The 115,463-nt window shown below is 38.8% G+C and overlaps 2 protein-coding genes across 7 annotated transcripts; one reads left to right on the forward strand and one right to left on the reverse strand.

Moving 5' to 3' along the window:
- Positions 1-24,887: 24,887 nt before the first annotated feature.
- ZCRB1 (zinc finger CCHC-type and RNA binding motif containing 1) lies at positions 24,888-37,786 on the reverse strand. 2 transcript variants are annotated; one of them, XM_030478249.1, is made up of 8 exons: positions 37,629-37,786; positions 32,809-32,896; positions 32,609-32,637; positions 28,793-28,904; positions 28,595-28,702; positions 27,051-27,160; positions 26,878-26,953; positions 24,888-25,550 (listed from the first exon to the last, which is right to left on the reverse strand). In XM_030478249.1, exons 2-8 carry the CDS (start codon positions 32,890-32,892, stop codon positions 25,419-25,421), a joined length of 651 nt encoding a protein of 216 aa, XP_030334109.1. In that variant the 5' UTR covers positions 32,893-32,896; positions 37,629-37,786; the 3' UTR covers positions 24,888-25,418. The 2 variants fall into 2 exon arrangements, with proteins under 2 accessions (XP_030334109.1, XP_030334110.1); XM_030478250.2 differs by having other exon boundaries at positions 37,721-37,782.
- Positions 37,787-37,870: 84 nt separating this feature from the next.
- Positions 37,871-111,280, forward strand: PPHLN1 (periphilin 1). Of its 5 annotated transcripts, none has more exons than XM_030478245.1 (10): positions 37,871-37,943; positions 43,207-43,254; positions 45,104-45,195; positions 48,617-48,796; positions 49,739-49,800; positions 68,537-68,793; positions 71,168-71,250; positions 75,333-75,449; positions 78,019-78,159; positions 107,143-111,280. In XM_030478245.1, coding segments are annotated over exons 2-10 (1,143 nt in total). In that variant the 5' UTR covers positions 37,871-37,943; positions 43,207-43,253; the 3' UTR covers positions 107,353-111,280. The 5 variants fall into 5 exon arrangements, with proteins under 5 accessions (XP_030334105.1, XP_030334107.1, XP_030334104.1 ...); XM_030478247.1 differs by having other exon boundaries at positions 37,887-38,183; positions 48,617-48,787; XM_030478244.1 differs by having other exon boundaries at positions 37,890-38,183.
- The last annotated feature ends 4,183 nt before the right edge of the window (positions 111,281-115,463 follow it).

The raw sequence follows: 115,463 nt of genomic DNA on the forward strand, positions 1-115,463 counted from the left end.
GCAATGCCAGCATCCCTAAATAACCACGTACTGCATCTTACCACCTCTTTGTCTCTCTCCCCATCCTTTTGGTTGGACTTGTATTGCTGCCAAGTGCAGGGCTGGACTGTGTAGGGACTCAATATTTGGTAGAAGTGCTTTACAGAGCTTATTTTTCAGAGTAAATAAATATATAAATGTGAGAGTGAAACAGTAACGAAGTTCTTTTAATTAACATGGAGTGTACCCTCAGGCTTTGCCTGTAGGTTCAGAGTACTGTCTGTAGTGAGCCCATTGAACTGACAGGTGGTCTGGGGCTGGGAGAAGCAGAAATCTCCCAGAGGAACCTGTCAGTCAACATGGATTGGTGTTGATTCCTCCTGTTAGGTAATTGCTCATGTTGAAGATTCTCCAAATTGTTCAGAATTCAAGAAGAACTGATCAAATAAAAGACTGACTGATCCTGCAGTGTGCTATTTTTAAGATTATTAAAACCTTAAAGAAAAAAAAGTGCTGTGAAAAAAAATATTACAATTATCAAGATGATCACCATCACTGGAAGTTCGACATTGAGGTCAGACACTTCTTCACAAAGCAGCTGCACTGCATGGTCTGACTGCTGCTGTCTCGCCTGCAAATGATGGGGAGGCTGCGCGGCCAGTGCTGCAAAGGCACACACACCACTGGTGCCAAAGCTTTGCTCGCAAGCTAAACTGCTGCTCTCTGCCTGCTAAAAAGGAAAAGGAAATGTAGTTACACAAAAGGGAGTTTGAAAAATGACAAATTTTCCTACTTAATTCTGCACTGGAGTTGTCATCATCTGTAGCCGTTACGTACATTTGACTAACCCCCAGAATGCTCTCTTCGAGCCTTACAAAGAAATCTTCAAAGAAACCCTGGGATCAAGGCAGTGTAAGCACAAGCTTTAAGTCAGCTTTGCGTGACAGCTTCTGATTTATGCTTTCAAACATACCAACAGATCTCTGCCTCAGTTGTTAGTTACAACTTGCAAAATACGTAAGGCCATGCAATGCCTTAATATACCTCTACCAGAAGAATAAAATCTTTGTAATACTCTATTAAATTAGATGGTTCGGAGAAGAATTACATTTTCCTGAAGACTGGGTTTATGAAAAGACTGTCTAGAAGCTTTATTTTTAATTAATGGCAAATTCTGTAGCATTCTAGACAGCTTTAATGTCCAAATTTGTCCTCACTAGGTCTATTTAATTACTACTGTTTTCATATAGCCAATGATAAATATTGCTAAGAATGAAGTGTTAAAAGTCTTTTTTATGATACCATGAGAACATACGGCAAAGGCTTTACCATTTCCCTTATCCTTGGGGAAGTGCTTAAGCAGATAAAGTAATTAATAATGTGAGTTACTAGCTTGTATAGCAACAACAGAATATTTGTTAGCTGCACATGTAAGAAGATTTCAAATAAATTTGGTAGTTCTATCTGTAGTTTAACTCTTTGAAAGAAAAAAAAATCCTATAATTGGATTTATTTGTTGGAAAAAAGCTATTCCACTGTTAAGAAGGCAGAGGTAGCAGAAACTCTTTAGCCGTGTCTCTCATTAATGTGCAGTAAAACAAGCTATTCTGTTTGGGTTAACCATCATACCTTTATGTAAGCTGTTTGACCTGCACAGTTAACTCCAGATAAGAATCTGTCCGTGTATAGCTAGAAGAACACAAACTGTAGAGTAGACGCAGGAAAAAAGCACCTCAATAAGACAGTGTCAGGAAATGATTGATTGACTTTGTATTCGCTTGGTAACCTCAGGAGGTCACATACAAGAGAGGTCATGGAGCTTCAAAGCCTAAAAACTGCACGTATTCAGAGAGCTGTGTTCTGTCTTCTTAGGAGTTTGCCTGGGACACTAGCCAGAATAGCACTGCAATAGCACCTGACAGATAAAATTAAAGTATGAATCATAATCTCTCTGGTCTGCCAAGCTGAGCTTTATGCAAGTTGTAGCTTTAAGATAGATTACAGTTTATAATTTGATGGCGTGTCCAAAAGCTAACTATCCCTTAATTTCAAATGGTGTTGTGGGAAGGTTGCGTATTTGCACTGGGGTACAAACATGGTTCTGTGTGATGAGAATTGAGTAAAGGGAGTTCAAAATCATAATGGTTTCTATTGTTTAAATTTAAATGAAATACCAGCTGGACATTTGCCAGGATAAGATGTCATTCTGACAGAGCAGAACACTCAAGTGTAGCGAGTGAACTCTTTGGATTAGTCTAAAAGAATAAAGGGCATCATAAGACTCGTACGACGCAGGGAAAATGTGGAATGCTTCAAAAACAAGCAATCCAAAGAGCCATGGTAAATGATTTAAATGGAACTTGCAACATGTAATTCTTGGTATTTGAAACCTTTTTCTTAGATACGAGGAAGAAGGCAGGCAGACTTGACCTAGAAGAAAGCCTATAATAGGGTAGAAGGGTGTTATTTTCATTAATGCTAGCATTATTGATAGGCTAATCTTCCAAACCAAATCTACTTAATCTATAATGTTTGAAGCTATCGAATTGGTTGGGTACCACAGTAAGTATCATCCTTCCAATTTTCAGTTTAGATGCTGCAGCAATCAAAGGATGATATAGCTTCAAAGAGGAATACGACATAGTTTGAAGTTCAGTTTAACATGCTCATATGGACTAACCACTGGGATTTTTTAATTGGCTTGACTGGGACAAGGGATGGACATACAGAAGTCTTCAATTACGAGGTTACCTTGATATGCATCACTAATTGGTAGCCTGAATATAGGGTTTGGCAAACTAAACACTTTGTAATTGACAGCAAACTGCCTGCTTTATCAACACCAATAAAAAAGACTAGTGGAATCTAAGGGTTTTTCTCTCTGTTCCTAGATATGCAGCAGATTTGTATCTCTTAACAAGTGTTGTAATCTATAGGTTTAAAGGTTAAAGTAGTATAGAAATAAAGAAGACTAATCAATTTATAATTCAAAGCATTCTTAAAATTGAGATATCAACTCACAAAAGTAAAATAGCTAGCAGACTTCAGTGCAAGAATATGTATTTACTTTTAGTCTCTCTGGTAACATCCATTCAGGACCTGACATTCAGTTCATCATTTGCAAATATAACCAAATGTGTGAAAAAGGGGATCTAGATTTTGATGCGAGTAGCCATCACTAGGTGCAGTTCATATCTTTTCTGGGAGTACTTTCAGTTAAAGTAGTGATATACATTCTCAATAGCAACACCAATTTAACATTGATCTTTGAGAATTTTTTTAAAAGGGTTTACATGTGAATATTTAACAAGAAAACCCAGAAAGAAACTCAATAAGAAGACATAAGAACAGTAGCATAATATTGGCCAAAACCTAAAGATATATATGAGGAATCTTGGTTCAGCTGAAAATGTATCTGAAGTTTTGAGACAGATTCACCAGTAGGCATGGTTGCTTTGTGCTGCTACATGGCAGTGTAAAGCAAATGAAATACAGTCATGGGCTAGGCCAGGTCTACGGCTGCTTTGCATTACTGGGGGAACTAGCACCAGCCAAAGAGACCTTATAAACCTGATCATTAATTGAGTCACAGTCAGGCACAGAGACCCTTCACAAGAGTGGCACTGGGGAGCAGGTCGTAATTGTGCCTGCTGTGAGGGAGAGCTATTAACAGATGAGGCCGGTGTCCCCGACTGATTAACTGTCCCAATTAAACTGAATCATGCAAATCTGTGAGGGAAGAAGGATGATGCTTAGCTTTGTTATCTCCAGTGTTGTATGTCAAGGTATAGATCTGCACCTGGTTACTGCCTACAGCAGTTTCTATACCAGTCCTTAGTAACATACTGCCAATGTATGTCCTCCAACTGAAGTCTACCTGTGAGATTTCAGAAGCTTTAACTCTACAAAAGTTTGAATGCTCCTATGTTTTCGCATTATGGAACAGAAATGTGGGATAAAAGACTGGCAAATGGCAAATTTCTAAAATTACCAGGTTTGGTTTGGTTTCTTTTTTGTTGTTGTTGTTTTAATTTTTAAGTTAAAAATTAATTGAAACATTTTATCTGTAAGTTGTCATGAAAAGTGCTGTACCCAAAGAATAGGTAATGCATCCTGTGAAATCTATATCCTATGTGTTGCGTCCTATGATCCATACAAAAATATCTTGAACCTTGGTATGTACAAAGAAAAGAAGTTTTGAGTATTGAGTCATTCACTCAGATCTCTATAAGATGACACATACCACAAACGTGTCAGTACTCTATGTTCCTTACAGTACATTTGAGGTCTGGAAATGAGACCAAAAAACCCCCCAAAATCACCTATGGTGATGATATTACACATTATATGAGCTTTCTCTGATGTTCAGAAGGTATAGAAAGGGTTGGGGTAGTAGGCATAGTCAGGATGGTCTCTCACAGCATGCTGCAGCTTCAGTTTGAAGTCCTTAGTAAAAAGCTTGGAAGAATTATTTCTGGCCAGTCCAATCACAGTGTCTTCGATGTGCTGATGAATGGTGTTGCTGTACAAAACCTCCAAGTTCAGAAGCAACCTTGAAATGTCTGCTTCCGGTGCTATCAAAGATGGGAAGTATTGTAAAGCTAATGTTACCCATACAAAGATGAACAGTAGGAACGACAGTGGTAATATGAGTGTGCTGGAGCTGTACCTGGACAGTGGGAAAACCAGGGAGTTAAAAGCAAGAGACAGTCAGTTCCAGAAGATGGTCTGGGTGAAATTTTTCTTCTATTGTCTGCTGACTTATTTCATTTTTAATTGACGAGGAAGAGGGGTCAGATTCAGATACCAGAAGCCTTCCAGAAGTCAAGAATATCAGATACAAAGTAAGCCTGCGTAGTTTTTTATTTTCTTGGAAAAAAACCCTATTAGCTACTAAAATTGCTTTATTAGATACACATGTATTTTAAGAAGCAACTGAGCATTATACAAAGGGTAACAAGCTGTGTAATAGGGGAAATATTTTTTAAATATTTCATATTTCAAAATATGAAATGTTTTGCACAGGCAAATATGACTGTGCAGTCGCTCTCTGTTTGAAATCAAATCGAGACGGGAAGAGTCAGAGCATTTGTAAAAAACCAGTGATGCGCCATATTTTTCGGCTGTATTAGGATAACTGCATTGCTGTGTTGGGGAAAAAAAGCAAAACATCTTCAGCTGGAAAGCCCAGATACATTACTCCAGGATACCAGCAACTTCTGCAAATGTTTGCATTGAGGTCCCCATAGAAAGATTAAATTACGTTTTCAGAAAAAGTTATTGCTAATTTTTATGTGTCTGGTATCTTGCAGTTGTTGGAGCCTCTGGGTGCTTTCAGCAAACGTGCCAAGTTAGATGAGTTCTTAGTGCTTTTTTATTTCGGAGGCTGGCCTTGCAACACCTAATCCCCAGAGTCATGGCAATATTCTCCTTTACTCCAGCCTGGCTTCCCTCTTAACTAGCAACTGAACGCCGGAGCTTAGTATCCAATACTCCCCCAGTGTCCCACCTGAGGAACTTCTGACAGTTTACAGGGTCAAATTTGCTGCCTGAATTGATTCACAGACTTTATTTCAAGATAGCATTTGTGTGTTTATACTGAAATAAACAGTGGGCACAAGTTTTTTTTTGTTCAGACCTGCTTCCAGGGTGTTTGCATGTGTTCCTAACTCACTTGGACTGAGATTTTGAGTTTTTGTCTGCCTGTTGCTATAAATCTTCAGTGACTCTGCTTAAATCCAAGCATTCACTCTGGATTCTGAAGAAGTTTAAATGGATGCAGACTTTTCAGTTTTATCTTGTTTGGGTTTTTTCCCTTTATTTTCCACCTGGGAAATAAAATAAGCAGATGGAATCTCAAGTCTTTTGAGAACAACCGCAGGGAAGAAGTTTTCTGTGGGTGTGCAAAAAGCAAGCTAGAGGACAATTTGTAATTTATTGCTGCACTGCTGAGTCTGAAGTAATTGTGCCACTTCTGAGCAGCCTGAGGAGGCTGGGTGAAAGCACACATTAATGTGGGAACGTTACTAGAGAAAAGTGCAATGTCAAATGGGCTAGTTCCTACAAAAAATTGCTGATGTGGAAATAATAGAGAAATTGATATTTTTCTGGATGATAACCTATGTATGGATTGAGTTGTATTGAAAATGGAAAAAAATATACAGCTTTTCTGGTTAGAAACCTCTGTTAATGGATGTGAATACAACATTAGGAATGATTTGTTTATTGCCAGCCAAAGTATTCTGACATAATTGTAGCACTCCATGGGCTTTCTTAATGGATAGTGTTAATTTTGGAGCCTATCTGGGTTTGCAGAAATTACTCACTGTATTAATAGGTGCCAGCTGTGAGATAAGCTGCTGACAGCTTCTTAAAAATTCTGTTGTTCTTTCACAGTGACTTCATGTAAAGCTAATCATTGCATGGGTTTGCATTTGTTGCCGAAAGCTAGAAAGAAAACCATCACTTCACTTTGCTATTGTAAATATTTAACTGATGAAGTATCAAATATTCTCTGGCTTGCTCATGTTCTATGCCAGAAGAAATAATCATTTTTAAGTAATTATTCTTTTCTGCTACAGTTGTTTGAGGGTAAAACAAAAATATGGTAGGGTGTCTTTTACTGATTCTGCAGCTTCACGAGGCATTTCTCATGGAACTTTTTTACATGTAAAATCACCTGAAGAAAACCTTTAATGCAAATATTTCTGAAGAGCAAAAGGTGACTGATCTTGCAGTTTCTTGATCACTTTACACAAGCTAATTGTAAGCTGTCCCCCAAGGGCACACACCCCTTCTCTGCACGGGTGTCCATCCATCCCTGCCTTGGCTGCCATAGGGATGGAGCAGGGCCTGGGGCGCTGGATCAGCTTGCCAGGCTGGATGAGGCCGCTCTGCTGGGTTTTCTGTAGAGTTCATTGCTCTGCTCTGCTCTGTGAGCTGGTCCGGCTCAGCCCACAGCTGTTTGATTGGGAGCAGCAGGAGCTTGTGACCAGAGGCAAGGAGGAGAGAGCTGGACCTTTCTATGCTGCAGTGAGTCAGGCTTCATTGCACACATCACAAGTCGGCAGTATAAAAATGGGTAACCTGAGCAATAAGCAGCATTGGCGGTTGCGCTGAAAATTTTTCCTAACATCAAAAAGGAGATGAATCTGACCTATGATCAAAAGACAGAAAAGCCTCCAAACAGGCAACTTACTGGGAAGCAAAAAGTTCTTTGTAGATCATCACTTATTTAATAGCAGGCATGTAAATGGTACTTCACAAATACAGGGCTTGATTCCTGGCACTCACAGTCTCTAAATGCTTGCCCTGTACACTGCAAGACAGAGGCACAGGGACCATCCTACATCATGGGGTTGAAGTCTTGAAGGATCAGGTCCTATTTTAAATAATTAAACATGGTAGTGGGAGAACTGACCCAGACAGTGGTTAGACACATCTACATTAACTTACAAGAATAAAACCATACTGTCTCAGAGCTGCTGAAGTGAGAAGCTAAAGCCCTGCTTTTCAGGGTTAATCCTGGCCATGTGGCGACATTTTCCCATTTTCTTGCCTCTGGCACTGTCTGACCCATGGGTGAACCAGATCAGCTCACTAACCTAGCTTTCTGCCAGCTCAGCCAGCGGAGCCAGCACACTGTGGGGCCATGTGAGCAGTGACAAGAAAGTGCAAAGATTGGCAGAGTGGAAACCATCCTTCTGGGGGCAACCAGGCATCTGATTGTCTCAGTTGTAACAGGAACCCTCCCAGCAGTTCTCCAAAGCGCTAGTGATTTGCATTTGGTTTATAGCACTAGTGATGGCAAACCTGTAGCTGGTCATTTTGCACTTAAAAAAATCATAGGAACACAGGATAATACAGGCTGGAAGGGACCTCAGGAGGTCTCTAGTCCAACCTCCTGCTCAAAGCAGGGTCAGCTTGAAGTCAGACTGGGTTGCTCAGGGCTTTGTCCTTTCTTGCCTTGGAAAATCATTCTTTTTATTTGAGAAGTTGCACAGTTTATATAAAGTTTGTGACATTTTACACAATGCCTTTCCTCTGTCACAATAAGATCTTACGTAGCTTACATAGCTTATGTAGCTTACATAGCTATAAAAAGTAACCACTGTCCTTCTCTTGTTTGGGCTGCTCAGGTGTAGGCAGAAGAGCGCTCTGCAAATGCCTGTGTGCAAACAGCACACCAGCACACTCACAGCCTTTTCTGTCGGGGGGCACCAGTTCTTAGGTACCATTTCTTAGGGTCCACTGAGAGAGTTACAAACTCCCACCCTCGGATCCTTGACTTTTCCCTCACCATTTCAGTCTGAATGAGCACGTGAGCAAAGACTGTTTAACCTGTTGTGATTTCATTCTGACCTTGGAGGCAGATAGCAGGCTCAGCCCTGTTTTTCCTGGGGTGCATGACTATTAACTGCAGGGAGGATAACTCTTCACCCCAGCACAGCTGGATCTGAGAAAGGGCATCTCTCTGTAGCCTGGGTCACACGTAATATCTTTAAACTGTATCTTCTTTAAAATGAACTGGAATTTGAATTTTTTTCTGAAAAAAGAAGCAAAGAAGCTACTTCAAAAGAATGTTATGTGGTTAGCAAAGTCAGCTACCCAAAAGTTAGAAGATGCCAGCTGACTACACGACCTTGACTTGGTCCTCTGCGCAAAGTGCGTTATGCAGTATCAGCACGTATTGCTCCTTCATGGGATCTCTGTCTGGTTCAGTGCAGAATACAGATGAAAAAGGAGTTATAAGGGGATCTTAAACTTGCCACTTTCTAACATTCAAAAGCTTCACCTTGGACCTTATATCCAAATTAATATTCATGTAATGTAGAGGGTCACATACAGTATGCATGATATGTGGACACACCTGTATATACTTTGTACCAAGTTCTCACCTGAAAGAAAAGCAAAAATGACCTGAAAAAGACTGGAGAATAAAATTATTAATAGAGAGATTTGATTTTGTCTCCTTTGACAGTTTATGTTAACTTTGGACTTACAAGGCCATGTTAAAAAATTTATATAGGAAATAGTAAATCGGCTTATCATAGCAAATGTAAAACAAATACGAGAGAGTCTGGATGTGACCGTGTGAACAGTCACATGGGGAGAAAAGCCAGGCGGCTGCCTCCAAATACCCATTAATCCTCCCAAAGGCGAACAGGCAAGAGAATGGCCTAAGGTCCCTAGAAGCAAGGCTGTGTGCATTTCAGGAGAAGTAACACTGAGGAAGCTGGGGTGAGGCAGAAAGCTGAGAGGAGAGCTCAAGTACAGTGGCACCATTTGGTGCTAATGCTGCCTTTTTTCCAACTCTCTTCATTCCTTCGGCCTTCCCCACCCCCCCTTTTCTTCCCTTCTTGCAGAAGTAAATTGCAGAAAACAACACATGCGTAACATGAGCCACATCATTAAAAAATTTGGATGTTTAAGAATCAGAGCTGTTTTCAGGTAAAATTTATTGTCCTCCTCTGATTCTTGTGGAAGGCAAAGAAATCTGTACGAAAGGCTTCAAGGAGGGAAATCTTTGCCATATATTGAGTTCAGCAACCCTGTTGTCTAGCCTTCTGCCTCTTTACTATTTCATGTTGCCTTTGTGGATGAGATACAGGGACCTGATATATCAGCTTTTATTTTGTCCCCTATTCCTATAAAGAAAATGAGGGAATTATAACATGTTGACAGCAATGCGCATCAGCTGAAAAAGTACAGCAGGAAGGTGAACAGGAGGTTTCCCATCGATTTGGTGTGATCAAGATTTACGCCGCTGCTCTTTTAAAAACACATCCATTTCTGAATGTCCATACAATAAAAGAGCCAAAAGGTGCCTGCATTTAATTGGAAAAACACACAAAAAAAGAAACATTGTAAAATATGAAAACCCTTCTGACATAAATAAGATGCCTTTAAAGATGCTATTGTAATTCAGATCAAGTGTTTGTAAATTAAGAGCATTAACTGGGGACACAGTCATCCTAACTGGCATATGCATTCATCCATGGACGTAGCCTGGAGGGGTGGTGATCAATTATTCAGCAAGGCATTTTATGCTGCCTCCACCTTTCATAGCACATCATCTGCTAGACTGTGATCAGCGGCAAATATCTGAAGAGCAGCAAATGAGAGAACAATTAATATTTCTTGGTTGAAGCTCAGTGAGATTTTAATTTTCTCAGTAAAAGCTCTCCTCAGTCACTGGATTATGGAAAATGCATGAGTCTGGCTCCTTCCTTTCTCCAAAAAGAGCTGAGATGGTGGTTTCCCATTCTGCAAATATCTCATATGCTTTAACATTCAAACCCTCAGAATTTTGCCTCTTCCATCATTTACTGTCACCTCCTCCTCCCTCGGATCTTTGCTGTTGGTCCAGCAGCATCTTGACAGAAAACAGCTCTCACTGTGTGCTTTTCCAGTTTTGAAGCTGTGTAATACCGCAGTCAGAAACGTTGCTCTGGCTAAAGCTAATGGAGGTAAAGAGGTCACTGCCCCACACACTCATCAGTTTCCTCCTTCCCCATCTTCCCCATCTACCTCCAGCTCAGTTCTCTTCGGTCAGCCCAAAACAAACTATCCCACCAAAAACCTGTTCATTTTCTGTTGGATCAGGGGAGCTGATTCACCCTGAAGTTGCATAATCCCCAGATGTGATGCAAGGAAGAGAACAGGGACACACATGGGAGTGGGGACATGAAGAAAGAAAGACTGTCATCTTTGGCAGCCCACAGTTGTATCAGATAAAGTGCAGCGTGAACCACTCTCAGAGAAGAATGTATTTACCACAATCTCGCTACGGGGGGAGATAGAATCAGAGTCATAGAATAGTTTGGATTGGAAGAGACCTTAAAGATCATCTAGTTCCAAACCAATATTATGTGGTAACATTAGCTACTACCCACTTCTTTTGGGTTTTTAAGTTTGGCTTTCATTGGCTTACCCCTCTCTGGAGCTGGAGTCACAGTTTATGTGTTTCAGAAATGAGATACATGTAAAAATTCCTTCCAACTAAATTTTACTTAAAGTATCACTAACACATGCCATGATGAAACCATGCAGGACTCCTTCTATACTCATTCTTTCACTTTCTAAGTTATTTATACTCCATGCCCTTGCCTTTTAGCACAAGGTAAGCTTTTTTTTTCCTTCTGTAGCAAACATCTTTTTTTGCCTTATAACAGGAAAAAACATACCAGAGGCCATTATAAAACAATCAAGATCATTAATCCTGTTCTTCTCCTATGAGAGCTGCTTTGTGTTACTGTTGCTTGAGGGCATCCATCTCTTAGAAGTGCATATTCAGCGTTTTCCCCTTGTATTTCTTGTTGTCATGAGTAATTTCAGGTATGGAGTAGGATACCTGGGTGAAATTGCAGTATCTCTTCATCTCTCTCCCTCTGTCCTCAGACGTTAGGGATAAGAGCAACGTGGCTTGGGAGGCAGGATTTCAGTTGATCTTCCTGTGGGTGATTACTGCATCTGCATTGTCTAGGTGCATTTGCTTAGCATCTTGAAAAAGCCTGGCTGATTCTAAACTGAGGCCAGTATTTGGAAAACAAATGGGGTTTACTATGATATTAAAAGGAAATGGAAGCTCTGTAAGGAGCTTGGTAGCTCCATAAGAAGTAAACTCTGCAGTTTGTACTTTTGAGTAAGTAATCAGACCTAAACCTAAACCTAAATAATCAAACCTATTAGGTAACTAAACTATGTTCTGGGTGGAATTAAACACATAACTAAATTATGTAATTCCCAGCAAACACTTGGTCATGCAGGTGCCTCAATATGCCCAGGTTTCACCAAAAAACAGTCACCTAATTTCTGGTATCATTCAAGTCAAATATATCTGATCATTGAAAACTGGCAAAGGATGGACAACTAGGCTGGTTCTATGTCCATCTATTGCCAAAACACTTTCTGATTGTAATAAACAGCGCTGGGTTTCTGTGAGATGTGTGAATGGGTCTGCCATCACTTTAAAATTTGCGTCTATGCCTCTTCAGTGGAAAAGGTTTTGGGAGAGGGAAAGAGCAAAAACTAAATGCTTAGAAGTAGTTTCCCAGCCACTGAGGGATGGGGATGTGACACCGTCTTGGTCAAAGCTTCTGAGGTGGAATAGGCCAGTGTAGGGAGGATCCCTGCTGTGGAAAGGTCAGAATGCAGGTAAGTGAGAAGATTGGACAGCCCTGCTGCTTGGCAGTGTGCTTGGAAAATAAGACTTGCCATAAAAAGAAGGCAAAGCACTCACAAAGGGGGTTGTCCCTCTCGTTTTGTGCCCCTGTTAACCTCCCAAGGGTACCTTAGAACTGAGGAAGTCTTGTTTACCTACTGTCCCCCCCCCGTCGCTGCTCTCACAATACCCCAATCAGTGCAGATGGATGCCCATCTTCAGAGGAGGGAAGTGGCTCTTATAGAAGGGAGGCTTGGGACTGTACCACTAAATCCCTGCTGTACTTGGGAATTGCATCCTCATTCCCACACCAACAACAGCCAAGTTCATTCTGTTACAAATGAGACATCCCCTGGCACTGGACCATATGTTAATATTACTAGACTTTTTATAGGCCCTGTTCAAAGCTTTTATTAGATGCCTCACTAGTCCAAGTCCTTTTGATGCCTCTCCTTAAACCTGCACAACGCACTGGCACCATATTCCGTATCTCTGGCCAATTTTTGCTGCACATCAGCTCCTCTCCAGGGCCTCAGCAGGTCTTTTCCCAGATCCATTTTGGATCACAGCTGATAAGACTGAAAACAAATGACATTTCTATGGCCTTTGATAGGCTCTACATGGGTGATTGATAGGGCCACTGCTGGCTACTATAGCAATGGAGACCCATGGTTTAAGGCAAGGTCCAAGGTAAGCGTTGTAGAAATCCAGCTGCAATACCTGCAGGAAAAGGATGGGCAAGGCTGAGAATGGGTTCTTTGAGGAATCACCTTATCTCTTGGTCAAAACAGTTATAAGTGAGCAAAGAACTGACCAAGAAAAGACTCAAGGAGAGATAAAACCCTGGTGAGAAAAGAAAATAATGCAATCTATCATAAAACCCATCAGCAAACACTTGGACGCTTTGGGGAACGCTTCACCTTTTGGAGTGATCAGTGTTTTATATTATGTAGCTGCAATATTTTGACGGGGTGCAAGGCATTCAAAAGTCAGGCTTGGTGCTTTGCCAGGCTGAGACCCACCACCCTTCAGCCCACACCACTACCACATCTGCTGGTACAGTGCAGGACCCAGGGACTGCGGGTGAACTCACAGCTCTGCCTCTCCACTCTGTAAATCACTGTTCGATTTTCTTCCCTGTATCCTCTCCAGTAAACTGCAAAGCACCCTTGTGAAAGGGGGTTATTAAATAAATAAAAGCTGGCGATGAACAGCGTCCTCTTATGCAGGAAACTGTGTGTCATCAAGCTTCTCGGTTATGTCAGGGAAGAAAGAAGTGAAGGAGAGGTGATAATGACAGGGGCTGCCTCCAGGGAAGGAGGTAGAGATAGCATTCGAGGGGGTACAGAGCTCAGATTGTGGCAGAGGGAGGAAAGAAATACAGTACAGCCAAATGAACAGTGGAAACTGATAAAGGTCAAATGAAAGAAGAATTTATTAGAAGTGAAACAAAGCAGAACCACCAAAACCTTCAGAGCTATAAAAATGAGGAAAGGAGAAGTAGTATGAAAACATTCTCATCAAAATTCCTAAAATAGGCACATGTTAGCACACTCAGAGAGCGAAAAAAATAACAGGGAGGCTTCGATCTTGTCTGTCTCTTTCTCTAATCTAGCCAGCAGTGTGCCCACGTTTCCATGCAACGTGACTATAATTATGAGCTGTGATCTATCAAAGCAGGACCTGGAAATTTTCATCTTGTTGCCCTGCAAACATACAAGGAAGGCTGCAAAACTGTTAAAGCATTGAGTATTCTCATCTAACCACATTGTTATTTAGCACCACGATTCTATACCTAATGAGAGTGGCTGGGTTTCCAGTGAGTAGGGCTTGATAGTATCACACAATTAGATAAGGAATCAATGAACATGATCGACACAACACCTCACCCAAGTTTACTGTCTCTTGGAGTCTAATGGAAATTGCTTGCAGTTGCTTCCTTTCTAAATGATAATCCCACACAAGGCTCTCTTTCCAATTACAAAAAGTCTTGAAGTATAAGAACACATTTGAAGAGCCCTTTTTTCAGTTTTATCACTTATTTGTGCTCGAGAGTCTGTTTCTGATTCTTTCCCCCACATGCTGATAAACCATGCTGACAGACTGGAGGGGGTGAACTCAAATGAGCCCTGAACATTTTTATTTCAGCTTTGGCATTTACTACATTGGCAATGGATGCCTCCCCTTTCCACTTCACCAGAGCACCATCCTCCTGCTGTAAAGAAACATAAAAGCCAGGCAAAGACAGGTTTGCCAAAGAACAGTCCAAGAACACGGGAGTGTTTTATAAATGTGGTATTTGACCTTGTTAGTGATGGGAGGTTATTGATACTTAGAGGAGCATCACAGCTAGAGGCATAATGGAACTTGTTGGGGGCTGTGGGAAATACAGTCTATGGCCCCAGGCTTCAACAGAGCTTTGAAAGACAGAGGACAGTTATTAGCTTTGAAGATCTTATAACTTGCCTCCAAGGAAAAGCAAGTCTTGTTTTGCTAGACAGGGACTTTGAAGATAAAACATCCCCAAAACAATCAAAATGCAAACCCAAATGCAACCACCCAAAACAGCCCTCCTCCCCAAACAAAAAAACCCACCCCACCCAGCTTTAAAGGGTCTCTTCCTGAAATACTAAAGTGCCTGTGGACCAAACATCACCAGACTTACCATTCTCTAGGGAAGGGCTACAGAATCTACTGAAAACTCAGATCAGCCAGGTAAAATGGTCAGGTGTGTGTATCCAGATTTAGGGGTTTCAGTCCCATTTTTATCCAGAAAGCTTTTAATAACATATTCTGCCTATTTACCAATCATCTTGTCATTGAACCCACAGGGCAAAGCCACATAAGCCTTGAGAACAGGTCAGTTCAGCTGGTGAAATAGCTGTGATGAGCGGAGGGTCAGAAGCCCATGCCAGCATGGAAGAACCATGGGGAGAAGCAAGGGCTGAGCAGAAGGTGCTTGCGGAGGTCGTGGGAGGTAACTGATTAGCTCAGGAACAGTCAGGAAAGGAAGAGCTATTCTTATTCCCATTCAATATTCAGCAGTATTAGATGGAAAGCCAAGACAGCTGGTGTCCTACGCGATGCTTGTTATTCACAAGTTTTATAAGCATATTTTCCATTCCACCATCCAAGGTTTAAAGAGAGTATTGAACAGTATCGCATTCATGAGAGATCTCTGCAGAACCCCATTCAGTACATCTCATCAGCTTGTCTGTAAACTACTGAGGTTACAGTAGTAGCATATAGACCTTGTTGTTACTATGTCAAAATACCACAAATCTTAATGAAGTCAAGATAAACGATATCTACCACCTCTCTTTTACATGTAAAATCTACACCCTTGTACAGAAAGACATCAGATTGATTACAGTCTATACTGATTTTTACTCCTCACTCCTTTGCTTAATAATCTTGTTCCAGGATTTTTTTTAACCATGGGTCTAAAACTCCTCAGCTCCCATTTTTTAAAACCAGAATCTGAGTGTTTGCTTGTAAATGCAAATTCTCAAAGACAGCTCCTAAAATTGCCCAGGGTCTCTGGGTACTCTGTAAGGCCCAGCTATTTTAATAATGTCTAACTAACCTAAGCACCCCCTACCCTTTCTTTCCCACTCTGATAGATGGTTGCCAGCCTTACAGTTGACTTTATTAGTGAGGGCTGAAACACCGCTTTGCCTTTTCAGCTGCCGCCCTGGGGACTCCTGCCTGTTGAAGGGTGGATCAACTCGCTCCCTGGTTTTACCCTTCCTATGAACATAATCCTCTTTTCTTTTTACTTGTACAACACTCATTACTGTTTCTGGTTTGATTGGCTGATCTTTTGATTTTGCCCCTGTATGCTTGTGCTAATTACACTTTGCAAACTGACGTAGGTTCTCCTTTTCTTTTTCTGTTTTAACACTGTTGAAGATTTCATGGTTTAGTTAAGTTGGACTCTTATCTCACTCCTTATTTTATTCCACTTTTGGATTGTTTGCAGTAATGCCTTTATCACAGCTTCTTGAAGAAATTGCCTTTTTTTTTGCCTTTGACTACTTCCCATGAGCCCCAAGTTCTCATCTCTTATTGCTTCAGTTCTGTTCTGATGCTATTTGAAAATTAATGGGATCAATAGTACTTTACTAAGTAAAACTTTCTCTGGATGAGAAAAATAGGTTTGGAAACCAGTGAGAATGAACGATCAGTGGTGTGCAATTTCTCCTCAGCAAGGAGGCTTCTTTACTTCATATAACTTTCCTGTTTCTTAACAAACTACTAACGCCATGTAAATGATAGCAGCCTACTGAGGCTCCTCCCACTCTCTCAGTTTCTTCCTGTGATTGAAATCTGAGTTGAAATGCAGTTTTCCTAACCCAGTATTCAGCTGTAGTGGTACCAGTAAGAAATATGAACATTTGAGAATAGCCTGAATATGGTTCTATAGAAATATGAATCAAAATATGGAATAACCATCTGCTGGTTGGCTTATTCTTATTAAAAGGGACAATCAGCTGATTTTTATTTCTAAGTGAAAGTACAATAAATGAACTGCATAACCTTAAGACAGTATCTTTAAAATCATATAAAAATATCACAGAGATTCCCCACCACTGTTTTCTATTTTAGAAATAAAGATAAGAGTCTAAAGTGAGTATTTTCTGCCAAACATCAGCAGGTTTCCACAGTGAACTCTTAAACCCATGAAAATAGGGAGCAAAAGAAGAAAGAAAAGAAAATAATGGAAGATCTAATAAACCTTTTAAGATAGCAACAGCAAAAAATACTGCCTATCATAATACTGTGGCACAAAATACATCTTTTAAAGCCAGTTATCAATGAATAATGTACTTATCACTCAGACTGGAGGCGTGTATGGAACTCATACTTGAGTATTCTCCAAAGGAATATGTCTAGACATTTGATATATAGTTTGTTGGCCTCTCTCATCAGCTGAAGCCTAAGTATGATACATCTGTCATCAAATATGGCAGCAAACATTAGCCTGTGTGATTCATTGCTGGTTTTGCTATAATTCAGTTAATGATGACCATATATATTTTAATCATCTCAGTGAATTCAACTCATTCATATTATGTCAAGGAACTATAACAATTATATTGCAAGAAGAGAGAGGAACAGAGATGGCAGAGGAAAGTTTCCAAGCAGCAAATTTTCGGAATTAATTTCTTGAGCCTTATTCATTATTAATACGAGTAATTTTAGAACAAAACATAACATGAGGTTTTATTATGAGTTGCTCATTTCAGCTTGCGAGGGTTGTGGCCATTTTTAAACATTTTATATTTTTCTGCTTAATTAAGAATTAAAAAATAGATGGGTGGAATCTGACAGAAGATAACCGAACCCCTCACATTATTAGCAGTTTACTGAAGGAAAAAGAACCTGAATGAGTAAAGCCTCCTTCAATTGTAAACCTAGGCCTTTAGATATTAAATTTAGTCAATGACAATGAATGTGGAAAATCAATTTTATAGAATAACTAAATGAATGGCAGAGTGGGAAAGCATTTTTTTTCTCTTAAACAAAAAAAAAAAACATTTTGCAGGTGAAGTGTAATTCCAGTGAGACACCCTGGAGCTGGTCTGCAGACTGGATACAACACATAAAACCCACAGAACAGAAATCTCTCCATCTGAGAGAGTCAGAGTTGTAGTGAGGAAACCTTCATCAGAGGAAGAAGAACAGTCAGCAAGTTATGAATGAGGGAAAAACACTCAGCAGAAATCATATCAATGGTGAAGTGAATAGAGATAGGAGGAATTTGTCATCTGGAGGAAGCTCTGAACAATAACAATCCCATGGGAGAAGGAGGGACAGGAAAGCAGGGCAGTGAGTTTAAGAGACACTGGTTTTGAGGAGCATCGTTAGATCTTAGGAGTTATTTATTGGCTAAAGAGCTCTTCAGCAATAACTGGTGACACAAAGGATGGATTGGGAAGTCATTCCTGGCTGTATTTTTCAAAACCAGCTGAGCTGCATCCACTTTTCCATACTGCTGTGAAGTTCAGCACCTGGGAAAATCAGATAACTGAGGTCAGAGCTGAATGTGAAAAACAAACCTTCACTGCAAAATCACTCATTTCCTATAAAAGCCTTTTTTAAACAGAGGGGAATTAATGTTACAGACGATTGTGTATTTTGGTTTTTAGTTGACCTTTTTTGCTCCCTCTTGCCCCTTATTCTGACGCTGGTCTCTGGTCTCTGCTCTACCAATATTCTCAGCCTCACCTGCCAATTTTCTTTTTTTCTTTTTTTTTTTTTTTTCCCACTTCTGAAGCTCTCCTTCCTCTCCTCCCAAGCATGATACATCCTCTTAATTTTCACAAAGCCCCTGTGCTGTCTGCATTCAAGCTTCTCATGTCAGAATCTATTTAAATATAACACCTATGTAAAAAGTAGTTTACAATAAATAGTGCTACTAACAGGCAGGTGTCATTGTTCCTCAGGAGAAGCCAGTTAAAACAGGAAGATAACTTAATGCGGAGATGTAGCAAGTCCCATTTGCATTAATATAATCCATGTTATACTTCTAAATGACTGAAAGAAAATCTTTGCAGTTAGAATTTGCACCTACGTACTCCAGACAGCCACATCAATTTAATCCTCAAATTCTGATCTGAAGTTCTGTTAAGTACTGAAGTATCTGTGGAAAGGAACCTGAAAATGTTTAGCATAGGAGCAGGGAAGTTGCATCCAGAGAATGCTGTTACAATAATTTCTGATCTCCCCATCCTCAAAAGAGCAGAGTAATCTACGTGCAGTGCTCTTACCACATTCAGATCAAGGGAGCACAGTGCCTTCCCATCAACTAATTTGCCATTTCAAAGGTTTAAGTAATGATTGCATACATATGAAATCCCAAGGAAGAACACCACACCAAGTTTACAGTAAGTTGGCAGGAGTAATAGTAACATATTGTAGCATTTTCTCGTAATATTTAGTGGGCATACAACAGGAGTGCAATATAGTACAAACCCTGCCATCACAGCACAAATGACATCGAGTGGAAGAACGGTAAAAGTTTTGCAAGGGCTACTTTGTCCTGGACTCAAGTACTCCATCCTGAGCTTGACCTAAATTGTGCAGCAAATAGAGAGGATTCTGGACATTCTCCAGCAGCTTCAGCTAAATTAAATATGAACATGAATAATGCCCCGGGGCCCTGAATTCTCTGGGATGCCACAGGCATGGGACTCACAGAGCATCCACCCTTGCTGCAGAACCGTGCTCCAGGTTTTAATTAACTGAGTTTGCTCTGTTCAGCTTTTCCTGTGAAAGCCTCCCACAGTAAAAACACTTCTTAAAAACATTATGCTGCAGCAGATGAAAATAAATCTAGCTGTTGAATTTTCAAAAACTTTCTTTGAAACAACGTAATTTCAAGGACCACAATCACTCATTCCAGATACATGGTTCATGAACTCAAAACCATCATGTCCAAGTACTGCATGTTCTCATCTTTCCTAACTGCCATATGTTAGTAAGTCATTTCATTTTATACGCACCCTCATGGCTCCAGCTTCATGGACAGATGGCTCTTTGCCACCTAATCAAATTTGGACATCAAGGGCATCCCAAGTGAGGTCCTTTGTAGAACTGTAGCCTCCTTTAGTTCCTCTCCCTTTCTTGAACATTTGCACATCAGTACAAACTTGTACTACCAAAAGGTTCATAATTTTCAGATACAAGACACTCATTCTTCAATTAAACAAAACATAGTACAAGCAGTTCTATCCCATTCACTCTAAAAATACAATTCAGTGCCTTGGAACTTCACAGACTACCCACACACAGTCCTCAATATCCCTTTTGGTTCTATTCTGGGTCTCTCCTTCTTCCATAGCCACATCAGTTCATTGGGCAGAACATGTCTACATCCTCTGCCACCACACACACAGTTACAATAATGCATCTTTACTTCTGCAACCAAGTGGCAGTTTTTGCTGTATTGCGCCACGCTAGATGCAGCATCTAAATTTAGATGCCTTCTAATTTTCTTTCTCTGCATATTGATAAAACTGAGTTTTCATGGATCAGATCATCTTAATGTAGTCTCGTGGCTGTTGCCTTTGATGAACTTATAATCTCAGAGCTGCATTTGATTCTCTGGAGCATCCTATTAATCAGACAGGAAAGTTCTCATATTAGTAACTGTGGTATTTCTTCAAGCCATTCTGACCTACATTGCCTCACTGGGTTGGTTAGATTTTTCACATACACTTCTACCACATTTTTACTGCCACAATTTCTGTAACTAATTACTTGCTGAGTTACCTATCATATCCATCAAATACCTGTATAAGCACACATCTCATCTGTCTGAATGCACAGCAGGGTCAGGGTTAGCCTAGCACTGACAAAATGTTATTTCACAAACCTGTACAATTCTTCGACTTAAAAAATATTGCTTTCTTTTACATACTGAATCTCCTCATCTTATCCCTTCTAGGATACATTTTACAGACACCAGGATAGATATAGGAAACAAGGTCATCTGCGTTGAGAGTGACTAAACCCTCCACTTTACACCTTTTTCTCTACAGAGGAACAGTAATTTTTAATATTGCCATCAACAGCTACAGAAAAAAACCTCACCCTGTCAAAGTAAACAAAGCTGTTTAGTATGAACATTTTAAGGACATCTAAAAGCAGTTTTGTAACCTATACCAAAAAGAAGCAATCAGCTATTCAACACCAGTGACTTTAAGATAACACATATAGAAGAGTGTTATTTGTAGTATTTTTATAGAAGAGCAATGGTGGAATTGTGATATATGTTATCATATCATATAGACACCGCAGATACTGAACAGAATAGAAAGCTGAACGGAAGAGGTCTCTATGCTCGTTACTTCTAAATGTTCATAGTAGCACTTGATAAATCATGTTTTACATCTAGATTTTCTAAGCAATTTAACATTTTGTGCCTCAAAAGACTACAGCCAAGCAGCATACACAATTCACCTTCTCATGCTACATGTCATCTCTGCAGATTAAAAAAGGGCTATCCCAAAGAACATGGTGACCCAGAAGCCAAAGATAAAGTGTTTACAATTTGTTCCAGGCATCACCTATTTAGCTACACATAGTTCTTTATATTTACAGCCCTTTCTATTGCTCTGCTGAGAGTAGTAACCTGAATATGCCAAGCCTGCTAAACATTGGCTAAAATTACTCCAGCGTCTCATAGCTGCAATTGTTTAACAAGTGCTGCACATGCACAGTATGAGTAACACCATTTATAATCAGTTAAACTAATCATCCTTATCCCCCTTCCATAACCCCTTCTTCTCCAAGGACAGATAAAGGTCATCTTCTAGTGGCTTTTGAGACACTACTCAGCTAGCCATTTCAATAGCCGAGAAGTACCATGACCCAGACAGCATTATTTTCACAACTTCCAAGCTGTTTTGAAAAAAATGGAAGTCAAAATCTATTAAGTGGATGTTTGCAGAAAGATCCAAGTTTTTGACATGATTTAATAAAAATCGGCCTGCCACTTAATGTCATTTTCTCTATAATCAGAGCCACATTATATATACTTTAAAACTAACATTCAGCTGGTTAATCTAGGCTAGGACCTCAAAGTACCAACTCCTCAGCTGCCAACCAACACAACCTCCCCCCCAGATTCCTGTGGTTTTTCTAACAATAACAGGAAGGTGTTTTACAGGGTGTTTCTTATTCTTCTCTCTTTTGATATCATGCCTACATAGCCTCGTCTGTCTGGCCTGCAGCCATGCAGTCACCAAAGCTGTTTTCTGCTTCCTGAGTGGGTGCTTTAAGACACTGAACTCTGACAAAAGCACCACTCTGTTGCTGAGGTTTTGAAAACTAATTGCATCCTATTAGCCTGATCTAAATTAGGAGTACAGTTCACACTCCGCCGAGCTACTCAGCAGTGATCTGACTCAGATGGAAACCTGAAGCCAAGCTGCTTGGAGTGGTTGAGGTTGGGCATGAACAAGAGCAAATTCCTTGGCTTCAAAGAAACCAGCTCCCAAACATCCAGCCCCTGCTCCTAAGCTCAAGGTGCCAGGACAGAAAGCTGGTGCTGGGCATCGCCTACACGTGGTGAGCCCCGGAACAGTGCCACCAACATGGATATTCACACTTACTTACCCACCTGAAACTCCATCTGTGTACTGCCTCTCTGGGTAGTGCTCTCAGGTGTCCCAGAAACCAGCTCCCAAACATCCAGCCCCTGCTCCTAAACCTGACAAGTTCTGGCCTTTTTCCAGGATGAGGCAGCTGCATCAGGGAGTGCTGCACACAATTTTGGATTTAAGCAAGCAGAACTGGTACTTGTGCTATCTACCTTAATGGTTATCTAATGCTAGTGTTCTGAATTTCTCACCTAGAGATGCTTCACTATCTTGCCAATAAAGAATAGAAACTTAAAATGGTACAAAAGTACAAAAATCCTACTCCTCCAAAGTCTCTTTAGGTCCCGTTTTAGGCACCAGGTGCTTTCTTCTTTACCCTGACTCCAAGCTAAAAACTCTAAGGACTGCTTATCAATAGAAGTTCAGAGTTAAGAAAACTGTTAATGGAAGATGATTTAAGGTGAGGAATTCTAGATGTCAATTGTTCACAGAAGCAGGCTCTTTTTATCTGTTACTTCTCCAGTTACCTGCCTCAAGTGGCTATGCTTGGAACAAAAGAGCATAGAGGAACACCACTGGGTCAGTTACAATAGTCTGGACTGAGCTCCTGATTCATGCTGACAAAAGCAAATCCTACAGGGAAAGCAGTGAGGCAGAAGCAGCAGAGTAGAAAGATATATCAACATGCTTCAGCTGCTGGAACTCTTGAGGAAGTACTGTATTAGGTCAGAACAAAGGTCAGTTTTGTTTTTATTCTTTCTGACAAGACACCAGTAGCAAATATGAAACAGTAAAATGTGTAAGAATAAAACATTCCTAGACTGTTAATATGTCTGTATATTTTTAAAAGTAGTCAGTAATTTAGGATATTTCTGAGTGGAGACTGTATTTAAACTAATACTTTTAAATATCACACTCTACATATAAGTCTAATCCTTTTGACCCTGTAGCCCTGAAAAAAAGTCACATAGCAGTGAGTTCCACTACTACATTACACAGTGTAATGACATAAAAGTTTGAAATTTGCTGCCTGATCACTTTATTTAAATCTTAATTTTTATAAGCTACCAAACATTCCCAAATCAAAGTCACGGACAACATCAAGCTGGTCCTCTGTCACATTTTAGTTCTTTTTTTAACCAGCATTGAACATGGTATTGGAGAAAACAACAAACCCTGATTTCAGGTAGTACATTTGAAGTATTTTTGTTTTGCTCTTCATTTATTTATTTAATTTACTGCCATTAAGCCCTAACCTAGCGTTTGCAGAGAAGCACAATGGCAGCAAAGTTTTCTTCCTTAGCAGAGTTTAGAAGTCCTCGGTCTTATTACACACAATATGTACAATGATTTGCATTTATTAACTCTAAGTTACACCTGGCACGTTAGCACTCAGCTATTCCGTATGAAGAGATCCTTCTGAAATTCAGCAGAAAATCACAAAGCCTTAAAAACATTCTTTGGATTACCAAGCCCAAGCCCTTTGTATGTATAAAGCCCACTATTTCTTCCCATTCTGTGGTTTGAGTAGTTCATACAGAAAATTCTTTTACTTTATTACCTTAGTCTTGTTTCTGAATTCTTGTGAAAGCAGCAACAGAAGACCCCCGAATAACCTTCTGAATATGACTGCTTTGTATTATCTTAGAGGGTGTGTGTCTTTGCTTTGCACCTAGTTATGTATTTGAATGTATATCAGTATTAAGACTACATAATGACACATTTGAATTTACATTTTCTATATTTGGAAGAAAATCAAGTCCTGATGAGCAACAGGAAGAGCTGAAAATAGAAACAGAGGCCAGCTGGTCTCTTCTTTGAAGTGTGAAAGTGTGAACATGTTTTATATTGTGCCTTCTAAAAATGAAAAGTTTGACTACACAAAGTGGCCAATGTAAAAGGGTTACCACCATCACCATGTGTCTGTGGTTTTGGGGGTGGTCACTGCTGCAGAGCTTTGTACTGTTCTAATGTGTCTACGAGGCTTTTTAGGAGAACGTGACTAGAACACTACAGAGATTTAAGGATGGAGACCCTATTTAAAAAGATCTGAACAGCTTTAGGTGCAAAATAGGCACTAACACGCTTTGCTTAGAGACCATGACAGTTCCAAGTATACATGAAAGCTGATTTTTAAGTATGTGGGAAACTTTGTGCCCTTTGGATTTTGCCAGCAGGTTCAGATGCCTGAGAAGACAGAACTGTGATCCATGTTAGATACAAGTATATTTAAAACCCTGTGCATAACCATAATTATCATGTTAAGCACCCAAACTGCAGTCAGGAGAAACAATGCAGTATAAGCCCTTATCACAGCAAAAGACTTTCAATATTAGATTTGAGCACATCAGCGTATATGCACATTCCTATCTTTAAAGCATATGGCTATTCTCATTTTTAATGCAAAAGCAACAGAACTATCACTCTTAAAAAATATTAGGTATGTTTCAAGACTGAACTAATCGCCACATCACTTTTAACTTGCATCTCCTATGAAGCCTATACTGTATACAGGCCATATAATACTATGAAGTGTGGAGCAAGTTACTAAAACTGTGTTTAAGGCAGAAGTTCAACATCTTAATATCTTTTTATAAACAAGCATGTATTGTTTAGTCTAAAATGATTTCACAGACTGAGCTGATGTGACATTAATTTATTATATTACTGCATAAAGAGTTAAAAGACTAGTACAATGCTTAAGGCTGAAAATCAACCCCGTGCCCAGGAACTAGTGCAAGATTCATATGCTACTAAAGCACTGCTTCCAAACATACAATAAACAGACCAATACATAAAGCATCAGTGGTGATAACAGTGATGCTAAGAGGAACTCCTCTTAGGAAAAAATCTTGGGAAATTCTCTGATGAAAGATTTCACTTGCAGGGGTTGGGTCTAGATACTAACTGCAAAAAGCATTCTCCCAGATATTTTTCTGGATTTAACTGTAGAAACACATAATTTTCTTAAGAGACTGTCTTCAAAGGTGAAGTTTTGAAAAAGAGAAAGATTAAAAGATGGGAGGTTTGGGGGGCAGGGTAGAAATAGAACAAGATTTTCAGTAAGTTCCTTCAACACCAAGACAAACCTGTATTACAGATAACTTTGCAGCGCTTTACAAAATGTACACTCTATATATTATATATGCATATACAACATCATTATTTCAATCACTAAGTTCTTCCTCATCACTGAAATAAGCACTTTTCTTAATCCGTGGACGTTTCGAATCATCTGAAATTGAAGATTCCCCTGCAGTCTGCATCCATCTTTGTTGTTCTTCCTCAATTTTCGCTTGCTACAATGAAAGAAGGAAAAGTATTAGCTACAATTAAGAAAAAGTATGATGCATTACAAAAATAATAAGGCTAATTATTAATACACATTGAATTAATTTATTGAATTAAGTTAAAGAATTCAAAGGGTTTATCTCCTTTTCCGGATAAACTGTGCAATGAATGCACTAGAAAACATTTATGAAAGCAGTTCTCACGTGCAAACAGTAAGAATTCTGCACCAGTACAGGCTACATGGAGCACCCTCCATTTTTAAAGAGAGGAACTTTGCCCATGGCAAACTTACAGAACCATAGAGCAGCTGAGATCTGAAGCAAAGAATGCATCACATTTTAAACAGACATGATTGAATCAGCTTTGTTCCACTAACAAGTCTTCTGTTATCTTTTGCAATCATTCATTCAGGAAATGAACGTCTTCAGGGATGTAAAGGTTTATTCAACTAGACATTTCCTATTTTTACTGGGAAATATGCTTTTTCAGTTAAAATCTTTGGATGGCAAGAGAAATGAGAATGTTTCTTGGCTTGTTCATATTTATGGGTTTTACTTCCAGTCATGGAGTTTTCCAATTGTGGGGGGATAATTATGCATATTTGCATTGGGGTTTTTTTGGACTATGTCATGTAAATGTTTTGCACTCACAGTCATATTCAGAACAAAGTTATCTTTAAAACTCTTGAAGGTTTTTTTGAAGGGACAAGGGCATGCAAGGGGACAGCTGAGAACCAGGGAGCCAAGAAATCTGAAGATCAGGTCAGGCTTGCTCTGTGTAGGGAAGCAAAAGCCTGTAAAGTACTGAAGAAGTATTGAAAAAGTATTTTACAGGCAAAAGCCTGTAAAGAGGTATTTTGTACATAACAAAGAATGCATTAAATATGTTTTGAGAGAAGTCCATTAGAGACCACAATGGACTGTATACGGCAAAGGAAATGCTCCAGAAATAGATGTTGTTGAAGGACAAGTTAGTGAGTGAGGGCAGAAAATATACCTGGTCATTTATACATGACTCTTTTTCTGGCTGCTCAGTTAACAGAGTAAAGAGGGATTTGTGGAACAAAAACCTAACAGAACATCACAGCAGAGATGACAGGAGGAAACTAAGCAGCAAAAGAGCTTGAAGGAAAAAAAAGAAACGAAACCTGCAACGCACAAACACATCAATAGTGAAAACAGTAAAGGGAAAAAAAAGAAACAACCAACTGAGTGCCCTGGGCGCTACAGAGCAGACAGCCCTAGGGCTATATCTCAGAGCTTTTGAAAAGCAGATCAAAAAGGAAGTAGAATTGCATCTAAACAATAATAAATATGGAATGCTTCAATTTTGTACCTGAAAAGCTATAGCTTGGCTGAGACTATCTAGAGCAGGGTCTTCTCCTTCCTCTTCACTTTCTTCCTCCTCCTCACTTTGTTGCGCAAAGAGAAAAATATATAGATCTTTAAATGTTCAGTATGAAAAAGCTTCCAAAAAAAAAGTAGTAACGTGTCAATAAATATACATACATTTCTTCTGGCTCAACTATTTTCTTTCTTTTCTTCTTTTCTTTTTTTTTTGGTGGCTCCCGCTCTCCTAGCATATTTTTAGGACATGCATAACTTAAGTGTCCTGCTTCCTTGGAGAAAAAGAAATACTGCTTAACAGAAACCATTGCAAACAACTATCTGTTAAAACATATCATGAGGAGAGTTAATGTAAGTTCACAGGGAAAAAAATGGAAGCAATTAGTAAGATAAATGGAATGCTGAATTAGCACACAGAAGACAAACTCTTCTCTATAAGCTTGCCATGGAAACGAAGAGATTGGTGGCGATATGCATATTTAACTGCAAGTGATAACAAGCTATAAGCAAAGTAGATTTTCTTTGGCTACTGCAATAGATGAATACACTACAGCACCGTTTATGTTCAAGTCAAGATATGAACCTCAGCATTAACAGTTTAAGAAACAGGAGCGAGTTAACATTTCTGCTCTAGAAGGTGTTATGAATATAAATCAAGGTTATATTTGACATTACATACTACCCAAATCTGAATCCCCTATGTTATTACGTTCAGGGAAAGTGAGGAATTGCTTAAAACACGCTGCTTCTGTATAAAACCAGTTGTTTCCAGTATTTATTTTACTGCCAATGATACCATGAATTTCCAAAGGTATAACAAAAGCAGGTATTTTGAGGCAAAGATTAGAAGGTTTTCCTTCTCAGACAGCATTATACTGATATTGAGATCTGTGTGCTGATCAACATGTTAAGCAGCAATTACATATACAAACTTCCCCACCAAATCTCAAATAAAAGACAAAATGGGTCATATCCTTCTTGAAAATGGTAAAACTGCTCCATTAGTTGGTAATATCTACAGAAAAAAAAAAATAACTTAACAGCATGGGCAGGATTTAACAGCAATGGCAAAACTGAAGAAACAAGCCAAGAGCCTGTGCTGGTTTTGGCTGGGGTAGTTAATTTTCTTCATAGTACTTAGCATAGGGCTATGTTTTGCATTTGTGCTGGAAACTGTGTTCGTAACGCAGGGATGGTTTAGCTGTTGCTGAGCAGTGCTTAAACAGAGCCAAGGCCTTTTCTGCTCCTCACCCCACCCCACCAGCAAGTAGGCTGGGGGTGCACAAGGAGTTGGGAGAGGACACAGCTGAGCCTAACTGACCAAAGGGATATTCCATACCATATGATGTCATGCTCAGCAATAAAACTAGGGGGAAGTTTGGTGGAGGGGCCACTGCTCAGGAATTGGCTGGGCATTGATTGGTTGGTGGTGAGCAATCGTCTTCATTTGCATCACTTGTCTTGCTTGGGTTTTATTTTTTTCTGTTATTTTTCATTATGATTTATTATTATTACTATTTTATTGCAATTATTAATCTGTTCTTATCTCAACCCACAAGTTTTCTCACTTTTACCCTTCCAATTCTCTTCCTCCCACCCTGCTGGGGGTTAGAAATGAGTGAGTGTGGTGCTTAGCTGCTGGCTGGGGTTAAACCACAACAGATTCAAAAGATGGAATATATTAATTAATTTTTGGTTTTACTCACCCCACATTCGTAACATTTAGACTTATCAAAGTAGTTACGCCTGCGGATGAATTCTGCTGCTCTTCCATTATCAATGGCAATACTTGCTTTTATTACTCTTCCAAACAACTACAGCAAATTAGAGGAAAAAAAAAAAAAGGTAAATATTTTGGGACTGTAAACCCAACCCTCCTGCCATAACAGCTTTCCATAATTTACCTGTTTGTTATTTAGTGCCCGAGAACAGTTTTGTGCAGATTCTTTATCCAAAAACAAAATAAAGGCAACTCCTTTACTCTTCCTGGTGTCTTTGTCTTTCATAATAGTAACTCTGAAAACATAGAACCACATTATTGATATACTGAAATTACTTCAGAAACATTTGTTCCTTAAAGATATTGGTGGGAAATTAGGTTTGATACATAGCAGAAAGGAAAAAGCATATTTAACAATAGAAAGGCTCACTTAAACAGAAATTCAAAGGAACAGCTAATACTGACATGCGGCCAGGAGGGCCAACAGTATCCTGGGGTACATCTGGAGGAGTGTGGCCAGCAGGTTAAGGGAGGTGATCCTCCCCCTCTACTTGACCCTGATGAGGCCACATCTGGAGTAGTGCCCAGTTCCAGGCACCTCAGCAAAAGGAAAACAAGGAGCTACTGGAAAGGGTCCAGTGGAAAGCCACGAGGATGATAAGGGGTTTGGAGCTTTTCTTATGAGGAGAGATTGCGGGAGCTGAAAAGGTTTAGTCCAGAAAAGAGAAGACTGAGAGGGGATCTCATTAATGCATACAAATATCTCAAAGGTGGGTGCCAGGAGGATGGTGCCAGACTCTTTCCAGTGGTGCCCAACTACAGGACGAGGAACAGTGGCCATAAACTAAAATACAAGAAGTTTCACCTCACCATGAGGAAGAAGTTTATGTTGAGGGTGGCAGAGCGCTGGAACACGTTGCCCAGGGAGGTTGTGGAGTCTCCCTCTCTGGAGACATTCAAAACCTGCCTGGACACATTCCTGTGTAACCTGCTCTAGGTGGCCTTGCCTTGGCAGGGGGTTCAACTGGATGATCCCCAGAGGTCCCTTCCAACCCTAATGATTCTGTGATTCTGTACAGATAAAGTGGAGATGATTTTATAAAATTTATTCCCTTGGGTGGCTTGAAAAAACAGAGAACATACTCTTTAGACTTGCAGACAACCTAACTGTAGAGAACTACACATACTGAAGGCAAAATTAAAATTGAGGAGTAATGTTACCATTGTTAACATTGCTGAAAAACAGTGTCTTGAACTGCATCCAAACTGAGAAATCTATGTACATATAAGTCTAACCAGCTAAACAGGTTCATGATAGGAAATGATAAATACATGCAGTATTGTTCTACAAATATCTCTAAGTGGAATCCAAGCAGGTCGTGGATGCATGTGTTATTTTACATGACATACAAAGTCAAATCTTCACCCTACCATTGGAATCAACAGCTCCAGTAGCACATCAAGAAATTCAAGAAAGACCTTGACCCAGTAAAAACACCCCACAAAGAATGACAAGAGGCGAAGGGGTAAAGGGGTGGGAATTCTTTCAATCTTAATATTGACTGTATTTAGCTCTAAGAAACAAATAAACAAACAAAAAGTATGTATTAACAAAGTAGGGAATAAGCTACTCCTTGTGCCCACCATGGGCAAAATAAGGTTCACTCATAAGGCAAGCCAAAATTGTAAATAGTAATGGAACAGTTTTAAAAAACCCAAGCAAACAAACTCCAATGCAGAAGGCCTACCAGGGAACCTGTGTAACAGATGACCTACATAGTAAAAAGTGTATAAAATAAAAGCTCAATAAAGAAAGCTCAATTTTCCCCCAAATACATGCACAGAAAGATAAAGATTGGTACAGGTTTTTTACCAAGGCTTCTTGGACAAGGATGTATCTAACTGAATGCACTGAGTTGAATAGTCAATAAAACTGACTTTACAACAATTCTATTAATTCTTTCTCCAAGTTACTCATCCAAATGAGCCCTAATATGACTGTCAGGCTTCTAACTGGGATATTGAATACCAGTTAATAACACAAGCATAGAAAGAACCAAGCGTGACAAATCTTTCAGAAGTCAGCAATTTCTTGGAGCCTTAGAAAGTCTGATTTCTCAGTGAACAAAGTGAGCTAAAATCATAATAGTCAGGATATACTGGGGTGAGAAATGGGAGCACAGAAAAAAAGTCCAGTGTGATTTTCCTGACTCAAGACACTTAAAAAAATAAAAAATGTCTATTAAAGCTTATTTAATTAAGTTAAAGCTGACCTCGATGGCATCACAAAGCTTTCTGTAAAGTGTTTTCAAGTCCCTGAACAAAGACTCTACAGAAATCAAGCTAATATTTGAAAAGATTTTTCTTGGGAATTAATGACTAGTTGCAAATAGGAAAAACTGATCCTTGTTAGCCTCAGTTTCACAGTGAAATGGGATACCAGTGGAATCCCACAGTATCGACACCGTTTATAGTCAGGTCAGGTTGCAAAGGGCTGAACGGGAAACAAATTTTGCTAGATAAAAAAAAACCATAGTAGTATTTTACACATGATATTCTGTGACTCTCTGCATTTGGTTTAATTTCTGGCAGTGACTAGGCAAAATGACAAGAATAAGTAAGTACCAGTAAGTGATTTCTTTGCAAAACAATGTACAGGTGGGGGAAAACAGTTACCGGGCAGATAGCATTGCAAGTTCTAAATGAGCAACTTTCACACAGGTCACAATGCAGGAAAACACCATTTCTGTTGTCTATGACAGTAAAAAAAACAAATAAAATACTACAATGTATTAAAAAAAGAATGCTGCTATGATACCTTTGAAATAAGCAATGTGTCATACAGCCAACACTTCATACAATTCTTATTCTCCTATCAAACAAGCCCAAAAGCCAAGACAGTAGCAGACCCCTACCCCCAAACACACAGTGTAAAGGTATACTACCAAATGATAACAGGAAGATCAGCAGTGTCAAATTTATGTAGAATAAGCCCCTCAGTGGATAAACACCAGTATTACTCAAACCTCTGTCAGGATTTTTCTAGATTGGTAGTTCAGCTATCAACTAAAACAGGTCAGACACCCCACCCTGGAAACAATAGTGCCCAGTTGTATTGGTCATTGCCTGTCTGCCAGAGCCCTACATAAGGGTTTTCCTCTCTGTCAATTTTTAAAAAACCCTACAACTTTAGAAAAACTTATGTTTTTTCTGGCTATTTGTCACCTGAAACACACTCTGTATCTCACAGATTATTACAGCAGCTACTAGAAGTTAAGAATAGATATTTGCTGGTGTAGAGTTAAAACCTGAAGTCTTAAGTCTGGTTATTCTGACCAGTTAAAAAAATAAAAAAAAAAATAATCAAGAAACAAATCAAAACAGCAAGTTCCTTATTGTGGCAATCACGTCTCCCACTTGAACACAGAGGCAGGTATTCACAAGTACTGTTCAGGAACATCCCACATATTAAATGCTGTTACTCTGCAGCCTTACATCTAATCTTAAATATAATACTAAGCAGTCATACTAACAGGTCCTTCTAGAACCACAAATAGAGGAATTGTACATGGCAATTGTGGGAACTGTTGGTGGGAATTGTGACATCTAGTTCACATAAGTAGAAGCTCCCGCTTTTACACTAATCCACTTGTGTCCCAGGCAGCGTATGGGGGAAGTGAAGTAACACTTATGAGAAGAATATTGTTTCAACTATTTAAGAGAAAAGACCATTGGTATGTAACAACACTCTACTTGCTCTTAAGAGGTGGTTAGCGAACCTGTCCCCCAACACAAATACTCTTTCTTACATCATGTGTGTAACTGCAAGAACTTCCAGTTGCTAAATTAAATTTATACTTTATTAAAAATGGACAGCACTTCCAGACAGTTCCACATTCGTTCTTAAATTATAAAAAGCAGAAGACCGTCAAGTGAAGCAAAGACATTAAATACTTAAAATGAAAGCTACAAAAATAGCAGGCTATGTCAGGTCACTTACTTGACAACTTTCCCATACTTTGAAAATATCTGAAATATAAAACAGAATAAAAATATTTAGCAATAGACAACTGCATTTCCTTAGTAATAAATTTATCAAGACAAACTTTTTTAAGTAAAAGCTATATATCGGTATTGTATTTACAGTCAAAATTGTTGTCAACAACTTTAATTTGAACAATGCAGCTTTTAAAAACTTACCCTGTACAGATCATTGTTTGTCAAAGCGAAGGGTAAATTGGACACATACACTGTGCTTTTGCTTGGTGCCAACCCACCACTCATTTTTCTGATGAAGGGAGAAAGAGAGAGGAGTTAAACTGTATTCAACAGCGAAAGCAATTAAAAAAAGACAGTTGCAAAACTTCAAGTTGTTTTTCAAACCTAGCCCAGACAGTCATCCATCATAAAGTTGTAGGAAAGAATAGATTTCATTTCCCTTTCATCACTTTACATGAAATAAGTATAGTCCTTCCGCCTCCACAAATATATTCCTTCCTCCTCCTCTGGATCCAAAGTATATTTTTGCTGCATGTGAGTCAATTTGTAAGTCATGAAAAAACAGACATGTTCGTATACTTAAAACAAATCTCTGTTGATTTGTGCAGTAAAGAGTTCCTTCTGGATTTCTGTAGTAAAGGTTCCTTCTGGAACCTTTCCAGAAGGAAACAAGTAATGTCCATTTACTAACCATTATGGCCAATATGGGAAATAATTGACCTTTGTTCAAGTACCTGCATGATCTGATTCTTTATACAAGTTTCAGTTCAGGTGCATTCAACAAAGAATAAACCACAACTGGTTAAGGGGGAAAAAAACCAACCCACTTCCCTAAAGCAGAGACCTAATTATTGGGGGTGGGAATGGGAAAGATACTACATTGACTTTAAAATGTATCTAAGATGCTAAAGCAGCATGCATTTCCTCCTGTATCTCCTGCTCAGGAACTGCAAGCGTCCACAGCTGATCACAGCACCTCTCCTAGAGACATTCTCACCACCCCCCCATCCCACCCCCCGCCCCCCGCCCTGCTTCTCCTGATCAAGCAGCTGCTCTATACCAAGGAACCAGGGAAATCTCAAAGCCATTTCAATTTCAAATCTCTTTCAACCTCTTGAAACTAAGTACGTCTGGAAACAATCAATTCAAAACCACTGTTATAACTGCATACACATCATCTAATGCTAGGTGAAGAGTAACTGAAGTAACTTGAAAAAGAACAGCCTATGTTTTTCCTTGTGTTTGGACATTTCCCAAAATTTTAAGTGGTGCTAAAGTCTGTGCAAAACACTTCTTTTCCCTTTGATCCATTTTGTAGTCATGAGTCAGTCCAAGAAGTAAAATTCAAGATCAGAATAAAGCACAGTCCTTAGGAAAGAGCACACTAAACACGTTCCCTATGCAGTCCAATTACTACCCCCTTATCCAGTTTCCCGCAGTCTTATTCCTGCTTCTCGGCACCTCTAGCCAGTTCCTGAGGATCAAGCCATTTCTTCAGCAAGACCAACTCATTTAAAAAATGCAGACAAAAGCTGATGAAAAGAAACTGAAGTATTAAAAATCAACATCTGTCACAGTACACAGTTCTTAGGGGGATGTTTTAGGTAGTGAGTCTGAACAGATTGCCTGGCCTAGTGCCAACAAAGTAACTAGCATCACACTCTAATCCGGCTGTGGTTATTTTCTGGTATTTCATGATTCAGTCATCTGAAGACCTGATATTCCCAGTAGACACTGATTATCCAAGTATTTTGCTTCTCTTTCCTGACATGCTTACTGTATCACAATTCATTTGAATGGCAGTTTCCAAGTGACTGAATTTTGAGGCTTTCCATGTCCAGAGACTGTTTTTTTGGCATGAGCAGAAATGGCGACATAAAGGTTAAGCAAATGAAAACAGAATAAATTTGCAGTAAAAGGCCACACGCTGCATCTGGTGTTACGCAGACTGGATTCATTATCCCAGATTCCTTGTGCTTGGCATTAGTATCCTTGACAAGCCTAACCAGACTTACTTGGCAACATGCCATGTGAATAGATGGCCTGAAGTGCAGTTATCCAGATGTACAGTGGATACAAAGGACTCAGTAAGAGCTACCTTAGTGCTGCATTGTGGTATTTTGCAAATGCTAATATATTGCAATAGCAGAGGAGAAAACAGCAGAGGTGAACCTCATGTGGCTGTAGACAGTAATTTAACTCTGCCTAAAAGACAAGAGAAGCCGGAGCACCTTGTAGAGATGAAGCAGGCCCCTTACTAATGAACAGACGCCAGTGAGAATGGCATGACTGGAGAGCAGTCAGCTTACATATTCCACAACACCACAGTGCAACCCTCTGAAGAGAAGGGGATATGTCATGTGAAGATCACTACAGGTCTAACAGCTTAGTTGATAGGAAATGATTAATGAATGCAAACTACAGAACTGCCATTTTCAGCTGCACACTACTTTCTTCAGAAGCAACCTGAGAGTGTGGCATCCTGGAGTGCTAGCTGCCAGACAGCTGAGGCTGAGCTTTGTTTCTAGAGTCCTGGACAAATTTAAGTGAAACGGTCCTGCTGCCTTTGACTGCCCAAATATTCTTAGCAAATTTTATTGTTTAGGACTACTGTGCCAGGATTTCTTACTTGTAATATCTGACTTGCCAGACAGGCACAACTTTAATACAAGAGGAAGTACAGCAACTGTAAGACTATCGCCATGGTCATGTTTGAGATGGCAAAGGTTCAAATTTACCATGCCAGGAAAGAATATTTCCACAGATCTGCAGGAGGACTTTCTCTTCCAAATATGAAGAGGTTATTGTGATGGTTTATAAAAACCTTATTTAAGCCAGAAGATACTGACAGTTCTGCCCAATGGTAACATTTGGGTCATTCATCTGTCTGTTTAAAAGCCTGGTCGTCCTTACTAGCTCTTCTGCAGAACATTCAAAAATAACCTTCTACATATTTCACATGCTTGAGCATGTGAAAATGCAGATTTCTGGTTAACCGTTGTGAATACAGTAGAATAAATGCAGTTTTAGATCCAACCACTGGCACAATTCTTCCCACCACCAAAAAACTTAACAAAACATCACATGCTAATTTTCACTCCACTATAACCAATCCATTAGTCTTTCAAACCACCATGAAGCCCCTCTGAGGATACCAAGTGCCAACACCATATGAACAATAGCCCCCCTTCCCTTTATTTATGGATGCCAACCTTGCCAGACCAGCTTCATATTTACTGGTCTGTTTTCTAGCTAGGGGCAGGCAAAAGGAGGAATAAAACCTGCTAGTTTCAACTTTAAGCTAACTGTCTAGATGGGACACATCTCATCTGCAGCCTCATCATTACAAGGCTCAGAGACCTTATATTTCAGGAACTTTCTAACTTCACAGAACTGTCCAATACAAGTTTAACTTTTTCATCGTGTTCTTTCTGCTTGATCACCAGTCTCTCTGCTCTGTGGGTTTTTACTTCCCAGGCTGAAAAACATAACCGCTTCCCTCCCCTAGAAAAGCCCAGCATGTGAGCTTTCTACTTGCTGCAGGAGACTCACTTGAGAGTCATGTACAACCTGGCTTCTATACCCTGCTAGAGCTCTCCAACAAATCAAAACATCTCTGTTTTATAGTGAACGCTATTATGGGGCCTCCCTGATCTTCAGGGTATACCTGGTTGCTTAACTTTAAAGCATCAGCTGGAAGCCTATACATTAGCTCCATGGGGTTAAGCACAACTCCCATTGATGTAATAGCCTCTCTATAGCATTAATGCTTCCTTCATTTATCATTTTCACATATTAACTTTCAGGATGGAGTTGTCTCTCATTACAATGACTTCTTGAAGTCATCTTTTTTTGTCTTTTCTAACAACACAAACTAAAAGAAGCAATTCTTTGACAAGAGCCATCTGTCAGTAATGATTAAGTCTCTTGCAAACTGTTTTGGGTACATGAGTATGTTTTACTTGAATCCAATATGCTTAATGCAGTATCTGTCACTCATGTTAAGAACATCACAAGAGAAGACAATGACTAATTTCAGTAAATGGCTTTTCTACTTTGTCCCAGAACACAGGAGGACACCACCAAAATAGTTCAGATGCCCCTGAAGCATCAAGTGGAGTTTGAATTTACTGATACTTTCATGACTTCATATCAACACTTCAACTTAAGCATGAACTTCTGTTTGTGTTTGTTTTTAAGTGCACAGCAGCAAGGTCATATTTGTGATTTAGTCAATTAAAGTGACTCACAAATCATCATGCTCCCTGAGGCCAACTAATTTGAGTTCTACTTTGATCCTTAAAATTAAAACTCCCCCCCCCGATTTAACAGTATCAAGAGAGTTTAGACCAAAATCAACAAACCCTTAGTTGTGGCGGGAACTTGGCTCAAGCCTATAATCAAAAATCTGTGGTAAATGAAGAGTTCAAAATAATGTTCTCTTGGGTCCCAGATAAGGGTATTAACCCCTTGCTACAACTCTGTCCTACACAAGGGGCATGTAGTAAGATATCAGAGCACAATCTGCTTTTTTGTCTACACAGTCACTTAAATAGTACAAGGCAAATAGAATCACAGAATGGTTTGGGTTGGAAAGGACCTTAAGATCATCTGGTTCCAACCCCCTGCCATGGGCAGGGACACCTCACACTAGACGATGTTGCCCAAAGGCTCTGTCCAACCTGGCCTCGAACACTGCCAGGGATGGAGCATTCACAACTTCCTTGGGCAACCCATTCCAGTGCTTCACCACCCTCACAGTAAATAACTTCTTCCTTATATCTAACCTGAACTTGCCTTGTTAAAGTTTAAACCCATTGCCCCTTGTCCTACCGCTACAGTCCCTGATGAAGAGTCCCTCCCCGGCATCCTTGTATGCCCGCGCAGAATGCCACAACCGCTCCAGCCACCCGCTGGGCCCTCGCTCCGGCCGCCGCCGAACCACGGTGGGACCGGGCTGGGGCTTCCCCCCGCGCCGCTCCCCTCGAGGGGTCGCGGCCCCCGGCGCAGCCGCAGCCTACCCGTCACGGCGAGGCTCAGCCCGCGCGGGCGCCCATGGTGCGGCGCGACGCGACGCGACGCGACACGGGACGGGACGAGAGGCGAGCAGGACCTGGCACACCCTCCCGCGCCGCCGCCGCTCCGAACACCCTCTCGGCACGACGGCGCTCTTCCGCTGACGACCGGCGCCCGGCGCGGCCCCCGGCCAATAGACGATGTTAATGGTGGAAGGAAGGCGGGTGTTTGCGGTGACGCCCGGAGAGCGCCGGAAGCGGCGGGAGAGGTGCGGCGCTAGCGAGGGGAGCTGCGTGCCGCGCCGCGGGAGCGAGAGGCGGGTGAGCGGGGCGCTGGGGCCGCGGCTCGTGCCCGTGCGGGCTGCTCGGAGCCGCCGCCTGGCCTCCCTCTCCCGCGGAGTGAGCGTGACACTTTGCCGCGCTCCCCGCGGGCCCGCGGTCCCTGGCAGCGGGTTGCCGCCCCGTGAGGCGCTGGGCGTTGCGGGGCGCCGGGGGGCCTGTTCCTCCCCGTTCCCCGCTGCCGCGCTGCGGACACGTGCTCGGGTGGTCGCCGAAGCGTCGGTAAGGCCGGTCGTGGGGCGGCCCCGAGGGGACTTCGGGAGTGGCGTCCGGCTGCCCGCCCTTGTTCCTTATTCCGCTGGGTTTCTGGGAAGGCTGGGCGCGTGGAAGTGGCGGGACGGGGGACTGGGAAGGAAAACTGCCCCTGGGCGGGGGCTGCTGCCTACCGCCGAGAGTGGCGCTTGTAAACGTTATCTTTTCACCCTTTTTTAAACCCGCAAGTGGTTTTGGTTTTCAGTTCAGTTTGTGGTTTTGTTTTGAAGGGAAGGACGATCCTACTTGTGTGTACGCCCGAGAGTTAATTTAAACTTTAATAACTGGTAGCGAATGTTTGGAGGCTGTATAAAGCACGTTGTAAGTGCTTCCAGTGAGGTGTCTTGTGGGTATGATGGTGCAGCATCAGTATCTTTATGTTTCTAGAAGGATGAACAAGACATAAGTGTGTCACTCAGCTGATTTCCTTAGAACTAGTAGAATAAGTCTTTACACTTAGCTTAACAACAGGGCATCTGTAGTAGATTTAAAGCCTTTATTAGTATTTAAACACTATAAGTGTGCTTTCCATGGTTCTTCATTCTCATCCACACTCCTGTTTGCCATGCATTAGCATTTTCATAAATAGTTTCAATAATTCTTTATCTGAGGTGTCTGGGACTTCAAGGGAACAAATACTTTTTCAGAACTACACAAAAAGACATGGAAGCTGACACAATCTGTGCAAGCAGTGAGTAGAGTTCTATACAGTGAATTGCTCTGGGTGAAATGTTCAGAGTTGGTTGGTACTTCCAAGTGTAAATGTGGAAAGCATTGCAGTTTTGACCTGTCATGGCAACAGTATGGTGAGCTTACATATTTTGTTGTCAAAATGTTTGTGCTGCAAGATGCAAAGTGACATTGGAGCCAGTGATCCATGCAGTTGTTTGCATTGACATTGATAGCGTAGCAGTCCTGTTGCAGCCTGGTAGAATATTCTTTTTGTAGCATTGACACTGATGAAGGACGGGACGTTGGTAACTGCAGGTGTTCAGGCAAAGATAAGCACTAATACATCAGTCATTGTATTAATATAACTCCCAACTCATTGCCTCTGTTTCTTTTGCTCCCAGTGATATATTAGAATGATGTGGTAAGAACACTGGACTAGTGGGATTGTAAATCCTCATCAGAGCACTGCTGCTGTTAATAATTCCACTCAGCTTGCACATTTCTGGCTTTTTTTGTCCTTTTGAGGTGGGACTTAATTTGACTTTTGTGGTCAGTGCTTCTTTAAATATATTTTTTTTCCTTTTTTTTTGCCCTCTTTTTTTTTCCTTCATCTTATTTTAAGTCAAATTATTGTGAACCGGTCAGAAAAGATTGGAAGAAAGCCTCTTTCTTCAAGCTATTTCATATCTAGGTTGAATACACCTAGATTTGTTGCAGTCATGCTTCTAATTGCTTTTGAAAATCTTAATGCCTAATATTTGTTATTAGGAAGAGATGGATTCTCTTTGTATCCCTGTTTTTTTTCACTGTCCCCCACAGAGTATTTTATGTAGTGTCATGGTGGATTTTTCTCTTTGCTCTTACACTTCTGCTTTTTCATCTTACCAATAGAGGAGTATGTTTGTTCAGTGTTTTCTGCCTGTCCCAAGCGTGGGGGGAGTGAAAAGTTACTTTATTTGTTCCTCCAAACTCAGTTTTATCTGTCTTGCCTCCTGTCTGAGTAAGAGATACTGGGATATCTTTGAAGCATTATCAAATAGAGATTCTAATTGTTGGAAGAAAAAGTGGTGTTTTCTGCCTGTCTTTGTCCTCAAAGCAGCAATTGTTGCAAAATTGGCCGTGATATTTCTAAGAAGTTACAATTCTCTGAGCATCTCTCCTAGGTGTTACTTGTACAAAAGCAACTGAGCTTTTCAAAGCAGATGAGAGGCAAAGCTGGCCCACATTTGTCTAAGTAACAGTATAAAGCCAGATATGTCCCAGCAGCATCAGAGATATGGCAGCTGCCTGCCTCTGCATTTAGAGCACAGCATGGGTTTTATGCGTTGTTCACACGTGGCATGGTGTGGACATCTGGATTAGAAAGCTGAATGTTTTTGAAACAAAAATGTAGATTCTGCAAAAGGCTGATAGCACACACTGGAAAATTGTGAATCCTGGAGAGTAGCTATTTCTAGCCACGATGAAAATTAATGTCTTGAGTTAAGTGTCAACAGACAAGAATTGTGAACAAAATATTGCAGAATATTGGAGTGCTTTTGCAAATGTGTCAGATTTTTCTTTGGCATATATTATTTAGGAAACAAAAACAAATAAAAAATGATTGATAAAGAAGATCCAGTTGTGCAAAAAAAAATTCTAAAGTTTTAGTGACCCATGTAATCTGCTTGAAGAAACCCTTTTCGTATTACATCGGTTATAGAGCACAGAACAAGACATTTTGCTGAGATAATCAGAACAAAGCCATTCTTGGCAGCTGGCCACAGCAGAGTAGCTTGTGCTGTGTTAATAGATTGGCTTCTACATACGCTGGAGTGTCTTTATTTGAGGAAAATAAAGACCTTCCTTTAGGTCACCTCTGATCAAGAATAGGAAGAGGTTGTTTAAATTAATGTAGTAAGTGATTATATGTCACAATATTAAAGAAATATCAACCATCTTTGCTGTGTATACTAGTAGAAAATAGTAAATATGAGTGACGGTGTTAGATGTGAAACAAAAACATGTTTAGTTTTTTTAATCTTTGTTTTAAAACAACTTGTTACTGCGAGAACAGATGGATCTGAATACAGCATAGTAAACTTGAGGTTTGATCTCTTGAATCCTTGTTAATGGAATCTTCTCATATTAATCCTAGGAGTTCAGTCTTCTCATAGTTGTTATTAAAGCTGGGTTAGGTCGTATCATTTAAGAAATGGATTTATTTTTTTTTCTTAGAAACAGATTAAATGTGCTCAAGATCCTGGAAAATGCATTTTCCTCCCTTTTTTTCTTTCTTTTGGTATTTCAAATGCATCCTTACTTTATGTCATTGGTCCCTGTCTGTTTAGTCTCCTCCTACTTTTTTTCCTTACCAGCATTTTGAGCAATGTACTTGGTGGTTGATTCTCTCTGATTAATTTTCTTCATTTCGCTCCTCTCACAACGCAGAGTAGAAGGAGTGAAATGAAGAAAATTAATCAGAGAATACTTGCAATCAGTGCAAAGTATTCTCACTTGTGATATTTTTCTTCCACCTCCATACCTACTATGTAAATGTGATTTTTTTTTTTCTTCAGTCTGTTGACTTTTCTGATAGTATGTCTTGACTTTTTCTCCAACTTATGTTTTTGTTTTGTCAAAATACCGGTGATAATTCTTGCTAGTTTCAGTGAGGTGCATCAACAGTGATAAAAATGCGAGTATTTGCAATGTTTTTATCCAGCCTTGCTGCCTGATAATGTAACAGAGAGTGTACGTAAATGTTGGTGCCTGGTGCCTGCTGCTGGTGGTGTGTATTGGGATGTTGGAGGTGGCTTGACTGACAGAGCAGCAGGATGTGTAAGCTTGCACTCACTTCAGTGGAACTTACCCGAAGCATGTTGCTTTTTGAATATTGTGTTCAATTAACTATTTCAGGAACTGCTGCAGGCAGCAGGGCATGGACACTACTGTATTTATCAAAAATGCGAAAAAAAAAAACCCCACTTGAAAACCTTATCTGAATCCAGCTTTGGATATTTGCTGTTGGTCGAAGAACTGAGTGAGGCTGGCCCTCAGGTTCCAATGTCTGTGTGTATATGAAAGATGGGTGGGCTCCAGAGGAGGCTCGGGTGCTCTCCAGCCCTGAGCAGGGATGGACAGAAGGAATGTTCCACCTTGGGGCAAGGACTGGGCATGAGGGACCAGTGGCAAAGCCTTTTGAGAAAGAGCACATGTGCTGTGCCACCGTAATGATTTTATCTTGCTTCAGCTAATTCTGTCCCCCACCCCTGGGACACATAAAACACAGGAGTTTCCAGGTGCTGTTCTAGGTACAAAGAAAAGAGGATTGTGGGGACAATGTGGGAGCAGATAGAGTACCCTTCTGGTGATATGGGAAGGAGAGCACAGGGTTGGCCTAAGAACAGTTGATGCACATGTAGCCCTTAACATGAATTTTTAAGGCTTAAGCAAAAGCTAAATGAAAAAAAAGTTGAGGCATTTACTGTGAAAGTGGCAGGAAGGTGCTTCTGATGGATATGCCTGACCAACAAATATAGCAATAGGAGCCATGGTTTCAGAATTACTGGAGAGAGCAGGGACAGCAGACCCTCTAGTGCTTACCCTACCAAAACCAGGATCAACCAAACTCCATTGGTTTAGTCAGCTTTTGATTTACAAACCTGTGGCTACATCAGACCAGTGCAGTGTCTTGGTTACGGAACATACATAACAAGACTTATAAAATGGAACAATGTTTTAAGAAGATACTTTGGTTCATTTGTACTAGTGGTAGGGTCAAAATCTCTGACCATGAAGGCTTAGGACAGTTGAGGAAAGAGCTACTTCATCAGGATTTATTATTACCAAAGGAAAAGCTTTTCTTAAGTCAAATTTTTCATTAGCCTCTCATCACATGCAACTGAGTCTTATTTTTCTGTACTTAATGGTATTCAGTTGAATGAATATGTTAAGTGAATGTATTAAATATTTTTCTGAGTGTTTTTAAGAAAGCAGTTACAGTAGTTTCCAAAAGCTTTTGCTAACAAATGTAAGGAAAACTGAGACTTGCGCTAGTGAGTAAAAGATGATAAAAGGGAGAGAAAGCCCTGGAATTTATTAGGAAAGTATTGTATCTGTAACAGTTTGTCATGGCAAGGTTTCTGATATTGGTAATTCAGCTGAGTAGTTCATACTCTTTTTAGTTGAGTGTAGTGAATTACTCTGTACTAATTCAGATAGATCATGGGGGGGTAGTTGAAAGATTTTGATTTTAAATGCCTGGTTTACTTAAAAGAAAAAAATGCACTTACGAATATATATGCATTTTTTGCTAACTTCAGTTTCTTATTTTTTGTAGATAATTGAATGGATATTCAGAAGCAGAGCTGCTAAAACTGTCAGAAAAGTAAGTACATGAGGGGTTGGTTTGTTTGTTTTGGTTTTATTTTTGTTTCTTTTTCCCCCTCACAAAAATGTATATCTGAGGTAGTGCTACCTCTGTTGACAGTAAATAAACCCTTGTGTCATGTTGATTCTTAGCATCTGTAATAATATTTTTATATAACCTCATAAGTCAATATCCAGTGTTTTTATTTTGTGAAAGTAGATAATGTTATGTATTTCTCCTTTTGAATGTGCACCGCTGTTTCTTCTTCTTACTTATTATTTTTAATAGCTAGAACTACCTTTGTGAAGGGGAACTTTGAAAAATATAGTTCTAGCAATTTCTTTCCTATTTTCAACGATGTATAGTATATAATTTGTCACCTTTTCAGTAATCAGATTTCAGCTCTTCAAGTTTGTGTTGTCTAACAGAGCATGACTAGAATCTCTTATGGCAATGGTTTATTTCCACTTGTATTTAGTTATAGAATCATAGAATCATAGAATCGTAAGGGTTGGAAAGGACCTTAAGATCATCTAGTTCCAACCCCCCTGCCATGGGCAGGGACACCTTGCCCTAAACCACGTGGTCCAAGGCTCTGTCCAACCTGGCCTTGAACACCGCCAGGGATGGAGCATCCACAACCTCCCTGGGCAACCCATTCCAGTGCTTCACCACCCTCACTGTAAAGAACTTCTTCCTTATATCTAATCTAAACTTCCTCTGTTTAAGTTTGAACCCATTACCCCTTGTCCTACCACTACAGTCCCTAAGGAAGAGTCCCTCCCCAGCATCCTTGTAGACCCCCTTCAGATACTGGAAGGCTGCTATGAGGTCACCACGCAGCCTTCTCTTCTCCAGGCTGAACAGCCCCAACTCTCTCAGCCTGTCTTCATCCGGGAGGTGCTCCAGCCCTCTTATCATCCTCGTGGCCCTCCTCTGGACTCGCTCCAACAGCTCCATGTCCTTTTTATGTTCAGGACACCAGAACTGTACACAGTACTCCAAGTGAGGTCTCACGAGAGCAGAGTAGAGGGGCAGGATCACCTCCTTCGACCTGCTGGTCACGCTTCTTTTGATGCAGCCCAGGATACGGTTGGCTTTCTGGGCTGCAAGCGCACACTGCCGGCTCATGTTAAGCTTCTCGTCAACCAACACCCCCAAGTCCTTTTCTGCAGGGCTGCTCTGAATCTCTTCTCTGCCCAGCCTGTAGCAGTGACTTTGACTTTGAAAGTCACTTTTCTCTGGAAAGAGGAATTTTTGTGTTCTGCCGGCTCCCAATTTAAAACAGGAAGAATCTGCATGTGGAGAATGCATTTCATTTATGTATTCAAAACATGGAGCTTTGTACTAACCGAATGATGTGTTGTGTTTTAACCTCTTTCCACATGGTTGAGATGATGAAATAATTCAATCGAAGTTATTATATTATATAAAAAAGTAGATATTCTTCAATCTAATAAATAGGAGTTGAACTCTTTCTAAAAAGAAGTCCTCTATTTTTAGCAGAGCAATGTCAAAATTGCTATAAGGTATGTGCGTATGAATTTATATGTACACCTGGTATTTGCAATGTGCATATATTTCAATGGAGCTGTTTATAGTACCTAAGTCCTGTAATTATCCTGATTATACCACACTAATTTCCAGTTTTTCAGTTGTTCTTGCACATACTGTGAGTTCATTAGTTTCTGTAAATAGATAGACTTACTTTTAAAAGGGTTAATTAGAAAAGTAAGTTTATGTACAGGGCTTGTGCATAATACATTACACTGGGAGAAGTGCAGGAACCTTTATTTCTATGCTTACTGTCCTTTTTTCTGGTCATTATGAGTCTGGTTTTGGCTAGTTGGATTTTTATTGTCTTCAGTGGCATATCGAAGAGATGAAATGTGGTCTGAAGGGCGATATGACTATGAAAGAGTTCCAAGAGAACGTCTGCCTCCAAGGATGCATCCTAATGTAAGTCTGTACCATTTTATTTTAGCATTATACCATTATGCTATACCTTTATGCCATGACTTGTACCATAAGGGCTGGATTTATGTACATATTTAAGTTCCTAGTATACCCCAAGTTCTATTCTTTTCTCATTCATTTAAGCCAACAATCTAGCAAATGCATTTGCACAGAGATAATAGGTTGCTTACAAAATTAAATCTTGTCTGTTTGGGTTTTGGGTTTGGTTTTTTTTTTTCAAATCTATTGAAAATGTTTTGGAATATATGTATTGATTTTTTTGTGTGTGTAATTCTTTGTGTTATTAAACACAGGATTTTTAATAACTTTTGGAGACCCAAAGGCCATACTATGTTATATTTTTCCCTAGACTTTTTATTTATGTTAATACATCTTTGAAGTGCTGTGAGATGGTAGAATGCCTACTTTCAGTATTGTTCTTGTCACCAATGCAGTTTTTATGATGATGCTTAAAGTATAGAAGGAAATGTTTATAATAAATGTTGAAAATATACCCTTGCTAAAGAAATTGTGTTTTGGAGCCTTGTAAGGGAAATGCTTATTGAGAAGAGAGTCGATGGAAATCTACTTTATAGGCATGGAGACTTCTACTGTATATTATGCTTGTAAAAGCAACTGCAGAAGCTGTGCTTACTGTGCTGTAGAATAATTTTAGAATGCTTTTAGAAAATCCCTGTGCCAGAGTTGGGAGATTGACTTTTTTTGAGCTATTACACCTTAAGTAGATCATTAAGAATGCTTTTTGGTATTTCTGTTCGCATGCTGTGCAATGTACATTTGGCAAAATAAAATTTCAGGTACCTGTGCCTGTTTTCTAGCTTTTCTTTTAATTCTGAATGTTGAAGTAATAGCATAGCTGATTTAGCATACTTTCTGGGTTCCCTCTACCATACATTCAGCTTGTTTTGGAAGCGTGCCAGTGTTGGTAACTTAGTTACTAATTACGTAGTCTTCTCTATTGAGCAGTGTATTAGTGTTTAGCTGCTCTGTGACATTTTTAGCTGGCCTTACAGGCAACAGCAAAAATTCTGCATTTTCAGCAAACAGGAAATCAGATAAGTTTGCACAGGGTATTTAGCTGCTTCTCCAAAATATTTATCAGCAATAGGACACAAGGAAAGGCAGAATATATTTTCACAGATTTTTTTTTTTTTTTTTTTATCAATGTTTGTCTCTACTAGTACATTGATAATTTAATTTAACCATTGCAACAGTGACATTCCTAAATTCTTGGAGTCTTTCAAGCTGTCCAGGGAACAATGATGGCATATACATTATGAAAATTCACAACTTAAAAGATGCTATGCACTCATTTTGATGGAAGAATTAACTAGATAGTTCAATGCTAACTTTACATGCGTTTGGAACTGAGGATGGAGGGACTAGCTGAATACACTCATTCATCACAATCAATGCCATCCATCTGCACCAAAACTATACCCCCAGTAGATGGGCAAACCAAGATGCGATGTCACTCTGCCTTACTGAAAGGTGGATATGAAGCTCCTTCTTATACAGCTCTGCTGATTCAAGATAGTTGGCAGGCAGTTTCTGTCCTTGTAAGCCTGTACCATTTTATCTTGTCCCTGTATAGAGATCCAACTTAATTTTGACTAGACAAGTAAAGTGGAATTAATTTATTCAGTCTATGATACTTAGCATTTGGTGATAGGTTAGCATGTTGGACCTGGGGCATGACAATGATACGGAATGAAGTATCTCTTACTTGAGAGAGCAAGAGCATTGTCCTAATCTAATCTGGGTGTTAATTATGTATCAAGTATAGATTGTAGTAGAAACACATGCTTTCAGATCCCGATAAACAGCATGAAGTTGCAAGCACTTGGCACAAGTAACCATAAGTGGGTAGGTACACCTTGAGGTTTCATGTAACTAGCCTTCTGTATGTCAGAATAGTTATGTGATGGGGGCTTCTGTGTAAAGTTAAAGCATGGAGCGGTTTTATTTTAGCTTCAGAGCACGTCTTCTTTGTAAGACACCAAACTAAGAAAAGAATATACATGTGGAGGGTGTTCAGTGAGGCAAGGGTAGATCAAGCGGTGTGGCTGCGTATGAATGTGTATGTAATCTCTGCTTTGCATCGATATGTCTGTAGGCTGGCTTTGGATTACCCTCTAGTGAATTTGTTGGGATGGTCTCTGAACTCAGAATGAACTTATTTTTGCATGATGCTGTTTAGCAGTTTGTGAACTTAATGTATTTTTCTACAAAAACTTTCGGCGCATTAGATTGTGACTTCTACTACTGTTAAAAAAAATAGTTTGAGTATCTTTTCCCCCTCCAAATTGCACATGTTAATTCATGTATCTGCATTTATAGCTTGAGTTTTTGAGGCCCATAGAAAAATTATTTTGCTAGAGGAAGAAGACATTAAACACAAGGTCTTGCATTCATGTTTTTGTTTGCATTTTATTTGCAGTTGGCTTGTTCTAGAAAATTGAATTTGTTTCTTTTGCAACTGTGCAATTTGTATTTAATTCAACTTCAACAGGGAAAGTACAGGTTGGATATAAGGAAGAAGCTCTTTACTGTGAGGGTGGTGAGACACTGGAACAGGTTGCCTAAAGAAGTGGTAAATGCTCTGTCCCTGGCAGTGTTTAAGGCCAGGTTGGACAGAGCCTCAGGCAACATGGTCTAGTGTGAGGCGTCCTGCCCATGGCAGGGGGGTTGGAACTAGATGATCTTAAGGTCCTTTCCAACCCTAACCATTCTATGATTTAATTAGTAAATGGTGTATGACATCTTATTTGAAGGAAATACAATAAATTAATTTTGCATTCCAGCAAAAAGCTATCCAAAACTTGCATTAGAATTAAAACTGAGTGTTAAAACTCTGTCACTTGAACCAGACTGCCTACTGCATTGTATTGAGAAGGTGCTTATCTACTCAGATTATGAAGCAAGGACTGTCTTCTCTATAATCTCCATAGTGTGGAGGATGTTATTGACATTAAGAACATTGTTAGTACTTTTAAATGGGTTCTTTATTTTTCAGGCATTAGAGGTGTAATTTCTATTGAATTCCTAAGTTAACGTAAAAGGCTCTAGGGAATATATGTAGCTAATGCTTAGAAAAATAAATCAGCTGATGCTACTGCTTTAAACTTTGAAAAGAAACTTAAACCATGTTAGAAATTTTCCCTCTATAATTAAACTTTTAATGCCATAGGATTGCATCTGAATGCTCTCCAATTAGGTTTAATAAATTATTCCACCACCAGACTGGCATGATTTTTAATGTTGCTTGCTCTCCTGTGCTATTTCAGCTTCAAGATTATTATAGTGCCATATTTTGAAATAACAGTTTGTTTTTACTTTTGCGTATTCACTACAGATTTCCAGCTGTTAAAAGCAATATGATTTTGTTTGGTTTGTGGTTTAGGATAATTACCACAGAGTAGTAAACATTGCACCCAAGAAACCACCACTGCTTGAAAGACCAGGCGAAGGGAATTACAGTCGGTATAATGATTATGGTCACGCTGAGTACAGAGACTATGAAGAGGGTCGCAGTTTTGGCCATGACCGAAGAAGTGGCCCTCCACACCGAGGTGTACGTAAGGTGATTCTTCTTGCATGTTTATGGTATTTATCTTCTTGGTAGTGCTTGAATATTGAACAATTAAAATACTATTTCAGACAGAGCATTGATGTTACTGCTGTTCTTATAAACTGAAATAGAATGAATAGAAAAAACATCCAGGCTTTGATACTTGGTGCTTTTTGCAATTACTGTGCTTCTAAAATTCTTGTTATTATATGGTAATACCTGTTTGCTGCTTCTTATGATTCCTAGCTACTTTATTGACTTAGAAAAGAGCCCTTGTCCCACTCTGTGCGAAGCTCAGAGTCTGAACTGGGAAAACAAAAGTGTCTAGAAGTCCTCTCAGTAATGCAGTGCAAAGTTACCTGGATGAATAAAAGAATGATTGCAAACTCTTTCTATTTAACAAGTCCTTGCACATGCAACTTGCTGAATATTGTCTGCCTGTCATTCTAATTCACAGTTGTTCGCTTTTAAAAATTCTGATGTGATGCTGAATGCATTTTTTTTTTTCCCCCAATAGCTACAGTTAAGTACAAAATTTATGGTCCCTTTGAAAGGTCATTACTGTTGCTTCCTTCAATCCAGCTTTTTGAAATTCTGTAATTTCAAGCTATTAGTGATAACTCACATTTCAGTGAGGAAATTTTTATTTAAAAAAATATGGATATATTTATACATATTCCTATGTATATATATTTATTATATTCGTATGTATATAGTTGGAAATTTTTGTAGTTTTTGTTTTGTGCAGCATTGCAAAGTTGTTCTCTTTGGTATCGATAGAGGAAGAAAATAGGAGGAATTGGGTAGAGAGGAACTTTGTTGTGAATGGCTAATACTTTATCTCATTAAATGCTTTGGGTTTGCAGTAAATAGGTACCATTTGGCAACCAGCTGTACCTGACATCTCATATTAAGATACATGTCACACAGTTGTTTTGTGTGTATGTTTTGCAGGATGAATCAGGATACAGATGGCCAAGGGATGATCATCCTCTAAGTCGGCAGCCTGAATACAGGTATTTTGTAAGACTTTACAGTACTGTTGTGCATAGGCTGGGACTATTTAGGTAATTTTTTTTTTTGTTATCAAAACAGCTTGTAGAGCAGAAGAGTGAAATGGCAGGGATGTGGGAAACGTCATCTGTTGAAGTAAAAGCTGATAGTGAAAAAGTGGTTTCTAGTTGTATTGCTTGAAATTCAGATTAAATAAGTGGTATGACATGAAAGTCTGTATTTTAGTATCTGTTGAGTAGGAATAGGAGGCATAATGATAGCATCTTTGGGTTGTTAGCTTGGGATTTTAAATAATGTAATGCATCTCCCTGATCAGACACAGTTTTTACATGACTTCAGAGAATTTTTTGGTTTAATATTTGCTTCTGTGACTGCAGTACCTTGGGGCCCGAGTACAGTGGAAGGATACCTGCGCCATTTTAATAGGCTGGTTGAGTGTATAATGGGATTGTGAAGTTCACCGTAGCCTTGTTCTGACCTCCCCATTTTCTCAGCTGGACTGATGAGTAGATATTTCTGTCATATACTTTATTAATTTCTGTGAGCACTTCTTAGTCTGTACCTCACGTTCCCATCTATGAAATGTAAGGAATAGTATTAAACAATAGGGCTGTAACGTATATATTCCTGCAATGATTATTCAATATGATAAATGAAGTGCACAGAAGTGTTACACTCAAAATTTATAGACAAGGGTGAAACTCACCTTAAATATTCAAACAAGAATTTATTGTTAATATAACTGAAATATTAACAGTCTAATCTACGAATGGCTGTACTTTTGTATGCCATATCCTGTATTTTCACTTCACAAGGTGTCTGCTATTATACCAGGCCTATATTTCTATACACTGCCTCATGGTGTTAGTCATAAGTTGCTAAGCCACTGTCCATCATATTCGAAAAATCCTGGCAGTCAGGTGAAGTTCCCGATGGATGCTGGGGAGGGACTCTTCCTTAGGGACTGTAGTGGTAGGACAAGGGGTAATGGGTTCAAACTTAAACAGAGGAAGTTTAGATTAGATATAAGGAAGAAGTTCTTTGCAGTGAGGGTGGTGAAGCACTGGAATGGGTTGCCCAGGGAGGTTGTGGATGCTCCATCCCTGGCGGTGTTCAAGGCCAGGTTGGACAGAGCCTTGAGCCACATGGTTTAGGGCAAGGTGTCCCTGCCCATGGCAGGGGGGTTGGAACTAGATGATCTTAAGGTCCTTTCCAACCCTTACGATTCTATGATTCTATGATTCTATAAATTTCTCATTCTACATAGAATAACTCCTTGTTTGTGTAAAACTATGGTTTTACCATACAAAGATCAACAAAAGTAAACAAAGTTAATTATAGACACCTGGTCAGTTAAAAAAATTGCTGTTAAACCTGCACCAAGTTGAAAAAAAAAGACTTCAGGTAGGTCACTAAAAGCTTGGACAAAGCAAACTTAACTTAAGCTTGCATACAGCCTCAGTCTTGAGGCCTTGCAAACTCGGTGTGAAGCTGTTAGTAGCAATGACAATACAGGGCTAAGCAGTTGTAGCAGATACCTGTTCCTTTGAATGTGATGATTTAGACATAATAAGGTTATTACATAACTTCACCATTAAAAAAATCCGTCATATACCATAAGGTTCTCTGTGCACTAGGCTTCTCTCGAAATTGCATTCTTGGAGTGGAAAGCAATAGTAAAGGGTTTGGTAAAGTAGTGTCAAAATTCTTTCATCTTCTCCTTCCACTTTAGAAGAATCAGAATTAGTTAAAACTGGGGGGTGGGGGGGAGGTGGGGGAGAGGAAAGATGGAGAAGACAGACAATGCCAGGCCGTTTATTTTACACAGAGCAAGAGTGGCACCCAGTGGTCAAAAAGATTGCCTTAAATGCATCCTGATTTCTTCCATTTAAAATGTGAGGATAAAATGTAAGCTTGTTTTCTTGAAGGCTTTAAAAATGTATCGTGTGACAGATGATAGTCCTATCTGAGTCTTTATATTTCAGACTATGTAAATATTCTGAAACTGAAATAACTGCGATAACACTGTGGAAGAATCTATAAAGGTACTTGGTTCAGTTGAGAGTATGGGAATGTATTTGCAATTGAATGAAGCCCTACTGATTTATTATATAAATATTCATTAGTATGTCAGAAGTCTGATTGTACTCAAGAGTACAAGAATAGTGAATAGCCTTGGATGTAAAATCCAGTGATCAAACTGCTAAGCACTTGTAGCATTACATGCTTTGTGATAAACTTAATTATGATTTTGTGCATATTGCTCACTGTTGAGCTGTGTAGGGGATCTCAACAGAGGAAATCGAGGTACAGTACTTGGTACATGTTGTCTCTGGTGGTAAAAATACTAATTACTTTCTATTTCAAAGGCATTTGTGCTATAAAACATGAGATTGAAAGTGATTATATGTGAAAATGCTTTCTCTTTGGATATGACGAAAGTGATTTGGGTTAAGTTTTTCTGGAGTATATATAAATTATTTATTTTTAAAGTGGTAGAAGGTGATTTAAGATTATTTTAACCAGAAGAACTTTTTAAAAAATTGCATAGAATATGGCTAAAACATAGTACAAAGTTAGATTTGTGAAGCTAAAGATACTCAGGAGACTTGTAAAGTTAATGGGTTTTCATAGGCAGTACCATGATTATAAATTCTAAAAAGAATAGCTCTTTTATTGACATAAATAATCAGTTTTCTTGAGTATTTTCAAAAACTCATTCAGCAGCTGAACATGTGCTGTAAGGAGTTGTTTTCAATAGGACGTTCAGCAGTTCCTCTTTAGCATTAATCATTCACACTTTCCTGCTTCGATTTTTGGCAACTTAACTGTCAAAAAGTAGTTTGTGATATCTTACTCTTTCCATTTTTGTTCCCCCTGTTGTTCTTCGGAGTGCTGAATAAACATCACTTGAGATTCTCCCAAAGCTGCTTATCTGGAATATCAAACCCCCTTAAATGGTAAAGAATTGGGAATGTGTGAAAGTTTCCTATGTTGAATAAGGCAGCTGTTAGGGATTTTTAAACATTGTGGGGTTTTTTGTTTGCCTTTGTTTTTTGTTGCTGTTGTTTCTTTTGTGTTTTTTTTTTTTTTTAAGCTGCTTGTCTTTCCCTAAAAAATAGGAAGTGCATACTTATTTAGCAGTTGTGTAGCTGTGGCGTGAACTGCAATGTGTCCACTGACCAGCAGCAATTCTCTGAGGGTGACAGGAGGATTGTTGAAGATCTACCCCTTAGCTTAATTGTCTTTTTTTTTTCTTGCGTTCTTTCTGTTAAACAAATGCTGTTTAACATCTCAAGGCCAGGTTGGAGAGGGCTTTGAGCAGCCTGGTCTAGTGGGAGGTGTCCCTGTCCGTGGCAGGGAACTAGATGACCTTAAGGTCCTTTCCAACCCAAACCATTCTATGATTCTTAGGGAGTCTTGCTCTAGTTTCCAAGCAGCTGTTCTTTGCCAATAGTCTGTCACTGATACTTCTGCTCTTTTCTGGACCATTCAGTTCTTGAGAGTTGTCAGCCCTGTTTGATGCTATGCTCAGTGAACAGCTCTCATCCTGACCATGACTTCTGTATGATAATATGTTTTATTTGTAAAAAACCGAAATAATTCAGAGGATGTGCTGCGCATAGATTTCAAGATGAGTTCCCAGCCCTTGTTTTCTCATTCTCAGGTAAGGGATTCTGATGTCAATTGTGTAACCTGTATAACAGTTATAGCGTGGCTTGAAGTGCCTCTTGCTTTGAGCCTATTTGGCATGTATAAAGAATTGTACATCAAAGCAGAATCTCTTAGTTTAGAGAACAGAGGATTTCTGCACACATGATAACAGTTTTGATATCTTGGTCACTGATGCTGTGGGAATTGTGAAACTTGGAAATTATGAGTGGAGTAGAGATCAAATAACACGCTCTTTGTACATTTATCTTTTACTAATATTGATCACTTCCAGGGATGTGTTACTATTTGTCTTTAGCAATATATCAAACTAATTTATTCAAAGCATATCAGATTTTTTTAAAAGTTGTGGAGATCTAGGCTGTTACATGTTGAAGAACTCCAATTTTACAGTATTTCTGCATGGGCCTCATAGCAGTGGATTTTTCATACAAGTTCATTTTTATAAAGTAGGATGAACTTCTCAGTCTGAAATGCTTTAGAAGATTGTTAGCTGCTGTTCACTTTAGTCATGCCAAATTTTAATCCTTTTGCGTGCACACAGCATTACTTCATTCTTTTTTTTTTCAGCCAAACTGAGTTTGTAAGATGTGAAACGTGAAACTTGGCAACTTGAGATGAGTAAGACTCATCTTCAAAGAGAAGTTACAAAATAACGCACTTATAAATCCCAGCTATACATACATTAAATCTGATCCTTAAATTTATCCGAGGTCCACATTTCTGTAAAATAAGGATTGCCATATTTGTAGTGCTCTGCATCAGTACTAATGTTGGTTCATATAACATAGACTCCTGAGAAGTGGCTAATGTAGGACATTTCTTATATCTTCTCTCAAGTTGTTGGTATGAATAAGGTTTTTAGTTTTTTTTAATGAAGGGAACGTACTGCTACTATGTGTGGTTTTTTTATTGGTGGTAGTTGGTTTTTTTTTCTCATGTCCTTTGTGAAATTAAGTAGTCTTAGTCAAGTCTTTAATACTGCATTTGTGTATATAAAACAAATCTGCTTATCTGTGGAGCGCACAGGAAATATTTTGTAATAAGTAGAAATAATAAAGTAATTTTGATTCTAGAAATAAAAGAAAACTAGCAAAAATGTTGAAACTTAAACATTCGGTGATCTGTGAACAGCTAAGATTGATCAGGGAGTTATATATTTTGTTTTGGAAATCTTTTAAATCAGTGGCACATTTTATGTGGCATTCTGAACATTAATCTCGCAGTTACATCTTTAGGGTCATAAAGCTAAATATACCCCAGTTTTTGTAGATGCGTAAACCTTCACAGTGCAACTGTGTTTACCAAAGGCCATGGAGAAAATTGGTAGCAAAGTGAGGGATTAAAGCCCAGCAATTGTGGCTTTCTGATCTCTGCTTGAAGTGCCCTTCCTTTTGGTGATTAACCCTTGCAGGTGCAGTATGTGATGACAGGATGTTTCTAGATGAGTGGTCTGAAGATGTAAATTTAGAAGAAAATTGTTATTTGGCAAGAATGGTGATTTTGAACCAAAACCATTGATGAAAGAGTCTCCAGATAGAGTCAGTGACCCTTAACTTCTTCTTTCAATAAAGCAGGATTTAATATTGAGGGTTCAGATATGGCATAGGCCAAGGCAGTTATCTTTACATTATCACTGTGCAATCACCTTTGAATTACAGGGGTAGCTTGTTTCTTGGGTTTTTTTCCTCCCTGTATGTATTTTAACGAATGAAACAGTGAACCAGTTTAAATATTTTATGCTCATTTAAAGCAGCGTATTATATATTGTGGGAGGTCTTCAGGCTTTGGATTTAAACACTCTTACAATGTAAACTGGTCTTTGTCTTGCTTATAGAAGAGAAACTTAGCCAAAGGTATTTATGAGATGGTGCTAAAAATGTACATAAGTCTGCTGTTCTGTTGCAATATTTGACAGGTCTTAAGGGACACCATACAAGAACCTCATTCTTTACTAAAAAACCTGTGTGTGGGGAAATAAATATGGCAGTCACCCAAAGTAAATGGTCTTGCTTTTGACAGAGATTGATAAGCAGAGTTCTAATCATATTCATTAGCACATGCCTTTCCCTTTTAATAAATAAATAAAATCACTGCCAGAACATTGAACCTCTCAGGTATTCACACGAACTGCTAGGGTAACTTGTTTATTCATATACGAAATTACTGTTTCCTTATAATAGGTCATTGTGGTAGATTCATTATACCTGTCTACAACTCCAGGCTTATCTGTTGAAATCTTTGGTTCAGAAGACCCATTGTATTAGTCTTCTAGGTAAATTAGTTTAACTTGGCTTATGATATTTGGGGGGGTGGGGGGTGAGTAAAGGAAAGACTTAAAACTTTTTGGAACAAGATAATAGGTGATACATAACTTAAAAGTTGATTCTAGTTTACACTAAATATTTAATGACTTCTTATACTTCATGTCTTATGCAGCAGTCTTACTGATTCAGTAGCTGGACATTTTCTTTGAGGGCTGTTTTCTGCTCCACCGCCTTTTTAGCTCTTTTGTGCCTGGGACAACCAATTTGTTTGCAAACTGAGATTTATGTTTTATGACTTGAGTTTTGTTACTTGAACAAAATTATATATGTCTAATAGTATTACGAGTGCTTTGGGTTCCTTTGGACCATGGCTTTTTATTTTGAATGGAGTTTAAGAACTCAAATCTTCTCATGCAGATACCGCTTAGCGTTTTAAAACTGCCCTGTACTGAAGGCTATGTACAGTTAAGAATGGGTCAGAACTGTCCACTATTGCAGGTCAGTGCAATTGAAAGTAGAAAAGTTTCAATTCGGATAAGTCTGAGTTTGCTGCCATGATGAATCTCTTTCCTCTATTTAACTTAGAACCCAGAAACTTAAAATATGTGAGCGCTGGCTGTTTTCTTACTAAGAATATTATGTCAAACTGAGTTTCTGCTGTTATTTATGTTGGTGGGACCTGCTTTGTTCACATCTAGAATTATACTAGAAGCTTCATTCAAAGCAAGAGTGCTGTCACTACACTTCTGAAATGTTTGTGTCGTGGTGAGCCGCTCGCTCACTCCCCCCCCCTCCTTCTTTCTCCCCCCGCTCCCGGAGGGATGGGGAGGAGAATGGGAAGAATGTAACTCCCACGGGTTGAGATAAGAGCAGTCCCGCAACTAAGGTATAACACAAAACCACTACTGCTACCACCAATGATAATAACGATTAGTGAAATAACAAGGGGAGAGGATACAATTGCTCACCACCGCCGACCGATACCCAGCCCGACCCGAGCAGTGATCAGGGCCTTCCGGGTAACTCCCCCCGGTTCATATACTGGGCATGACGTGCTGTGGTATGGAATACCCCTTTGGCTAGTTTGGGTCAGGTGTCCTGTCTCTGCTTCCTCCCGGCTTCCCCTCCTCCCTGGCAAAGCATGAGACTGAGAAAGTCCTTGGTTGGAATAAACATTACTTAGCAACAACTAAAAACATCGGTGTTATCAGCGTTGTTCCCAGGCTGAAAGTTAAAAAACACAGCACTGCACCAGCTACTAAGCAGGAGAAAAATGACTGCTATAGCTGAACCCAGGACAGTTTGTCACTTGAGAGAACGGGGAGAAAAGGAGACATTGGTGGATAAGCTTTCAAGTGCAATTTTTTTAACTTCTTTTGGCCCCCACACTATTATGTAAGAATATGGGGAGGAGGTAAAAATTCCTCTTATTTTCAACTGTATTTTTTGCATGTTTCAGCTAATTGTGGGGTTATTCTGTAAGGTGAATTTTGCTTTCACTGGCAGGTAGTTGTAGTTGTTAAGTGATTGCTTTTAATTTTAAAATACTTTTATTTGCATAACGATTGATTGTGACCTTTATTGAAGGCCTGTTTTCTATTTCTTTGCAGAATTTCTCATTGCAATTCTAAACCATGTTTGCTTTCAAAAATTACTTGCTGATAATTTTGTTCATTCTGCAGGGTCTTGCAGAACTCTGATTTGATTGCAGTTTCCATCTCAGGTTGAGGGGAAGGAGTTTAAAGTCATAATATATGCTGTATTGATCATGTAATTTCTTTTTCTCTTGTTCATTTTTCCTGATGAGCTTCTGAGGTCAGTGCCAGTATTTCTGCCATTCAGCCAGGACCCTGGAACCTCCTGCAGGAGTCTGAGCTGGAGGGAGACTCCTTTGACTGCTATTGGTTACAGAGGGTTCTGGCTGTTTTGTTGCATTTCGGAATGATGTCATGGAAGTTTTGGTTTTTTAACCAAAACATTTCAAAGTTTCTTATATATGGAAGTTGTCAAATTAGCAGAACTTCCCACTACCTGATTTTTTTTTTTTTTCCTGCTGAGCCTGTAAATATACAGCCTCATGCAGAAGAGCTCACCCTTTATATGAAATGTAGAATGGTTCTAAACCTTGGTTTTAACTCCTGCTAAAAGCCTTAAGATAAAACTGGGTATGCTTGGTTTTGAAAATGATAATTGCAAATAGGTAATTTCAGTCTGATTCTGTGTGTATGGTATTGTGCTTATACTTAGGTCTTTTGAAATATTTCAGTTACATTTCAATGTGTCCTCTATGTTGTGACTCTAAAGGATTGACTAAAGACAGGTAGTTATAATCTTCTTAAAGAATGTTTTGATCATCTTAAAAACCCAGTCTGAGTTACTGTTGAATAAGAAACAGCTAGGTAGTAAATTGATTTGTAAGTATTTATTTGACTAGAATTACAGTGAGGCCAGCAGATTTGGTAACTAAAAACCTAGAAGTTCTCCTCACAGCAGTTCTCAACTGCTTTCATATCTTTATGCAACTTTGCTTTTGATTCAAAGCTATGTTGTGTTTTAAGGTTTTGTGCCTTTTAGTGTGTATAACTGTTTCTCACTGCAGTTTTTGTAAGGTTGTAAATTGTCAAATGAGATTGGTGTCATCATTATATTTTTTAACAGTGGTTATTGCATAAGAACTGTTTACTACAGCTGTTAGTATGTTATGGTGTACGTGTAAGGAAAAATTCAGTAGTGTGTGCGAACCCAGTTAAATTTTGTAATAACACAGGTTTGTTGCTTAAAACTAAATCACATTTGGAGAAAAGATGTTTACATAATGCTAATAAACTGTAAGGAAATCCTCTGTTTACAATGTGTGATAGGGCAGCATGCCTGAAGATAAGATTACACTTTACCTTTACACTGTAAAATCTTGGCTAACACCTCACTTTAAAGAAGACTTTAAAAAGCAACCTCGTCTGGTCCCGTCTTATAGCTAACATTATAATCAGGAGGTAGGTGTTATCAAACTAGCAAGTTAATGCTGGATTGGGAAATAATGAGGCAAACTCCCATGGGTAGCACTTTATTCTGGAAAAGTTTCCTAACAAATATGTTGAAAACTAGCTAGGTACTGAGAGACAGTGGGGAGGGAAAGAGAGGGGAGTCTCCCTTCAAGTCCAGACAACTACTGTTAAGATGGCATCTAACTAAATCATCTCAACCACCAGCCAATGTATTGGCTTAATGAATGTAGTCATGGCTTTCTCAGGTAGGGAATATTGTCACAGAGGACTTGTACATAATTTCCCTTAGGAAGATAAACTCTTCATGGAACCAAATTCTTCTTGAAACCTAAGTTCCAAGGACTTGTTTGTTGTATTTTGAATACACTAAACATTTCAGGGAATTTAATTCCCGTTGCGGGAGGGTGGGAATACTAGGATACAGTAGATAGGGACAAATTTGGTGTTATTGTGAGTATAGGCATCCTTTTGTTAAGCCTTTTGCTGCAAAGAGAAGATTTTTGATATGCCATTTCTACCTGCTGCTGCATTTGAGTGTGCTGTCATCTGCACCTGAGGAAAAGTTAATCAATACAGCAATTGCATAATTCATGCCATTGGTATTATTTTTAAAAGGCGATGCTATTTTTGCATGCTAACAAATGATTCTTAATGTTAGTCTTGACATTTATTCCTGATATGTATTTGCATACCCTTACAAGGTTCTTTCCCTTGTATACGAAGTTTTATAGTATTACTTTGTGACTTGGTAACTAATGCTTTTGTCTAAGTGGAACTGAATATTGACACCATGACATGTAACAGTGTTGTCAGTATACTGTGGAAATGTCTTTCTTTTCTGAAATCTGACTTTTAACAGTTCCATGTGTTAAATGAAGTCCTACCTCGCCTACTCTAGTATGCCTAATTATTTTTGGAAATTATGTTTGAGAGTGTGTTTATGCAATTTGGAAGCAGAATGGAAAAGGTATTTTAATGTGTTGACTTACAGAATAGTTTCGGTTGGAAGGGACCTTTTAAAGATCATCTGGTCCAACCCGTGTGCAATGAGCAGGGACGTCTTCAACTAGATCAGGTTGATCAGAACCACATCCAGCCTGGCTTTAAATGTTTGCAGGGATGGGGAATCTGCCACATCCCTGAGCAACCTGTTCCAGTGTTTCACCACCCTCATGATAAAAAACTAATTCCTAATATTGAGTCTGAATCTCCCCTCTTTTAGTTTAAAACCATTGCCCCTAGTCCTGTTGCAACAGGCCCTACTAAAAAGTCTGTCCCCATCTTTCTTATAAGCCCCCTTTAAGTATTGAAAGTTGCAATAAAGTCTCCCTGGAGTCTTCTCTTCTCCAGACTGAACAATCCCAACTGTCTCAGTCCGTCCTCATAGAAGAGGTGCTCCAGCCCTCTGAGCATTTTCATGGCGCTACTCTGGACCTGCTCCAACAGGTCCATGTTTTTCTTGTGCTGAGAACTCCAGAGCTGAACACAGTACTCCAGGTGGGGTCTCATCAGAGGGAGTAGAGGGGCAAACCCACTCAGGTTTGATGAGGTGGTAAGTTTAGTATGTATTCTACAATTTTATCGTACTAGTTGCATTTTTTTGGAAGAATGTTGTACAAGGATTATCTAAGTAAGACAAAGGATTATGTTAACAGAGGAGATTGAAGTGACAAGCAATGCATCATCTTCAAAAACTCTTCAGCTACTGTTTTATTCCTTACTAAAACTTATCTCTGTTAAATAGTATTCTGATTAAAAATATATCTTTGAATCTGCCTTTATTACTCACAGACAGAATATTGTGCTTTCAGGGTTGCTTAGATATGTATGTATATTATTTTTAGGGAAAAAATTATTACTACTTTGAGTCTTAATGATGGCGACTTTACCATAAAATTCTGCCAAGGGACCTATTTTTTTAATAATAAATAAATACAAGTTATGAATGCAGTAAGGAGATTGATCTTCCTACAGTAAAAATCTATTTCCACAGCAGTTTAAACCTAGCTAAGCTAGTTTCCAGTCCTTCCCTCCCCCTGGTACTGTTTCAGGTGTTTGTACTCTTTCATGAGCTGCTCCTGCTTGCTGACCCACCACAATCAATTAAATAATTATCTACCAGTTTGGTTGCCTGAGAGAAAATATTAATGCCAGATAAATGCCAATGCCATGGAGACGGAATATGGATTCATGGAAGGTTGAGAGGGTTAGGATTGTAGCAGCATCAGTTTAAATCAGTTGATTTCTTGTGGAGCTGCGCCTTGAAGTTAACTGTTATTAAATCACTGAAATATCTGAAGGCATACAGTAGTTGCAAAAGGATTTTTAATAAAAAATTTACCTGAGTAGCGTGGCTTATCTCCATGTTAAATATATTCAGAAAAGTGTTATTTGTAATATATTGGAAATGCCCCCCCCCCCCAAAAAAAAGGCAAGCAATATCAATGTATATTATAGTGATTGTAAACTGTAATTGAAGTGAAGGGAAAAAGCAAACTGGAAAAAAAAAGATAAAGCTACATGGCTGAATAATTTATAAGAGGAAATGGGAAATGTCTGTCTTAGGGCTTTCTGATTTTGAACAAACTACATACTTGACAGGAAGGAATGAGTTCAAATAAAGGAAAAAAAAAACGTAAAATTTTTTTTCTTCATATATATAATGTCTTGAGAAATCCAAAAGCAGAGATAGTTTGCTAACTTTTATTTAAATGTGGAAATTATTACATTTAAATAATTAAATGTGTCACTATTACAAAACTTTGGGGCATAAGCAAATGAAACCTATTGACCTAATTGCTTCATATCTCACTTTAAGAATAAAAACAGCTATTTGTGGAGAGTTTTTCTGATACAGAGAAAGATGGAGTGTTGTTCAGATTTATAGATCTCATTAAGGGATTTGGAAAAAGAAGAAAATTAAATATAAGAAGGGTATTGTGTGTCAGTATTACTGACATAAGGTGTTACTGCTTATGAGTCTGTTCTGCAACTTGCTCTTTCCTTTTGCAGGTTTTTATTGATAGTGTTAGAAAGTCAGTGACAAGGGTTGATCAAATCAGTATATGCTACTACTACAGTACACTACTTGTTGCTTTCTCTTTGTGTAAGTGAACTAACAGCATTCTGCAGCACACTGATGAAAAGCCTTAAGAGCTCATTTAGCAGATATTTCATGGTTTCTGGGCTCTTCTATTTAAAAATTTGAAAGATAGCCTTTGGGAAAAAGAGTAATAAACATAAAATTCACTCATGCCCCTAAAAATACAGTGCAAAAATACTTCCCTCTTTCTTAGTGTGTATATTAGACTAATGCTTGCCTACATTGAATTGCTTGGCAAGCACTGACTGAGAAGTAAAAATTCAAAACAAACCCAAAAGCCCCAAAGAAAAACCACAAACAACCCCCCCAACCCAAAACAACCCCTCAAACTCTACAAAAGAAAGAACCCCAACAAATCCACTACCACCACCTCCCCCCCGAATCTCCCCCTTCACCTTCTTTTGTTTAGAAATTTGGCAATATGAAGTTATGTGACTCTGTAAACAGCATGTATTTTTCTCCAGAGTCTCATATCATTTTCCATGCTGATTTAGAAGATCTTTAAAAAGTAAAATTCTTTACAAATTTTTGTTGAACTGTTCACTTGTGTTTCATAGTATGTTACTGTCCACAAATGCTTGTTCTCAGTACCTTTATGTCTGCTTTGGGTAGTACTTGGGAATTTTTTCCACCTCCTACCCCATCAACCCCACATTCTTCGGTACCACAGGGAAACTTAGAAAAGTTCTTTCCCATGTGCTGGTCTCAGTGTCTGTGGCAGGATGACAGTAAATGTGCAAGCACCTGTTTAGGGAGGTCTGTCCAGTTAGAACTTTCTCTAGAACAGTAGTGATGATGAGTTTCTCTGATCCATTATGGTATCGGGGGGTGTGTGTGCATGAATATGTGAAGAGTATGTGAAGATGCAATATTGTGCTTCCTGTCTTCCTTCGAATTTTAAGCTTGTATACTGAGATACAAGATTTGAATGGTTTCCATTTTGAATTAAGTCTGTTTAGGAACTGATTCAGTTGCTACTATGTTGAGAAGCTTATTCCTTGAGCTAGTTATCTGAACTGCTTGACTTCCGTGGTGATATGCTGCTCAGAAAGTTGAGTGTCTCAAATCTGGCCCAACAACAGTGTATGTCAGTAAATATTTTATCAGTGAAATTCTCTGCTGTTGTAATTGTTGTAGCTCTTAATTGAAGTTGAACTTGGTCCATCACTTTAAGCAAATATGCACTCTGGAGCTTTAGACCTATGATTTACTTTCTGTTGTAGAGAAATTGCAGGAACTTGTTTTCAAAAAGAAGAGAAGCCAAGATCACATGCATTTAATGCAATTGTTTTGTCCAATTTGCTCATCATTTTTCTAATTAACATTTTGTCTTTATTCTTCTTACAGTTGTATCAAGTTGGTTTTGCTTAATTCTTTGGAACTCAAATTTGTTTTTTTCTGGACTTTAACTCTTTGTTTGTTTCTTGTTCCTCTGTCCTTATCTGTATGCTTGACCATATAAGTATACTTTTGTTTTCTGGGCTTATATTCCAACAAGTTTAATAAAGTACATTATTGATGATAGCAGGAAAGAGAGTACTCTTTACTAAGGATAAAGAGCAGTGTAATCTGATTTCTGGTTTCAGTTGAAGTGCATAGCTTTACTATTCAGTTAAAGGACATAGAGGCATTTCTTTCCAATGTATTACATTCAAGTTGTCTTGGTTTTCATTCACAGATCTGTCTTGACATCCCGAGGTGGGTGGGGAGGTGAGTTTAGTAGCTTTTATATTGAGTGAGCTGGACAAGTGGCATCAGTGGGGAGTTTTGGTGTTTGTGTATGATGACTTCAGCAGTACGACATGCAGCATAAATATCATGAAGCATTATATATTTTTATTTTTTCATTGTACCTTTGGTATGTCTTGTTATCCTTCTCTACATGAGTTACTACTATTTTGCAATGCCTATTTCCTTTTGCCTTCATGCAAAAAGCTTTTAATAAGATTACATTGTCTAGCCCTAATTTCATTAATTTCATTTAAAACAAATGCAAATACCAGTACTGCAGTTACTTGCTTAGTCATAAAACATTGAAAACCAGTTGTTGTAAGAAATCTGTCATCATTTTGAATGTTCAAATGAAAGCCGATGGAACCAGATGCAATTAGTTCTGTCTGCAGTGGTGTAACTCACTGTATTGTTTTAGCTTATGATAAATCATTGTAAAGATCTTTGAACAATAATGAGATTATAGTAAGTCTCTGAAGCAGAACTAAAGTAAATTGTTGGTTTGTTGCACAAACATGTACTGCGTACTTTGGAAAGAAAGGGAATGAGTTCTGAGAGAGAGGATGGTGGCTGAAATCTTCCACCACCTACATTTACTTTGAAGATATTAAAAGTAGAGATGTTCTTGACTCTTTGTATTTGCTTTTTGGATGTTTAAGACAGCAAATCATTTGAGAAACTTTGAGGTCGGGGTGTAGTACATTTTATTAGAGTTTTCCACATCATCTGAATCATGTTGGTAGCTCTATCAGCCCTGCAGTGTCCTGACAGGGAAGGCAAGAGGATTTTTTATTTTTCTTTCACTCTTCCTCCTCCTTCCCTTTGCCTGTGTATTATGAGACAGGGGAAGTGTATTGAGTTAAGAAGAATGGTTCAAATCTTCTCTTTTTGCTCTCTTTGCACGGAAGTCTGGTGTCTTAGGAGATATGGATAATTTCCTCAAATTATTTATAAAATTGTGTGAGTTACTTTTAGGCAAGGCTAGTAATCAAGCCCAAGCCTATAAATGGAATGTCTAACCCCTTTGACAACAGTAATAATCTTTCTCAGATGGAAGGGGTCACATAAACTTCTCTGTTGACTTTTTATCTAGGTGATAAACTGCTCACTTGTGAGTTACTGAAAGAACCTACAGTTTCTGCTCCACAGCAATACGCTGTAGAGTTGCTAATCTGCCCGGTGCGGTGTCAGAAGTGTGAGTTATGTCCTCTATGGCTGGACCACATCGTAGATTAATGTTTTAACTGAAAAGACGGATGTCTGTATTTGGATGTAAAAGTCCAAGAGAATAGTAAGCATGTAGTATTGTACACTGTTGCCCAGTAGCATGAATTCAATGAGAGCAAACTGAGATTCCTCTTACAAACATAACTTCTTCCCATATTGCATGTGATGTGCTTTCCTGTCCCCAAGTACACCTCCATTCCCAGGCATCTCACATCTGCCAAGTGAGATGGTAAAATTTAATTTTACCTTTATATGCACTCTTAAAATGCAAACTGATACACCAGTTTGTGTTAGTCTTTGTTTCACATAGCTTAAGCTGTACCACTCCCTTTTGTAAATGAGAAGGCTTCCACTAACCCTCAGTGTCCCCCCAACATTGCTACTGAATGGTTTGCAGGCCTTAAAATGACAGGGAGGGATGAGACCAGAGGTACTCGGTATGGTAAGGGTAGCTTAGGAAAGATGGTGTCTCTGATCCTTTGGCAACTGTAAATCTCCTCTGTGTTGCATTCTCTTGGCCTCCTGCTATGCAGAAAGCTGTACCTTTGTTCTATATTTGTGGTTTTTTCCTCCAAGAAACTGGAACTTGGTTAACTGTAATAACTCTTAGGATTGTGTTCTTCCCTTAGCTGCCCTTGGTGGATGGTATATCAGGGTATGGCTGGTTAGTTATAAAATTTCAGGAGCTCATCCAAGATTATCAGCTTCAGTGAGAATTTAATGATCCAAGATTCGTGGAGGTTAAAAATTCTAATAGTTCCTGTTGCAATACTGCTGAGAGAACTAAATTGTGCTTTCAGAACTAAGTGTGAGATGTGAATACGAAGTATAAAGGTAAGAGGGATCCTGTGTGAAAGGAATTAATCCTGTATTTGTTATTAAGGGCAGTAGTTCTATTTTAAAGTTAGAGCTGAGCACAAAATTTTGCATCTCTTAAATATTGTCCCTCCTCAATAAACCTTTTGAGTATGTGTTGGAATCTGAAGCATGTGTTTGACTGCTTTGCTGAATTGGGGCCTTCATTACCAAATTGCAGGTGTATGTTAGCTTAAGTATTTAAGAAAAAAAAAAAAAGTAAAACAATGCTTATTTTGTTCTGTTCAGTGTAGTTTGTTATATTAATGGAAAGCATCAGAAATGCTGTGCTGTTGCTATGCTGTCTGAAAAAGATTTAATTTAGTTAATGGTTTGAGTGTTCAGTATGTGATAGAGTTCAGTTAAGAATTAACATGGAGTGATGAAATGAAAATTTAAAAAACGAAAGTGAGATTCTACTTTTTTGTGCCTAATGTTATTGTAGAATGAGGCTTTAAGATGTTTTCCTGTTTAAAAGTGTGTTTCAATGGTATTTTGTAAATTCTTATGTGGATATTAGAGCATTTATTATGTGTGCAATAGCTGGGGCTCTGTAAACATTTCCATAATAAACTTCTCTGTATACTAGGACTTCATAACTTGGTCATGAAAACGTGTTTTGGGCGTAAAAGTGGTGTAGTGGTCTGCCAGAAAGCTTGTGCTTTAAAAATAAATAAGATTATTTAAAAAGAGATGTTTAGAAGGAAACTGAAGAAAAAATGTGCTGTACCTAACTCATTCTGGATAAATATTTGATCAATATGTTCTTAAATAAAAAAGCCCCCTACTTAACTAGACAAACTAATTCAGTGGTGAGCTAATCTTTCTATTATTCTTAAAATCTGAACTTTTTTTCTATTGCTACATAAAATGTTTATACATGTAATGTAGATAAAGTGGTAGTTCCCTATTTTCAGCTGTGTCACATAGGTTTGCAAACTTGCCTGGCTTCTTTAGATTTCTTTCTGCTAAATTTAAGGGGACAAAGAGGTTTGAGTGTTTTGTCGTTAAGTGTGTTTTCTCAGACGCTGATAATTTCAGTTATTCTTTCTGGAAAGTCTCATGTTAATCTACACGTTTCCTAAAGAGTAGTGTCCAAAGGTGAGCACATTGCTGTTAGGCCTTTGAAGAAAGGACGATTATCATTCTGTGTATTCTGGGGTGATTCATTCTTTGATGTAAGTATACAATGGCTACTGTGTAGAGGCTATTAAACAGAGTACTATTTAGCAATTCCTTAATTGTTTCTTTTGCTGGCTTGCTTGGGAAGAAGAATGTGTTGCAATAAATAGAAGAAAAGATGTTTAGAAAGGAAATGAATATTGATTTTTAGCACCCCTGTTAAATATAAATCTGTGTAACATTGTCTTGTATCAGTTTTGGTATGTAGTTCTGTGAAATGTGCTTTTCTGTAAGATACGGGTAAAAGCCTGTGGTCTGTTAACAGTGAAATAACTGTTTAGCTGTAAAACCTGGCCTTGTTTCAAGCAGTTGTGCTTTCCATGCAAAAAGTAAATCAGCACTGTATAAAACACATCAGTGTAATAGTGTCTGTATCACTGTGGTGCTACCTGTGTAGTTTCAGTAGTACAAAACACTTTTGGCATACTAGAGTTCTTTGTTACGTGTCATAAATGTGGGCCTGCAACATGCTATGGGAATTGTACACTAGAGGGCTTTTTTCCTTTTCTCCACCAACATAAAATTAGCTATAGCTACATTGTGCTAAATGAGACCACCAGATCTTTGCTCATCTTTGTGAGGCATTCCCTTATTTAAAATTTTGGACTATGGTGAGAAATAGGAGAGAAAGGCAGTGAAATAAGATACATTCTGGCTTACTATATAAGTGCCATGAAGTCTTTATTTTTGTTTAGCAATGCTGTGGAAAAGCTGAGAATTACTTGCTTCTCTTGGCAATGTGTCTTCCGACCAAGGCAAATGTCACAAATCTAGATTCAGTAGGTGTTTGCTTGCATGTTAGCTTTGAGATTTCTTTAGGAAAAGTTCAATTTTATGCTGTTTTTCTGACCTTTACATATATATGTAAATTAATATAATTTGCAGGTAACTGGGACATTTGAGGTATGGTCTGGAGTACCAATATATACATGTAGTAGAAAGTTTTGGTGTTGACTAGATTATGGTTTTAAATCAGTTGGGTTTCACATAATAACTGAATGAGTCTGTGGCATTTTACAGTAAAGTTCAAAATGAGTATTGTGTATTGTGAAAGACATAGACTCTTTTGTAGGTGTAAATTTTTGTATTTTCATTCAAGGTTTGAACTTGGGTGGATACATAGGCATGAGGATAGATATTCTGCAGTTTTCTTTTTGTCCTTGCTGGATATAAACTGAAATCCCTCAATGATATTTCCCATAGCAAGCTCTGTTAAATCATAGTCCCTTGAAAATAAGGGTAAGAGAAAAATAGAGTTGAAAAAACCAGCCAAAGAGTGTGAGCAATAGTTGCACATGCATTTTTAGTTATAGTAAATAAAGGTTTAATTTCCAGGTGAAATTGAGTGAATCTGAAGAAATAAAATGTGAAAGTCCCAATTTCTTGAATGTCTTTTTCTCTTACATTTTAGCTGTATTATTGACAAATAGAAAGGAATTAGCTTCTAGCAATGAAGCAGGTAAATGAAATCTGAAAATAATTACATACATATACAAATTTTTTCTATTTTCCTACTTGTTTTTCATTCACTGCCTAATACTCTAACAACACCGAAGATTTCAGACATGTTCTGCAGATGACAGCTAACCTATTAGTATTTACCAGACATAAAATGTTGCAATTGTATTATCTAGTGCTGTTCCACAAACATGGGAAGGATAACCAAGTAACACTTATTTTTCTGTTGTCTTCAAAGGGATGTCAGAGATGGCTTCAGAAGAAAAAGCCTGTATCCGTCTCATTACATGAGAGAGCGATCCCCTCATAAGAGGGACTCTCCTCTCTTCAGGGAATCACCAGGGAGCCGAAGGGATTCTCCACACAGCAGATCTGGCTCTAGTGTCAGCAGCAGGAGCTACTCTCCTGAAAGAAGCAAATCCTATCCTTTCCACCAGTCCCAGCATAGCAGAAATATGTCATCTTTACATAAAAGAAATACTTCTTCTCAGCAAGGTAATGCTGGATTAATGATGAGAACTGGTTAGTGAGGTGAAACTGCAACTCACTGTATAAGCCCTTTTTCTTTACATGCTGTATTTACAATGAGAAAACTAGACATTTTGTACCAGTTGTGTTGTCTGCTTTTTGGTTGTTTCACTGTAGTCTCTGTTCCCTTATGTATTTCATGTGGGAGATTGTAGGTGTTGTTTCAGTACCAGCTCTAGACTGACTGTAGGAGTTTGAGAAGCACAGCTTTTTCTGGTATCTTACGTTATTTTCTGTTTAGCCTCAACTGCTTCTGTTCCTTCTTTATGTGCTTTGTTGAATTCCCTTACAAGAAACTTTGCTGTCATCTATAGCAAATGAAGACTTTTCTTCTTGCAGCCAGGGGAAAAAGGGGATTGAAAAATAAGAGAGATTAAAGTACATATACTGCCACTTGTTACATTTTCTGAAAATGTTCTTAGACCTGTAATATTAGGGGCTTGAGGGTTTTTTAACAATTTCATCTCCTTGTCAGATTCTCTCAAATCTTGCTTTCCTCAAAGAAATGTGAAACATAGTAAAGTCTGTACTGTGTATGTTCTGCCTTTTAAAAGCTTGGCTGTTAGTCTTTCCTTGAAGCCTAATGAATCATCTGTTTTGAAAATATTTAAGGTTTTCCTATTTAAATAATTAGAAAAAAAAAAAAAAGGGCAAAATTGCTTTTTTTTTCAGTATACTACAATCTTAGCCACTGCTTTTTGCACAGTTTATGTAAATTAATCTGATTTGATTTCCGTTTCTGCAAATGCTTTCTAGTGAACTATACAAACCTACTGTTCATTTTGACAGCTTTTTAAAAGTTTAATTAGATATTTTTTTATTCACTGATAGGCATATTGTGAGTTTCCAGAGTGGCACACTGGACCATTATGTAGCACTTACTGCCAAAAGAGATCTTGTGGAGTTTAGTTAACATTGTTTAAATACTGAGGAATCATTTCACTCATTGTAGAATACAAATTATCCTTCTAGCTCATCACTGCAATTCTTTTAACACTTTGGAGCAATACTCAGTGAATGCGAATTCCTCAAAGTGTAGGAAAGGAAAAGAAAAATAAGATATTCAGCTAAATTTGTAGAAGTGTTGTAGATATGCAGATGATAATTATCAGGAACAGGAAAAAATGTTTTTAGAAACCATATAAAATTTCAGGGTTTTCCTAATGTTTTGTATTAAGTCTATGCTATCCATATAGTGTGAAAATGCAGGGAAAGAGTAGACCAACTCCTCAAATACCTTTTAAACATTTCCTATTGTTAAAAGCATGCATATTTTGCATGGACTTCCCATTACGTGTTTTGTGTAGGTAGTGGTATTTTTAAATACACAGCATGATGCAGTCATGTTTTATGTCATTGAGTAAAAAGGAAAATATCTCAGCTTTTTTGGAGATGCTGTGTTTGCTCTTTATTTCTTTGACTCACTAAATTAAAGCCATATTTGTTCATAGTTCTATTAAAATAATTTATATTTATATAATATGTAATATTAATATATGTATTATAAATTATATCCCAATTATTTTTTAAGTATTTGATAGACTTTTTATCCCATTCTTAATTGTATTGATACTAATTTGATGGAAGCCAAGGGAAGTCTGCATTGTTCTCTATTTGTGAACAGTCAGTCATTTCCCAGTAAGTGTGAATAGTCTAGTTAATTTAGGCCTACTGACAGCGTATGTGCTTTATGTGTTTACCTTTTGCAGATCCCTTTGACGTAATCCATGAATCACAGGTTGAAAACTAGTGGTTCACGCTGCAGCCAGTTCTGCTGCTGCAGGCTGCTTGCAACCAGTCTGTGGCAAGGCTAGGCGCAGACTCTGATTAGCACAGTGAATTTGAATTGTCATTTTTCCAATTTTAACTCTTACAAGAAAACCACTGATAATACAAAATTGCATCTAGTCTGTGGCTGGTACAATACAGGACTGTTTCCCGTGGCAGGGCTTTTCACCACACTGTGGCCTGCTAAACCAGTTCCTACACTGCCTGGTTTCCTGGAGTGATTGACTGGTGTCTTATATTTCACCTGTACATATTATTACAGGAATATTAAAAAGTAAAGCCGCATCATTTTGCCAAGTCATATTGATACACCCTTTCAGTTAATGTTGAAAAAAGAACAATGGGTTTTTCTAAATACATGAAATAATATAGCTGTATCTCTTCTCTCTTTGTAAAGAGAAGAAAGTGGTTTTAATATTTATCAGATGGTGGAGTGTGTAGATTTCATGTCTGACCTGAGCGACTTTCACTGCAATTTTTCTAAGCCAATAATTATATTTGCAACATACATTTTAATATAATTTCACAGTTGTTATTTTTTTCTTAATTGTAGGTAAAGAGAGGGCATCAGGTCAATCACTGAAAACATCAAGAGATGCATCACCTTCAGGCTCCATAGCAGTACCCTCATCAAAGGTGAATTTTCTTTTCAAATATTTCTCACCATGGTTTCTGGATTTTTTTTCCTCAGTTGGAAGGAGATACTGTATGTAGCTGTTAAGGAAAGGAGCGTCCTGAATTGCTCTGCAGAGGATAGGTTTCCCTTGCAACAGGAAGGTGTTGATAATGTTATCTATCTAATTATGACAAACCTTTTTGTACTATATTCACGGTCTCATTTTAGGAGAAAGTCTCTGTAGGTATTTAAAATTGTCATTTTCCAAAGTCTGCAATGTGCTAAAAAAGGAATGGCAAGGACAAAAATGGGGAAGTAGTTTTAGGAGCAACAAATGAATTGGACAAGGCTATACTTGCACTGAACTTCATCATTCAGTGATTCCTAAGCTGTTACTGGATTTGGAAACAATGCGGTGTCTGACTGACTGGGAAGATAATGTGAATAGCAGAATTGACTTGGAAGCAGAGCTGTTCGAGGATGTGACAAGAATGATAGCATTTACTTGGAAAGGGAGCCACATTGCAAGGTAGTTTGATAAATGCAATTTTATGTTCTAAATGATGCTGTTTAATTTCCCATAAAATCTGTGGGCTGAGCACCAACTACATGATCATGCTGATTAGTTAAACGGACAGGCTATTAAACACTATTGAACAATCAGCATTCAAGATTGTTGTGGCAGCAGAAACATTTTCACATCACAGACTGCTTGCCTGTAAATTATATTTGAGGTTAAAATGAAGACTTCCATTTTCTCTACATTGTTGAGTAATACTTTACTGAGAAATAAAGAAACAATGCATTATATTGTTCTAAGTAGTAAGGTCCTTATGAGAATCACAGAATCGTTAGGGTTGGAAGGGACCTTTGGAGACCATCTACTCCAGCCCCTGAAAGAAAGTAGCATTTGCTCTAAGTAGCATGGTGCCTGGTTCTTGAGGTCTTTTTAATAAAACAGTGGAATGCTTAAACAAAAAAAAAGTCAGAAGAAAGAAAGGTACTTTTTGTTGTGAGAAGATGAGACTGAAGGAAATAATTAGGTGGGGGAAAAAAACGGGCTTGAGTTGTGCTGTCATTCTAAGTACTTATCCCTTATGCAGCTCTTTTAGAACTGCTGTGCTAGGCATTAGCTAATTGCCAATGTCCTTAAGGGGGGAGGCAAGCGATATATTTTCAGTGATGTAAATAGGGAAAGCAAGATAAAAGCTGTTACGCACAGGTTGCACTGATTTGGATTATAAAATAAACTTTATAATTAGTTCACCTATTTTGTTTACAGACTCAGCATACTGCAGCTTAATACCAAATCCTTGCTTAATACAAACCTTTGAGAACAAGGAGGTATTGCAAAATCTCTTGCACTTGTATTAATGTGCAGTGTGCGCTTGAACTGTGAAGTATTCTTTAAATGTTTTGCTTTCTTTGTCAGTCAGGTCTGATCTATACTATATTGTGGGGTTTTGCCAGCGCTTTGCCTATATCTGCTGCAGTGAATATCCGCTTGATGTAAGCTACACAAAATGAAACTTTCTGTTTGATGGCAGTTATTTCCCCAGACAACATAAATATTTATTGGGTATTCATCAGCTGCAGAAATGGAAGTACTTCAGTGACTTTTTATTGCTTTTCTCTTGAAGTCCCCAAATCTGCCTGTAATGTACTGTCCCCTGTCAGGGGAAATTTTTGGGATGATGGCTGAATTACGCTAACCAGTTCAGTTGCATTAGTAGTTCAGTTACACCAACAGAAGTAGTCTTAGGAAAACATGAACATCTCTAGGGCTAGAATCTTACAATCTTCTTAGACTTGAGAAATGAGTTATATACTTTATTTTATAGATTAAAGGAGATAACTTTCAATGCTCCAAGTTATAATTTAGCTTTGAAATACTTACAAAGGTATATGCCTCTGTAGCAATATCTCTTTTCACTGTAGTAACTATATGCAAATCTGAAAAGATATTCTTATCTGTCTTATAATTAATTTTTTACGTATTCATGCATGTGAATTAGTACATGTTGGTGTTATCTGATCTTAACCACCTGTTTAATTGACTATGGCATGAAATCTTTTGTGTTTTTCTTTAATAGCTGTCTGGACTGCAAGCCTTGAAGGCTGTATCCAACATAATTAGAGCAAAAGGCAGATGTGTGAGACAGGGAAAGCTTCCCAGCAAAGACAGCAGAAAACTGACAGATTTTTGCTGGTCTTATGTTATGCATAAGGTAACAGAAAAAGAAAAAAAGACACCTGTGTTTTGAGATGGGGGGAAGTTTTGGTTGGGTTTTAGGAGATATACAGGTTGTTCATTTCTTACAAGTTTGCAGCTTAAGTAGCTGCAGATGTTTTTCTCTGAGAAGTATGTTGCTGTTGTTCAGTTGTTGTGTACCTGTGTAAATACCGTTACTTTATTACATAAAATGTACTCAGGATTTTTTAATACATATTTATTGACATGCATCCTGTAGAATTAAATTTAGTGAGTTTCAATTAAATGGATTTTTTGCTGCATTCTAGCAGATACTAGAGTGGTTAGTTTCTGCTTATGGCTGTGGAAGTATGGTAGGTCATGTGAGATTTTATTTATCTTCATTTCATGCAAAGCTGACTGTCAGTGGCAAAGATACCAGTCTTTTATTTTTGTTAGTATTGGCCAGAGCCACATTTGAGGAAAGGGAGAGATTCATAATAGAACCACAGTACAAGATTTTTTTGGCAGCTACAGATAAGTAAGGTTAAAGGTAAAAGGCATACTATGGGAAATAAGAATGTTGGGGGGAAAAACCTTGGCAGCAGATAGTTTCTAGTGAGACTAGTTTAAGAATAATGGTGTAGTTTGGAAAGGTGAGCTGGGCTAATTATTCTATGAATTATATTACCCTTTTCTTTTAAGAACCCTTTTCATTCCCCTGCACATTGAACTTTGTCACCTCCTGACTTTGCTGGTTATAATTCTGTAGTTTACAATAATAGAAAAGAGAGATTTCTATTCGAACATTGTGTTGTGTTTCTCTTCTGGATTCGGATAAAGGTGGTGTCCTTATGACACTGAATCCTGGAAGGATTCTGTGAATCATATACTTACGCCATACTACAGCACAAAGAGTTGTTTGGGTAATATTTTACTTGAGGTAAGTATAAAAGGTCTGAAGATGAAGCAGTCTTAGTACAGTTCACAGGATTTGCTTCTGCTGGCCATTTATGTAATTTAGAATGAACTAATGATGAGAGGGGGGAGTGTTGGGGTTTTTTGTTTGGTTTTTTTGTCCACCTGTTTGCTTTGATGGAACAGGCATTGGGTGGAAATTGGGACAACTTTTTTCAGGCGGTAGGATTTTTGTATCTTTTTTAGATATCCATCATACTGTTGCAGGTTTTAATACTAGAGTTGTATAGATTCTTGGATGGATCTTTGTCGATTCAAAGGAAATACTGACATAGTGGTAACAAGGTTTATAAAGCTGGCTGTTCCTGAACCGGTTTTGGTACATGGGTGTTTGTCATTGTCTGTTGCTCTGTTAGTAAAAGCCAAATTGTATTCTTAGAGAGAAATCAATTTTTAAATATTATTTATAGGAGTATTTCAGTCTGAAAAGGTAGATTAAAAGGCTTTAAAGCCGTGACTGACTCTATTATAAATCATCAATGTTCCCCCCAAATAAAAACCAATGAATTTTAATGGAAGCAACTCTGATCATTTAAAGTATGTGCAAAATACTTTGTCCCTAATTAGCTCAGGTTTTACACCCTACACAGTCTTTAATAGCTTAAATTAGTTGCAACCTTTCATGCCTGAAAAACACATTGAATTATTAGATCCCTCCACACTTGTATCTGACTTCTTAGTGTCCATTTGATCCATGTCTCTTTAAACTCAATTGGTCTCAAATAATTTTTCTGCTATCTCTGTCAAATGAATTTAATAAAACTGATTCTGAAAGTATGAAGAAGTATGAAGCAAATGAAATAGCTTCAGCTTCCTTATTTCCTATTTTAAATGTTTGGGAGATCTGAGTAACTGTTTATATTAGTTTGGAAGATGTTTTTCCATGTGTAAATATATTTTATGTTAAACCTTCACTAAAATGTTTTTGTACAGGCCTCAGATAAGAGCAGCAGACCATCGGAAAAGGAGCTTGCAGAAGCTGCAAGCAAGTGGGCAGCTGAAAAGTCAGAGAAGGCCGATGAAAGCAATGTACCTGAAATAGAGTATGATGTAAGACAGGACTATTAATTAATTTATTTTAAATTGTTATAATAGCCTCTTGTTCTTCTGTACTCTCCTGAAAGGCACATTTTGTAATTTACCCCTGAATCTGTTTGCATATGCTATTAAGTGTTTGTTGAAAGTGAATGAGAGGGAGACTAAAGCCTTGTGATTTATTTATTTAAAAGTATACAAAAACAGAGCAGGTTTTGTTAGTATAATTTGAATTCATGTTGAGTTACAACTGACAAAATAAGGCTCCAGCTCTTCAGGGATTCTCCAAGGAACTCTTGCACTAGTGTAAATCTCTATGCTTACTGAACTTCTTAAAATTAGTGAGGGACTTCTGAGTCAAAATACAATTGTACCTATGAAACATAAGACTAGAAGAGAACCTTTGGTATACTGAGTTCAGTTCCATGTCATGTCAGCCTGCCATGTCATGTATTCTTTTTCAGAAAGCACTCCTCCTCTATATTAAAAATTAAGCTTTTGCTTTGGTACTGCAGTGGGTAGGTATTTTTTCCCCAGAACTTTTATCAATAATCAGCATTAATGAATCGCTGGTTAATACCCATCTGTTCTTGCCCTTCCTTGTCTTCTACCCCTTTCTATATTGAACTGTGATTATAGTCCTTCTCAGTCTTTGTTTTGTTATGTTGTTCTTGGATAGGATGTCATGGATTCTGCTATGTTAGTGGATGATGTATTTGTCATTTAAAACAAACCAAATGTCATGTAATGTCTTTTTGTAAAACAGTCTGTTTTAATTCTGTGATCATTTCATCTTCAACTTTAACTTTGCTTCAGGCACTCTTACAAGAAAAATAGTACCTACTTTACGAAGTTACATGTCTTAAACTTCATAATTAATGTGTTTGTATTTTATATTTATTGGCAAATAATTTGAGGGAAAACAAAAGCATCTTGGGAAGCATCAGATTTCCTCCTTGTGTTTCACACTTGTGGAACTTAAGGCTAGATTACAGAAATAAGCTCACTGGATCCATGTTCATATGAACTTTTAAGTCCTGTCCATTGATGTCATAGCTGAATGCACTAACAGCTTCTTGATACTGCATGGGAAGATCCAGTCGGATAAATAAACTGTTTCCCTCCAGGAAAAATAAATTTTAAAAAAAGGAAGGGTAGGGGGGAGGGAACGTGAGGGGCTGGAGTGAGGAAAAAGAAGCAGCAAACTGTTCCAAACATGAATACCATATGGAGGAGAACATATGCATGGACATTTCTGAGAGGTTCAGGAGAGTAACAGTGAAGAGAAAAGTCATTCCTGTTCTTGGTGAGGGGAAGGTAATGTAAGGGAAGAAAGAACGGAGTGGGCCATATGGAAAAGGGTTGTTTAAAGCTTCCTCTGTGCCTGAGAGAAAATTGCACTGGCAAAAAGATTCAAACTAAAATAAGTTTCAAAATGAAGCAGTTGCAGTTGGTTATGGCAGAGTCTGAGATGATTTATTGACTCAGAAAGTGTGCTGTAATGCTTATGAAGGAGTGACGTATCTCATTCTGAGTCCTAGAAGAAAAGATGCTTCTCACCTTGATGAGTAGGCTGTCATGTATGAATTGCAACTTTTTCCAGTTTATCTTACATAGTTCTTAATAGTTGAAGTTTGCATTGCACTGAACTTTTTAGCAGCCTTTACTCAATCTCAGGCATTTCATGATTTGCTGCAATAACAAGATTTGGGATGCAATCTTAATGGTTTATATTGCTGCTAAGTTTTGAACAGATGCTCATAGGACCACATAAGCTTTTTTCCATTAGGTCTAACGCTTTTCTCTTTCATGTTAGTTTAAGTCTTAGGATTCTGTGCCTCTTTGTTTTGGAATCGAGAAAATATTTTTATGCATCTTTTTCAATTCTCAAATCTGATTAAAAAAAAATTACTACTCTAGAATTCTCTTGCATAATACTGGATTTCAATAGGCTGTGGTAATTTCTTCTCTTTTTCTATCTTCTATATAGACTCCCTGGAGTGGGAGTCTCTTTTGGACAGGGATACTGTCTTAATTTCTGTTTTAGAGGGAAGCTTATATAATTCTGGTACTTCAATAAGATTTCCCATCTTATCAGGAATCCTCTAAGCATTTGTTGGCTTTTCCTTTACAATAGGTATCTATGTCTGTTTGATATTAAACCTGTGGTCCTGAGTGCTGCAAGAGTTATTTCTGACAGTGTTTGGATTTCATTGATGCCTATTTACCTTTGATTTTGTTACTTTTATCCTTTCCCAGAGAGCTAATACCACTTTGATGGTGGATTTTTCTTGCTAGCTGGTGTTCTAAATATCACATGTACAAGTTCCTTCTCAGTGGAAGGGCAGGTAAAGGTTATCTGACATCATTGTCTTTATGCAGTTAACACTGAGTCAGAGGTTTTTTTATGATGTCATGTTTTCTACATGTTTAAAATCCATATTTCTGTATATGTTAGATTGTAGCAATAATGCTTCAGTAATAGTCTTGATAAGCAAACTCATCTCTAGCTGAATGACTGTATTTCGGTGTTTAGTTTTGCTCTTAAACTTTGAGGTTTTTATTTTGGTTGTATTTTTTTAAGGCTGGATCTTCAGCTCCATTATACAGCGAACAAACAGAGGAAGCAGAAACAAATGTAACGGATAGTACAGAATTATACGAGGATGGTCAGCTTCTTGGTCGCTCAAAAGCAATTGCAACTAAGACGAAGGAGATTGAACAGGTGAGTCTTCTTGGCATTTTGTCACTGATACAGTACCTGTGTAATGGTTTGATCAGCTAGAAATACGTTGATTTGGTTTTTTTTCCCTCCTTCTTGGAGCATAATATGAATGTAATCTGATTTCTTGAGAGGCTGTGATGGTAACATCTCCATCTACTTAATTCTGAAGCAGCATGGCATTTTTCTGCATGTGGGAATTCATGGTAGTTTTCTGTAACTTACATGCAGCACCTGCTGTTTTGCAAGCCAAGAAAATTACTTTTTTTGAATAATTGTTTTAAAATCACATATAATACAAATAATTTCGAATGTAATTAAAAAGTAAGGCTTTATGTGAGACCAAATTATCACAAATTACTTTTACACTGTAATTTTCTTAAATATATACAGTTTGGGATTGAATACTAGAAGCTGCCTGTTGGGTTTTGGGGTTTTTTGGTTGGTCTTTTTTATTGAGATTTTTTGGGGGAAGGTTTGTTTTGTTAGATTTTTGTGTTTGTTTTTTTAAAAACAGCATTGAATCTCTGTGCCTTTGTCATTCTCTGAAGATTAAGAACCTTTAAATTTTGCTTTGACCACAGTGTTTTATATCTCAATGAGGGAGGGATATGGTCTTGAAAATCTGTGTTCTTTTCTCTTTTGTGTTGAGTACTTGGGGATTGATTTAATACAAAACAAGATTTCTATTCCTCTTGTAACATTGAGTTTTTGAGGAGGTTCAGTGGAAATTTACTCATGCATTAGTCTTTAATATGTCACCTCACAGTAAGGAATTTAACTACAATTATCTTCAAGTTCATTTGTCATAAACAAAGTGGGTTTTTTCCATATTTCTGTTACTTTAAATGGAGAGTTTGGAGATTCTTCTGACTTGATCTGTCTGACATAAATGCAGTTATGCCCAACTCTGGAAATTGTGTTTAAAGTTTGTAATTTGGGTGGGAGAAAGTAATGACTTTCTTCAAATTTGCTGTGATTTACAGTGTTTTCAGTGCATGCCTGGAGTGGATAAAAGGGAATTATAGATCATTTTTCCCCCTCATGATTATCTCATAATAACATCTTCAAGAAAGCAGGTCTCTGGTCTTGACTGAGATAAGCTTATTCTAGGTCTTTGTTTTCCATCTTATGTCTAGTGGCCTTTGTCCTGTTGCCTGTGAGCCCACTTCCTGTGCTGTAGCACTGTTTTTCCTTTTTTCTTGACACTTGAAAAACAACTTTCTACTCAATTTGGTTTGTTTTTTTCTATTTTTAATGTTGACTTTGCATAACCATGTTCCTGGTGAGCATGGCTTTGCCTCTGTGCTGGGTCTGGCTGGATTGGAGTTAACCAGAGCATGCTGTAACTAGGAGAGTCATGATGCAGTTTGTTTATCCTGATGTGTCTGATCACCAGGTTGTACATGGCCTAAATCAGCTCTGCCAGATGCATGAACTTAGGACTATTTAAAAATGACAAACTGAAAAAAATAAAGATTAGGACCATATTTAATATAAACAACAATTGTGATTATGTAGCCTGATGCTGGTGAATCCATGATTGATTGGTTTGTTTCCCCTAGGTCCTAAGGACAGGCTTGTAGTGAAAACAGATGAAAACTTGGGCATAAAACCCAAATGTCATTTTCAATATGATCTAATGTTATTATGTTTGGTAGAGTTTGCACTTATCTCTAAAGAAATCTGGATTATGTTCTGTAAAACAGAATACTTTTAGGAACTTAGCTCATTTTAGGCTGTAAAATTACTTCTGTTTTTCAGATAAATGCTTAAAAGTAACTCATGCTTCAGCAATTAAAAAAAGCCCAGAAAATTTATGATAGTTCTGAAAATTATGGTGATTTTCATAATTGTGAAGTACTGTGAATCTTCATACTGTATATGGAAACAGTCTCTCTGGAGAAATTTATACACTGCTCCATTGACTTTGAGTTGTCAGCATCTAAAAGTAAATTTAGTTGAATTCTGTGTGGCTTGGGTCCTCTGCCTTTGACAAGGAATGAGAGAGGGAGCAAAGAGTGGAATGGAAACTAAATCTGAAGTCCTGTGGTCCTAAGACATAATCCTATGGTCCTATGGCTTATAGAAGATTCTTTGGATGAACTTCTCAGTATAATTTATACTGGGTATGCTGCTGTTTAACTGAAGGTATGTTTCTGACTTTTGCACAGTAAAATTAGTCTTTAACATGCAAATTTAATATTACTAGTCATGCTGCATTGTTTCTATAGATGTAACATTCAAATCTTAAAATCTATAATACGCTTTAGGAAGAGGAAGACTGACTCGATAATGAAATATAGAATACATTTTTATGAAAGTTTTTTCATAATATGTTTCTGATTATTTGTCTTGAGGGCTTAAATAACAGCAGAAAAATCTTTTGTTCTATGGCCTTTTTTTCAGGTGTTTAAAATAGCTTCTGAATATGTAGTTTTAATGTATTCGTTCTGGTATGTAATTTTTTGGATTAATAAAATACTGCAAAGAGTTGAGCTGCAAAAATGGTGAAGCTGCAATCCATCTGCAAAGCAAGATTCCCAGGAGATTGGTTTTCAGTCTTCACTGGACAGCTATTAAAGTATTTAAAATAACTAAATAAATCAGGGTGGGAAAAACTGGGTATGTGTCTTAGCACTGGTGAGGGTCCAGGTAGCATTTGAGAAAGTGAGGCTTGATTAGAAGGCTTGACTCATCAGACCTCTTCTGTTTTTGTCTCCCAAGTTTTTCAGCTTTCTCTGAAAAACTTGCAAACACCAGGTCTACTGATGTTTGCTTTTCAGTTCATCCTTATTCTCATCCTGATTCCCAGGTATTCTTGCTGTTCCAAACTCCAGATAAAGCCCTCGTTGCTTTGTCTTCTCCATATCCATCTCTTAAGCTCAACCAGGAAAAAGAACAAAATTTTCCAAACACGTGCTTCATAGCATGGTACTATTCCAGGTAAAAACCCGTACTGACAGAACACGTGAAGTGATGCAATGAGTAAATTCATTGCTGTACAGCAAAGAAACAGGCATCCTGATGTCCTGGGCAGGAGAGAGGGCACCTTCTGATATAGTCTGTTATTTCTCGTAAGAAAAAACAGCAAAAAAAAATAAATCCCTTAAGCAATTGAATGAAATATTCATAGAGGTTGTTCTGTTTAAATAAGTCCATCTCTGTATCTTACTTATGGTTCATATCACGATTTGTAAAGTTCCCTTTCCCCCTAATACAGTAACCACTGGCCAAATTCAGAATTTTAAGTGGAATGTGATTGTAAATAATCACTCTAGCTCATCAACAAAATATTTGTATGTTATTTGTTTGATGGGAGACTTACTGCAAGCATTCACTTAAAATCATGTAATTTGAAAAGAAACAAAGTTCTTTGCTGACTGTGACAGGACAAATATTGTCAAACATGTGCTAGTTGCTGTTTGCTATTAGTGACTGTCTTTTGAGAGCCTGCAGTTGCTTTGCAAATATTAACTGAAACTAACATAAAGAGAGGAGAATAGAAGTTGTGCTCATGGATAAAGGCTTGGGAAAATCCAGACACTGTTTGAACAGGGCCAAAATTATCTGTGTGACTCCCAAACGAGAAAAACTCAGAAGCATATGCTTAATTTGAAGTCTGACAATATTACTTGGGAAGGAAGAACATGGTTGAAGATGCATGGGAGCTTGAGAGCATTGCTGAATTGGGACCGCAGATCCTGGAAGTCTCTGGTCTCATCTTTGAAATGACAGGCATGGTGACAGTATCGTGGAAACATCCAGGTTGGGTGGGACCTCACCTGGTCCAATCTTCTCGTGAAAGGGGGCCATAGATCAGGTCATTCAGGGCTCTGTCAAGTTGAGTCCTGAATATTTCCAGTGAGGGAGACTCCACTGTTATCTGGACAGCCTGTTTTCAGTGTTTCACTGCTCTGTCTCTGAGCTCAGCTGCCACCACAGTCCTGCATGCTGTTCTCCAGAACATGCTTGCTTTCCACCAAGGACACGGTTTCTACTCCCTGCTCTTCTTGGCAGTTTCCTGTCTCTAATCTTGAACTGCGGTGTCCTAGTTCCTTGCTGTGGTCTCCAACTTTTGGATGGCCTCACTTGCCTATTGAGACCAGATCCACCTGGTCGTAGCTGCCCTCAGAGAATGGTTGAGTTCCTGGCACCCTCTGGCTATGCCACTTTGTGGTTGGTAGAACAAGATCTTTCCTGGCACTTCCACAAGGCAGGTACTGGGAAAAGTGATCCCTGCCATCCCAGTGCATCTTCTTTTCTATCTTTGTGCCTCTTTGCATTGAATGAAAATTCTGCAGCATTAATGTGTGTCTCATGCTTTAATATATCCCTGGAAGTTGGGTCTAGATCCATGATGTGGCCTTTGTTCTGTGTGTAAGTAATCAGAAACTTCGGAGAGTTTTAGAAAGAAAAATAGTGAGGTAATTAGCTTTCTGTTTGTTTGGGTTTCCTTATGCCTTTGAACATGCCTTTCCCTCTGTCCTTTTTGTATATTGACTGAGCATGGTGGGGTCAAAGCCCATTAAATAGGTGTTTAAAAGATCGGCCTTGGTACTCGAAAATAGTGTAGCAGAAACTTTGTATTGGCGTGTCAAGGTCAATGAATATTCATAGGTTGCTGATGTAACAATTTCATGCACTTTTGTGTTTAATATACATTAAAATATTGTTTTGGAGTTGTTTAGTTTCTGGTTTTATATGGTTAAGGATCAGCTTATGCTTTGAGCATGTAATGTGCTGAAGTGTGGTTTTTTTCGGAAGTGATGACAAATATGTCCCTGGTGTTAAATTCACAATTGGAGCAATTCAGCATCGGTGTTACACAAAAGGCTATCTCTTTGTTGTTCCTTTATGAGCGTGAGTAGCAGGGATTCTTGAAATGTCTTATCTTGTCTAGACATCAAGTCTGCAACACTGTGTTAATTAGTCCATTATTACGCGTCCGATTTCTTAAACGCTGCATATGCAAGTTGAAGTGACATGGGTTACATCTGAAAATCTATTGTTTTCTGAAGACAAATTTTACCAAATGAGCCAAGTGCCTTCCCTGATTTTGGAAAAATTAAACCTCTTAAGTTTCTGAATGAGATTTGACACTCAGACCTCAATTTGTCTATTACTGCAGAGCTCTGGCATCTAAGAAGTGTAGGAATTAATACATTCATGAAGGCTTTTTTTCTTAATGGAATTACTGACTGACTGGTTGCTTTCAGTTCAACAATATTTTTAAATATTCAGAAGAGTAGTATTTTTAAGTGCTTAAACTTTTTCATTAATTGCTTGTTTACTTGACTTTGTAAATTAATATTACTTGTTATCAGGCCTCAGTAGTATTAATGAACTGTAAACCCTAATTGGGCAGCCTTCTTGTGGAAGATGCTGAAAATCACAGATTTTTCTAAAGCTTACATTTGAAACTTCACAGATATGGTGCAGAGAAAGAAGGAAAAACGGGTGTATGGCTGGGTGAACAGGCTGTCCAGATTCTGTTTCCAGATCTGCTGTCTAACTCCTTTTTTAGGTAAATTACTTAAATCTTTGGCGTAGCAGTTAAGTAAGAAAAGCAGTTAGGTTTTAGCAGTTTCAGTCTGTGTAGTTTCAGAAGAAATGCTTCTTGTTCTTATGCTTTGTCAGATCTCTTGTTCTGGTAAGATCTATATAGCAAAAACTGTCTTTGTGCGTATTTAACGCTTTTTAATAGGACTCTTGTTCTCTGGAGGTGCTGCTTGGAGAGAAGACTGACAACTTACAAATTTTACTTAGTTAAAAATTTTTGGGTTTAATATCAGACCATAAAGAAATATACAGGCATTTCTGTCATGATAGTTACAATTTCTGTAATGTATGGAAGTATACTGCAAGCCTTCCTCCCAGCTCCCAACTCCTCCAGTGTCCATTGCTAGCTTTATAAATCCTGGATATTAATGTTAGGTTAAACATTTAAGTTTTAGCAGTTGTAGGAAAATAAGTAAATGAATGAACTGCACTAATGGGAATCCAGGCAGGAATGAAGGAGGCCATCAAAGCTGGCCTTGGATGTACCTTTTCTTTTGACTTCAGCTAACCTGTTTCCAGGGAAACAGGTTACTGTTCCTTAGGTTAGCTTGTTGGTCTGTTTGTGCTGTTGCTCGTTTCTGGCAAAATTATCTAGGTTAGAAAAAAATCCCCTCATTAAAATATGAGTTAAGAGGTAAGTAAGTTAAATGATGCTGAAGGAACTGGAACAGTAGCTAGAAAACACATTAAAGGATTATTTCTGATTATGGATGAGGTCAGGCATGCTTTGTTTCTGACAGGAGGAGACCAGACAAGAGTAACAGGCCAGATGAGAGTGAAGATGGGGAAGCTATAGATTCTGCTTGCCTCCTAGCTTTTCTGTTCTCCTTCAAACCTTGTGTACTTAATACACAGTAGGAAGGGCTTAATGATGGACTCATCGTCATCGTCAGCCTAATTTGGTTGGTAGCATAGTATGTATCATGCCTCCTCTGAGCGGAGGTTTATTTTATTTAAAAGTAAGATGTAATTAAATGTGTTAATTTATTTTTTCCTAATCCGGAAAACATTTGTCTCAGGTTTTGGTATTTTGCCTTGGGCTTCTCAGAAAAATTGATGACAATTCCTGTACTTAATGATATCATCTGCCTATGATCTTGTTTGATCCTTTTGTGGTTTATTAGTTTCCTTGTATCAGTACCCCTCTCCTTATATACAAGTAATTTATTACTTTTTACACATTCTTTAGCACTTTGTCTTCCATATTAATTCTGACTTGCTGATTTTTCTACAGTCTTTATTGATTCTAGACCTTATTTTTTACCATTGCAAAATCAAATCGGTGAAGTTGTTATGCTTATTTGCATTGTTATAATTCACACTTGTCTGAAGTATTTTTTGTGCTGGGATCTTTCATTTTTCCAAAGCTGAGCTGTTAGAAATCTGCATTTTCATGTTTATGAAATGGAGAACATAGAAGCTTTTGGTTGGTATCTTCACACCATCATTGATTCTCCTTGCAAAAATCATTAATTTAAAGCAGGATATTTGTAAAAGGATGTGAAAACTTTAGCTACTTTTCTTAAATTTGGGTCACCATGCTTTAGAAGTTGCAATCCTTCACTTTCCATTTGTTTAACTATATTCTCTTCCCCTTCCATGGACATTAATGGGTTATTTGCTATGCACTGCAGTGTTCATAATTACAAACTGCTGCATATGCAAAATCAGCACAACTTATTTTACTTCAGCACCTGAAGGTATGGTTTAATAAGGAAGTGTGTTACCACATTTCAGCTTTTTGCCAGCAGCTTTTTTCACTGGGAAGCTGATAAAAAGTGAGTGTTATTTAGTATGCAATGCTCATAGGGCTCGTAGGGCAATATTTTTAAGAGAACTTAACACCAGAAATGTATGCTTGTATCCAGTAACAGTTGGGTATTTCTTAGAGAGATTTGAGTGTATTATGTAGAATTCACCTTTAGATTTCTATCGCTGCCTATCTATGGAAGATTTTGTGTTTGACAATTTATTTTGCTGTATGTTTTATAATGCAAACAGTTTAGTCCTGTGCTGAGCACATTCTGTTGAAGTCTGTGAATGCTGGGGACTCAATCATTTGATAAATGTAGCCATTAATCTAGTTTTTAATGTAGTGGTGCTTCATTTATGTTATCAACTAGTGCTGCAGATTGCAAGATCTCAGAGGGCTGTTTGCTTAGAGACAGTCCTCAAGGGGATTGTTTATAGATATTATAATTTGATGGCAGATCTCTGGAAGACTTAAATGAGAGAGGGTTAGTAGTTAGGTACTTGATCAAACTGCTGGACTTAGTTGAAACCAAAGAAAATAAGAGAGAAGGGTGTACCTGTTTCAGTGCCCACCTATTCAGATCTGAAAGACAAAAATCCACTTCTTGATCAGATAAAGTGAAGATCTAAGGAGCTGTCTGTTAAGTAGAATTTTTTCAATCAACAGCTAGCAGTGATTGTTTGATTTAGAATTTCTTGGTCTGTCATGAGAAACCAGAAGAACTTTAACAACAGGATGAAAGAAGACTTGGAAACTATAATACTGAGTAGGCTAGGAAGAAGAAAGATCAGTTTCAAGAGAAGATGAATGTCAACAGGGTTGAAAGAGGCGTTAGGAAAAGAAGAAACTCTAAAAATGTGTGGGCCTTGATATATAATTAGGAACTAATTATGAGAATTTGCCTACTGAAAAAGCTGTCAGAAGTTGAGATGCTTGGAAGGTTAAGCAGAACTGACAAACTGGCAAACCTCCTGAGAAAGCTGAAGGACAAAACCAGAAATGGTGAATTGTCTGAGTCTTGATAAAGGCAGTAGTTTCTGTGGGAGTGAGGCTTATTGCGTGTGTGGTTTTATTGTTGTTGGTGGGGTTTTGGTAGTGGTGGTTTTAATAACTTGAATTTGATTTAGAGGCTAGAGAGAGCCACCTCTTCAACTCTGTCTCCAGCTTATTCTTGCTTTAACAGAATGGCATTGGTGGACTTGAGAGGTGGTTTTAGCAGTGTTGTTCAATTTTATTTTTGAACTATTTTAAGGTTGGAAGATAAAATTCTCTTAGTTGGCACAATGCATTGAAGCTTAAAGTTTTAACTTAAGTATTTTTCTTTCTTATAACTTGTCTCTTGAACAAGATATCTTCTGAATTTGAGTACTGTTTCAGCATTGCTACTGGGGAAACCTTCTGCTTCCTGGACTGAAGCAGAATGAGAATAGGATCAGTCCCATATACCTAATAATTAGATCTAGAAATTTAAATTGCCTCAGAAATACTCCTAGCTCAAAGGACTACTGTCTATTCCCCCCAATACTGATTTCACATCAGTTCTATCAGTATTCCCAATACTATCTGACTGTTGATCTTCTGAAAGACTTAAAGATGAAACAGGAATCCGTGTGGTGCTTAGAACAGGATGTGTGTAGGGCAAACAGAGAACAGTGTCATAAAGATTTCATAAAACCATTTGTGATGATGGGAAGGTGGTAACTGAACGAACATGCAAAAATCCCTGGTAAGTGAGAAATGAAATGTAGTGTCAGGAAGGTAGGTGACAGGAGGGACTTGGTGTTTGGCATGGAAGCTGGTTTCCATTTTTCCTGCACTGACAAGGGCTTTCAAGGAGGTTGGAGTAGACAGTGACAGAAGAGTATCACACCAACAACCTGTAGGTAGGGAAAATCTGCTGAAATGTGAATCTATGATTTTATGGATTTTATGTTTTTTCATGTATCTTTTTCAGACTGTTGGGTTGATCTTATTGTAACAGAAACTAGTTTTGTAGATGGTCGTTTTGCTGGTGCATGTAGTTTAATCCTCTAATCCATTTGTAATCCGATTTGTATGCAACACTGATTCTTATATAAGTATGGGATCATCTGTGACCAAAGATGCTTTGGTGACAGGTTGCATTTGTCATCTGGTTCTTAAGTTTATATTCTGTATCTCAGTACCTAGCCTGATGTCTTCTTTCTTCTGGCAGTTGTTTCACTTAGCAAATTAAACTCAGTATGCTTTTAAGATGGGTAGACTACACTTAGTTTTAATAGCTGCTTCTTTTCTGTGAACGTTAGTGATTTGACAGCCATTAATTGGGTAGCATTTGGAAAGCAAGAAAATAATTTGAAATTAAAAAGCTACAGTTTACAGAGGACTGTTATATGGGGTTTGCTCAATTTATTTAGAGTGCACATAGTATTTATATAGGTTTGTGTCTTAAAAGCTTGACATAGAAAATATTCATTTGCTCTGACCTTTAAAATATAACGTAATCTTTTAGTTCCAAAAGGTATCAGAATTGAGAACTTGCTATGGGAAAAAATCTTCTGTTGCATAAGTTGCTTATGCATGTGTTTCTTCTCTAAGTTAAGATTATAAAAACATTAGATTTTTATCTTGGTGTGTAAATGACTAATGCACATGATCATTTGTCACCAACCCACAAGGATCACTTTCCTGTTTTGTTTGACTCTTATTTGCATTGATGATGTGACTTTCAGTCCTCAGTGGTTGTCTGGACATACACTAGTATGGATATCACAATGGCACGCTTCACAAAATACAGCAGAAAAGCAAGGGCCAAGATTCCCCTTAGGATAAAGGTTATAGTATGCCTCTCTTACCTTGGTACTTTCACTTTGAAAGACTAACAGAGTCTTATATCCAGACTTATAAAATCACAGAAGTTGAATACCGACAAAGTCAAGTGGGTCATGTTGTTCCTGGTTCTTCAGCTTCTTAAGCTTTTTGAGAGGGACCGTTTATACATTAATTTTCTGAACTGTTGAACTTTGTGTATTGCTGTGAATGACACAACCTTTAATAGATGGGTTTGATACTGTTTCACCATGGTTTAATTGGCTTGCTAGCAATCTTTCCCCCTCTCCTGCTTCCCAGATAGCTTAAGTACTTGGTTTCATTACAGCATGAAATGCTGTACCTCTGTGAGTACTGTGTGTACTTACGTGACCATAATTACACTCCACAAGCACAATCTTAGTATAGAAGATAATTTATGTATTAACTTTTTTGGTCATGTGCTACCTAAATAAAAAAATCTCTGCATAAGCATTTTTAAAGACAAAATCAGAAATAGATTAGGGTATGCTGACACAAGCCTTTCAGTGAGCATCTTCAACTGGAAATTTGCCCATTTTATTACTGTTTTTTTTAACATGGCTTCCTGGAGAAACTAGCTTATGCAATCAGACAGTATCTGTGCTGTGCATCTTTTGACTCTATTGTCAGGTTTCAACTAAATTCAGTTTGGGCATAAACCAAGATGATTGTTAGCAAGCATTATGAAAATAGGCAGTAGCAGAAACTGTGTAAGTTGTAGTGGAAAGACCATAATATGATTGCATCTCATTAGACATCACGGAGGAATGATCACGGAATGGAACTATGTCTAGCTGAGGAATGAGATGACCTCTGAATTTGAGGGTGGAGGGAATCTGGAAGAGATGAAAGGATTTGTGGTGACAGGAGAGGTAGGGTTGGGAATTAGGAGTGTGGGAAGCAATGAACAAGGGTGGGACTGGATTTGCAGTTGAAAAAAAAAAAGATGATTTGTGCCAAGATCAGAAACTGCAGCCAAGAGGGTGGGGAAAAGAATGAGATGGGGATCAAGAGGAACATGGGTGGAGATGGGAATTAATTCCAGAGAAGCTCTATAAAGCCCATGGGCAAATGCAGTGGAGTTTCTCCCTGGCTGGAGGGTGGAGACACTACATCATGCAAGAAAACTCGTTGCTATTTCTGGTGCCAGAAACAAGTAGGGAGCAGTCAGGTGCTTCCAGCTTGGTGTCTTCCCCTCTGGATGCCCTCGAGGCGTCTGCAGGAAGCTACAATGGTAAGGCAGGAAATGCAGCGTTCCTGCATCGAGTACCTGAATTCACTTAGTGAAGAATTTGATAAACATGTCGGTCACTGCTGATCGTTCTGTTGTCCATTTGGTTCAGTTTACTGTGTTTCTCATCAACTACAAATAAAACCAATGTGAATAATTTCTTAAAAATGAGTTTTAAATGAAATTTAGTCTTGTTTCCCAAGTAGGTCTAGCCATAACTCAAAAATACTCTGATTAATTTTTAAATACTTCTCATAGTTTCATAGTTTTTTGCTGAGATTTATTCTTTGGAATATCTACAGGTCAGTGTATGATTTTCCTTATGTTGCTATTGAAGGATGTTTTCTTGCAGCTATGTTTTTCCTAAAATCAGAAGAAAGATAAACTCTCAGATTCTGTTTCCTGTTTCACTGAGGTCAGTTAATGCTTTTTTTCCCTTTGATTTTCTAGTAACAGGATACCTAAATGTTTAACTCTGAGCTTTCGAGAGCTTTCTGACTCACCCTTGATTTGGTTTAGGCTATTGGTTTCTTAAGCCTATGTATAAGTGATTGGTGCTTCTAATAAGAGTCAAATGTTTCATAATACATACAACAAAATTATTGGCCTTGTTATTCTTGCAGTCTCCTTTTGGATGGGGAATTACATCTGCATTCCAAATGTGACAATTATCATCTGTACACTAGTAAATTACAGTAAAATGGTTGTAGTATTGAGTTGTTAACATACCTAATCCAGATGTGATTAATCTAAAATTGCAAATTTATATGTAATTTGATAAGACTGACTTTTAAAAAAACAGTTAAATACAATTTGCATTCTTGGTGTGTGAATTTTCTACATCGTTTGTCAGCCATTGTTTGGGGAATGGGGGTGGTCAAAAAAATCCTGAGTTTAAAGTAATTATACGGTCTCCTATGACCCAGATAAGCTATCAAAGAAACTGTCTTAGGAGTGTTCCTTTCGATTTTAAGTAGGATGGGCTTTTAGCTACCAAGAAAAGCATGTATCATTATCATGAGTTGGCTCTGGAGCCTTTTAATTTGTGTAGGTGTTACTCATGTCAGAGTAAGCAGCCAGAGCAGTGATTCTGAAGAGAAGTATCTCATCTACTGTAAAAATTATTCCCTCTTGTTCATTTATATTGACCCAGATACATTTTTTTGTTAATGAGAGAAACATAATTTTTGCATGTATGTATTTCTGACAGTGCAGTGAAAATGCAAGGTAATTCCTTGCTTTAGACCTGTGCTATACGACACTGGGGACTTCTAAGAATGTAACCTCTGCTTTGCAGCGCAATCCTCTTTCTTTATGCTGCATATGGACCAGTCTGTTCACTTTTTTGAATCGTATTTATCACAAAAATGATATTTTAGGAAAAGCAGGATTCGATCACTTCTAAAGCTTCTGTTAAAAAATATACTGGATATAACTTCAGAGTCTAGTGTGCCTTTATAGTAACATGGCTCATGTCTTATTTCTTTATCTCAGGCTTCAGTTTCTCTTCAGTCTGTTGCTGTTTGACTGTTTCTGTACAGTAAGACTAAGTATTCTTAAATATATGTGCATATTACTGAAGAGTTAAGGTAGGCAGAGGACTCTTAGGGATGAAGTGCTGAGCTTGTTTTTGTCTATTGTGGATCAACTCTAAGATTTTAAAAGAGGCAAGCTCATTTAGCATGTTAACTGAATATGAATACTCAATGTCTAGGCTCAGATGAGGTTTTATGCATATAGGGATACAAGCTTTCATAGGTATCCTTGCAGTTCCTTTCAAGACAAATTGCTCAGCATGCATGTGTAACTGGTAAGCAAGCAACTTTTTACTGTATTCCTTAAAGCTGCTGTATTATGTATATATTCAAGCTCTGAAGGAAGGTGTGCTTGTATGTACATAATGTATTCAGTGGGCAGTGTTTGTTTCTGTTCTTTAAATGATGTTTCTGTTTAGTTATGAAACAGACCTTTTGTCTATGTTCTCGTGTTTGATAGAAATGCATGAAATGTCAATGCATTTATGTCATGAGGTGCTCAGATAATTCAATTGATATTTTTCAATGAATTTCTGATTTTTCAGAGACCTAGGTTATATGAGAGTTTGAGTGAAGCCTTACCAAGGGAGTGGGAAATACTTGGATAAAATTGTGGTGGCAGAAGTGAAGGTAGTCGGAGGTGGTGGTGGTTCCTTTATTATGTACATATTGCCCAACTGCAGGGTCTTTGAAGCAGGAGGAGTGATTTGGCTTTGTCCACAGTGTAGTTTGCTGAGCAATGGAGAACTAAGGAGAATAAAGAGGAAATGTGAACAAGTGAAAGAGAGGTTAATACTAAGTTGATGTAAGATGAAGTGAGTCAATAGTCAATTCTATATTAAAACTAAGCAATAGTTCGAAGATCTGGTGGATTGCAGCCAACAAATGAAAAGTGTCAGTCGTATTTTCTTCATTAAGTGTGTGAAAGTGTAAGCTACTGACTTGCCCTGCAGAAGGCAACTTTTTTTTTTTAATGGAACAGTTACTGTTCTCATTCTACACAGTCCATGGTTCTCTGAAATAAATAAATGAAATAATCCTTTGTTTAGCATGTAAATCAATTCTTTGTGGATACTAATCCTTGAAATAGCAAAATGTCCTACCTACTGATTTGAAAATAGAAATTTTGCAATGTTTATACCCTTATGTGATTTAAAAAACAAAAAAAAACCCAAAACCAACCCCCTCCCCAAAAACCCTACTGGAATTTCTAAACAAAATGAGAAAATGTCATTCATTTTAATTGTGGGTTTGTTTGGGCTTTTTTATTTTATTTAATTTGGCTTGCTCTATTCTAAGTAATTAAATCTTTTTGCCTCATTTAATCCTCTTTCCAGACAGTGTAGTTCAGCCAGATCTTTATTAGCATGAACTGTTTTGTTAGGGGGGCAAAAAAAAAAAGTTCTGGAAGGCTGCATGAAGAGAGGAATGCCTTATTTTTCAGGATATGTTTGTACGAATAACCCTTGTCTATTCTGTATCTTTGAGAGCACATGGTAGTCTTCTATGAAGTAAGGTTAAAAGGTATATGGTATGGTACTGTTTCTTTTGGCTATTGCATTAGTGTTTGACCTTTAGCAACCTATTTTTATCTTAGGCAGTAAACTGTTTAGTTCTGCTTATCAAAAGAGACTTCACTGCTCTCTTTCCATGCTGTTCTTACCCAAAACACACTGTATCAATCCAGCATCAGTAGACTTTATCAGCAACAGCTATTATTCTGCTCAGAGATACAGCATAAAAATGTTTTTTTATATTGTAACAGTACATTTTATTCAATAAATACATTCATATATAGTCTGTGGTTTCCAGTTTCAATATCTACTTTAGATCTTTTGTATTACCTCCTTATTAGCTAATTCTTTCCCTTGATTTTAGCTGTCTGACTTGAAATTATTGTTTTGGAGACTGCCCTAAAGTGAATTATTTTAGCCATTCAAACAATAGCCTATATATGTCTAAAGATAAGATTAATATGACAAAGTATGTTTGCAGATATTAACAGATATCCTAATTATACATTTGAGGATATCTTCATGTTATCAAGGTGTTGGTGGTAATTTGAAATCTTATGAAGAGTAGTTTAGTGGAAGGGTTAACTCCTCCATACCTTTAGTTGTCTGTGTGGTTTGTGAGAGTGAAGTTCTACTCATTGTAGTGTTGGCCAGAGGTAGAACTTGCTGTATCTCTGAAGTGACCACAATTCATTATGCTGCTGGTGATACTCAACGAATCTTTAACTGCAGGCTGTTGATAGAATTGCTGGGCAGCCACTAATATGTTCTAGCTATATTTTTCATTGACTTGTTAATTTACATGATGCTTTACTATTGTTACTAGTAAATAAATACTAGTGCCATTATCAGCCTCCCTGTTTTACAGTTAGAGTAAATAAGATATTTCATGAAATCCAAGAGGACTGAGTCTAGACCTCTAGTACCCTTGCATGAGAAATAGCATAGGAATCAGGACTAGGGAAGTGATCATCCCCCTGTACTCAGCACTCGTGAGGCAGCACCTTGAATACTGTGTTCAATTTGGGGCCTCACTACAAGAAGACATTGAGATACTGGAGCAGGTCCAGAAAAGGGCAACGAAGCTGGTGAAGAGTCTAGAGCACAAGTCTGATGAGGAATGTCTGAGGGAACTGGGGTTGTTCAACTGGGCGTAGAGGAGGCTCTGGGGAGACCTTGTTGCTCGTTACAGCTACCTGAAAGGAGGCTGTACCAAGGTGGGTGTCAGTCTCTTCTTCCAAGTAACAAACTAGAGGACAAGAGAAAATGGCCTCAAGTTGCTCCAGGTTAGGTTTAGATTGGATAGTAGGTTTAATTTCTTCACTGAAAGGGTTGTCAAGCTTTGGAACAGGCTGCCCAGGGGAGTGCCTGAGTCACCATCCCTGGAGGGATTTAGAAGACATGTAGATGGAGCAGTTAGAAACATGGTATATAGTGGTAATGCTAGGGTAACAGTTGGACTCTGTGATCTTAAAGATCTTTTTCAACCTAAATGATTCTATGATTTTAAGTTTTGTCTCTTCAATACTAGAAATATCTCTTGGTATACTGGGCTGCATCAAAAGAAGCATGACCAGCAGATTGAAGGAGGTGATGAGGCACTGGAATGGGTTGCCCAAGGAAGTTGTGAATGCTCCATCCCTGGCAGTGTTCAAGGCCAGGTTGGATGGAGTCTTGGATGATGTGGTTTAGTGTGAGATGTCCATGGCAGGGGGGTTGGAACTAGACGATCTTAAGGTCCTTTCCAACCCTAACTATTCTATGATTCTATCCCGCCCCTCTACTCTGCTCTCTTGAGACCCCACTTGGAGTACTGTGTACAGTTCTGGTGTCCTCAACATAAGAAGGTCATGGGGCTGTTGGAGCAAGTCCAGAGGAGGGCCACGAGGATGATAAGAGGGCTCGAGCACCTCCTATATGAAGACAGGCTGAGAAAGTTGTGGCTGTTCAGCCTGGAGGAGAGAAGGCTGCGCAGAGACCTCATAGCAGCCTTCCAGTATCTGAATGGGGCCTCCAAGGATGCTGGAGAGTGACTTGTCATCAGGGACTGTAGGGATAGGACAAGAGGTAATGGGTTCAAACTAAAACAGGGGAAGTTCAGGTAAGATATAAGGAAGAAGTTCTTCACTGTGAGGGTGGTGAGGCACTGGAACAGGTTGCCCAAAGAAGTGGTGAATGCTCCATCCCTGGCAGTGTTCAAGGCCAGGTTGGACAGAGCCTTAGGCGACATGGTCTAGTGTGAGGCGTCCCTGCCCATGGAAGAGGGGTTGGAACTATTTGATCTTAAGGTCCTTTCCAACCCTAGCTATTCTGTGATTCTATGATTTGTTGCATCATACTGGTAGCACAATTTGTAGAAGTCAAGGATCGCATAGAGCTGCTCTAATCTATCTGAAGAATACAGAGCTAAAGCTTTCAAAAAAACCCACACAAAACAGTATTTGATGATCCCAGTTTTCTTATAATGGTCATAATACTTTTTATAAGGACTGACTGAAGACAGACTCAGAAAGAATCAAAGCTTTTCAGTGGATGCCAGAAACTGAAGACAAGCCAACACTTCAAAAAGTCATGAGTGTGTTCACATATCTTGCCAAGTTTGTTCCAAATCTGTCCTCTGTCAGTTCACCCCATCAGACAACTTCTGAAAATGTTCAGTGACACTGGAGTGAACAGGGCAGACATTCCTTTAATGAGTCTGATAGGTAACAGTTCTTGTGCTGAAATGCTGCAGCGTTGCTCAACTATCTCATTAATAAAGGCTTGTAACGAGGAAGTAGAAAGCCAATGTCCTTAGTCTCAGAAGATCTTTTTAAACGGAAAATAGACTTGTTTTTCACATGGAAAAATAGTTCACCATGAAAAACAACAGTGACTCCCAAGCTTTTTTGAACCAGCTAAACACTGTGATTCTTCAGTATTACTTATGAGCTGTAACTCAAAGTTATTGAATAATTAATTCCAAGTACTGTGGGATACAGTTAGTGGTATATCCACTGAGTAAATGCAGAACTCCTGCTACGTTTTCTTGGAACCACAATTGGTAATCACTGCCCTAAGACATATGATTTACTAACCATGAAAGACAATCTCTGCTCCTTGTGGCTTTCTCTTTGGGGACAGACATGCTTTCTATTTTTACCAATCTTGGATCGGATTTCTGCTCCCAAATTGAAATGGAAATAGCTAGAATTGTGGGAACAGATTCAGAAGGAGAGATAGTTTGGGTGTTGAATGCTAAAAATACAGAAGGAATGAATATATTTGCAGTAAGAAATGGAGCTTCATCATACAGCTTTTCTGACCTATTCCACCTCCAGCGATTGTGTTAGCTTTGTGTCTGTTTCTTTATATATTTTGTATTTGACTGAAGATACAGAAACGTTAAAACATAGATCCTGTGTGTTTTGCTTGTCTGGGTTAAGTAGCAGTTCTGAGAGTGGTCCCAGATGAGTTCACAGAGATTGGACACATTAGTAAGGCTGTAGGTAAATGTCCTCTTTAGAGGTTATCCACAGTTGCTCGTCACCTTCTCACCCAGAATAGGTGATTCCTCCCTGAAGCCCAACTGATGTGCTCGTGTGTGACCTAATTAGGCTGATAGTGCCTAAAAATGAATTTTAGAGGTAGTACTATATATTGCTGGCTCACACAAGCAAGTGAGTGAGGGTTTCTGGCATGGGGATGGTGACAGCTGGGAAGGGGGAATAGCATTTTCAGCCATCACAGCTGCATGTGGAAAAAGATACCCATCCACAAACTAGGGAGAGCTTATGGAATTCATCAAAAACATGGCCTTAATTTACTTTTTCCTTCATTTGATTTTATATTTGAAATGAGTACTGAAAGTAAATGACGAGAGTGACTGTTTAGGGGGTAGAGACAGGACCATAACTTGGACATGAAAAAAATTTGATCCGTTATTGAGGCACTAATAAAACTGATTTGTAAGGCTAATATAACGTGTGAAGTAATTCTAAACTTTCAGAAACCTTAAGTTTTAACATAAACTAAGTAATAAAACTTTGGTAATCGAAGTAATTGTTTTTTCTTCTTGCAGCTGTTGCTTTTCCTTTCTGAAAAGTTGTCCATTACATCCAGTAGTTTACTTATTTTGTATAGTATTTTCTTTATGCTGCACATGTGATAAAAAAAAACCCTAGCCTTTGACATATATATCCAAACCCACTTGAACATTTTTTTTAACCATTAAAGAAGAAAAACAAAAAGAAGTTGCTCTTTAGACAGCGATGTCTAAAGAAGTCTTCTCGCTTTAGGACTGGTTCTTAAACTCATCAATCCACTAGCTTTGAGTTTATAATAACAGTGCTGCTGCCAGTTAATCGTGCAAGTGATCTGCTGGGAGTTGCTCTCAATTGGAAAAGGGAGATTTGTTTTGCTTTGTTTTCTCTTGCTGCTTGTTTACATTGTGCCATTGAAGAAAATGCAGGTGATCCACACCTCAGGATAAAATTCTGTCTTTCCCTTTAATGAAAATGAGCCCTCAGTGCAGAATGTTGAATCTGAGAGTATTCATTGCTGAAGCTACTTGTTGAAATTGAAAGTGTGAAGACTTGTTCAGGGAAAACTAAATCACCATAAGTCACTTTCTGGTAAAAGCAAATGCATCGTTGCTGATCTTGACTGCAGCACAGTCCACGTATGTAGCTTTTAAACTACCGTACTTTCTGTACAAGGGAGACTAGTTTATCATGTAATTGTTGCCCTTAATACACAGCCCATTCTGATGAAACTTAAATGAATATTGCTTTCCTTTGTGGTTAGTGGACATAACTGAAAGCTATTAAAGCATTTTTAATTAGAGAATTACCATAGACAGAGTCTTTTGTAGATAAACTTCACCCTTCCTGTTTTGGATGGAGCAATAAGTTTACCATGGAGCAGATTTAGGAAATAGCTTTCCATCAATTCAGTGTTTTATAAATAAAAAGTTGCAGGGCGAGGTCCTTCCTTTGGCATAAAGCTGATTATTTCCTGTTTAATCCTGAACTGGTGCATTTCAAGTAATGGGATTTTTTTTTTAGCATCCGTCAGAGAGGAGAGGTTTTAGATTCTGCTTTCATTTATGGTCCTGTGAAAATCCAGTTTCTAGACTAGAGGGTCATTATAGAACAAAGATAAACTAATAGATAGGTAACTTGCTGCTCTTACAGATAATTTTTGGACTTAGCTGCACAGCTGTTTGTAGCCGGGCATTTTAAACTTATAGCTGGGTATTCTTCTATGTGAGCTGAAAACATGTCATTGATGTGTCTTTGAGAGATCGTCAGTGAGGTTTAGAAACTATTGAATTGCAATTGCAATGGATTATTTGAATTCAGATTTATCGTCTGCTTGCAGAAAGCGCACAGTTTCTGTAAGAAGAATATGTAAGAGGGAGAACTTAAACTAATACTGCTGTTTTACCTAAGGAACACAGAAGTTAATATATGAAGTAACACTACCCTCATCCAGCACATCTGTTGTAAAGAAGCCTGTGAAATCTAGGCCACACACAAACTGGTCTCCAAGGGCCTGTAGTTGGTGTTAGAATGCTGTTATTATGTGGCCTGATTGGTTTAGTAAAGAATTATCTCCAGTAAAACCATGTAACATAATAGTCCTTGCTCTCCCATGTGGGAGCTACTTCTGCTTGACTAAGCAAGACATTTCTTGAAGAAGTAATAATGCACTTGCTCTTGCCAAAACATAACATTAAATGAAGTGTATCGTCATGTACATTTTTGTTGCGTATCAATTCTTGTTCATTTAAACATCCACTTAAGGTCCTCCACTGTAGTTTTAAAAGTAGTTCAAGTAAATATATGGATTTCCTAGCAATATATTTAAAGTAAACTTCTTGTGTCTTATTGAAAACTTGTTTGTTATAATTTTAAAGCAGTGGGGAATTATTTGGAAAATTTAAGTTTTCATAAATGAAAACTCTGTTGCTGAATTTCCATATGCCAGTTTAATTGCCAGGCAGTACAAGTCATAGCAGTTTAAGGTTCATCTTGCACTGTGCTGAATACTTTGTATGTGATTCTTTCCCTGGTCACTTTGACGTAAAAGAGAACTGAGATAGTTCAATAGTTCATATGAACAGTTTCCTAAATAGTACTAACTTGGTTGGCTTTTGCTATGATTGTTCAGAACTATGTAGCCTTGCTCTGCAGATTTGTCGTTGCTAAGTGTAACTGGAGTGTAAACACTTGCTACCATTGTTGAGGACTCACTTTTTAATTGCTTTTTGTTTTTTGCTCTGCTCAGCAGGGTCATACAAAAGCTGAATGTTCCATCTTTAGATTGTTTTATAAGCTATGAGTAAATGCACCAAAATGTGTAATTTTTTGTTTGGATGGTGAAGGGAGGAAGAAAGGAGTTGAGGAGGGATGGTGCTTCTCTCCAGAGATGATTAGAGGTATGATTGCTGAGAGGCAGAGCCCTGCACAACAGAAGTCATAGGAGGATGAGGCTGACATGGGGAAGATGAGGCAGCCTGGCTTTGTTCCGACAGTCCTGCAGTCATGGCGTGCCTGAGCCAGTCATCGGCTTCTCCTGGGCTACAATGGACTCCACCCTGTGCAACCCCCACGGCTTCACTGTAATTGCAGAGGTGTCGCCAGGGGCATGATCTGAAGCAAAGGAGGATACAGATGATGTCTTGAGCTTAAACTAGAGATAGTGGTTTCATGGAAGTAAATAATTTGGTCTGCATGTTTTCTTCCCAGTGTATCACATAGCAGGGATGTGATGCTAGATGGATGTACACTAGATGATCTTTAGGTCCCTTCCAACCCAAACTGTTTTATGATTGCATGGAAAAGACCAGAGTTGTGCCTCAGGACCCAAGCTAACTCTTCAGGGTTTTCAGCCTTACATTGTACATGTAAATTCATCAAGAGAGTTTGTTACTGTAGACATAGACGCCCACCCCCCAATTTTACAGACCAGTTCCCATCTCCTTTCATACTAGAATTCTACTTTAAAATCAACCAGGAAGCCTTGCAGTGGCATTGTTTTAGACTGCATCTTCCTCTTTGAAATTAGTTTAATCAAAGGAATAAATAAAAGTGCAGGCAGGACATGCTGTGTCCTAGAAACAAGTGCTGTAGACAAGCTGAACAGAAACACTGTGGCCCCATGTGGGAGCTTAGGGCTGGGTGGCCCTAGCTGCATCTCCCAGGGGCTACCTCCCAGGCACTGCAGCTCCCAGCGCTGTTCCCTGCAGCACTATGCTCGGGCACCAGCATCCACGTTGCTAGTCTTGGTCCTCGAGGGCAAAGCAGAGCTCAGCTCTGAATTTACACTGCTTTTAAAATGATGGCTGTATCAGCATCTATTCCACATGAGGGACTTCCAGCAGACCTTTCAGTCAGGTATTTAGCTGCCAGAAATGGTGGGCTTAGATTTTGAAAGCTGATCTGGCACTTGAAACTTTCAGTGGAAAGGGACACTGAGTGCAAATAACTTTAATATTTTGCATATCTTCAGTAAGTATCAAATTAACATGAAGTTGTTCATTATTACATAGTAGATTAAATAACTTGTTTCCCCCGATTTACAATTCAATGAATATCTAATTGGTCTATAAACAGATTGATTAATGGGTACAGAAATTATTACATAGATTCAAGGCAAAACTGTTAGCGTGTTTTTAAGAAAGGAATAGAATAGGCTTGTTGATGTTTTATAATTAAAAATTATATACCACTATTGCAACCAAGTATTAAATTCATTGTACATTCATTTAGCTTTTTGTAGCCATGAAAAATAGTCCATCTTGGCTGAAAACCAATTTTAAATATCTTGATCATGAGAATTGTCTGCAAGTGGTTTAATGACAGTTCTGAGCGTTCTTTGCGCTGTAGAGCTATGAATTTATATATTATACTCATAAATATAACAGTACAATTACATTGCCACTGCAGTAATGAAAATTTCTCTGTACTCTTTCAGTAGAGGATTAGCTTATTGTACTTGAGGAGACTAAATTTCAGGTAAGTTAATAAAGCCTAATTTGCATGGTTGAGAACAATCCAAGATAGTATGTAAATAAATTAAAAAGAAGTGATTTGGAGAGAGGTAATAATTCCTTTTAAAAGATGTCTTTGACAAAGAAAATACTATGATACCAGCCGTACTGAAGTCATTGTATAGTGTTTTCCGAGTTTGACTAGGTTTACATGCATAATTATAATGCAAAATCTTACTGCGTATGCAATGAGCTTTGAGCTAGGTCTGCATTACAAAATCTTTGAGTATTGCTTGTAGTTAGGAGTACAGGAAAAATTAGACCTCATAGTCTGTCTACCCGTGTCAGAAAAACCTGGCATAGATATGGCTGTGTTAACAGAAGAGTGCTTTGTCAGGCTTACTTTAGGTCTGCTGAGGAGGGGAAATGAGAAAGTGGCTTATACCACCAGAGGGCTATACCAGCCTTGCTGTCCTGGCTTAGGTGGGGGAGCAAAAGCTGTTACCTCTGTCTAGTGTAGAGGAGCGCTGGGGCATCACTGAAGCAAGAGAGATTTCAGGCAGTTTGCTCTTTCAGTAATGGGGTGTCTGGAGGGGATGTTGTACAGCTTGCTAACTTGTGCTATACTTGTGCTCTGCAAGTTCAAGCTCTGCCTTTGCCAGAAATCAGACAGCTACCGGTGAGCATGTGGTTTCTTTCCTCCTTGCATGGGGTATTTGATACTTGTGGGAAATGTGCCCTTAGTAACGGAAAAGTTTCTGTTTTCTGAAAGATAATATATTAAATGAATACTTGCATGAATCACAGATACAAGATTGTGATTGCTGGGCATGTCGGGTCTTCTCAAGGGTGAGTTAGTATCTAAGGGTTGCAGGCTGTTTAACGTTGTTTCTGAGCCACAACCCTAACTCCTTCCCCCATGTGAACTGAGCCTTGAGGGTCTTTGGCCTTCTGGATGAGGAGCTGAGAACAGGCATCTCTGAAGATGAGCACTGACTCACAAGCACTGATGGTGGGCTGTATACATACAGTGTAGAGCTGCCCAGAGAGCCCAGAATTGCATCATTTTGCTGTGAAGGAGGGGTCCTTGTGGAGGTGAGAGAGTGTTAGATGAATCTGTAAATGTATGGAATCATAAAAATACTCAAAAATTCAGGAAATATTGTGATGAAGAAGTGCAAGGGGTTGAAAATTACAGATTAAATCACAGACATCAATTTAGTTGCTAAATCATCACATCCACTTAATGGATGTGGTCCTCATTATGCCTCGTGGTCCTGCTTGTGTTTGTGAGCAGAAGTACCACCTTCTGTGCTGAAATGAATTTGACCATCTTGCATAAAGCTGCTTGAGCATTGCATGTGCAAGTCTCTTGATGATTCCTATTCAAGAGGCTTTCATATGTGCTTAATAAAGGCAAGAGGATTAAAAAAAAGTGCCACAGTCATGCTCATCCAAAACCATAGCTGGAGAAGATAGTTAATGTTGTCTACCTTTATTTAAAATAAAACGCATTCATTAGAACAATGCCACCATAAATGAGAAGTGACAATTCAGTTGAGTCCTTTGAGGCAGAGAGGAGAAATTTGCATCTTCCACTTGCTACTCATTTGTACTTTCTACCAGCTGTGGACATGGGAGGTACAAGAGGCTAACTTGTAGCCTGGTGGGACCAGTCTTCCTGAGGGTCTTTTCAGTTGCCGGGGAACTTCTCTCTTCTTTCCCTCTTATTCAAAGGCTGATTAAAGCAGAAGCTGTGGTTTTAGCTGTCCTGAGTCACCTTGAGAAGTTAAAAAGCCTTTCTTTGCACAGACTGTAGAGCTAAGAAGGGAAAGCTCGGTGTATGGGTTGAAATAAGGATTGCGAATATCTCCATTTTAACATCTCTGTTTTTTCCTGTACTCATCCTCTTTGAATGTTGTGTCTACTCTTGCTGTTGAAATTAAAATGCTTTTTTGGCCAGGTATGCAAGACTTTGAGACCAAGATAGACCAACAAAGTTTCTGACTCTTCTGCAAACTGTAGTCGCTTGCAGGGGAGAATGTCTTAAGTTCTAGAGTTTTCTTCTTGCTGTTTATGTCGTCCAGCAGCTCTGCTGGGCGAAACACGCGGGCAGGTCCAGAAAAGTTTTGGTGAAGAAAATGGGGCTGCACTAAGCAGAGAAAGGAAATGATGTGGACTTTGTCAGTGAATAGTAGACATCTCATCAAATTAGGTATAATTTCATCCACGCCCAGAGTTCAGATTTACAGCAGAGATTTGGTGATAGTGTTTTTCACCCATCATCTGAGACATTCAGTATATTTTCTTTGGTTTAAGTTGGGACCATTTTTAGATTATCATTGCAGAAGGGATATAGTAGTCTAAGATGCAAGCAATCCCCATGAGCCTGCTTCTGCCCCTCTTTCTTCTCCATCAGAGGTTAATGCCCCAGAGCTGAGCTGGGAGAATGTGTGGTATCCTTCATCTCTTTCATGTCAGTGTCATACATTGTAATTTAAGTCACTGTTGATGGTACTTTGAGGTTAACTGCGAAACTTTGCACAGACACAGATTAGGGAATTCTCAAAAGTTTCATTCTGCCTGGTGAGTTCTAGGGCTTAATCACCTCCAACCTCAGGGACTAACATCTCCATTGCTCTTGCTAGATCTGAAAGTACATGGCTATTAGCCATATTTAAACAGTTCTAAGTGCAAATTTTGGTTTAGTTTTCTTAAATATCTAAGGAGTGTTCACTAACGTGTTGCAGGTGCACCACACCTTTAGATTTGAATCTAGACAAAGCCTAGGTGCTGTACAGAGACTGGCATGTGAAGATTTGATCTAAGTTACAGCCTCTATGCTATTATCATGTAAGAATAAAAGAGCTAAAATGCCATGAGAATAATATAAAAGTAGGCATATTTGGGATCCTCTGACCTCACAGATGCCAGATGTGCTGACTTTGGAAAACTCTTCAAAGAGAGCTTGAATTCTGCTTATATACTTCTCATTTACATGAAAATCAAGACTATATATATATATAGTGTGTGTATATAAAATAAATATAAATACATTTATGTATTTGGGAATAGAACAGCTGTTTCTGTTTCTCCTTCATCTGCTTACTAAAGTGTTACACGTTCTTTCCATTATGCTGGTGCTGTAGCTTAGGTCAGAGAATAAAAGTATGCTAGGGCCTTGGTAAATGCTCACCCCATGGCTTTAGCTGTTTTCAGGATTAACTGACGTATATATCAGACAGAATAATCATGTCGTTGATATCATTCCCTTTCTTGTTTTTCAATATAAAAATGTAATTTCTTCTTTTTCCACACATGGAACCGTTTTCAGCTTTTAGTTCCAGATGTTTACAGATGAGCTTTCCGTAGTCTGAGCTCAAAATCAGTATCAGCTGGAATTTTAAATGTAGGGTTAATTTCAAACTTTGTTGGGTCATAAGTTCTTTCAATATTCTTCTCCAACAGAGAGCTGTTTTGTTTTTTTGGAGTCTTTTCTGCATTTTTCTTTCTTCCTCAAGCATTACATTCTTGGCTTATTTTCCAGAAATATCTTCCTTCTCTTCTGTGGAGAGGGTAGATTCTAGTATGCCATGCCACCATCCTCTTTTTCAAGAACTTTGAGTGCTTTCACCCTTTTTAAAAATAGCTGATTGTACCATTGAGCTGTTAATATCTTCTGTAATTGATATTCTTGTATTTATAAACTCTACTCACTTTTTTTGCAGAAAGCAGAGTAACTTCTCTCTGAGGGCTGGTAGTTGTGCACTGACTTCAGATACAAACTGGTTTATGAAGTTATTACTACTTCACAACTGTGGCTCGCAGTTCTTTCAGTTGTGCTGATGCATCTGGTTTTAGAATTGAATCACTGAATCACATTAATTGGGGGGGGAAGTAATTTAAAAAGGGATCATCTCAATGATGCAATTTACGTCGCAGCTATACAAATAGGTTTATCAGCACAATTGAGAAGGAGGCAGATTGCACCAGCAGGATTAGGAATTGCAGCTGGGGTAGAAAGCTTGTTGAGGGAAAATTGCTCAATTATTGTTAGAGGAGCTGAGCTGTTTCCTTTGTTTTCTATTGTTAGAGAACTGCCTTCCTGCCCCACCTTCGCCCTCTTCCCCTATTTTAGGTCAATTTTTCTTTTTTTTTTTCTTTTTTTTTTTTTTTTTTAAGTCTTTTGTCACAAAGAATTGAAAGCATTTGTCTTATATGTGAAGGTGTTTAGTTTCCAGATTGTTGTGACAGCAAAGTGACTTCTGACTCCAGACACAGCGACAACAATGGCTCTCCTGATTCTCTTCTGTATCTTCTTTGGGGAAAGTTTTGAGGAAAAATGTACTTAGACTGAAATAATATTTACATGCTAAGGGTCAAAAAATTTCATCTGGATTAGTTCTTCGTGGTGTCTGAGAGAAATAGCAGGTAGCACTGTTTGCTATTAATTTGAAAACCAATTAAAAGTAGAGCATCTCCTTCAGTTGTAGCTATGGGTGCCTTCTGGTGCGGAAGATGGGATGATGTGTCTGAGTTCTCTCTTAGTGTCAGGATTTCATTCGTGCCAGTGTTGCACAGCATCCTCTGAAGACTTGACAGTTACCAGGTTGATTTACCTGTGGAAGATCATTCACACATCTTTGGTCTGACCACTTCAAAAGTGATACAATAGGACAAATAGACATGCAATAAGGAAAAAAAGAAGGGGAAAAAAAGGTTTTGAACTATTTCCCCCCAAACATAATGGCTCTGGGGAGAAAAAACCTTTCAGAAACCATTCTCTGAAGGTGCTAGGAAATGTGCTGCAAGTACTTGAAAGGCATGAGTTATCCAGAGTGAAATACCATCTGTCTGTCATATGGCTAATCAGAGACAGCAATTCTTCCTGAGCTTTTTCCTTGGAAAGAGTCAAAAAAAAAAGTAACCCAAATTTACTCTGTTTGAAGTTCTCTTAGCGTGCATCGTGGTTTACTTGCTGTAGAATGTGAACTCTGAGAGTCTGGGGTTTGTGCTGACATTTTACTACTGAAGAACAAAGCATACAAAGGGGGAAACAAACCCCTCAGAAATAATGCCATGTGCACACTGTTTCCACACTTAAGATATTTAGCTGTAGTTTGTTTTGGACTGCAGTCTTCTTTTTGGCTTCTTAATATCCATTGAAAATTAGTTTCTTTTAAAAGGTTTTCTTTTATTTGCCAACTAGCATTTGAAAAGTGGGTCTCATTTTAAACTGTTGTTGCAGAATATACCATCAGACATTTGAGAACTGTCATTATTAAAGGTATCATGTTAAATAATTGTGTTTCTGAGAATAGTTTGTGTGCAGAATGTTTATTTGTTCATTTGTTTGTTTTACTGTTCCTCTGACATGAATATGCTTGAGCTGCCCTTGGACTGGTCCTTATGAATAAAACAGTGTGGTGGTGTTTGGTTGGGGGAGGGTTCTTTTGTCTTTTTCTTTCTTTTTTACTAATGGGAAATTGCTTATATACAATTGTATCATTTGTGTGTCCACAGTATAGATAAATGTGGGAGGAAAAGGTCATGCATATCTGTAAAAAACCAAGTTCTAACACAAGCACACAATGCTAAAAGAGAATCACACTTTGAGGAATATCAACATTTTAGTTTCTCTCCCTCCCCCCAGAAAAAAATGTACAGCGATATAAAACTTACTTATCTACACTCAGAAAGCCAGTGTATTTTCTAAATGGAAATTGGCCAAAGAAGCTGGAAGACTTTGACAAGTTCCTTTTTTGGTGGGTGTTTAGATTAATAACCTTAGCTGGAACCTGAATAAAATGCAATTGCAATATAATAATATTATATAAAATACAATTTAAAAATAAAATTGCAAGGCCACTGACTGACTTTGAAAACCACCCAAGAGCACAGTCAGATGTTTGTCTGAAAAACAGTTGCAGTGATAATGAGAAGTTACTTCTCAACTGTGGTACATAACTGACTTGCAAACTCTGTGCTCCCTGCAGTGTAAGATCAGACGAGTTCATGTAAACCACTGTCACGTTTGCTCTTATCCTTAGTGGTTGAACCACCAATGCAGTCAAAGTAATTAAAATCATATTTGTCAAGGACTTCCATGAGAAAATAATATCCAACAAACATAATTTGGTGAAATCATTTAAACACAACTTGTATTTAAAGTATTAGGAGAGATTACAATCTAAGTTATTGATGCTTTGTGTGAAGACTGGGATTGCTAGACATGCCATGATTAATTTTATATATATTTTCAATGAAAATCTAGTTTAGCATTTGCACTTTGCTCTGCCATTATGTATTAAATATTGCTGCAAGAGGAACTTAATCTTTCTTTTTATGGCATTTTTTCTAATAAGAGTGATTTCTTGTATCCAGATAGTTCTGAACTACTTAAATTTGTATTAGTGCGGGTCATAAGAGAGGAAAAGGCAAATACATTTTACAGTTGAAACTCCTGTTAAATCCAATATTCTTTCTTTGGTTTGTATCTGCAGTAGCACCTAACTCAATGAGGGCTGTTGGTGTGCTAATGTAAAGAGTGTTGCATTTAATTCTTTTCTAAAATGTGTTCTTTCTAGGTCTACCGACAAGACTGTGAAACCTTTGGCATGGTGGTGAAGATGCTAATTGATAAAGATCCGTCATTGGAGAAGTCCATTCAGTTTGCCCTGAGGCAGAATTTGCATGAAATAGGTGAACGGTGTATTGAAGAACTCAAACATTTCATTGCTCAGTACGATGCTGCCAATCAAGATCTATCAGAATCCTTCAAAGAAGGCTCATACTAAGGACAAAAATATGCTTTTAGATCCTGTGCATTGTGTATGCCATAATACATAAATCTGCTTTTTGCTGGGAAAGAGGAGATCTTGCTGGGGACTTGAACCCAAGGCCTGCGCTCCTTTGTAGTAGCTCAGGTGGCTATATCTTGTTCACTGTGGTCTCCACAATTGTATTCTTCCTACCTGTACTTGTTGACATATATTCCTTTGAAAGGATGTCCTTTTCAAAAATGCTGTAAAGTGACAAACTATTTTTGAAACCTTTACACAGTTACCTAGGAAAAACTGTTCAGTCTGATGTATGTACACTTACATTTTGATGTTTATAAGTGTAACTTCAAACACTCTTTTTTATTAAAGTAACAAAAAGCAGTTCTTCATTCTTCAACTTACACAGAAATAAGTCTTGTTTTCATATATACTATAGGAAAGGAAGACTTGCAAAATTGGTAGCAACTATGATTTAAATTATTTATTATAGTTTAATTTTAAACTTCAGTTTCATTCTGTAAAATTGCACTAGGGGTTATCTCTAGTCTCTGACTGCCAGAGCAACTCTAGCTACTTGATGTAAGTGCTGTACTTTTGTTCTAATTGCAGGTTCTGCAAATGCTGTTTAAATTTTGGTGTTTTCCATGTCACGAGTCATTTCTAGTGAGCAGTATTCAAAGAATCACAGGATGGTTGATGTTGGAAGGGACCACTGAAGGTCATGTAATGCAACACCCCTGCTCAGGCACGGTCACCTAGAGCACATTGCTCAGGATTGTGTCCAGATGGCTCTTTAATATCCCCAGGGAAGGAGACTCCACAACCTCTCTGGGCAACCTACTCCAATGCTCAGTCACTCTTACAGAAAAGAAGTTCTTCATGTTCAGGTGGAACTTCCTGGGGCTTAGTTTATGCCCATTGCCTCTCATTCTATCACTTGGCATCACCAAGGAGAGTCTGGCCTTACCCTCTTGACATCCTCCCTTCAGATGCTTACACACATTAATCAGATCCCCCAGGTCTTGCCTTCTCCAGGCTGTACAGGCCCAGCTCCCTCAGCCTTTCCTCATACGAGAGGTGCTCCAGACCCTTAATCATTCCCGTAGCCCTTCGCTGGACTTGCTCCAGGAGCCCCATGTCCCTTTTGTACTGGGGAGCCCAGAACTGGACACAATACTCCAGGTTAGGCCTCACTAGGGATGAGTAGAGGGAGGATTACCTCCCTTAACCTGCCGGCAGTGCTTTTCCTGGTGCAGCCCAGGATACCATTGGCCTTCTTGGCCACAGGGGCACATGGCTGGCTCATGGACAACTTGTCCACCAGGATGCCCAGGTCCTTCTCTGCAGAGCTGCTTTCCAGCAGGTCAGCCCCAGCCCGTTCTGGTGCCTGGGGTTATTCCTCCCTAGGGCCAGGGGCAGGACCCTGCACTTGCGTTTGTTGAATTTCCAGAGGTTCCTCTCTGCCCATCTCTCCAGCCTGCCCAGATCCTTCTGAATGACAGCACAGCACCACTCTTGGGTGTCAAACACTCCTCCCAGCTTTATATCATCAGCAAACTTGCTGAGGAGGCTCTATCCCTTCATCCAGTCGTTGATGAGTAAGTTGAACAAGACTGGACCCTGCATTGACCCTTGGGGGACACTGCTAGTTACAGGACTGCAACTAGACTCTGCACCACTGACCACAACTCTGAGAGATCTGCCATTCAGCCAGTTCTCAATCCCCCTCATCATCCATTCATCCAGCCAGCACTTCCTGAGCTTGCCTATGAGGATGTCATGGGAGACAGTGTTGAAATCCTTGCTGAGGTCTAGGTATGCAATATCCCCTGCTCTCCCCTCATCTATCCAGCCCGTTGTCCCATCGTAGAAGCAATCAGGTTGGTTAAGCACAATTTCCCTTTGGTGAATCCAGGCTGACTGCTCCTGATAGCTGCCTTGTCTTCCACATGGTTAGAGATAGCCTCCAGGATGAGCTGTTCCATCACCTTACCAGGTAAGGTTGACTGGTCTGGAACTCCCAAGGTTCTCCTTGCTGTTACTGAAGACTGGGGTGACATTTGCTTTCTTCCACTCCTCAGACACCTCTCCTGATTGCCATGACCTTTCAAAGATGATCAAGAGTTGCCTAGCAAAGATGTTCACCAGCTCCCTCAGCACTCATGGGTGCATCCTGTCAGGGCCCATGGACTTGTGGATGTCAGATTTGTCTAATTGATCTCTAACCCAATCCTCCTCAAACAAGGGAAGGACTTACTTTCTCCAGACCTTCTCCCTGGTCTCCTGGGTCAAGGATTTCTGACGGCTGACCTTGGCATTGAAGACTGAAGCAAAGAAGGCATTCAGTTTCTCTGTGTCCCCTGTTACCAGAGTCATTCCTGCTCCATTCAGTAGCAGGCCTACATTTTCCCTAGTTTTCCAGTTATTATTGATGTATTTGAAGAAGCCTTTCTTCTTGTCCTTGACATCCTTCGCCAGATATTATTCTAAAAAGGCCTTGACTCTCCTTGTCGCATTTCTGCATACTCTGACAATGTCCCTATATTCATCCCAAGCAGCCTGTCCCTGCTTCCACCTCCTGTGTATCTCCTGCTTGTGTTTGAGTTTCATGTAGGATGAATTCCATTTTTTTGTTACTATTTGCTACTAAACGTTTCCTTTGTTACGTTTTTGACTGCACCTTACAGAGTGTAACTACAGGCAGCCACTGAGCAGGGAAAGGTCCCTTCTTCTCTCTCTTAAGCCTTCTCACCACTTAAGTCTCTCCCCTTAAGCCTTCTCACCACTTTTCATCCATCACTTTTCACAATTAGAAGGCTGTGTGTAATCATTATTTCTGACTTCAAGAAGGAGCAGGAATTCAGGGAGGCAACGAAAGCAAGCAGGACCGTCTCTTTAGGAACTCCACGTTGCTTTGGATTAGGTGTAATGTCAAGTTGAACCATAAGGCCCCAAATTCATCATCATTTCAAACCTAGGTGATTCTGGGTAATGTCTGGCATCCCTAATGACCTGATTGAGTGATTATAATTGATTGAGTGGTTGAGGAGGGTCAGGAGGCTGCCAGTGCTACATGATTGGTTTTCAGAGATGAAAAATACTTAGGACTCATTGGTGGTATCCTGACTGTTGGATTCTGTATGGCCTTACATGTAATGAAGTACTGTTTTTTATGAACATTTTAGGAAGGGGATAATTTGAGTCAATCACAAAGAGGTAAGTATAAGCATGATTGTTTTGTATACATTTGCATTTAGAAACGTGAAACTTTGTAAAAAGATTTCCAAAGTGCACAGTATTTTTAAATGAAAAAGTCATTGAATTCAGCCCCCTCATCAAGAGAGCTTCCAAGATCTCATTAGAATGGTGTGCAGAAAAGTAAAAGAAATGGCAGTGATTTTGCATGAACAAGGTACTGCCTGTATCACAGCACCTGACACATGCAAATCTTGATATGGTATATTAAATATGTATTGCATCAGATTCCTGAGGTGCCCGATTAGTTTTAATGTCGGCAGGGTGTGGTTTTCCAGTTGCCTTTTGTTGGTTTCTACAACAAGAGTTCACATTGCTCGAAGGAGATGACCTGCAACTTACCCTGTTGGCACCCGGCATTGTGTGGGCTGCACAGTGAGTGGGAATCAGCTCACGGATCCTACGGGATGCTAATTTGAGGAGAGAGAGAAGGGAAGAGAGGCAACCTGTTGTGGCACAGTAGTTTGACCTGACCCGCCCCTTCTGGCAGCAACCTGGTTTGCCAAGATCAGTCATGAAGCCACAAGGCAAAGTCTTCGCTGAGGCAGAAGCGTTTCACTGCTTGTCTACAGGATTGAGAGCCTCCAGGGTGTTACATCAAAGTTTCTGCTTTGGGTTGGAAATGCTAGCGAAAAAATATTGAAATTATGTTTAATATATTTTTGATTAAAAGTGTTCATTATAACTGTACAGTTTGTTAGGAGTCTCCTTTGTTAGAAGCCTGATTAAATTTACTATGATAAAAGTGTGTGATTTTCAAGTGTCCTTTTGTAAAGACCTAAGTTTACAATCACAGAACCGTATAATGTCTTGAGTTGGAAGAGTCCCATAAGGATCATCAATTCCGACTCCCTGCTCCTCACAAGACTACTTAAAACTAAACCATATGACTAAGAGTGTTGTCCAGATGCCCCTTGCACTCCAACAGGCCTGGGGCTGTGACCACTTCTTTGGGGAGCCTGTTCCAGTGACCAACCACCCTCTCAGTGAAGAGCCTTTTCCTAATGTCGTGTCTGAACTTCCCCTGATGCAGCTGCATTCCATGTCCTTGTATCCTGCTGCTGGCCTCCAGAGAGAAGATCAGCACCTCCCCCTCCGCTGCCCCCCTTGAGGAAGCTGTAGGCTGCAATGAGGGCACCCCTCAGCCTTCTCTTCTCCAGGATGAACAAGTGAAGTGACCTCAGCCTCTTCTGGTAAGTCTTGTCCTTGAGGCTTTTTACCATCTCGGTCACCCTCTGGACACACTGGGATAGTTTGATGTCCTTATACTGAGGCACCCAAAACTGCACACAGTACTCGAGGTGGGGCTACACCAGTGCAGTATAAAGTGGGACAGCCTCCTCCCTTGACTGAGGTACTTGATGTACCTCAGGACATGGTTGGCCCTTGCTGCCATGGCACGCTGTTGACTCGTAGTCAGCTTGCCATCAACGCAAACCCCCAGGTCTTTTTCCACAGGGCTGCTCTCCACCCTCTCGTCCCCAAATTTGTATGATGTACCACAGGATTATCCCATCCCAGGTGCCGAACCTGGCACTTGCTCTTGTTAAATTTCATGTGGTTGGTGATTGCCCAGCTCTGATCCAGATCTCTCTGTAAAGCCTCTCTACCCTTGAGGGAGTCCACAGCTCCTCCTTGTTGAGTATTGCCAACAAACACTCCTGTGTCTCATTTATAATAATTTATAAAAACATTAAAGAGAACTTGCCTTAGAACTGAGCCCTGTTCCAGGTCACCCCACTGATGACTCTGCTGAGCTGGATGTAACCTCACTTACTGTAACTCTCTGAGCCCAACCTGCCAGCCAGTATTCTTGAGTTTTTAAAATCAGCTAACAAGCAGGTCAATAAGAGCTTTCAAAGGTTTGTTAGGTTGTCCTTAGCTTAAGCTGACTTTTGGGGTTTTTTTTTAATGGATTAAATTTTACTCATGAACTAAGGAGTCTTTTGAATTTTTTATAAGTAAAAGTGCTGTTTCTGTGAACGGTTTCATTCATATTCTTGGGTCACAGGTAACTGCTTTTCCATTTCAGGAAGTGTCATTATGTTGAATGTTCACATTTAACCTTTTGTGATGTATGCTTTCTGTTGATGTAAGTAGAATATTATGCCAGTCCCTTAACTTGAGCAAGGAACATGGCTTCTAGCCTTGCTTCCTGTAGAAACAAACATATACTTCAGATTTATTTCCTATCAGCGTAAAAATTTGTCCTTGGTCTCATGAACAGCCTCGATGGGGCTCCTGGACAGGGGTAGGAAGAGCATCAGTGGAAGGAACCAAAGGCTGTGCTGGAGGAATTTATTCATCACCTTAAGAGCTCCTGAAAACAAAACTTATTCCCAGTGCTCATCAATGTGCAGATACCCTTAAAATACAAAGGGAAAAGTGAAAGGAAGGAAAGGAGCATGGAAATTCAGTGCTGCCTGCTGAGGCTGGAGCAGTTCCGAGCTGATCTGTAACCTCACTGGGTGAGTTGGCAGCTTTGAGTGACAAGGTGAGCAGTTAGGGTGAAAATCAGCAATAAAACCACTATGCTATGAAAGGACCTAATGCCATGTACCAGAGAAGGAGCAGTTCCTTGTGACTCTGCTGTCATGTACCAGAGAAGGAGCAGTTCCTTGTGACTCTGCTGTGTAAGGTTTCCTCTTTAGGTGAGGATGAGGATAATGTATTGCCCTAATATTGCTCACTGTCATGAAGGTTGTCCTGGTGTTGGCTGGGGTAAAGTTAACTTTTGTCATAGTAGCTGTGGTGCTATTCTTTGGATTTGTGCTGAAAACAGTGTAGATAACAGAGGGATGTCTTAGCTATGGCTGAGCAGAGCTTACAGAGAGTCAAGGCCTTTTCTGCTTCTCACCCCACCAGCCAGTAGGCTGAAGGTGCACAAGGAGTTGGGAGGGGACACAGCCAGGACAGCTAATCCCAACTGACCAAAGGGATGTTCCAGGCTATATGGTGTCATGCTGAGCATGTAAAGCTGGTGGAGAGGGCTGGGGGGAGTTTGCTGGGGCTGGTGGTGAGGGACTGGCTGGGTATGAGTTGGCTGGTGGTTAGCAGCTGACGGGCTTTTATCACTTTGGGATTTTTTTGTGTTTGGGGGTTTTTTTGTGTGTGTGTGTTTTGTTGTTGTTTTGGGGTTTTTTTGCTTTACCTGTTAAACTGTCTTTATCCTAATCCATGAGTTTTCTCACTTTCACCCTTCTGATTCTCTCCCTCAACCCACTGCAAGGTACTGAGTGAGCAGCTGTGCGGTGCTTAGGTAGGTGCCTACGAGGGTAATAAGCTCCACTTGGAATACAAATACTTCTTCTTATAATACGAAACAGAATTTGCAGCTTTGGTGACTGTATCTGAGTCTGTGCTGGTAGCACACAGTATAACCCATACCACTATCTGTATATTTGGAGTGGAAGAATCAATTAGAAACATTCCTTATGAGAAGTGATCAAAAATAATGAAATAGAAATCGTTTATGTCAAGCTGAAAAAACTAAACGAAGTCTTAGAACCATCTTTAAAATTACTGTGTAACTTTTACACTGGATAAAAAGACAAGTTAGCCCCTGTTTCATTATGTGTCGTTACAATTAGCTGTTACTTCCCCGGACCTGAACATCTCTAAGCCCATTCCTCAGCAAAACGAAGCTTTCTGAATGTTTTCCAAGGCACTTAGTGGCTTGTGGTCCTGCAGCCCAGCTCCCCAGTAAGGGAGATGGATGAGCCACCCTGCAGAGGTACCTGAACGAGCCCCAGACAAGCTGCTTAACCACTAGAATGCAACAGCACCAGAGCACTGCTCCCCAAGGCGCTGCACTGAGAGGGTGCTCACTTGGCTGAGCCTGGTCAGAGCTCCTGCCTTGGGCTGGAGGCATTGCCTCTGTGTAAGGGAGAGCAGCACCAAGCATGGGGGATTTATCACCCCCTTGCACAGACGAATGTGCCTCTCACTTTTTTCTGAGTAAAACCGAGGACAAGGAGAGGCCTTTACCCACTGCCAAAGCTTCCAGCTGAGAACTAACAATAAACAGTGGTGGTGGGAGGTGGAAAGTGTCACTATTTACATCACTCATTTTGAAGCACCCAGAGCCCTTGCAGGAGCAGAGTTCACAGTGCCCCAGCAGTAACACCTTTAGCCTTAAGTTATCTTTGGGTTTTGTATAAAGTCACGGGGAAGAGATAAATCTTTCAGCTCATCTATTTTGAGGTTTAGGGGGAGGTAACATGAAAGTTAACTCTGGAGATGATAGATAGTTTAGACACAGTTAAGAAATCTGTGTTGAATAGTCAGCTTGTTTTGTTTTAAGTAGAAAGTATTAAGAAGGAATTAACAACCTATGGAGAACTTTTATCATCTAATATTCCACAAGACAGTGCACTTTGGGAGGGTACATATGCTGTATCTCAGGATTAAGTGTAACAACTACTGGTAGAGACATTTCTCCATGAAAAATGCTCCATATGCTCCAAAAAGGACGCAGTAGGGGCAAGGTATTTTGTTTCTGAGGATCCTGGTTCCCTGTATTTGGAAATGCAGGTAAGAATGGAAGGTCCCAGGCATTGTTTGAGCATCCTTCCAATACCTAGAGGGGGACCATAAGAAAGCTGGAGAGGGACTTTTTACATGGGCATGTAGTGACAGTGCAAGTGGGAATGGCTTGAAACTGAAAGAGGGGAGATTCAGATTAGATATTGGGAAGAAATTCTTCCCTGTGAGGGTGCTGAGGCGCTGGCACAGGGTGCCCAGAGAAGCTATGGCTGCCCCATCCCTGGCAGTGTTCAAGGCCAGGTTGGACGGGGCTTGGAGCAACCAGGTCTAGTGGAAGGTGTCCCTGCCTATGGCAGGGGGGTTGGGACTAGATGATCTTCAAGGTC

This window comes from Strigops habroptila, chromosome 3 (assembly GCF_004027225.2).
Source record: "Strigops habroptila isolate Jane chromosome 3, bStrHab1.2.pri, whole genome shotgun sequence".
Lineage (NCBI taxonomy): Eukaryota > Metazoa > Chordata > Aves > Psittaciformes > Psittacidae > Strigops > Strigops habroptila.

What these genes read in the sequence shown, in the direction of transcription:
- ZCRB1 (XM_030478249.1), bottom strand. Translation starts at nt 32,892, where the DNA reads ATGAGTGGTGGGTTGGCACCAAGCAAAAGCACAGTGTATGTGTCCAAT. An exon ending in AAGTATGGGAAAGTTGTCAA is followed by an intron (nt 28,905 to 32,608) that starts GTAAGTGACCTG and finishes CTATGTTTTCAG; the next exon opens with AGTTACTATTATGAAAGACA. An exon ending in ATAGTTGAGCCAGAAGAAAT is followed by an intron (nt 26,954 to 27,050) that starts GTATGTATATTT and finishes TGCGCAACAAAG; the next exon opens with TGAGGAGGAGGAAGAAAGTG.
- PPHLN1 (XM_030478245.1), top strand. An exon ending in CACACCGAGGTGTACGTAAG is followed by an intron (nt 48,797 to 49,738) that starts GTGATTCTTCTT and finishes TATGTTTTGCAG; the next exon opens with GATGAATCAGGATACAGATG. An exon ending in AGTCGGCAGCCTGAATACAG is followed by an intron (nt 49,801 to 68,536) that starts GTATTTTGTAAG and finishes TTGTCTTCAAAG; the next exon opens with GGATGTCAGAGATGGCTTCA.